The sequence below is a fragment of the Struthio camelus genome, chromosome 2 (assembly GCF_040807025.1).
Source record: "Struthio camelus isolate bStrCam1 chromosome 2, bStrCam1.hap1, whole genome shotgun sequence".
NCBI lineage: Eukaryota > Metazoa > Chordata > Aves > Struthioniformes > Struthionidae > Struthio > Struthio camelus.
This window is the reverse complement of record NC_090943.1, coordinates 120527193-120651773: the sequence shown is the minus strand read 5'-3', so window position 1 is coordinate 120651773 and position 124581 is coordinate 120527193. Positions and strand designations below refer to the sequence as shown.

The window sequence follows — 124581 nt, the reverse complement described above, 5'->3', positions numbered from 1 at the left end:
ATGCCAGCAGAAGGGTGGAAGCCTTGCTGATAGATACGTTTCAGCCAAACGCAAGTTCCAGGCTTGCTACAGGGACAAAATTCAGGGATGTATTGTGAGGCCTATGTTAGGCAGGAGGCGCACAGAGCTGCACTGCGTGCGCCTTCCAACCTTTTATGAATCGCATAGGAAGGACTAAAACTACTAATGCTTACAGCTAATTGCTGCTGTCAGTAGCCACCTGTTATGCAACTTTTCTCGATTTTCATTTTTCACAATTACTTCTATTCCTGTAGGAAAAGCTTTGGAACTTCATAGCATCTTTATTCACATATTTAAGTGCACACATAATTTTTTGTGGCTCAGACCACCCCCATCCACTCGCTATCCCCTTAGCTTTCCCAGACTGTTGCATTTCCAGATGCTAAAGACTAATTGCCAAGCAGGAGGGGGTGTGTACAACCCCCAGAAACGGATCTTATACATCCTACGTTATGTCATGACAAATGAGTATCACCAGGACTGGTGACAGCTGCAGGTGTGTTCCTCAGAAATCCCAGCAGGAGCTGCCTGAGGCATGGCTGCCCCAGAGATGCGAGCGGAGGTGCACGCAATGGCCAGACCTGTGAAGCGACTCTTCAAAAGATGGAGCAGTGACCAGATGCAAGAGCCAGAAGTCTGAGATCTGCCCAGGCTGGTATTCCTTGAGCATGTCCAAGCTGTGCGTGAGACTTGCTGATTCAGGGTACGTTTTCCTCCATTTCTGCCTTCTGTTTTCATGCATCCTCACCCACACCGTACCTTATCATTTGTTTTTCCATGCTTCTCCTGGTCTGCAACTCCCTGTCCCATCCCTGGTCTTTGTTTCTGGCCTATCTTTTCTCCATCGGTAACAAAGCAAACCTCAAGTGGAGGCGGCACTGGTGGGCCCATTACCAATCAGCGATTCACAAAGTCAGTGCGGCCACCCTTGGAGATGGCCCTGTGTTTCCACCAAGCATGATGGAGTCACTTGCCAGCACTCCCAGTATTGCCATCGGTGGCACCATGCTCCCTCCTTGCTGGATGTCCTGCAGCTTGTGAGCCTGGAGGACAGTGACAGAGGCAAGGCTTCCCACTGGATTTGCACAAAGCAGTTTATTTCTTCAGTCCCCTCCACCCAGTCTAGTCGAAGAACATCTTCCCTGGCGAGACATGCCATATTATGACTAAGGCAGAAGGCCACAGGTTTAGTCAGTTTGTGTACAGTTTGCAATTATTCAGCTGTTTTAATGAGGAGAAAGACCTTGAGGCCTGTGATGTCAGAGATAAGAAAGTGTGGAAAGCAGCAGATGTGTGACCTTGCTGCTCTCCTATTGCTTTCTCCTTTGTTCTATGTGCTGCAGCTCTTCAAGGTTTTACTACCAGAAAGGGGTGAGGGGAAGGCAAGATGCAGTTTTCATGGTAACTCAAACTCCCAGCTTGTCGAACAACACACCATATTTCAATGCAGCCCACTAAGAGTAACCAAAATCCGGCAGCTGCTCAAAAATTTCGCAGGCTGTGATACTTTCCAATATCTGGATAGCTGTTCTTACTGGTAAGGTGGGATACAAATTCTAAGGATTAAATATTTTTCTGGACAGACAAGTTTTTCAAAAGAAGAATTTCAGTTTATAGACACCAAAAGTCTTTTCCATGTGAAATAGCATCTCCCAACAGGTGAACATGGTTAACTAAAACATTTCAGTCTGATGTGAGTTTGTTCCTTTTGGCCTAACCAGAAGAGCTACACTGGGAGAACTGGAGCCACCAGACTGACATAGGTACCTGGAGCAGGCCTTAATGGTCCTAGAGACACATAAGCACAAGTTCTCTGCCCAAGTACCACTAAGCCCTTGAGACACCTGAGATTTTTCCAGGCAGTTAAGCTACAAGTTTCTTAAGGTGTAACCAGGGTGAGCTGCAGGACACCTAAACCCCTTAGGTTTCTTTGCTGAGGTGTCCTTCCAGCTAACTTTCCAGTAGCACCATTTCTGCTCGGTAGAGACACAGTGCTTGACACCTGACTGGAGGGGATGTTGGTGCCTTCTCACAAGCCTCTCTTCAAGTAAAACAAAAAAATACAGTTTCAGTGCAAAAGTGGTTGGATAACCCAGCCCAAGGAGCAGTTATAAGTGGTTTATTGTCAAAATGGGGAGAGATACTCAGTGCTACATGGGGCCCAGGGCCCAGCTCTCTCTCTGGTCATCATTCATGATCATGCAATAGAGTGTAGATTGGGACTGTGAAAGTGGCAGATGCAGGTAGGTAAGGAGATAGGATCAGAATTACCAAAAAAAAAAAAAAAAGAGAGAGATTGTTTTGACAAATTAGAGAAATGTTGTGACAAAATTCAATAGGGATCGGTCCAAGGATCTATAATTAGGCAAGAACAATCAGCTGAACAAATAGAGGATGGAAACAGCTGGTTAAGCGCAGTTCTGTAAAAAAGAATCTGAATTACACTGCTACTAAAAAAGAAAATACCTCGAAAAGCAAACATCTTTTTGGAAGGAATAAAGAGGAGCTTTGCCCATAGAACATGAGAAATTATCCTTTTGCTCAGAGCAGGCCTGGTACAGCTGCTGCTGTTATATTGCATCCGGTTTTGGGCAATGCCTTTCAGGAAAGATCCCCCTGGTGAGAGTCCAGGGACAGCAACAAGAATGAGGAGAGGTCTTGGAAACATGACCTGCAAGGGCGGACTGAAAGGACTGTATAGCTTAGCCCAAAAAAAAAAAAAAAAGACTGATGGGGATACGATAAAGATCTTCAGCTGAATAAAACAGTTCTTAAATGAAGAAGGCAACAAATGTATTCACCTGTTCGTAGTGGAAAACCCTTCTAATGGGAAGGGGGTCACAGGCTGTCCTTACGAGCAGTGTAAGAGCATCTTTCGCAGGTGACCCCTGCATAGTTGGCCTGTTCTTGGGATGGAGGAGGCCTTTTCGGAGGCCTCTTCCAGTTCCTTTGCCCTTTTCTGTGCGTCCACACAGCAGGATCCCACCGACGTGCACACTGGCAGTCAGCTGCCCCCCTGGCACCCGCAGCTGTCACAGCGCTCGCCCCGACTGCGGGAAACCTCGTTGTCAGTGCTTTCCCCTCCCAAATCAATGTCCCGATCACCAGTCTTTAGGCGCTGCTCCTTTTGAAATTATTCCGCTTTGTAAAGAAAAACTTCAGACCAGGTGTCCAGAGACAGAAAGATCCTGCTTCCTCGGCCCAGTCATTACGGATCTGGCCTTTTAAATGAGTTGAAGCAGTGTGGATTGGAAAAGGTAGTCACAGCTGTCGGCCCCTCACTTGGCCAGCCAGGTATTCTCCCTCAGGTGTCAACAGAAAAGATAGGCCTATCTGAAGGCTATTTAGAGAATCTACGTTACCCCCGAAAATACTTCTTAAAGGAGTTTCTTTCCCTTCCTTGACTACAGGGTTAGCTAGGGCAATCACAAGTCTAGATGTGGTGAACAAATGAGGAGTATAAGGTCGCATGGTCTCCCCCTTCTCCAAAATGCCCTACTTCGAGAAAGCAGCATCGAGCACACATTTCCTAAGACATTTAATTATGTTCTAGACATTTCTTTAGTAAAATGTAGACCTAGAAATGTGAGGGGGAAATCAGATATTAAAAACATTAGCCTGACAGGATATTTATTTTTCAAATTAAAATCCCACAATGCCTTATTGATTGCAGCTGGAAAGCACCACGGCAAGCCATCCCCACTTACAAATATTTTGCCTGACACGTCAGCAGACAACAGCTCCAAGAAAATGGTGCCAGTCACAACACTTGGGCAAAGGGTGCCAGTTCCCAACAGGTGCCCGGTACAAGCAAGGTGAGCACCAGTGTACACGGGGTCCACCGCCATGTGCCCAGACCCTGGGCTGCTGAGTGCAACCGGCCAACACTGTACACACACACCAGGGGAAAAGGAGCCACCCTCAGGCTGTGCCATTAGGAGCTGCACTTGTCCCCATCTTCACTAGGTACTACACATATCAGGGCAACTTTTGGGGACGAGCTGTTGCATTCAGATGGTCAGTGGCACGGTTGCACCCAGCAAAAAATTATATTCCAGCCACATGACTGCTTTCTTCCACTTTACTCTCATGTTACTGAGAAACTACCCCTACCATACTATCAAGTGTACAGAAGAGGCGAGGGACAGGTGGGTTAAGCAGTCCTTAGCCACAGGGGCGGTGGTGACAGCTGCTGGGTGGGCAGCCCCACGCCGACCCCCTGCCTCTCCCCGCGGAGCAGGTAGGCAGCAGGCACCGCCTGCCCCGGTCCCTGCTCGCCGGCCCCTGGCACGGCGCATTGTAATTCTTATCGGGCCCATGCACATTTTTCGCTCAAGGTGGCAAAACGCCCAGGGGCTGGCCAGGCTGCCAAGCTTTCAACTAAAAATACTGCAAGACACGTTTCTGCTTGGGTCCATTAAAGAAAAGAAAGAAAGAGAGTACTCTAGTGACAACAGTAATTGCATGAGCTAAGGCAGGGAAAGACAGAGAAAGGGTGAGAGCGAGAGACAGAGGGAATAAGATGGGACAAAGGCTGGAGAGCTGCCCACAGCCCAGTAAAGACCCAGTAAAACACTCCTAGCAGGAAAATCATCTGGCATTACTCTCAATCAAGTGGGGTGCCACCAGCCTGAAGCCCATTTATGCAGAGGCAGTCGGAGATATATTTTGGACGCTCTATACAGTGGCAGGCTGCTCTTTGACTTTTGCGGCCTGCATCAAACCTAGCCTTTGTTAAACATAGCTGATTTTGTGTTATTAATATTGCAAATTAAAGGAGTGCTTTCTGGGGATTAGAAAGGGGTTTAGGTTTGTGGGGGTCAGGCCTAATACATTTTGCTTTTCCTTTTACTGTTAACACGCCGACTCTTATTTAAATTGCATGAGAACTGCAGAGCCTTCACTAACACAGACTGTACCTCTCTCTGGCCTTGCAGATAACCATGAACCAAAATGCACAGTTCTTTAATTGCTGTTCCTGATGGCACTTTACAAGTTTGTGCTAAATTTAACAAGGAGGCGGATCACACCAAAAACTTTTCTGACCGTTTCTTTCCTACTGCAGAGGGAAGAATTTTAGCTAGAGGAGGAGAGACACTGTATGCCTCCTGTGGAGGGCAATAAAAGTGCAAGAGATGTAAAATAACCTGAGAACCGGACTTTATTGCATGGAGCTAATCCTGTTTGAGACTCAAAGTTTGCACACACCTATATCTCTATACAGGCATGTGTGTGCCCACACGCACATAACAAACCTCCTAGTTTTCCTTACCTCTGCCACGGCCAGTGGTGACTCCTGAGGGGCTGCCCCAGGCCAGCGCGCCTTTCCTGCCGCACACGTGGGGCCAGATGTAGGGCCGAGACTTACCACTAACTACCTGTACATGCTGAAGGGTGTTTGTTAATTTTAGAGGGGCTTTTTTTTTTTGTATTCTGTCCCTTCTAGTCTGGTACGTTCAGCGCTCAGGAGCTATTTCAGAAGAAGCAGAGGTTGCTCTGACCACAGTAATTGTCACAGTGTTTAATTTTGTTAGGACCTTAGGCAAAAGACTCTCAGCACCTTTCACAAGCTACGTCTGCCAGCCAGAGTAAAACCATCCCTCATGTGGCTCACAGCACACCAAAAGAAATAAGGGAGCAGCATTCAAGAAAGAATTCAAAACCAAGAGACATCAAACCAGCTGCAATTTACTTGTTGCAGCAAAAGAACTTGCCAGAAATACATGGAATGAAACAAAAGCTGGAATGTCAAAATATTGTTTTAAACATTCATTGATCAAGTAAAAGAGGCCATAAAAAATCTATTTAGAGTTGCTGCCTGATTCACTGGGCAGCTTAGAGCCCCAGAGTTTCATGAGCAGAAGCCAGGATTTAATTACTTCTAGCTTTGGCATTGATTTCTCCGTGACTCTTCTCCCTGCCTATATCTATCTTGTGTAATAAGACTGTAAGTTCCTCAGGCCAGAAACTGTTTCTCACTTGAGTTTTAAATAATTCCAGAGCCGTGAAGCTGTCTTGGTTGTTTCCACAATGCGAACAGCAGCAGCAAACCAAACCTTTAGGCACACTAAATGTTGACAAGTAACGTTGCTGACTGTGTTGACGGAGAGGAGACTTTGTACTGCGTTAGAGCCCAGCCTGTTGTGTCTTTCCCAATTGTATTGTATTGTTTGGCTTCAGAAAAAAGGAGAAACACATGACTACAAGGCCAGAAGAGTCTCCCATGTCCCCATTACATATTTCAGTCAACCCAAATTAACCTCTTCGCACAAGGTGAAGATTCGGTGTGTAGAGAACTACGGTGAATGCAGTGAACGCGGCAAGGAAGAGTAGAGCAGAAACAAATCAGTCTGCAAACAGAGGAATAATATAGAGCTATAGAGCTACTGCAGATAATTCACTACAAAAAAAATGGGCCTGTTGTAGAGAACGGAGCTGGAAGAAAAGACTCTCTTCACAACAGACTTTACAGCACCTGACGAATCAAAAACTAAGGTGGTCTGAAGAATTAAAGAGCCACACACTTGAAGATACATACAGCTAGATGCAACCACGATGGTGACAGAAGTCACTTTAGCCTCTCAGGTCAATATTTAAAGAAGGCCAGTGTTTTCCAGAGTGTGAGGGAAGAGAGCATGGAGGGCTCACCAAGGGAAAGGGCTATGGAGGGGCAGCAGGAGAGGGGTAAGCATGTAATAATGCCAGCTTGGGTTGCAAAGATCTTTTAGAGGGCTTAGCCTTAAAATAATGTAGGAAGCCCCAATGAAGGCAAACACACATGCTCTTGAAATGAAAGCAAAAGGGCTGTCAGTAGCTAGACTACCTGCAGGATGTTTTCTCCAAGAGGCTGTGGCCTTACTCCATCCAGCTAATGACACGAATTCCCGCCCAAGTGCGCCGAGCATTTTCTCCCTTTCCCTTCAAGCAGAGAGCAGCCAGAGGAGCAGCTGCCAATTGGTGCTGAAGAAAGTGCAGAGGCTCTTAGCAGGCAGCCCAGGGCTGCAGTCCCAATTTCCTGCTGGATATGGCCACAATAAGCAAGATCATTATTAGTGCTGTAGGGAATTATCAGTACAAGGGTTCAGTTTTAAAAGGTCCCATAGGTCTTTTCTGTCTCTACCCATGTGTGGATCTTGCTGGTTTTTAGCAGCTGAATTGAGGTTTTGGTTTCATTTCTGCTAGAATTCAGGCTGGAGTGACAACTCTGAAATTAACAGCCATGAAAAGTTAAAATAATTCTAATTCTAGCGCAAATGGCAGTGGGAATTCACACCCAGGATCAACTGGTTAATAATAATCTTTACATTTTTCCTAACCACCGTGTTCCATGGAACCTGAATTAACAATTCACCAAGCATGTTAGTTTTGAATGACTGCATTGAAATCGGCCCAAACTCAAACAGAAGCCTATAAAAAGCCAAAGCTTTATCGTGTGCTCGGTGGTGGTAGAAAGAAGGCAAGTGGGAAGGAAACAATACCCGTCTGAGTGGAATGAGCGTTTATCTGCTTGCCATCAGAACAGGCCAGTCGTGTTGTTTTTCCGTCCGTTCAACATGTGAGCTGGTTACGGTGTACAGTACCAGGCTGTGCAAAAGCCAACGGCCGGGTCCTTGTGTTTGTAGGGCTTGCTGACATAAGGTGGAGTTCGGGTTATTGTGATGTGGGCAATTTCCTGCCCCAGACGCTGATAACCGTAAATCAGAGCAGCCTTACAGGCTCCCTTTGTCTAGAGGTCCAGAGCCAGAGCTCTGGATATCGTATGTGCACTCCGCTTGGGGCAGGAGCGCTTTGATCCCCATGTCCGAGGATGCTTCGTCACACATCGAACGTTTCCTTAGTAAGGAGGAGATGCTGAAAACCCTTCCACATACAGAGTCCCCCTGAACTTTTTACCTCCATGAAAAAAGGAGGAGGCTGTGGGACCAGTGTGTATTCACATTCCTTCATACCAGAAGTAACTGAATTAAAGAAAATTGGCTGCTAAATGCCAGGGTGTAAAAGAAGGTCTTGCAATGGAAACAGCAATGAGCTCACCTGGTATGGTGCAGCTTGGTGCCAGTGTGGCAGGCCCAGGACGAGCCAGGGCGATGAGACCCGGTCTATCCTGGCAGTCTCCCTGTCTGAGCAATCGGTACAATAATACGAGCAAGCGCACATGGCTAAATGGCTCTGTGTGTGGCTCTCACAAGCATCCCAGAAAGCTGTGCAGAGGATATGTTTTCATAAAGAGGTGATACAGGAGGATGTGTGGACAGTCAGTCAGGAGAAGGATGACGTGCGCACATGAAGGCGAGGGGGATACAAGTGCAGGGAGATCTGGTCACCGGCTCCCTGGTCGTAGGCAGCGCAGAGGGGAACAGAAAAGGCCTAGCACACGAGAGGGAGACGGACTGCTCTGCAAAGACAAGAGAGCAGCAAGGGGATAATACCCAACACATTGTAAAACTGAAGTACATATAATCCCTAAAGTACCCATGGAAGGGGGCTTGCCTCCAAAGCATTATGTGTCCTCGCTGCAAGGCGGAGACTGCATCCATGCGTGATCCTCCTTCACCGTCTGCTGGGGAGAGCACCACCAGGTACCAAGCTTCGTGTGGTACTGAGTATGTATTGTAGCAGGGAACTGAAGGACGATTACCTCTTCATAAGTAAATAAAATGGTCCAGGGCTGTTCCCTGGGCTGAAGCCTACTAACAAAGCACAATTCACATCCCTGCAGCTCATTCTCTTGCTTCTCAAAACAGACTAGCCACAATCTAACTGCTTATTGGGAATAGTTGCTGCAAACATTTGAAACACTCTCATCTCGGAAAGTGGTAATCGGCATGTGCCAAAATCATGCGGGTACAATGCTAAACATTTTAGCAATATATGAGAGCTATGCCCTGGCCCTGTTTAATTTATCAGCATAGATACTGCTGGTGACACAGAAACTCCACCTGTTAGCATGGAAAGATTTTTTTCTCCCCTTCCAAAGCAGCTTTTTTGATCACTGGGTGCCTGTGATAGGCCAGACGCATCGCCTCCAAGCTGCTCTGCGTGTGCAGACACCCGGAAGTCCCCTACGGATACTCACCCTCATCCAGACCCACCAGCCAAAGCTCACGCCCTGCTGCCCTGCTCAGGCAGGTCCTGCCACCCCCCAGCCCCTCACACCCAGTGCACTGCCCCAGCCTCTTGAGCGGAGGCTCCTGCTAGACTGTGGGCTCTGTTGAGCTTAACTCCCCTGGCACGAGACCGGGGGGACGTAGAGTCCCTCGCAGCAGCTGGACCGTGCTGGGGGGGAGCACTGGCTCCAGAGCAAGGAGAGGGATGGGGGCAGCACACCCTTGAAAACTGGAGGACCCCTTTTTTCAGGGCCAGGGCTAACACTGGGGCAAGGGGAAGGGTGTTAGCAAGCAGCAGTTTCACCCTGGTGTGTGTGAAGCCCAGCAGGCTGGGCCCCACGGCTGTGCTATGCTGATTAAGCAAATGGCAGGCGCTCCAAGCGTCCGGGGCGATTACAAGGTAACCCGTCTCCCAGCCTAGAGAGCTTTTCAATTGAACTGGAGCTCGAGTGTTTTAGCGGTTAAACCTCACAAAGCATGAGATAAAGGAGTTTTTGCCTCCCCAAGGAGCTCAGTTTTTGCCGCCTGTTCCTGCCAGTACACAACTATAAGCCATCAGGTGTTACGTTCTCCTCACAGCAAGCCAAAATGGTGTGCCCTCTGGATAGGAAACAGAGACGACTTTCACTTTTATACAGTATTTGCTTTGCTGCATTCACACTAGCTTGGGAAAACAGCAGTAATGTCATCAGCTACAAACTTCTGTCTCCTGCTCCCCGAGAAACCCAGACAGAGGGCACCAGCACAGCTATCCCCAAGAGGCCGTAAGGCAGGAAGATCCCCTGTCTCCTGAGCAAATTCAAGTGAGAAAAGCATCTAAATAACTCATCCGGCCACCCTCTATCTGCCAGCCCAACAGCCTCACACTCACAAATTACCCAGTCAGTGGCATCAGACGAGTTCCCATTTAATGCATATGATAATTTATCAGGTGTTTCATCTCTCTTAAATGTTCATTTCACTGTCACTCGATCAGACAACACACACTTCGGCCAAGAAGGTCATGGTTTTGTCACGCCCTTGAATGCTCAGCGCTTTCATCCCGCTCCTCCTCACCAAAGGCCAAAGAGTTTGCCTGTGCCAGCCACCGCAGTCCTCTTGGTGCTGGCTCCTTGCCACCGGTGGGGAGAGAGCCCTCTGCCCAAGGGCGCAGCCTCGCATGCGGCGCTGTCAGAAAAGGTCTTGGGAGGAGGATGCGACACCCAAACCAGCTAAGGCCAAGCCACTCTTTGGCATGAAGCAGCGTTGGCAGTAAGGCCTTGGGAACTCTTCTCGCCTTTGCAACCACTTCCCCCGACAAAGACGCTAAGCCCCGACGTGGGCAGCGGTGCCTCTTCCACTCTCCTCCTGGCATTTCCATCCATCATGGGGTTTTCAATCTGCAGGAAGAAGAAACCCTGCTTTCCTCACCCCCCAGTGCATGCTTCCAGGCATTGCCCCTACCCTCGGGAAGGGCTGCCCTGGCTCCCAAAGACACCTCCAGCCACACAAGGGGAGGACAGCCTCAACGCTCCCGGAGCCCGCGAAGGAGGGAGAAGCCTTGGATTAAAACACGTCGGAGAGGAGGGTGAGCCGGCACAATAAGCGTACCTGAGGTGCCAGCTCAGCCAAGGCAAACTGATCTATCAACCCTGCCGCTCCAGCCTTTGCGGGCAAATTTCACCCTCTGTAACTATTCCTCCCACCCCAGTTTTCCCAACTCAGCTCCAAATAAAGGCAATTTCTATTCAAGTCATTTAAACCAGCCGCAGCACCATTCACAGCCAGTGGCTTCAGCTACTTTGTGTTCATTTGCTCAATCAACATTCACCCCCTGGTAAGCAACTTTCAGAGAAAACTGTCACCAGCAGACAATGGGCTGGCAGTTAACAGCAGCAGTTTTCTGTCTAAATGTTTGCAGACACTTGGGTAAAATGTCTCAGCCCAAATTTGAAAGGACAGTCCCCTTCCCCCCACCCCTTGGCCCAAGAGGCAGGCTCGGAGATAAGGGTGGTTTTCCTTCAGCCGGCACGCCAAGGATGTCAGGGGGGGAACATCTCCCGGAGGAACATCTCCTGGAGGCCGCGGGAGCATGGCCTGCTGCAACACCACCTCCCGCCTCCCCGCGCGTGCGCGGCGGACAGGGAGCTCCTGCGAGCACTGCTGTCATCCCCCTCAACTGGCTTCGCCTCCAAGCCTCATGAAAATAACCTACCTCCCTCTCTGCAGCTCACTTTAAAAGTCTGTTTTGACAATGAGAGCAATCGTTAATTCCACTCGCTGATTTATTCTTCCTAAAAACCCATTGTTACCCCTGAAATGTGCACGATAACTGGCCACTTGAGATACCAGCAACTGGTTTATAGCCTCATCTAACAAAAAAGCCGTGTCAGTTTATAAATGGGCTAGTTAATGGGTGTCCCTTGTGGCAATGTCCTTATTTTGCTTTGAAAGTAAAGCTTGACATTGTTTAAACTTGAGGCAAGTCCTTATTTGCTGTAATTGGTATGATTTTCTCATGGAGACGAGGCCTAACACCTTCTGGTTTTGATCATGTCATACAGCTACTATCTACCAGCAAACCATGCAGAAGCTCCTGCTGGGTGACAGATTCCTCATTCTTTTAATGCAGAGAAGGCCTAGAAATGTTACCAAGCATCCTGCGACCAGGGTGCAGAAATGATCAAAAATGGCAGTGGATGCTCTTGGCATAATTGTTTCAGATATCTGTGTGCAGAAATTCCCCAACCCTTTCCCTTCAATCTGTGCCTCTACCCAAGCCACGTTTCTGTCCCCAAAACAGCTTTTTTCACAGTGCCCTCACCCGGGCACCTACAGGACAGCTGCAAGGATGCTCATTCTCCATGGACAGCATGTGGGTGCCTGCCTTTTCATCCCAGCCTGCCCAGGGAGCCACGTGGGGTGCCGGAGGATCGTCCCAGGGGAGCGGGTGAGCCCCAAGGACGGGCTGGACACCTAGTCACTCAGGGGACGTTCAGTACATCATATACCTGGGCAAAACATGGAGCAAGCATGCGATTGCTCTGCGGGCGAGTAACGAATAACAGGTCATGCAGCCCCTGGTAAAGGCAGGGAAAAGCTCCTTCTTCACTACTCAGTCTGAGACGTGTGGGTTAGAACTGTTACAGCAGCTTTACAGAAAGGTAAAATTACTAGTAACTAAAGGGAAAATGAACTCCACCACGTCTATTTCCTGAAGGCTTACACACAGAAAACAGCAGATTATAAGAGAGTTTACCAAAGTTTGGAAAACTTGGTAGAAAGTGTTCTGTCTTCAGTGGTCATTTTCGTCACCTTACACAAGACAATTGGGATTCTTCGTTGTACTGCCTACGGAAAATCATTACTAATAACGGGAGAAGTTATCGGCTTGTTTGTACTTAGCATGCCTGGACCGGAGTAACAAGAACAACTGCCTCTGGAGCGCTGCAGGTTAGGGTAGGGAGAGCCGAGTTTCTGCAGGGCTGCCCGTTGTCAAGCCTTTGTTGACACCGGGGATGTCTCCTTTAAAGTTTTTATCAAAGTCTTTTCATCAAATATCTGTACTTCTGTGTCTTAGCTTTAAAAAATAAAAAAAAAGACCTTCTAGTTTTCCTGGCTGCATGGAAGAGCTTGAAACAAAGAACTCCTAAAGATTCAGAAGCCAGAATAAAATCAGGAGTGCTCAGGACTTTTGTGCTCTTCAGATTTTGGAGAATCCCTTGCTATTTAAGCCAGATCTGCTTTCTACGCGTGTGAGAGTCTGGCAGGGGCCAAGGGGCTCCAGCCAGGTGCTGATGCTCCAGCTATCGTTCAGCGTAAAAAAAAAAAGCCCATTTGTGTTTTACCATCATCATATCCCTACTTGGAATCAACCCCCCCGGGACTCTCCCCCCCCACCCCGGGGAGAGTGTTACTCGCCGGGAGCGGGGAGTGTTGCAGCACGCCATGCATTTGCTGGAGGTAAACACGCAACCGAAATATGCGTGCTGCAGGGCAGCTTGACCCTCGGGCGACCCTTAGCCTGACCCAACGCTGGTCACTCTCACCGGCGCGTTTGTTTATCTTGGGACCTCGAGGCTCCCAACCCCAAAGCACCAGGTTGTCTCGCGGCCCCAAGGCCTACTGGAGCTCGCTGCCAGCGCCGACTGGAAACGCGCAACCGGAAAGGCATAGGTTTTATTTTTAGTGCCCTCCCTGAGGTCTGTGCTGGAAAGGGACATGGTGGATTTAGCAGCCCGCAGGAAAGCTGATAGTCCCATGGGCAACGTGTGGTCCCAGCCAAAGTCTCAGGATGCTCCCTAAACTGCAGAATTACCTGCGTTGCCTAAGCCAGGAACTGGATCTCTAGCTAGACCCTAGGAAGAAAACATCTAGCCTAAAAAAAAATTACTACTTTTGATCTGCAAGACCTCCTGCTAGGTAAGCCACTGTGATCCTGCCCAGTCAGTTAAATGTGCGCGTGAGTCCCATCTCCAGTGTGAGGGGCAGCTGTGCACGCAGCCTGGTGAAACAGCTCTGAAAGGGGCCTTTTCTTTCCTCAAAATTCAATTTTTGCCTAGGGACTTCCCCGCTTTTGACTGGGGAGCCGCAGGGAGGCAGGCGAAGCAGTCACGGCAGCAGATGCAGAAATGCAGGGCAATTTTTCTCTTATCATAGGACAGCACGAAGGGGTGGGGGGAAGGGGGATGCATCATTTCGGGAATGTCTGCTATCCCAGAAGTGACTGGAAACAACCCATCTGAAATATGCAGAGCCATTATCAGGCCTGGGCTTAAATAAACTTTACTGTCCATTCAGTGATCAACCTCCCTCGGAGCCGCTGGCTCCATTCATCACTGTCACCTTTTCAAAGTGACTGTGATGACAGTTCATGATCATTAACTAGTAATGGTGTGCTTTGCATTAAAAGGAGGGCACATCAAACAGACAGACTCGCAATTCAAAAGTTAACTAAATTATATAATAAACATTCTCCAGCTAACCATATACAGATGGTGACAAAAGGTGGAACAAAATGGCAGGCTGAAGAAAGCCTGGCCGAGAGGTGGGGGGACGAGGGGGAACGAAGCGTTTCGTATGGTATCGATCGTGCTGCCTCGCCGGTTACCATTAATTAGTAATAATAAAATGTGGCGCTCTGGCTGAAATAACTAGAAACGCTCCGCGAAGCTGCAAAAGCTGCATGAAGATTGCACGGATCCGCTGTGGCTGGGGTGGAGCAGGGGGTTGTTTAATTTTGTCTTTTTCTGCTCAAATCGCAGCTGCCACGGCATTCATTTCGGGTAGGTGCTCAGGGCACAGCTCGCATGGGAAAGACTTAAAACTGAAAAGACGAAGCCGAGAGGAAGGAGCTTTCAAATGCTTCCTTGACATGTTCTCCATCTGCAAGGATCCCCTGGGGCTGGGACGGCTCGTCACCACTTCCTACTGGCCTAAAGTGCCAACTACAAGCCCCTGCACATCTTGGCTGCGTGCTCACCCACCTCCCAGAAAACGGTCTGCTTTAGAGAATAGCTTGAGAAGCAAGAGCTCCTACCTCAATTCCCGATGTGATCCCTACAGACTAAGAAGCATCCAAAAAAAAAAAAATTAGTTTTTCAATCTATTCACTAGCAAAAAAGGTAACAAATGCATAAATCTATTTACAAGATTTTATTTTATTATACTTGTCACAAGCTCTTTCACACGGACAAAAATGGTGCCTAGAGCTGGGTTTTACGTCCATAATTCAGCATGTAAGGAAATGGAAAACTATTATAACTGGGACTTCTGTGGGATCTGCTGGATGCTTAGCACTTTTATGGAAAGACCATCCCAAACCCACTACAGCAAAAGGGTCTCCTTCCACAGACTTCAGTAGACTTTATACTACAAGTTTAAGCAGTTTACATTTAGGCACCCATTTTTTAACTGCTCGTCTGAATTTTTTAAATAAGTGCACAGTCACAGTCAGGGACACTTTTGTGTTTCATGTGATTTAGAAATTAAAAAACAAACAAACAAAAAAAAAAAACAGTCACCCAACAGTTCACCTTCCTTAACTTCCTCACACCTTCATCCCTTCAGCAGTCTCTCACATTACAAATTTTTCCATCATTTACCATGTTTTTGTATCCAAGTCTTGACAGACAAAAATCCTAGAAAAAGAAACCTCATCTCAGCTTTGATCCTCACCTTAGCAGTGAGTTCGGGGGGGGGTGGGAAGAAGCTGACTTGGTTTTTACAGCTCCTCTCCTGATAATGCTTCATTCTTCGCCTGAAGAGCTGACGACAGTGAGTGATACAGAAAAGACTTTTGGACATGTATTTTCAAAGACCACTGATTTTGAAGACTACAACTATCTGCATGTGGGGCACCAACGTTTGCTCTGCACATCGAACTGCCTTGCTTTATGCGTCATGGAACAGGGTTAATGTCCCACTGATTTGCTGTAGCTTCAGGCAAAGGTGCTGGAATTCAGATTTTCAGAAGCGTCCTTTTGATTTGGGTCATTCAGTGTGTGAGTGCTTAATTTTAAGATCTACAGTCTGACTTTCTGAGGTGCCCAGAGCTCCCACTTGTGTTAAACAGGGACAAAACTCACCAAGTCACTGAGAACATTGTGGTGATGAGATCGCTCATGTTTGTGGAGAGCTAAGAAAGCCACAGATTGAAGCATTTTTGCAGCCTAATGGTGATTTAAAGCCTGGCTGTCCCCAGCTGCTGGTCCCCGCTCCGGCGGCTGCTGTGCTGCAAGTGTGGACGGCAGCTGAAGGAGATGAGCACTCCCGTCCCGGCAGCGGGACCATCAGCTTTGGGTGCTGATAAAAGGGGGAGTCGCTCAAATACTCCAAGCTGTGAACTGCTGTGACTGAGATACACATTTGCCTCTGCCACTCTTTCTATATGCAGAGGTACCTCAGGGGAATGGGCAGAGCAGACAGTGTCAGCTCCTTCAATCATCAGGGTTTTTTTTCCCCAACACAAACAAGCCAGAGAGCCCTCAGCCCTCCGTTGCCTTGATGCTCGTTTCATTCCCAACCTTCCTGGGTCTGTCTTAGGTTATAAGTTTGGATCAAAGACTGTGCTTGATTTGGGTTTTTGATAGCACTGTGTATCTGAACATCCACACGCTCTATTTAATGGCAGTAGAAGACCAAAACAAACAGCTGCCAAACACAAAGGTGAAACACCATGTGAAATCAACAGTTTAAATAAGGAAGCCCAGGTATGATACAGCCCTCTTCAAGGCTTAGAAAATGAGAGAAATACTTAACTTTCCATATAGCTGTGCTTGTCTACTTTAAACTGTTGCAAAAGAAGTGACAGTGTCCAAACACTAGCAAGCCGACTAGGACATCCACTGTCTGTCTTCCCCTTTCTGTTGCCCTGCCAGAGTCACAGCTGGGCTTTGTCGTCTGCCTAGCACACCATTTCTTCTCGAGAACATGCTGGGACACCAAGCATGTGCCATCCTACCAGGGATGAAGCCTTTCAGGAATCAGATAGGATGAAGAAGCCACATTATTTTCTCAGGAGATTTATACTGCCCATGGGTTATTGCTTAACAGATCTTTCTGTCCCTCGTCCTTGCTCCTAAAACAATGCTTGTGACAGAACAGAAAGGCCGTGAGCTGCAAGCTGGTTTATGATTTGTTCTTTTATACATGCAAATGTTTCACAAATATTTAAAATAACAAGCAGCCTTGGGAGCATAGTGGGTGAGAGAGGCAGCAGGGCCCAGTGTTTCTGGGACCTATCCAGCTCCTGGATCCATCAGTCATCAGCCGTGTCATTTCATACAAGTCACTTCACTATTATTTTGTGTTCGTTTCCTGCCCTTTTTCTGTTGCATTTCTTTAGATTGTGAGCACGTTGTGGGGCAGGAGCTGTTTCTTTTAAAATATTTGCACAGTGCCTGACATATTGAGAACCCTATGTGTGACTGTCTTGCAAATGAGATGCTTTGTCTTTTAACATCAATATAGTTCTTCAGGCAGCCCTAAAGCTGAGGTTGAATGAGAGCTGATGGCCTCAGATGTACTTAAAGCAAAAACAAACAAACAAACAAGAACCAAGCTGTAGTGTAATATTAACCATGTGGCCCATGCAGGGTTGATAGAGATTTTGCACTTATTCCTGAAGACTTGTGCTAGGCTAAAGGTTACCAGGTTACCTCTAGGAACGCTTTGCAAACACCACCGAGTGGCCATGAAAGTTGAAAACTAAGTTACTTTACAGTCAAAGGTGGTTAATTGCGGCTTCTATAACCTGTCTGCCCAGGTATATAGAGCATTTGACTCCTTGGTTACAAGGGATGTTAGCTTCTCTCTTCACATATGAATAACTGATTTTCTACACACATCTTCTTTTAAAATAAAATGCAAATAAAAGTGGTTTTCAGGCAGAATAGGATTTCTTCTCCAGTCTGGCCTCCACTAATCCTTATGAGTACAGCAGTGGCTGGTCAGAAAGGGATGATCAAGAGCCATAGCAGCGTGGCCTCCACGGAGGCTACGTTTATACTGACAAAACATGCCTGTAGCTCTCCAACGACTGTGAAAGCAGGCTCAAGAAAAGTGGGGGAGGCAGGCAAATCAGCAGCATGAACAGAACAGGGGATTACATCTCTGTATCATGTAACCCCACTATATGCAACAGAAATAGAAAGGCAATATCTGTATTGGCCTACCATTATCACCTGGATGGAGCTGTATTCAAATTGAGTAAGAGATGTCATTCTTCCAGGCACGGGTCAAGCTTTCGGGTGGGAGATGCTCCTCTACAGGAAACAGCCCTAATTCACAGAAACCGCACAAAGGAAAGGACTGAGACGAGGAATACTGAGCTAAAACGCAAAAGGAAAGAGCACGAGGCATACATGGGACTTCACAGCAAAGCATAAACTCAAGAACTCAAATTACAGACTACAGGCAGCAAAAACCACTGGAAAGAGGAATGGCGCAAAGCTGAAAGAAAGGCTGGGGCCAATACGGTATAGCCCTGGCTTCAGTTATTCCTTTATGGTCATAGTTCAAACGTTCAAAAGAAATTGATTATTTAGGTTCCTACCTGTATCAGAGTCCACAGTGGGACACCCCTGTTCCCACCACCTAGGTAGCTGAATAATCTGTCCTGGTCTATCTGTCCTGACACCTCAGCAAAGAGCTCCTCCAAACTAATAGCTGCTTTGGAAATATTTGCCCCTGTCAACACTTCCTTTTTAGTTCACAAACAAACAAAAGACGGCAAAGCTCTTTCCCCACCTGACTGAAGATGTGAGAGATACTGATAGTAGAATGACTTGAGGAGAAAAACATGTCAAAAGTTATTTTATTAATCCAGAAACACGGGAGAAGACTCTGTGCAGGATACCGATGCTAAGCTTTGCCCTAATATGTAGTATAGGCCGCAAATGAGAAAAGGGAAAACAGAAGAAATCTCAAGTACCAGATAATGAAAGGAAAGTGTTGGCTTCCACACACAGCTGCAAACTAAAAATCTGCAGCTGAATTATCATTCCCAGATTTAGAGGAGTAGATAGAAGATCATCGTATAGGGGAAAAAAAAAAAAAACACTTCTGAAAGGCAAAAGACAAAAAGAGTAAGCTCCATGATGACTAGGAAGCAGGTCAGGTTAATGTTACAGAGGAACCAAATTTCCCCTCCCCCATCCTGTCCAAGAGCCAGAGATTTGCGTCTAAAATAGCTTGAGTTTTTCCCCCATGGTCAAACTGGTGTTTTATTTATTTACAGTCGGTAACATTGGTTTTCTGTCATATTTTGCTGTGGTGCTCCATTATTTACTAAAGTCCCATGGACACCGGCCAATGCCTTTGCTTGACACGGACCACTTTCTGACATTGCACCTGGCCACGTAGATCATTTTCATTAAGCAAGGAGGGGAATTAAAGATAACAAGAAATAGGTTTATAGCCCGAAGGAATAAGAGTTGCTGCAAATGTTGCAGCATTTTTTTTTTAAACTTGACCTGTTAGATGAATACAGCTGCTTACGTCATGGAGCACTTGTATGTATATATCAAGCTGCTTTTAAATCCTTCTGAATGGTGCACACCTTGGTGATTTCCCATTGCAACAAATGCCATCATGTGCCTGCACACTGTGTAAGAACCTGCTCAGTTTTATCCATTCATAACTTCTTAGTTAGATTCATCAAACAGCCTCATATTTTTTTTGTCAGGAACGCAATCTAATTCTTTTAATTTTCTGCTCTGACAGCAGTCATAGTCAATTTTTATACTCTTTCCCCAAGAATGAGGATTCTCACCAAAGCTCCGGCCTGGAGCTTTCCTTCATTGTGCAGACCTGAATCTTGAACATGAGATTGTTTGGATGGCGGCATAACACAGCAACACTTAAATAGTAGCCCTGCTATTACAGGGATGAAGACAGGGTGAAAATGGGGACCTCTGTCCTTTCTAAAGGAGCACATTTCAAGCTGGCAGTTACTAGGCCTGGGAAAATAAACCAAGGGAATTAGACAAGAGAAAATTATAAACTGTTGAAGTTCTGGAGCACTTCCAGGTATTCAAACAGGTAATAGATTTGTTTAAATATGTGGAAATAGTTTCAAAAACGTCAACTTTTCTGCATTGTCTAGCTTCTCCTTTCTGGTCCAGTTCCAGTCTGGGGGTGATGACTGGGAGAGGTTTCTTCATGCATGAGCTCAGAGAAAAGCACCTATGACAAAAATATAGCAAAACCTCACAACAATTCAACAGGGAGTTTTCAGCTGTCGCACATCTAACTCTTTCTTGACTTCGTGTTGTGCAGACAGCTTTGGGGACAGCATCAAAGAACTATCCACAAAACTAAATGTGTAAACTAGATAAATACAACACTTGCTACTCTTCTTGTTGCCAAAATCCTTAAGCCTGTTGTGATCTTGATAACCTAAACACAAATTTCAGCCAAAACTTTACAGCCAGTTCCAGTTAAATAGGTGTCACAAAGGAGCAGTGGCCCGACTGACTCCAAACACATATCCAATAGAAATCAACAGGGACCTGAGAAATTAAATAATATAATAGAATTTCACCAAAGATGTGGCATGGAAGCATATTTGTTTCTCATAGAAATGAAGTCCTTTTGAATCTATGTGGATAACCCACTAAATTCCACACACAGTTTATTGCAAGATTTTTTTTTTTTTATATTAAGATCTCTGCAGATGTTTCAAAAACTATTCTTGTTGTCTGCAGCCCTAACTGGGACAATAGCAATACACTTACAAATTACAACTGTCTACCTCTAAACATTTTATAAACATGAATGGACTAAAACTTCAGCACCTCTGAGATACTGTAGATATTGTCCTCAATTCAGAGGTATGAGAAAACGAGGCAGACAGAAATTAATGGTTACTCGTGAGAACTGTTGATGGGTTAATAACATGACACAGATCTGCATTTCAGTAGCCTTCACATACCTTGGACATTCCCCCTCCCCTTACATTATTATAGATCTTGCAGCTGCTTTGTGATCAGTCTTGCATTTAGCTCGTGTCCTACGGAACTGTACCGTGTGCAGTCGCGTTGGCCAAATTTAATGAACTAACTCAGCGTTACTAAGTTCTGTGAAGCTGAGGGAAAATACACAGCTGCATGAAAGGGTGGAAGAAGGTATATGAAGAGGGAGGGAGAGAGGGAGGGAGGGAGAGAGGGAGGGAGGGAGAACATCATGGTGCTGCTCACAGGGCAGCTGAAACTCAGGGAACCCACACCAGAAAGCTGGTGGAAACCTGACTCTGTTCCCTAGGCTGCTCAGAGAGTGACTTCTTCCTCCAAACGCAGCATAACAGAAGCACTCCTAATGTCAGCAACACATGGAGAGAGCAAATATTTCTCAATTGCTAATGATTCATTGGCTCAGTAAGCATCTGGCCTAAACATCTGACACACATATAAAATTCCATCTATTTGCTAAAAAATAATCCTTGTTCTTTGAATGACCAAAAACAAACAACAGTAAAAAAAGGTAACAAAATACTCTTATGTCATTTGTGATCAGGGGCAAAAGCTGTTTACCATTGGCGTGGACCAAATTGGGAGCAATTCTTTCCTAAAGCGCTTCAGCAGAGGGAACTGAGCATATGCACGTAACTATGAGCAGCGAGTGACCAGCGACGCCGCTCAGGTCTGCGCAGAGCAATTCGGCCGAGAAGGTGCTGATAACATTCCTCTGGGGAAGCTATTCCTAACGACAATTAGTGACTCATGCTGCCGCACGCTCACAACGAGGCAGACATGACTCCAGCTCCATGTCACACCCTTCACGACTGGTCTCTAGCAGATGACTTTTGTCATTCATGAGAATTAGCATAAGTTACAGACCAACTTGACACTTCAGATGTGGATCAAATACCAGGCCTCCAGATCACGGCGGCTACAGCCATATATGAATGAACATTTAATATGGCATTAAAACTCTCTTTCAGTCTCACATGCTTAGAACTGCAAAGCAGGGGGGGTCTCCTGTACAGCCAAATGACTGCATTTTTGTAGGTCAAGTTCAGCTGCATGTCTGGAGTTTTCCCTCTTTTTCTGGATGACTCAGGATAAGACATTTCAGCTCTTCGCACCCATTTCCCTTCTCTTGTCTATACAGAAACGTAAGGAGTCTGGCCACAGGGATGGCTGCAGGCATCCTTCTGCGGTGTGCAGCACGGTGGGGATGAGAAGGAGCATGACCCAAGTGCAGATTGTTGTCATTCACTCCTCCAGTATTTTAATTAATTTTTTCTCCCCATTTCTGCTCGATTAAGCTTTTCTGACATAACAGGTCTGACTCTGGGAGTCCGGGCTAGATTTAAAGTTCAGTGAGGTTCCTTATTTTCCAGGAAACGCTCTTCCTTCCTCTCCTTCTGTGATTGTTTCCACAGGTTTTAGAGTTTCTTGTCCAGGTTTGTTTTTTGTTTGTTTTTTTTGTTTTTTTTTTTCCACTTCTGGGCTTGACCTTTGTTCAGCTGCTCTTTCAGCAAGAGTCCTGTGGGTCTCTGAGGAGGTTTCAACATAGTTGTACTCCAGCCCAGAGAGGTGTCTTGCTTGAGAAGACTGCGAGATTCAGAGTTTCAAGCATAGGCTCAGCCTGTGCTTGGTTCTCACCTTACTCTAGACAGGGATTTACAACTCCCAGCACACTGCACAAGGGCTGTTGTCTTTGTGAACTTGAGTCCATTGCTGCCCTTGCCTACTCCAAGTGAGGATGGCTACAAGAAATCCAAGATGTTTTAAAAATTTTAAGATGGCATTTCTGGGTTTTCAAGTCCCCTATTGAAGCAATAATGCCTTCCTTGCAACCCAGACATCTCAAGGCTTTCCATGAAACCTTTTGAGAGATAGGCAGACAGACAGATGTATGTATCAATCACCTGTGGTCTTCCTCCATCCCTTCCCACAAAGCACTACTACTCCATGTAGGAACACTTAGCGAACTTGACTCAATTCTATCCCGAGCTGGTGCTGCACCAACTCTCCGGGCAGAGATGAGAGGACCTCAGACCAGCAAGGACTAATCTAGAGCCTCCAAGTCGTTTCCATCTTTCTGGCACAGTTCATTTGGCCCAAGACAGCTCTTGCTCTTCTGTCCTAGGGATCCTTCAAACACAGGCCGGCCTTGTAATGACTCTTTCTCTGCAGACTCCCAGCTTGACTGTCTGTGGTCTTTGCCAACCTGATCATACATGTATCAAACACTTTAAACATTCATCAGGTTGCCTAAGCTACTCATTTAGGAAGGCTCATCCAGAGCCTTACTGCTTAGATGGGTGGGAATTTTCTCTTAAATCTACAGGCTATTTATGCTATCTTAAATCCGATTTACTCATCCATATTCACTTATACTCCTTATACTCACTTATACTGATTTGTTTTTACACTCACTGTCCTTCAGTTCCAATAACTCTTCTCTCCTTTCAATCTTCACCTTTCCACAATTATCAAGTGCAAGGGCAAGATTTTCCAGTCCCTTGGCTAGCCCTTCTCTGCACCTAATTCAGTTTGGATTAATTCTTTCTCTACTTCTTGCTAGGAATACGGCTGATGGGAGCAATAGAAAGTGTCCCACATAAGGTCTCATCAGTACCTTGCTAGGATGAATATTTGCCTCTCCTTGCAATGGTGGCACTGATGCAGTATACAATTCAAACTTCCTGTGACTTGTTCTAGCACCCCTGCCTTTCACCTCTTCTGAGCCCTTCAGCTTCAGTTTATTGCCAAAATGTTTATTAATGTTTATTATTTCTCCCTAAATACTGCAAGATCTTATCTTCTGAGCTATTACATTTCATGTCACTTCTGCTGTTGTGATTATTGTATTCTCCTTGTGGAATAAGCAGATCCTGCTCTTTAATTAAGATAACGCTTCTTTTAATTAAGATAATACTTCCCAGCTTCAGGTCATCAGCATACTCTTATGCTGATTCTCAGTGAAAATTTTCATGCAACTTGGTCACCACATTTCTTTTTATGAAACCTTGCCAAGAAAACTCCTTCAAATCTAGTATTTATTTTTCCCAGGTAAGTCACTATTGTCAGCTTATTAGCCAGTTCCTTACCCACATTACAGTTCTAATTACATTATCATTTTATCCAACTTAATAATTTATCAGAAATCAAAACGTTATTAGAATAGAATTTAGAATATTAGAAATGCTTAAAGTTCTGAAAGATGAAAAAAATCTATGTATTTACTATTTATAAAACTACTTATGTTATAAAAGAAAACTATCCTGCTAGTCTGTCATGATCAGCTGCATGTATGTAATCAATCATTCCTTCAAAATCTGTCCTGAATTTTTTTTAATTCAGGCTGGGTTGAGAAGTACATATTACAATCCCACATCATCACCTTCCTTAATATAGGCACTTAATTTATATTTGTCAACCATGCAGTACCATTTCCAAATTTGATAATTTGAATAAAAATTCTAATAAAAATCATGAAAGATAATTTTGGTAAGTGACTTCTTTAGTTTTATGAGATGGAAAGGGAGATGAAACAGCTTATTTCTGTAACTCTTTTACTGCTGTTACCAATGTCAGCTCAGCCTTCTTTAACCAAAGTACATGTACTGTTAGTTTGAGCTAGCTGAGGCAAATAGCCTTATAAAAAAATTATTCATTATGAGTTAGTAGAACATTTTAAATACTAATAACCCACATCCCATAGTCTCAAATTCAACCTGCTAATAGATATAAAAGTCACAACTTCCTTTACTTGACTAGATTTTACTTTCATCTGATGCTGCATTAATCTCTCTCTCCTGGTAATAAAGAGAAGACCTCAGACCAGCAATGTCTAACCTAGACCTCCACGTCTTTGCCCATGACTGCTCCTGCAGAAGCAGAGAGGAATATCACTTTTTGATATCACAGAACCGATACCTACTTCAGGAGCATGCAATAATCTCCACTGATGCTCTCTCCAGAACATGGTCAAGGGCATAAGTTAATTTCCCATTGCTAGGTGAAAGGTTTTGATAAAGGAATTGATCCACCTACATGCTCTTTTCAAAAGGAGGAGTAAAATGTCTTTATTTTGCAAGTGCAACCTTGCTCAACATGTTCTCCTATAACCTGCCCTGCATTTGAAACCTACCCCACGCTGTTACTTCTCCCCTTCCTGCACTGGTATGATGTGAGCTTTATCTTAGTCATAGTGGATGGAAAGTCCTGGCAGCAGCATCTCACCACAGAGGTGCCTGCAGAGCTGTGCTCTGTCACATCCCCAGTCAGCACCAACACATGAGAAGGGAGGGCAGCAAAACCCAGGAGTACAAGACAATGCAAAAGTGAACAGGGTGACAACATTGAGAGATTACAAATATAAGCCCTCTGGGGATGAAAAAAATAGGAAATATGCTCTGATTTTCCTCTTCTGTCCACACTCAAAGCTGGTTACTTTGAAGAGAGGACTCCATGGGTCTATTGCCTATTGAAATACACCCTCCCCCCGGAATCAAACTGCCTTAAATTGCATACTGCTATAGCTACGGATTTTCCGTGCTTCTTTAATGTCCAAATAGGCTTGAGGGGTTCTGTTGAGACATTTTACCAACAAAATGCAGCAAGAAAAATCTTATTTCCATCTCCTTAAATCAGATCTATTGCTGGAGCCTAAATTAAAAGAAAAAAAAGAAGTAGGAAAGAAACAAAAGCTGCAGCATCTGAGGACAAAAGTCCAAACCAGGATTTATCCAATATTTCCAAAAGCAATTCTGTTAAACTAATAAAATCTGCATGAACATTAGGCAAGGCAAAAGCTTGCACAATCCACCAATCAACTAGTTGGCATCAATTCACCTTTCTGGCAGCCCAGCATACAGCCTCAGCTCCAAGCTCCTGGTTCCCTGGCAGGGTAACCGGGTGGGCAAAGATGCTCAGATCCATCTCCATCCCTGCTGATTTTCCACACTGGACTTACTACCCAGGAGCAGGCAGTTAAAGATGTGTGCACATATGCTCTAATTTGGCTGCCTTGCCATCAACACTCATTAGCAAGGACTTGCCACATGTGCAAAGTAAGGAAAATTGGGGACACGAAGTCACAGGACTCAGCACCCTTTCTTGGGAGCGCTCAACACCTCTGGAAATCAGTGTGAAAGTCAGGTATTCTTTACATTATGGTATGAATAGATCTTTCTCTCGCACTTCACCAGAGACACTGGCGGCATTGTTGAAGCACCAGTACAACTAAGTCTAACATGGCTGAAAATTTGGCAGAGCAGCCCAGGCCTTTTTTCTTCAGTGTGATCAAATGGCAGTATTGCTCACTGAATGTTCAAGAGCATAAAAGGATTAGCCGCCCTTCCCTGTGGAGCAGGTGAGCCGAAACCCTTTCCAATTCACTACATGTCCGTTTACAAGTAAAACATAAGGTATAAATGCAGCTATTGTTAACAAGCAGCAGCCATCCTGGCTGGGGAGTTAGATTAGCAATTTGCCCTTCGTAAAAGGATTAGTGGAGCCCTATTGTTTCAGTGTTTATTTATCAATTTGCATTTTGAAAATGGGGCATGTGTCTGACTAGGGCCCATGTTCTCCCCACTCTGGGGCCACTCTGTTTTCTTCCAACTCCCCATTCCCTGAAGCTGCCACTGTGCCTTTAACAGATCAGAAATCAAGGAAAAACCAAATCTTTCCCAGGACTACCCCAGCTCACACAGCAACATTTTGTTGGGCCCTCTGGCATTTGTGAGTCTCCCAGCTGAGAGCAACTGCTTGGTTGCTGCTAGCTGTGTAGAACAAACACAAGACCTGGTTTTCCCCTTTAACTCAGATAATTTAGTTTAACGCCCTAATATTCCCAGCACATTCACCATAGTTTCTAAGCACGTGGGCTGCAGCATCTAGTCTGCAGCAGGTTGTTGTTCCCTTGTAGGGATCACAGAAGCCAAAGCAACAGGGCTTTCAGATCAGGCACCTTCACAGTTAGCCCTGTTTCCACACTTCCAGTTTTCAAAGCCCCTCAGATAATTCCTGTAACTTTCGCATAACGTAGCTTTTTCTTTCACCGATGAGGAAATTGATGAACAAATCACATGAACCTTAGAGGTTCACCTCAATGCAGCCGTTCTCAGCGTCGTGACCCTTACTCAACACCTCTGATCCCTCATCAGGTTAGGTTGTGTTGGGTGCTCAACAGTCTTGGGGAGCCTCGTAAACGAGTACTTATCGTTGCAACTACTAGTTCGCTATCTACCCACCGCAGGGACTCTTCGCTTGAGTTCAAGTTGAGGGAACAGATTTCACACAGAACAATTTTCAGTATGGGAAATGGAGAACTCCATTTACCCAAGTTAACTCCACCAGGAGTGTGGTCTGGCCATTTGGCAGACAACAGCTGCTCACTTGGATTAGGTAAAAATTCCTTCATTAGAGGGAATGGGGATGTTTGGGAAGGTAAGTGGGAGAACAGATTTTTTAATTAAAGTGACACCAGCGCATTTGCACTCTGGTGCAGCCACACACCCTGTTTTCCATAAGACAGTGATTTAGGAAGCTATTCTTTTAAATAATAATAAAAAATAGTTTAAAGGACAAACAAGCATCCAGCTGTGCTAGATTACTTTCCTACTCCCACAGGACCCAGCAGCAAAATATAGCATGTATTTTACAAGCGTATGATTTATTTACACGGAGTAACATACAGGTATTGCTTTTGACCTGTAAAACCCCTATATGGCCTGGGGCCTACACATTCAAAAGCCTTCTCTCAGCCCGAGCTATATTGCCACAGCTGTGCCTGAGCAGGACCCCTGCTCACCGGGGGGGGGGGGGGGGGGGGGGGACACAAGCAACTGCAGGGTGTTCTCTGTGTTTCTGTAACTCCTTCCTCTCACCCATTTCTTTTTTGTTCTCCCTTCCCTCCAAATAATTCTGGTTTGTTGACTGTTAGGCATCTTGTACGGGCAGTTCATTTTTTCTCATCATGGGGGGAATGAGGCGGCTCTGGTGGGACATGCTGTAAAGATCTTGAAATACATTCTTTGCTGCTGGCTTATTGCAGATACTCTGATTCATGGTCAAAAAAGGAGGCTGTGAGTGGTCTCGATTAAGGATGTGAATGTAAGAATTACCAAGGAGCACATAAGGTAAGCAACAGGCATTCTGTCCCCAAAAATGGGCACACATTTAATCAAAGGAATTTCGCAAAGAGAAGGGAGAGTGATGCTCCAAATGCATGGGACAGACTGTCCTGCAGAGCCTACACTTTACATTTAGATTAGCATAAGTAGCAATAACATTGCAGGGAAGGTGGATAAGGATTACAACAATGAAACTTTGCCCAACTGGCCTGCACTGTAATTCCACCAGTTAGAAACAACAAAATGTTTCTAGTTGATAAACTAGGGCTATTGACATTTCAATAAATTTGAGAGAGTACACGAAAACCTGTAGGGCAAACTCTCTGATAGGATTTCGGCTGTGTGTTCTCTAGTGTAATGGTTTTCAATTAGCAGTCCTTGGGGTCTGCTTTGAAGGTATGCGAAAGGTATCTAAAAAAAAAAGGTAAGCATATTGCTTACACTTAAATTCACTACATATCCCTGGAAATTTTTGGCAAGCAGGAGGGAACAGATTTTGTGAAATTGCAAGCAATTGCTCTAGAATGACAGGGCAAAATTTTCTTCTTCTTCTTTCTCAACTGAGAAAACAGATAACCATGCATTCACAGACAAGGGCTGGTAACCTCCCAGTGCTGCCTGGGGCTATTGACGTTTTTATAGGATCTGGACTGACAAAGCTGGCCACCAATACACCTTCAATACCTCTAACTCTGTCCTACATCTGGATGCAACACAAACTCACGAGTCTTCTCAACACAGATCTGCAAAGGCCTTAGTCATCTTTTAAGTCAGGAACAGCATGGCTGTTAAAAATAAGTATGCCAGCATATCTTAACACAGCAACAGTCCACACCCATTCACAGATCACTACACGCCATGGCTACAATGCAACACACACAGCAAAGCAACAGCACCTCCAGCACCAGCACTGTGCTTTTATCTGCGCTGTATGCCTACCGATTGTCCCATCGGTAGGCAGCAACCTTTCCCAGGAGATCGGCAGTGCCGGCACACGCCACCGTTCACAGCTTTCCACAACACGGCCCCACTTTGTTCAGGTTTGCCAGCTTTCCTCTCCCTGTATGTAAGGGCAGAAAAGATAACAGCACTTTGATACCACTTAACGCTCTGCCAAAGGACAGTGATGGCAGGTTAAGGTCCCGTTGGGAAGACAATGGCCGATGCCAGGAGTAGTAATGAAGTACAGTTTCCACCCAGCTGAACATACAAGGTTTGATATGGTAGGTGGCATGACTACCAGCCATAGCTGAAATGAGAGCTGTGTGAACATAACCGAATAAATACATCAGGCAATACCTAATCCAGGAAGAACAGTAGGGAAAAGCCAATTGTTCAGCACTGAGAATTGGTGTTGCCTTCTCATACAGCCAGCCAGCAACAGCCCTGTGATCTTCTGGGACTGTTAATATTTAAGCCAGTTTATTTTTCTATACTGGATTATCACCAGATACTTAGCCTAATCAATACTCTGCTCTCATAACCTCTCTCCTGCTAGATTTAAATGAGAAAATAAAAGTCAGCATACATTCACTGAAGTGAGAGAAGCTTTAGATAGTGATCACATTCTGTCCATTTAGCAGAACATTAATACCTCGTGTAAGCACATGGGTCCAAAATAGGACTTCTGCACAGAAACTGGAAATCATTCCAGAGGTATCTTTTATTATCACAATTCAGATTCCCTCTGCATACCCTGCCAAAATGGTTTGCTGTTTGAGGCTTTTTGAATCCAGCAATTGGTTCAAATCAAGATGCTTTCTTGTTGTAACTCCAAAAACATCTACAGGCAAATCATTTACACTTTTAAAACGGCCACAGCAGAATGGTTTAAGAAATATGAGACGTTCAGAGTAAAAGAAACAAAATACTCACAGAAAAATGACAGAAGAGCTTCAATATGAATGAATTTTTCTGAGAGACGTTCTAATCTGAAGGTGATAGGAGTAGAGCAAATACGGCTCCATCAGAAAGCTAGGCAGGTAGCTGGCATTGCTGAGTACAGTCAGCAAAACTTACATTTTTGTTATTTGTTTGCACAATTACATTAGTAAAATGGACTCTTAATTCCCTTCTGGAGCCCACAGACGCTCTGTAACGACCAAGAACAGAACACACAAAAAACCATAGTATTGTGTTCATAAAGCATTATGGCGTAAGACCTAAGGAAAACGCTGGACCTGGGCTCTCTCCAGAGATCCTATTAGCACAAAATAGCAATTCTGCTATCAAAAATACCGTACTACCAGATGACCAGGGAGTAGTTCATGGTCAAGGCTAAACGGGCACCAGTGCACCAGCTAAAATAACTTCATCCCAGGCAAATATTCTAAAGACTACTGTGACTACTGTTTAAAGACAAACAGATAGAGTGGATTGATAAGGCAGGGGTCAGTGATTGGTTTGATATAAAACATTTCACAAAAAGCAGACCAGATCATGCTACAGTAACTTTTATTGCAGAAATCAGTAGGCCAGCAAGGCTATTCATAATTATCATGTTATAGAAGTGCCTCATCCTTAGACCAGCCAATATAGAGCTAAAATGGAAGCATATAACAAATCAGTGTTAATAAGCAAACACCCATTAGAAGTGTTAACAAGTGATGGCGGACAGGTTCTGTTTTTCATTTTATTACTGGTCTGTAATAAGTGCTATTATACTCCTAGAATATCATTGTATTATGAAATGCACACAAACAGCATTAAAGCCTTAGATAATCCAATGCTTGCCCGCAGCAGCAAAATTGTAAATAAAGAATCATTTCTGAGATGCCTGATGGCCATTAGCATTGACGGAGTTTACAGGATGCACAGGGGGCCAATATGCAGCAGTGTAAATAACATGAATTCACTCCAACCTGGAGATCTAAGGAATCAACTCAATATTCAATTCCTTTCCATTTTTCAAAAGAATCTAAATATATATGCTCAATTTGAATTGATTTGTCATTGAAATAGCTTCCTAAGTCTTAGATATTTTCAAATTTTTTAGCCAATAGATTCCTTAGTATTATAAAAGAAGGAAATGATTAGTTGCAGCTGTTAGACATTTCATTAAGGTTTTGTATATCTATTTTGTTTTACACACAATTCTCTTTAAACAATAAAAATGCAACACAACTACTTCCGCTCACTATAAAAATAAGATTTTTCTGAGGATCAGCAAAACTAGAGATGATACCAGATGCAGTGAGGACAACACGCTTATTCTAAACTATAGCTAGAAAAAGAATAGGGGTTGAGGAAAAAAAAAAAAAAGGTCGTAATGAAGGAGTTTACAAGACAAGAAAAGAATTCATCTTTGTATACTTTTTATTACTGCTCAGTGTAACCAGATAACACGAAAATTCTGGGCACGTTTTATGACTACATACTTATTTACAGCAAGAGTTTCTTAAGCTTTGTGAGCCAAACCTAAGTGAAACTTTGAAGTATAATCAAAATAATAGGCCACGAGGTTGACAGCTCCACGTTGCAAACGTGCATTTTCCATCTATTAGGAAGAAAGATAGCAGGAACTCAAATCTAGAAGGACAGGAATATGCTATCATAACTGTAGGCAACTACAAGCCCCTCCTGAGCCAGCCTCACCAATAACACAACGCAGCAGATTAAAATGCACACAAGTCACTTTACTGCCATGTGTAAGCTGAAGTCAAGAAAGTTTATTGAATTATTAAATAAGCAATTATGATAACCCAAGATATTGAATACAGATAGGGTTGCATCAACGGAGCTAAACATGTTGGTGGGGTTTTTTTTTTTTTTTTTTTTTTTTTTTAAGATTTTCCCTTCAGAAATATCAGGAGTATGAAAGCAAGCACGACACCTTCCCTTCCTACAAGTACATTTCTCTTCAGAAGATAGCTAAAAATCAGTGAAGAACGAAAAAAGAACATAGTACAGCAAAGTCCTACTGGGGAATAGGGTTTTAATGAACACACAGAGCAACTAGGTGACATCTTTATCAGCCCTCATAAACCTTGATTGAATACACAGTGATAAGGCCTGTTTAAACTGTCATCCTCATGATAACATACACAGAGACAACTTGGGCCTTAGCAACGACCTGTGTAAAAGAGGCCTTTCCAAAAGTGCAGGCACCGTTAGGTAATGTATATCATGTAAACAGTTCAAAGCTTGTGCGGCTGGTTTATTTGTGTGACGGTGGGAGGCGGAGGGGTGCCTGAGTGCGTATATGCGCATCTTCCCGTGGCACCAGCTTGAAAGGGCATTTTGTTCAGAGCTAGTCTGGTTTTGAGGATGGCAAGTTGTCTGCGGAAGATGGGCGCTTTGAGTCAGAATGACCTTTGGCACTTAGATCTGCAAACACTGAGAATTTCATATAAGTGGTTTTAAAGGATTTAACGAAAGCCTGCTCTGTGGGATCTTTTTTTTTTTCCCCTTCTCTCTCTCTTTAAAAAAAAAAAAAAAAGAGAGAGCAACGTCATAAATGATGCACCTAACGTTCAGCACTGAGAAGCAAATGGACATCTGGGGCCAGAACCACGATGGAAGTCAGTAGTGACACGACTGGTTATAACAGAGGATCTGGCCCCGACTGTCTGGGATAGTTCCTTCAAAAAATTTTTAAAGCATCTTAGACACTTTCCAAGTACCTCCTAGAAATAGGTTGGCAATAACGTGGCTAGTAAGCAAGGATTTAATTTACCTATTTTTCTATATTTATTTCTGGCTTAAAAAACAAAACTTAGACTTGAACTTTTTTTTCCCTGTTCCCCAGAATTGTGCTTCCCTAACTTTAACGCTTGCAGTGACACCCACTGGTAGCGGCAGGCTGAGTCCCAGAGAATCGTTACTAAAATGCTGCAGCGCAACGACAATCACACAGATACAGGCAATCTCGAAAAAACGTCAACACCAAAAAGCTGACATTCTGTCAGCTCGCTTAATATAATAACTTAACTATTCAGTAATATTTCTTCCATTAATAACTTAAATAAATAAGGATCAGCAGATAATAATTACAATTAATAAAATATTTTGGATTTGTATATATGCAATAATTAATAACTGTAATTCCCACTGCTCGGGAGATGGGAGAAAGCGATTCATTTTATGCCTGTTTGATCTTTGGTCCCTTTGCAGTAACTAGCATTAGTATTAGATTTTAGTTTTCCACTAGGAAAAGGAATGGGAACACTAAGCTGAATTGGTATATCACCGTGCGGCTGGCAGGCAATGCATTTTAGCTACTCCTGAACTCTCTTTTTAAAGTAGGCTTCTTTGCATACTCTAGCAGATTTCTTCTAGTGCTTCAAGTATTATTTTTTCTTTTATACATAGGGAAGACGGGAAACAATTAAGTGATTTGAGTAAGGACTCACAGGAAACCCAAGAAAACCAGGTCTAATAACTCCTAAACTAATGGTCTCAGTTAGAAGATCACTTGTCTCATAAGCTTTATTAATGAAATTTCTCTACAACATACACAGGTTCGCTACGTTTAAACAAAATTATCTAGGGTTAAGCTAGTACATACACAAAAAATCTGGAGTTATAAAACGTGTTCATGAAAACAGAAGGCTATTTTTTAATTTGACAATAACTTGTTAGCTTGGAAAGGATCAAAGGAAATTTCAGAAATACTTGCAATAAAAAAAATTAGAAAAGAACTACTTTTTGCCTACACTATGGCATGAGCCAAAAGCAAACGGCTCCTGGCTGTGAACATGCAAGGTGTGTTTGCTGACTCACTCTGATTAAAAGTGTTTTAGTCAGCTTTACTTTATTTCCCACATCTAAGGCCGCTAACATTCTCTCCAAAGGAGGGGGCAGAAACGGAACTATTATATTCATGGAAAACCCATTTATACAGGACTTCCCGCAGAGCTGAAAAAAATAAATGTTATCCAACGCATTCCCAGCCAAACTTCCTCCTGAAGTGAAAAATCCTTCCCTTTGATAAGAAAGTTGTGTCAGACGGACCACATTTCTGTCCCTGACAAAAGAATCGCTCTCCCTCGGCTTGCTCCAGTTTTGGCAACTGCGTTCAGCAGAACCACACTGCTGTTCCCAGAGAGTCACCAGACTTAGTATGAAGCTGGTGGCCCTGCTTATCTCTAACCTGAACAGTAAAATAAAAGTGAACTACGCACAAACACACAAGCAAGCAGTCACTATGGGTAATATCACCAAAGGTGCAGCCCCAGCTCTGAGGCAGCCAGCTCTCCCCAGGGACAGAAAGTCCATCAAGGATCTAAAAGAATGTGGGTCATTAGAGACCTCTATCTCCTTTTTTTCCTTTCTCCTATCCAGAGTCACAAACGTCTACAGTGGCCTCCAATGCTGCAGATATGTACTTTGCAGCCCAGTAAGATAGGCCTGTTGGCCTCCCTTCTTCCCTCTCATATTCTTTCTGTTTGGGAGGAAATTTTAAAAAGTGGAGTAGATGGTAGGATTTCTCTTCACATGAGCATTGAAAGTTTGTCCCTTTCAGCTACACCTGTTTCTAATTGGCTGATAGCCACTCAGGAAACTTGTTCTAGAGAGCTTAGGTATGAGGCTGCTGAGCACAACACGGTGGTGCACGTCCAGATTCCCAGCGTAGCTCGGGTAGCAGAAACAGCCCAGCTGGGGTACTGCTGACCTCCTCTCAGCTTAGCTACCTTTCAAGGAAAGCTCATGAAGAACATTATGTTACCACGGATGCACTACACTTCTGCTCTCACTGCTAGCTACCACTGACAAAGCTGTCCTAAGCTGTATCTACTCTGTAAGCAAACGTACAACGCTGCAGCCCGCATAGCGCTGCCTAAGTTAGCATTTGGCCACGAGAGCTTATCCCAGGATGCGCCGAATCCTTACCCATCTTTCTGAGAAAGACTTGGCAGCCCTCAGGCTTCCACAACTAGTGTCATTATGGGCATTTGAACTAGCTAGCTTACTAGTTAAATACATACATCCTACAAAACAATTGGGGCTTACTTTCTAATCCAAAAAAATTCCAGAATTGAGTTCTGTTACCAGAATTGAGACTGGAAGTGATGCTTCCATAGATTTTTCTCTTGAAATTACACATCTGTAAAAGGAATATAGCCCTACGTTAGACAACGGAAGATGGAGAAGAAAAGGCCAGACCAAATCAACACCATAAGAGAGTAAACTCCTTTCCTCGTCCTCAAAAGTTACAGAAGAAAGCAGTAGCCCTCTTCTATCACCTGCAAGTGCACCTTTAGACCCTGTCAAGGGACGTTCCGGGGCAGGCAGATGGCAAGGACAATCAAGCACAGGATATATGTTTGATCTCAGTTTGACCTCAGCAAACAGCAATTATAGCAGCATTTCTGGCTGAATAAAAATTGGTCAGCTGGAAAGCAGGCAAAGAAGGGAAATCCTAAGGCATCCAGAAGGGCAAAAGGTACTTCTGTCATTAAATCCTCTTGTCTGAATGCTTTTTTTTTTTTCCTCCTCTTTTCCTTCTTCTGTAGCCTATTCAACTCCAAGGTGAGAAACTCCTGCAAAAGTAAAACTACACTGTACTACAGAAGCCACTAACTTTTTCTAGTTTGCCCAATCTTGGTGTCACCATTTTACTCATTATAGCAGGCAAAGTCCAAAATTAAATGTCTCAGTATCTCAGTCTCGTTCAAGAAGATACACATTTCATATATAATTCATTTCCATTCTACTACCCACGTAGCAATGTCAGCTCAGGACAAGTAGATGCCTAGAGGGCTTGGCCCACTCATTTCTACTTGGCTGCAACACTTTCAAAGTATAAGTGGCCTCCAACTACCATCTGCTGCAGGGCAAGCACCTCAGCAAGTAATTACTGAGGAGCAGTTGATCTGCAGTAGATTTTACACCATTGCTTGTTTGCAGGCACTCACAGTAAATGCAAGCTGAGATCACTTACCCCTTTACAACGTTGCATGTTTAATGGCAAAAGGGTTGTACCATGTAGAACAGCAAGTCCATAATACCGTCTTCATCAGGCACTGGCTTGTAACTCCACCTTCCTTCTTCACATGCAGAGTAGTTCCAGTGCAAGTCTGGGACACACTGCTCCAGGGAGATTTGGTATGGGGGAGACCTACCTGGAGTGGTGGGGCATGCAAGACAAAGGGGATGGCAGGGTTACAACAGGACTCATTGTATTTTATGAGAGAAACTCACAGGAGAAGAGACACGAATTTAGGACTCTTTGAGAGATAACTGGTCACAAATTAATTTTCCACTCAAGTGTCTCACATGACAAAATTCCTGAGAATTAGGCTTAAGACTGCAGAAAGAGTTTTAGGCTTGCCCATCCCCTTATTCTAACATACTTTTCTATACCAACAAGATGATAAGTATAGCTTGCTTTCAAACACTATGCCCTTTACGTGAAGTAGTGGGAGAATACCCTTTCCGAGGATAACTGTTACATGAAGATCCCTCACACTTAAATAGAATTTGAATCTCCTGACTAAACTAAGAATAATAGGAATTAGGTGCTTTAAGTGCCCTGTGCTATAGATTAAGCAACTACAGTCAAAAGCCTTGGGCTTGATGCTTTGAACTGTAAGGTGGTACTAGAAACAGCTTAGTTAAGCCCTTTGTGTTAGGAAAAGCAGTTTTGCCTACATAGATCTGAAGTGGTCTTTATTTTACAAGTCTCATCGTAAAGGAGGAAGAAAGGAAGAACGATAGCATTGTGTTTCAGAGCCAACACGCTATATGATGCGTCCATTAGGAAATGCATGCTGTATAATTGCTATTTATTTTATATAGCTTTCACACAGAATATCACAAGACACCTTGCAAACAGTAGGGATTACAGAAGTAATAACACAGCCCTTCTCTTTGCAAACAATCCATGCTCATGTAACTGATCCTACTGAACTGAACAGACTTTTGGGAGACTTAAGTGGGCAAAGCACACTGGAAGAGAAGAGACTTAACTTCCATCCACACTGAGCTTCTTGGGGAAATACCTTAAGCTGTCATCAAAAACTGAACTTGAGGTACAGCAACAATTGAAATTTCAGGTAGCCTATGGAGAGAAAAAAAAAAAAGACAGACATTTACTTCTACCCGATCCTCCTCATAGGGCTGAGAACAGCTGCAACTAAATCAGAAGAAGCACCTCTACCCTTTTCTCACATGGTAGCCACAAACTCTTTGTTTTACTGTCAATATTGAGAAATAAGGGGTGTTGATAAAGTAGTGTGAAATTTCACTAAGACTGAATTCGGGTATTCCTCCTTTCAGTATACGCGATTAAGAGTGAAGTCAGACACAAGGATAGGGCCCCACTGTTTTAAATGCCAAGGCACTCTGCCAACCTCAGTGTAATGGAGATTAATGTTAATGAGCCAAGGAAAGAACTGCCTCAAGAAGGAAGGGACACAACGTTCTGCTATTAAAAACAGATTTATAGAAAGAACTGAAATGGAAGACTTGAGTGGTTAGAGACAGAAGCACTGAAGAGGTGAAACAAAAACCAAGAGATGAGAAACAAGAGAGTTACAAACACGAAGGTAAGGAAGGTCCCTTGTTAATTCACTGAGCGCAGGGGCAAGAGTCAAATAGACCTCTGTGCCAACCTAAAAGACATGAACTATGCTTAAATATCTATTTGCAACACATGACTTTGATACAAGCTTTGGAAATTTCTCTCTGGGGAATAGCTGTTTGGTCTATTCAACCTCTCGGTAGGAAGATAATGAGTTACTTCAACTCCTGTCTCCAAGTAGCTTGCATACTCAGGGAAGCCTTGAGAACTTGGACATTCCTTCCACTGACTATGCTGAGAGGGTTCAAAGCATACTTAACTATAAGCTGTGTTACTATAGGGTGGAAAATATTAATCAGCTCTAGCCATCTAGGGAGGCTGTGGTTACCATCAAGAATATGTGGGACACTCATAGAAGAATTCTTTTCCCCTACCCACCGGACAAGCTCTCTCATACAGTTTATCTGCTCCAACTGCATGCTTTTGAAAAAAAAGCTAGACTAAATGAATACTTTCAACTAGAGCTAAAGGTAAACACTCCACTGGAACTTTGCCCTAATCAATAGTAGCAATGTTCATGTCACATGAGAGTCAGAGGATAGAATATGGGTGCTTACTGAAGTCAGCAAATAAGCAAATTATACTTAGCCTGCTTGAAGAAGGGGACAAGTGAGGTCTGGTCCACCCACATATTAATGCAATCATCATTATCCTTATCCCTTGTTTGCTTTGTGCTTATTTTACCAAAAAAAAAATCTTGCCACAAATGGAGTGTGCTACTGACCCCTTGTGGAAGAAACATTCATACATTTTAGGATGCAAAGTGTCACTTGGTCAATCAGCTCAGATTTGTTTGCTTACCACCTTCGGATTTATTTTTAAAAAATGCTGTGGAATACTGCCATAGCGTGTGGGATGGGCGGGTGTCAGTATATTTCTCGTGAGTTTTCCTGATTTTTGGCAATTTTTCATATATTACATTTTGTATTAGCTTATCTAGGATAGTCAATCAAGCCTCAACAAATGCTAACTGTAAGAAGCACATTTTGCACTAAATTTTTTAATTTGAAGTCTTGCAATGTAATGGAATAAATTCCTGACATTATCAGCTGGTACAGTTCTTCATTTCTAACACAATTTAAACTATTTCAATGTATCATAACATTACTCTCTAAAAAGATTGCTTTTTAAAAGAAGTTTTGAACATGCAGAAGACCAGGACATAACACACACACACTGCCAAAAGAATAGAATACTTAAAACCCCTTAAGCAGCTTCCGGCCAAAAACTTCCTATAAACACCAGTAACATACCCACCGGTATACAGGTTTCATTCTTTAAAACAAGAACTTTCCAATGCATGCTGCTTTGTTGACTTGAAATGGGTTGCAAAAAGCATGAAAATAAGATCTTCAACAATATTGCTCCTAGTTAGCTGAAGTTACCTTTCCACATTGTGGGAAAACAAGTCTAAAAAGGAATGCTGCCTCTTTTTACTCTAATGCAACTGCTTATATTTCTTCCCTGAATAAAACACTGAATACATGCAAGAACCACCAGACTGTGATTTACTAGACGCCAATTCTGAAGGAAATTTCCATGAAGGTGTTATCATCATTCTTGTCTCAAACAGATGCCAGAGATTGGATATATAGCTGGAATTACAGCAGCAAGGTACATTACTGAGAGGTTACACAGCCCTTTCTTCTGAGTCTTCCCATCCTTATCAGTATGAAGCGGCCTTCTCAGAATTTAAAGACATCAGTATTAAACATCAGCAAAGAGACAGCAGCTTCCATTGTGACCAACATTAGGAGCTGAAACGCTAAGGACCCTATAGACTGCAGAGACGGTCTTAAGTCTATGTGCTAAAGTTGTTACCATCATTTTCTATAGTATAGGTACACAGAAGCACGTGAATGGCTTGTAATTCACAAAGAACAAGTGGATGATATCTGAAACATACATTTTGACAATTTGCAATTTGTTTCAAACAAAAACGTAAAAAACCCACCTCACTGAAAATCCTATGTTGTCATATAGATCTGTCATATAAACCAAGGTTACAGTTTCTCTACCAAGATCTTGCAGCATGTACTCACCTGAGCTAATTTGAGCAAAAAGGAAGATCTAATAGCTCCTTTGTTCCCTTAGCTACTCTATTTCCCTCTAGGAAAGTCTCAATTACTTATGGCTAATAGCAGCTGAAAACTGGAAACCAATACTATATCCCTTGTTTGGAAGGGGGATAATTTATGAATTCAGCTGAAGACAGGTCAAAGAACTGATTCATCAGGACTCTAAAAGGCAGTGTAGTAACAGTATGGTTTCATGTTTAAAAAAAAAAAAACACACACACACACACACAATTAATCTTAGTTTACTTTGCAAGTCCTTTGTTTCCTTTTGTAAGATGAGGGGCAATCTAATTTCAAACAATTATCTGCAACAACGGAGCTGAAAACAGCACGGAGAGACAGCAAGAACTACAAGGTAAACTTAACAGCATCTATGAAAGGTGAAATGTAAGTTTCTTACCTCCTCCAGTCCAAGCAACTGTCTACTAGACAAAGTTAAGGGAGGGGAGCTTCTTTAAGTTTTCAGAAGTAAATGCATGTTATAGCTAATTCTGCCTCACCTTCCAAATGTAAGCAGTTTGTCGCATCTTCTCATAACTCAAATGTACTCTTATGAAATATAATCTACTTACAAGGAAGGAATGAGTGCATGTGAGCAATAATATGCCAGCTAGGCTCCAGTGTGTATTACTATTATTAATTTTTTTTGGGGGGGGGGGGGGAGGGGAAGGAGGGAAACTGAGGAAAAAGCAACAAAATTTTTATTTCACCATTTCATTTTTCACCTGCACACTAGGATAAATTAAAACACTACGTTTTAAGTCTGGTTGGTTTCATTGCCTTTATAGTTACGTATTTTTTTAAATGCTTCCATTAAATTGAACTCAAAGCGTGAACTATGATGCAGGAATCGCTGTCTCAGAACGTGACAGTTACCACAGAAGATTTTTAAGTGGTCACATTCACGGAGCCAGATCTGTAAAGGCCATTGAGTTTTAAGCAAACAGGAGAATCTACTACGTACTTCACAGCAGCTCTCACCAATATAATGAGCTGCATATTTACAGAAAACTTCGCACATTTAAAAAAAACAACACAAACAAACTCAAACCTTGTCCTGGTACCTCATAATCTGCCCTTGTGCAGAAGTATGCTTCTGCTGCTGTGTGGCTAAGCATTATTTGAGCATGTGGAACTTTCAAAGCACCTACCTTGTTACAATTTCAGTCTTCAGGGATAAATCGTAAAGAAGCAGAACTCTTTGAAGTTTAGATTGAAAGCTTTCTCCATAAAGTCTGTGTGCTCTGAAATACCACAAATCAATGACCAACACAGTTACTAAACATTTGTTCAGGTATACTATTTCCTAAATCTATGGTGACACCTAACATCACTACAACGAAAAAGGATCTAATCGAATGAGCAGCCACCCTCTTCCCAGTGATGTATACACAGAAAAATCCAGTATTAATTCAGTCAGATAACCCTTTACATCAAAGCTTTTGCAAAAGTCGGAACACATCTTATATAATAAGTTTTATTAACCACACAGTACATTAACATTTCTTTTGAAAAGCTTAGACTTCGCTAAGCAGTTTTAATAAAAGCAATTATGTAATGCTATCTGCATACAGAAATCCACTACACTCACACAGATAACCTTAAATTTGCCAATAAACAGACATGTCAAAAATCTACAATTTACTAAAAATACAAAGGTTTTTTTTTTTTTGTTAAAACAGAAGCAAAAATGTTGTTGTGGTTCACTAAAATGTGTTTTCTAATATGATTATTTTGTATTCATAAAGACACTAAACTTGGACAAAGAAAGTACTTCCTAGAAGCTCAAAATGAGACAAATATTCATAATTATGAAATGGCATGCAAACAGACAGATCTGCTGCTGATTATTTTTTCCTTCTTATAAAAGACTTTCTAGGTCAGAATAAAGCAGCTTTTTAAAAATGGCAATTGTTTATTAAACGTCATCTCCCCTCACACTGAAAATGCCATATACAGAACATTTTATCAACTTACTTTCCCACAAATGCTGCTTCTGTAAATTTGAATACTGTGCCCCTCAGACCCCCGTGACTGCAGCAATAATCAAGCACAACTTACAAAAAGCTTAACAAAAGCTAAATCTGCTAATTTTGCTTTACAGAAATACAAGTATGTAAATATATGGCAGTGTACTACAGGTATATTAACAAGCTCACTAGTTGAATTCAAAAGATATTTGCATTTTGTAAAGACTCTATGGCTACTGCCCATTCAATAGTTCTATCAAGGCACTGTACAGTCATTACGTCTCTAATACTCTCCAAGATGTGCTGAAGAATATTGCGAATGCGTTTAAGTTGTTAAAAAGCCCTGAGTCAGAACTTTCATATTTACCACAGGCTTAGCTATGAAAATGGCACACACTAGAACTTCTGCAGATGACAGTTTTGCTTTGTCAACAAAGACAAGTTATGAAATAGATAAAAAGACAACAGTATGAATTTCAGCAACTTAGGTACGAATAATACATAATGTACATTGTGGCAAATTACAAACTTCTACTGTATGTAATTTATACAGTCAGTAAAAACTCTTCATAATGTATTCAGACACCAAAACTGATGTAGCAAAACAAAACTGAAATGTTCCCCCATCCCTTCCCAAAGATAAGGAACAACTGGAGTAAAACTCAATACTTTGACAGAAAGGAGGTAGCATTACTAAAAGTTACACTGTAGTGATTTTTTTAAGTGAAAATTTGAGTCTGACCCACGCAACACAAAGAACAGGGCAGGCTCTTCAGTCTACCAGCCACTACTCGAACAGCAAAATTAAGCTTCTGACATTTAATTTGCAGCACTGTAGAGGAAGCTTAGAGAGAGTGTTAGCTCAAAGCAACCTCTTCAAACAATTTAGTGTTTATATAAACTGCGATTAATACTGCTAAAAATAAGTAGACATACATAAAACTTTATCTCTAGAAAATATATATACAATAAGTACTTAATCAAATCAGACTTTTAAAATATTTATATGTCTTTTAAACAAGCTAAAATACCGATTGTAAGTCTATGCTAACAAGGCACAAGTACTTGTGAAATTCTGCTATATCCTCACTCAGTTCAAATTAAGAGCATTAGCTTCTAATGAAACGTTCACATTCGCTAAGTAACTCTTGTGTATTCTCTTGCTGGTCTAATTTTTCCAGTATCCACTTCAGCAAAATGGGATCCCTCCAAACCGTAACATGCAAGTACACAGTATTTCAACAAATGAGAAATAGGTGTCGCTGGCCCAAATTTCAAAAAGTGCCATGAGTCCTATTGGAGCTTAGGGTATAGAGGGTGATATGGAGCAGGCCTGTGGGGGTGAGGAGAGGGGAGGAAATAAAATACACTTCCTAGAAAAGTTAACAAATTACAACCACTTAGCATATTTTGTTAGTCTGTCAGGTTATCATCTTAATCACTGTGTACTGATGTGGCCATCTATATCTTTTACTAACGTGAAAAAATGAAAAATGTTTTACTTAATATATATTGTTCAGATGTGAGGTATGCTCAGATGTTTATTAGATGCCTTCTCGATTGCTTCAAGAAATAAGTTGAGATATTTTATCCAACTTAATTTCAAAACCGCTATTAAATATTGGAGGACTGTCATAAGACAAAGGTTGCAATTCTTAATTTTTCAGTATGTTAAAGTGAAACGCCTACTTACTGGTTTTTCTTTTCTCATTTTCACTTTGCTCCCTAATAATGAGATTTACCCTTTCATCTTCTGCTGAAGACCAGTGCACAATGACATATACCAACTCTCATATTTGCTATGACCACCCTTGGCTTCCAATCTGAGTTTGTTTTTCGTTCTCCTGATTAAGTGTTACCCAAGAAACATCTGCACTCTGTGCACACTGCTCAGATGATACTAGACAGCAAACTATAGCTACTAAGCTGCTTCAATGAACTTACTACCTTCCTCAGCAACATGAGTTCACCCTGTTTTTCAGGATTCAAGGACAGTGTACGGATCTAAACATCTACTTCCAAAAGCAGTACCTGATTTGCAAACATTTTTCTTCTTTTTCTTCAAGTCTTTTGAGAGGAAAGCACTGCACAGCCTTCACAATACATCTCTTTCCACTGTTAATAAGAGACCTACATTAATATTTTAAGCACACATTTTCTGATTTGCTTAGTTTTGGTAATTCAGCTATCTCTCTTCGTATCATGATAGAATCAAGCTAAATCCCTGACGCTGACACATTTCAATTTCAAATTACACACGACAGTCCAATGAGGCCAATTACAAACACATAGGTAGTCATACATATCTGGCGTAACTATAGCAAAAACAACTACAACTGCTCCTACAACAATAGTTTCAGTCATTGCTTCTGTTTCCCAAGGACTGTGATGGTCTCCAGGTATTAACAGTTATAAAGTAATTTACAGTTTCTCTGTTGGAAAGTATGAGCACTTACCTATCTAGGCTAAAATCTGTGCTTCCTGCAGATAAGGCATATTTAACATTCAACTCCAGTTTCCCACCCAGGATGCTTTATACCACTTTTTGCTCAGGTGAATCATTCAACTAACGCAAGGTTGAATTACTTTCAAGTAATTCTGACTTGTTCCAGTGAACATCAGCTGCTATAATGAGGTTCCAATTTTGAGCTGTATTATCAAGAAGAAATCCATCCTGTTTGCTCTTTGCGCTGACTTTATAGAGGTCCAAAGAATAAATAGGACACAATATTCAAAATGTGTCTACCTGAATTAGAGAAAACTGAACTACAGGTCTGATTTATTACAGAATAAAACTCAAAGGATGGAACAAATGTCCTATTAGAAAATTATTTTTAAAGGAAGACTGAGAGGAAACTATGAAGTGCACTGTAGACACTTCAGCCGCTGAATATAAGCTCCAGACATGCTTAGTGACGTACATATTGGCCAGAAGAAAATTGTAGTGAATACATCACATGCAGTCAGAGCCTTAGTGGAGACTGGGAAATGCTGGACTGAAAAAAAACCTGAAAACACTGAAAAAAGCCTTATACCAGAAGTTTTCCATCAAAGTTACTTGAGAGTCTTGATATTTAAGAATAGGGACCAAAGAAGCAAGAAAAGGGAGAACTATTGGGTGTGGCCAAAAAGGCAGGTACAAAGAATATCCGAGAGCGGATGACTACTAGAATACAAAATAAAACAGAATAGCATACTGACTCCAGATCAAGATTGTATCCAGTGAGAAATTACTGAAAAGAATGAACATTTGTAATTCTGGATCAGCAGTAAAGATGGCTGGAGCAAGGTATTAATTCAGCCTGTTTTGTTAACAGCCACTCTACATACTGGTTTTCCAAATGAGGGGAGTAGTTTCCTGAAAACCACTATCAAGTATGTAAAGCAAAATTCAAGCAAATCTGTACAAACCTAAAAAGGCAGATTGATTTTCCCAAGAGATCAGTTTTATCCCTTTATCCTTACCTGGATATTCCCCTTTACTATCCCTTCTGCCATGCTTTTGACAATTCTAATGGGTGAATGAGAAACTATTCTTAGCTGCAAGTGAGGCATCTAAGCGACTCCAGTGCTCAACATCATTACTGTTTTTGCAAAAAACACACTCAAATGAAGTCTGCAGGATGGCAAGGGGCTACATAAAATGTGCACTTAGTAAACTGCTGAATCACTTAAGAGTAAACAGACATTCCTATTAGCTACAAGAGAATCTCAAATCAACATATTGTCTTCCATTCAAAAAGCTGGAAGGGCATATTTATTACCAGAATGTTAATAATTTGCAGTTGCTAGCAGTGGTACTCTCAGAGCCAAGACTATCTCTGTGTGCCACATTAGCGACAGCTAACCCCCCTGCTCAGCCACCTCTGTCTCACCTAGGCGTGGCTCACAAAATTCCTCACTCTGTCAACAAAATCTTGATTTACAATATTACCTATTAATGTTCCCAGCTAAGCTCTGCTGTTAATACCCAACTTAAACAAATTAGCAATATTAAATCTTCTCTTTTGCTGTTGATACCGTTTTCCTGGAGACAATAAAATTAATTTAAAAGAGGAAAGTAACATATATTTGTGTAAAAGCCTGGTTCATGCTTCATATGATTTTGAAGCTTAACTTTTGCAGACTTCCTCATCAGTTCTTCTAATTCATAGACTCAGAATTTTTACATGACTCCACATATATATTTGTTCCCCTAAGACTGATCAAATTCACTCATCATCTGAAATAACTGACCCATTGTTCTCCTTTCCAGTCAAGTTAAAAACAATTCCACACAAAGTTACGCGGCTAGTAGAATTAAAACGTTCACTATTTAAGTTAGCTTGAACCTGTTAGACTAAAGTGCAGTTTTAGGAACACAGTATTTCTAGAGTTAGATTTGTCTCTTTTCACTGATCTTTTCTTCCCGATCCATCCTTAGCAGCAAAGGGCACGTTAAAGCTAGAATTACTTTAACATTACATTTTGAGGTCTGATCCTACAGGAATAGTATAGTATTTATTACTACTGTGTGTACACTTTGTACTTTGTACTGATTTTGCATTATTGTATAACTTAGGATAAAAATTATTGTGAACCATAACTGTCACAGGACATTTGAACATTCTTCAAAGAAGCATAAAACAAAAAACCCTAAATATTTATATTTGATAGTAGCTGACGATATTAAACGAAAAAAAAAATCTACAGCACTTGACACCCAATACATACAGTGAAAAAAACATGAGAAACCAAAACAAGATTGTCCCTTTACACTTTAAGGGGAAGAAGACAAGAGAATGAAAATAAAAGACTGTTTTAAGTTAGTTTTAAGCTTACATATCTTTTAAGACTAAAGCTGACTGTCCAAATACTGTTCTCTTATTTGGTGCGTTCACAGTCTTTAAACAATTACCGTGCAGCGAACCCGTGCTACAGAATTAGAAATGTTTTCATTAGAATCTTTTACTGCCTTTCAAGCTTACAGAGATTTAAATAATCTAAAAGTCCTTACTATTTAATAAGCTAATAAGAGACATTGGTTCCACTATTTAATACAAAAGAATCCTTCGTTCAATTGCCTTGCGGCATATAGGGCATTCGCTCATTCGGTCTCCACAAAGTTGACATGTTCCATGGCCGCAGAGAAAGATCATATTCTTCAGACGGTCCAAACAGACAGGACACATAGTCTGTAAGAGATTTTGACAGGTTATATAGTCAATGGCAGTAGTGATACAGTATCAAGGATGCAATACTACTAATCTACTAAATTACCGAAAATTAGCAATAAATACGTCATTTTAAGCATAACAGATAACTTTCAAAGCATAACCAAGCCGCTAAGCATATATTCCATAACCTGAAAACTTTTTTTTTTTTTAATCACATTTTTAGTTAACAGAAATTTATATTTGGGCTCCTCCATCATGAGAAAATCTATGCAGCTTTTTCCAAATGCAATCCTTTTAACTAAGATAATCAGTAACACAAATTCAAAAGCATCACTTAAGTTTGCAACGCTAAGACATTATTCAGCAACATTTCCATTTTCACAATGTAACCTTCCAGGGAGCAAACACAACACAAACAGTTTTACGTCGTGCAATGCTCAGTTGAATAATTTACTGACTTAGACTACCAAGCCATTCATGTACCTACCTTTAAACACCAAGTATCAAATGCAAGCATAAATAATACAAATGCTGTACAATCAGTATATATGTAAAAACTCAATACTGGTAATAGAGTATATTCCATTCCTTGTTCATGGAAGTAATCTAGATTTCCAACCAACAGAACATTTCAAGTTTCAAATGAAGAACAACTTAATCTGTGTTCTTTAGTCATAACAGTAGCACAGCAAACTTTTAAAATCAATTTTACTTGCTGGACATTAAAGTGATAGCCAATGCCCAAGAAAGATCTCCTAAAGCTCTTAAACAGCAAAGTTCACTTTGTAGCAAACCACTAAGGAACAACGTCCTTCACCTTTTGTCACACATATAAACTGCAGGTTTTATAAGGCATGTTCCTTCACCATAAACATATTGCAGCCATACCTTACGTTAGACTTTCATTTATAATAGGTTTATCAAATGTTAGTAGATGAACATACGATTAACTGTTAGACTGTTCAATAGTCCAACAAATCAAATCTACAATGTCCTCAGATCTGACACACTACTCATGTCTAACACTTACAAATGTTGATCTCACGTATAATGTGAAATGTTAAAAGGGCCCGTATTTCAAACGCAAATTCATTTTATCACCACCTTGCACCTGTGGCTTGTTCCCATACTAAAAGTTGGGGGTTTACTTAGTTAGAGAGAGATGGCATCCTCAGCAGAAACCCTATCCAGTATAACCTTAGAGCATTCTCTTCATGTAATCAGTAGATCCCGCCTCCAAGGGTAGCTAGCTTAGCTGAAGACTGAACAATTTCACCATCAGTGTGCTTATACAGTATTCAAAATCAATGCATTTGGCTGAATGCCTACCTTAATCTGCAGGAAATTGGTATAATGGGCTAGCAGAGAAGTAATACTTCCAGATAAAGCCTTATGTGAATTTACATTCAAAAATTTCACTCTCCACAGAAACACTACGTTTCAGCTTTGTCAGAATTTCAACAGAATCATACCAAAGCATTCTCAAAAACTGCACATTTGCAAGACTGACTGCCAGTCAGTGCAGACTATTTTTCATTCACACCAAGTCTTTATCTACACGTCCCAATGGTACAATTAGGGCATGCTTCCTCCACTGACTTCAAAAAATTAATGATGTATCTATGAATTTTCCACTAATACAGAGCTGTCTGGTGACACCTGTCCATAACCTAAAAGAATTGACAAGATGCCCTTTTGCAAAGGCTGACAAAGCAAACCCAAATCTTATCTTTGGAGAAAGAACTTCTAGCCTTTATTCTATGTTCTTAGCTTAAATGATTTGTGCCTAAACACAATATTACAGTTATTGAAGTTACAAGGGTCTGTTTCCTCTCCAAAATGCCATACCATCACTTGAAAATGAATACACTCATCATGGGACTCAGAAAAGCAAAAATCTGCTCAAGCCACACTATTCCTGATAATTTCATCCAATGAAGCACAGAATTACCAGCACTTCTACTTTCTAGACCTCTTCTGAAATTGCATGCAGTATTAACAAATAGCCTAGATTTCTCCCAATTAATATAAACAGAAAATACTTAAAACGTACTGGTTGTTTTATTTCTTAACATAATACTTTAACATTGATGTCATACGGTAGGAGAATTCAGCTGGCAGGAACTTCCTGATTGTTATGCAGCTCTACCCTAACAAGGACTTTTTCAAACAGTTCAGCAGTTCCCCAGAGGCGTGTAAGTCCAAATAGTTGATTTTCATCCAACTTTTAAGGAATATTTATTAGGTAACTATTAGTTTATGTGCACTTTTACAATGGAAGCAAGTTCTTTACACGTCTTACACCCAATTTTTGCTAAAGCAGCATGAAACAAGTGGTATCTATTTTCCACTGTACTCTAAGTTGCTAGTATGTTCTCTGCCTAAGACCACATGTTAAATTTCTTATCCTTTATCTGCATATATCATTTGACTCCCATCTTCTGAAAGGAAATAAATGGTATAAAAAGCACCATGTCTGCTGTATGGGAGAATTATTTCTATGGAGAAGTAAAAAAAAAAAAAAAAAAAAAAAGCCTGAAAAGGTGCTCATCATACTGCAATTATAACTAGGCTTGATATTTCAAATAAATTATTTTTTTATCACTAGTAAGATGCTGTAAAATGCTTGAAATATCAACTGCTTATTACTAAAAACATTTTCTCCAACAATATACAGGTGCACAGTGACAAAATAAATTTATTTTTAAACAGAAAGAAAATGATGCAAGTATGGTGAAGGAACACACACAGAGATATCAGACAGATGATGGTGAATATGTATGAAATGGGGTGAAGGTATTGCAATTACAGTCAAAAGGGTTCACATTAAGGGAATCCCTGAAGAATGGTGTGGTCATCAGATGTGGGAGATTCTGTTGACATCAGGCATCACTTCTGCTTGGCACCAGAAATGGTTTTAAAAGCTTGCTGCACTAACATATTAGATTATCATTGAAGGTATGAGTTGAAACATAGGGTTATACCTGCTGAAAGAGAATAAATGAATTTTAAGTATAAAAAGAACACTGTAACTTGAAAAGTGAACTGTTAAAGCACAAATCAAAAGAATACATGAATAAAATGGAATTTTGTGCATCACGTCAAGATCAAATCTAAAGATATAGATGAATAATTTTAATCAAATCCACCTGGCCACTCATTAGCCATCTCACAAGTATGAACAAGCGGAAAAGACACTGAGCAAAAAGAGTCTCCAGCCAAGATGCACTCAGAAATGATCAGAACCTCTTTCTGATCAAATAGGTGTTGAATAACCTTAAGTTTTATGGACATAAAGGCATTGCAAAGCAAAAAAGTAGACTAAAATCCCTAAATAATTTAAATATTTAATGCTATTTAACACTGTAAATCTCAAAACCAAAAAATATTACAAATAGAAAATGGCATGTTTAAAACAACTTTTCTCTTCTTACTACTACAGATAACTTTCTGATATTAGAAAGTTTCTTGCTAACAAATGGGAACATAAATCCCAAAAATATGACAGAAGACTGTTAGGGATAAAAGAGAGGACCTTACGAGAACCGAAAAAACTGAGATAACATGTAACCAAGGAGAAAAATTGTAAGATTCAGTACTTCTCCTCTTGCATCCTGATCCATAACAGAGTATTAACAGATCAACATTGAACTCAGATCTTCTACAAGTTTATAAAATAAAGTAACTAGAAATATTTTAAGACATCTGTAGAACACAGATTACTTGCATTTAAGCATTCATTTCCATGTTTTGCACAAATCATTTTAGCGCAGAAGTAGTCAGCCTAATTGTCAACATACGAGCTTCTACTTTTTAACATCATTGAGTGAAAAGAATAACAGAAACTAAACAGTAGATTTAAGAAGTCACAGATATCCAGTAACTCCAAGCGATATCAGTGAGAAAGACGCACATTTTCAAAGCAACAATTTTTAACCTGCATGTCCTTTTACAGACACAAACTAGGCAGCAATCTACTTTGAACTGGATATTTGAATTTCTACTACTACTGGAGTCTTGGTCAGCTCTCCCTCTGAGAGGACCAGCTCTTCACAGACACGCCACCAAGTTTAAAACTTGATAGCAGATCAGCTCTCAAATTTAAGGCATTTAAAGATATGGGCCTGTCATATCCCCTAAAATGGGTGATCTAAATACTTCAGTCTCAACTTTCATGCACGTGCACTGCTGAGAGCAACAAGTGTCAGGACTAGATGTGATGCTGCTATCACTGAAGCATTACAGATGGCTCTAAGCCCACCAGAGGCAAAAACAGCTAATAAGAAAGCTTAACTCTCTCCTGTATCCATGAAAACAATTTTTTTCCAATTATATTACATAGAGGGAAAGCAAAGATCACATTATCAGTGTTTTCCTCTAAGAGAGCAAGTTCATAGGGTAGTCAAGATACTCCAGGTCCCTTACTGCTGAAAGAGCTCAAAAGTAAATATTTGTTTGTTCAGTAGGAAAAGGAAGGACAACACTTAGTAAGTTATCACAGGAAAGTCCTGCACATAGATGATTATTTAAGCCATTTGAAGTGAACTGGATTTATAGCCGTAACAAATCTAAACAGGTGACTGTCAGTTATCTGAAGCATTTTTTTGGTTTCATTCGAGTTCTAAATTGCATGTAAAATTAACTAGTGAATTATCAATAAAAATCTATAGTCAGTTTGAATAGACTTCTTCCTGCAACACTATGCATAATTACAAGAGACAAATCCTTTTTATTTACATTCCAAAAATTTTCAGATTATACTTGCAGTACTCCACACCCAGCAGATTTCATTTTGCAACCACACACAATTGTCTGCAAGAGTACATAAACTGGAGCCTACGTACTACAGCTAACTGCCAGCTACTGTTCAAAGGTGGTTCACGAACAGACAAGTAAAGTTTCGGGTAGATACAGAACGGTGGAGAATACCTACTTTTACTAGCGTTCTGTGAAAAAAGCTTCTGCTGTAGCTATAATGCTCACTTCAGCTAAACAGGCATAGAACATTTACTAACTGGGCTCAGTACCTTTAATGATACCAACACAAACATTCTAACAAATGGATTATCAACCACGGCCAGTTGCTGATTATTTGGCGTTTGACACAAAAGCGATTGGTTATTTAACTAAAATTTAAGAACTGAAGTGCTTCAACAAGCCATTTTGTTTTAAATTACAGAAGATGCATATTTTTTCTATTTTATGATCCATAAAATATTACATCTAGCACTTTTACCTGTTCCTTGATGTCTTGTAACTGCTGCTGCAGCTTCTGTACATCCGCATTGACATTGGTGTTGTCTTTGTCCTTCTGTAAAACCGGAATGTTTCCGCTTGCTGTAATTTAGAGACAAAAAAGGTATCCGATTATGCATCGCCTAATGAAATAGGAATAATTATTTCCAGTTTATACACAATTTTTCCATTATCTGAAGTAATGTTCTTCAAACATATCTGATAATCTTACTAAATTCAATACAAACTCACTGCAGTTCAGTTCCTACACTAAAGTACTTCTGAGTCTAGCAACAACACTTTTTGACAAATACTTCCTCAACAATAATGCTCAAAATGACTGTAGCCCCTTGATGTTCTCAGAGCTCTTATTTGTCAGTGAAGTTCCTCTGGCAAAGTTTTTTTTGCATGTACAAAAAATAAAAGTAAAACCTTCCCTGTGGAAATACTTCTTTTATCCACACAGCTAATTCTATTCGATGATCAAAAAAAGTATCATGGAAGTAGTTTGTTCAAATAGTTGAACAAACTCAGATTGCCAGTTCTGTATCTGACTGATCCAGAAAGCAATGTTACTATCAGGAACAAAGAAAAATTGGGAAGTATTTCCAAGTGCAAATTTCTATCTGTAATGCAATTACTAAAAACTTGATTTTAAGTATTATGTTCATCTATTTAGGAACAGAATGAAAAGAATGACACCTATTATTCTAATTCAAATAAAACTCAGTTCAAACACTACATATAACACAAGCACTGCTGATAAAAATATTTCACAGAAATTATTCATAACATCAGAACTAATTTTAAGAACTAAATTTAAGAACTAATCAAAGTAGGAAACATAACACTGCCACGGAGGTTACTTGTTCAGCTCTGTCCTACATGCAGAATATTTACAATTCCTTTATTAGTCAAGGAGTTCCAGAAATAAAAACATATATGTGTGTGTGTGCATATGTGTGTGCGTACATATATATATATACACACACACACACACATATATATACTTTTTTTTTTTTTTTTTTTTTGCTCATTTGCACAGCTAGTGAAAATCTTCAGTTTTTGATTCATATGAGTTTAACTGGTCATGAAGTCATTTATGACTCAGCTTCTACTTTGGATAGTGGAAGCAGTCCTTTAGTGCCATGGCTGGTGTTACTGTAGTATCTGCTACTACCCTCATAGCAAATAGCACGCATAGCAAATGGAAACCTGGCTTAACATTGTTTCCATTAAACTCTTCTTCAAAGAAGAGATGAAATTTAGGTCATTTCAAAGAATGAGAAGAAGTTGAAATAAGATGGTGGGGGAGGGGAAAGCGTACAGGTTTTGCAGTCACTCACAAATATCATCAGTGGTATCTTCTGTACCTTTCCCTCCACAGCACATTATGAAAGGCACTCGCCGCTCAACCACTGCCCGACACTGGACACACTTCTTCATCAAGCTTGCACAATCTGAGAGGACAGAGAAATAAATCAACCCTGAATCTTGCTGTTCTAATTTTTGTCTCTTCTCAATCCATGAGCTTATGTTACTCTTTTCCCAGTAATTATATAGCAATGCCATAATAAATGCTTACAATACAAAACAGCTACTTGTGTTCATTTTCACATCACACCTACAAAAAACATCCCGTTTAGGTTTCACAGTAATCCTATTCTATTGGTCTTTTTTTTTTTCCTTTTTAGTATGTTTCAAATTAACATGTTCTTCTTTCTCCAAACAAATGTCTATTCCACAAGGACTATAGAGGCTGAAAAACTTAAGTCATGCAGATTTGAGACCAGAACTTCTGAGAATGTCTTGATCACCTGCTTTCTCCTTCATAAACAAGAATCTCACTCACTGTACTAGTATCTAGGGGACAAACAGGTGCTGCTGCTGCTTACCCTTAGAAGGGTAAACCCACATCCTTTGATATCCCAGCAACAAGGCTAGAATTCTTCTACAAGGGCAAGTGATGGTGTCTCATAATTGCAGAAGAAGGTTACCGTGAATGAATACAGTAATTGCCGTAAACTACACAAATTTGAGGACTCCCTCTCATGATATTTACTTAGGATGCCCAGAAGATAATCTAGAAAGAAATCATTTACATTCGTAAAACTTTTTGTCTTCCCTGTTACAGCTTAGATTCAGTAATATGTACTTCATTTCTGAAATCTTTCACCACAGTGATTAATCTTTTTGCTGTCCTCCTCCTGGAAAACTAATCAAAAAACTTCTTTCTCATGATCTTTCAACGGCAGACAGTGAAAAGAGCCCACATCAGGATAGCTGTAAAGGCAGTGATTCAATGTCAGGTCTCACAGCCAGAACAGAAAGGAGGAGAGAAGAAAGAAGCCAACCAAACAAAAAACCACCAACCACCTCCCCCACCCCCCCCACACAACCACACACACACACACACACTTCTTCAGCAAGATGAAGCAAGCAACTACTTATGGGAAGGAATACTTTCCCTCTCATGTTGCTCCAAACAACAAGCACTACCATTCTTCAGGCAAATGACCGTTCTAAAACGTCCTGAAATTTCTGGTGACAAGGTGATTGCTGCATTCTCATCAACTTATTCCCGAAAGAAAAAAGGTCTAGAGATCTCCCATGTCTTCCCCCCCAACCTGTTGCTACACGAGATAAACCAGAGTGAATCATAACAGGTGCTCTTTGCAATGACATCTCTTTTAGAGAATGATTACAGCCCTTGTGCAAATCTGCAGATCAATAATGAAGTGAATTAAAATATTTAAAACGTCCTTTCAAAACTCCATTTGTGAATGCCTTTCACAAAAGCTGTAATAAAACAATAAAAATAAATCTAATGATTTCAGAACTTTTAGATACATACAGCAAGCTTCTCCAATCTGAGGAACCTAATCAAAATTTCATAATTCAGCAGCTTTATGAATTTTTGAACTTCTACAGTTTATATAATTTGCCCTCCAAATATTTATTTATCAGTAGATCAAATAATGCTAAGATTTTGACAATCGCATCAAACTTCCAACAAGTAAAACGGACTTGAAGTCAGACCATTAACGATTCTTAGCAATTTTTTATTTAAAAGTCTTCTGTTTCAAGATTATTTTGAAAAGAACTTCCTGTCAAGTCTACTTACTCTCACAAGCACACATATGACCACAAGGTTGGAAGAGTACTGCTGCCTTTTTGTCTGAACACACTACACATTCTTCAATCTGTAAAGAACAACAAACATATGTAAGAAAACTTTATCTCTTCTTCTCCGCATTAATTTGGTTATTCATTCCATTCCAAGGTACATGGACTTAAAGAAACTAAAGCTAATTCATCACCTCAAAACACAGTTTAAAGCAGCTGTCACACTGACTTCTACAAATAAATGTTTCCTGGCAATATTTATATGTTCAGTATAGATAGGCATATAGACGCAGAAGTAGCTAGGACAGTACATGCTTCTACTTTTTTTTCCTTTTGCTCCATCATATATGCTTAAACTCATTTATAAGAAGCTTTTATAGTAATCTATTTTAATATTCTGGATTATGGCTTCCCAAGCCATTTCATATGATAAGCTGCACAGAAAGTGGCCATAGACAGCTGATACCATACCATTTATACTGGCCTAGACCACCTCTTTCGGTTCATAAAACTGTTGCCCAGGTTCATTCATTTCCTAACCTTACAGATATTACTGTAAGTTTTTACGAAGAAGAGTATTAGAAAGGATCAAATAGATATTTCTCTCTCTAAATCTAATTTAGTAAAACAAAGCAACGGAAGGTTATGAGCAAAGGCTAGCTTTCACCTAGGAAAGCTAATTACTACAGACCAGCTTTAGACAGGTGAGTGGAAGCAGAAGCCTTACTCTGCTTGCTCTCAGTCAACTTATGGCAGTACCTTTCTACTGACTGCAGAGGGAGTCTAGAGAAAAAGGGCCTCGCACTGTTAAAATTTAGCTTTTGAAAGATATGCATGACAGAGTAAGAAAGAATAACAGTATAAGAAATAAGAAAGAATAAGAATGAAGAGTAAAAATGGTATAAATTTATATTTATAGTTTGTACATTTACTCTGAGGTAGAGTTTTATACAGATCAGAAAAATCTGTGTGTGTAGTATGAGATATTTTGTAAAGGCATCAAAAGGACAAGACCTGGTGACTGTGGGGAATAAAAGAATACTCAGACAGAAAAGCACTGGGGCTGCACCTAGACCGTTCACAAATACTTGGGAACAACCACTTGAGAAAGCTAGATTAGGTCCCCAAAACAGGGCATAACTGTTTGATGCTCTAAAGGAGCTTACTTCATAGGAGTAAAACTACATTCACAGGAGTAAAACATCGCTCCTTCATAGCATAGTAAAACTCATGATTCCAAAGAAAAGTGAAAGCTGAAAATAACAATAAACTTAAAAAAGAAGCATGTATCAACTAACTCAGCTTATAGTCTAACCATCTTCCAAAGCAGTCCTAAGGAATGAAAGAACTCAAAAGAACTGAAAGAAATTATACTTCAGGAATAGCAGCAGTCTACCTCAACGTGGGAAAAAAATATCGGGGGGGGGGGAGGAGGAGAGGAATCTATTTATCTAAATACAACACCATCAAATGGCTGTGTTAGGACAGGGCAGGCAGGAGGGGAGTGGCAGGACACAAGTACAGGTAAACAGAAAAGAATAATATATGATGTTGGGACAAGATATCAGTTAACGATGCAATATTAATCACATTCACTTAGACACCTGTAAGACAAAATACTGCTCAAAATATACGATAATTTTCCATGATCTCGTCTTTTAGTTAACATTATAAACAGAGAGAGAAGAAAAAACCCAAAACTTTGGAAGGTTTTACCTTTGTCCTAGACTGAACTTGTTCTTTACAGATGAGGCATTTTTTCACCCGTGGGGAGCACAGAGAACAAGTGGCAATATGTCCACACGGGCCAAAGAGAGTATCTCTCTTCATGTCTGAACACACCATACATTCTTCTAAGGTTTCAGAATCATTGTTGATCATAGATGGACTTCGGGAACCAACTTGACCACTACAAAGAAACCTTGCAGTCAGACTTCAGTTAGCATATTAATGACGTATACTTCTAAGAACTTTAACTCATGCTGCACATCAATTGGTTGCTTATATATATCTTCTTGTGCATTCAGGCATCAGTATATCATCATAACACGCTTCCAATTGTATTTTCCCAAATGTACAGTTGACGCCAGTGTGCAAGCTCCCATGCTCAGATAAGACTTTCTGCAGAAATAGGCTACACAATTGAATTAAAACAGCATCCTGTCAATATAAAAAACCCTTCCCTCCCTTATAAGTCTACCTACTAATAGAGAGGCATACCCTTTAGATTCAAAACTGTACAACTTAACATTTAACCAATCCTGAATATGCTTCAAATACTTAGAAAATGGCAGGCTTGTAAAACAACCCCCCAAATCCCAAAGTGAATTCACATTGGATCTTTGTCCTCTGCTGCTGCTCATCCAGCAGAGGGAGCATGTGTTCAAACTAAGTTCATCCCCTACAACTTCCACAAGGCCATAAAAGGTGGGGAGAAAGAAGCAGAGCAGTCGCAATAATCTGTCTGACACAGGCAGAAAGGCCGAAGAAAATAAACACCTCACATATCAGGGTAGCATCAACAAAGAGTCTCTCTTCATGACATTTTTTTGGAAGTACGTTTTTGATTTCTATACTCTGATTTTTAAACAGGAATTAGCAATAAGAATCACATAAGCCAATAATGCAAATACAACCAGGACAAGTAGCAAGCTGAAACTTATCTATCACACTACAGGCATTTGATACAATGGTTTCAGTGAAATGTCATGTTAATTCCTAGAAAAGCACTTCTGGGACTTTAGGCCAACACCCTCCTCTGCTTTCTGTAGAATCATATAATTATTCAGGTTCGCAGGAACTCAGGATGAAGTCACCTGCTCAAAGCAGGGTCAACAATGAATTCAGGTTATTCAGGGCTTTTCTAAGCCCATGCTGGTCTTCAAAATCTCCAGGGACAGAGATTCCACAACCTATTTGGGTAACCTCTTCCAACGCTTAATTACTCTTGCAGCGATTCCCCCCCCAACACATACCCCTTTTCTGGGATGGTATGGAGGTCTACCAATCTCAGACTGCATATCGCCACCTTCTCACTCTTCGCCCTCCTGTATACACTCTTCGCTCTGCTTCTAGTCCCTGGTACTGCAATATCCTCCCTAACCCAATGTAATCATCAGCATCAAAAGCCTTGTGTACTAAGCTCCATAAAAATATCCACCTTGGTCCCACCCAGTTTAACTCCCCAAAGTTGATACAACCTGCTTCTACTTAGCCAGAGCCACTTCAAAGCTACTGAATCCCAAATACATTCAGTCTTCTCCTAACCACTCCCAGTCTCTCAAAATTCCCCTTGAACAACAACTACTCCCGAACTGAACAACTCTCTTCCATCCCCCCCTATCACAATGCAATTCCTCACAGCCCAGCTAGATAGCTGCTTTTCCTAGATTACAAGCCCGAGTTTTTCCAGAGAAGCACGGCCTGGCCATCACGCCAGTGCAGTGTCTGCAGCAAATTCTCAGCACAGGAGGTGAGTGAGAACAGTAAGTAGATCCTGTACAGAGTCAGCTGCCACACAGCTGGACTGCAGCCCACCCTGGGGTGTTACCTGCCAGAGGGAGAGAACAAGGTCTGCGTAGGACACAGAATTACCGCCCTGGGAAGGAGATACAGGTTGAACTTCACTCAGCGTATGAAATTCTTACCTGGGAAGACTTGTGTAAGTTTCAACTGATGAACATTATAAACAGCATTCAACATACCACAGAACATAAAGAACTACCTGAAAGTCAAGATAAAGCTTATGTATTTTAACACCGTTCCTAATACAGGCACTATGTTTTTAACGCATCCATTAATCTATAGAAAGCAGAGATTTGGAAACCGCATATTCTATTAGCATACAAACCTGACTTTTTCTTTGTGACATTTAGCCAATGCTTTGCAGAGGCTAGGATCAGGGCAGAGATCAAGAGGAGACTGACCCTTCTTATTACGAATACTGAGGTCAGCTCCGTTGGCTGCCAGGAAGCAGGCAATAGATGCTGCACTCTTCTTCTCTGCTCCCTGAGTGCCAAGTCCCATTATTAACTGAAAGAAAACAAATACGTAAGCAACTTCAGAGACTTTCTAAACAGTTAAGAACAGTCTGGCCAAAGGAAGACTACCTGACATGCACGCGGATGCACACACACATGTACACACACACACAAATCTAAGACCAAGAAAGCATCTCTAGATCTAACATCAAAACTATCATACAGTTGCTTAATTTTCCAGGCAGCTAAATTCAACTTTTAACGATTTAAAATTCTTCAAAAACATATAAAGTTCTGCAAGGAATAGTTCAGCTATTGAAGCATTCAATCTCCTGTACACCTATACTCATTTATAAAGTGGTTATCCTTCTATACAAGTACTTTAAGGGGCGCAGTCCCAGGGGGCATATTTAGAATATACCTGATACATGCTAACCTTGAGTTCAGACAAAATGCAATCACCAGTCTACTTGAACAGAAAACACAGCTAGGCAGACATACAGGCACATTTATATTTAGTAGTCTAGTGAATAAAGCACCTGTCCAACAACGAGATGATTTCAGCTGCCTTCTCTGCTTGGCGGGATTTAAACCCACGCCCCGTCCTCCTGCCCTAATGATCATGCAGTGCTCCCTCACCCTTTTACAGATATTGCTGTAGAAAAGAACACAAGACTCTCAGCTCCAGCTAGAAAGACAAAGAGAGAAGGCCCAATACTCTAGCTCAGCAAGTAAAGGGCTCACCTAGACTGCAGTATTCTCAGCCCACTTCCAAAATCTTTTTTTCTGTATTAAGGATTGATTGGATAAAATGCATAAGCAAACATATTTCATACAACATAAATCTGATGGCACCACTGAAGAATCCCTCAGCAAACTATACCAGACTGTATTCAAAGGAACAACTTTGGGACAAGGAGACAACCTCAATGCCAGGAGCTTTAAGCTCTGAATTCCAGAATCATATAGGCATCAAGACTAGTAAAGAGGTGAGATTTCGTACCCATCTCTTTTCAGCCTTTCCCATGACTTGGTGTTAATTCCCCACCTGGCTGATACAAGTCTTTCTATGCTCCTCTCAGTTTGTGCAGTCTGTCCCTGCAGCTGGTCTCCTAAAAGCCGAGTGTCAAGTATCACCCCTAAAAACGAAGGCCCTTTCAGCTACATTAACCACTTCGCATTTAAAGAAGTAGAAATAGCATGCTATTTTAGCAGCATACAGGATAAATAAAACACCAGATATCAGTCACTACAATCCTAAAGATCACGCATCTTTGAGTGAACTATTAAGAAAACAGTTTTCAAAACCTATCTAGTTATCTCTGAGCACAGCTGAGATTTAATTTAGCTAAAAAACAGGTATGCTGGATACCACCAGCCACAGCAGCGCAATGCCCAGCAAAAACTAACTTCCTCTGGCACTGGCAGAGTAGACATTCTTTGAAGGCATACCTACATCAAACAATATGATTTAGTCCTTTCTTCATTACTGGGACATGAGTTCTCTAACTATCCATGCTTACTCCTCACGGGCTTTGAGTTGTTTCAGAATGAAACTATTAGTTTCTCCAAGAGGGAAAAATTAAACAAAGCTAACAAGATAATTTCCTTCACTCAGTATAGATATGCACTATGCCAAGATTGGCTCCTCCACCTGGAACAATCATCAGCATTATGCAAGACAACCTAGAGTCCTAAAACGCTACCACATGCTGCAGGGTTTAAAAACACGACGGAGATATTGCAGAGTATGACACTTCTCTGGTAGACTGCAACACAGCTCTTTCATTTCAAACATGCAGAATGAAAAAAACCACACACAAAAACAAACGTTATGTCTTAGGGTCCAGTACGGCTGCAGTCAGTCTGCCCTGGAGGGTGCTAGCCCTAAGATGCATTACCATCAGTCTGCCAGTCTACATCAAATCACCTGTGGGGAAGAAATCTCTTCCTGGTGTCATCCACAAAGACAGTATAGATATAGTCTAAGTAATTATAACTACTGAGTCACCTCAGAAACTGTAAACACCTATGTGACTTCCATTAGAGTTTCTTTAGTTTAAAGTAGGATTTAGGCAGGGGGATCATTTTGTATCTGAAAAGTGTTTTGAGGGTCTAAAAGATGCCTATATTAAAATAAAGAGACTGAGGAATTAAATATTTAGTGAGCATAAAAAGTGCCCCAGCTTGAGAAACACTACATCCATAACAAGGGAACCATATGGCTTTTTTGTGGTGGTGGGAATTATACTTCAGAAAAGCTTTCCTCCTAACTGTACAATTGTCTTACTGAAAATGCTAATGAAAACATTTGTGCTGGGAAAAAAAGATTCAAAATCATTTAAAGAAATGCAGTGTTCTCTTCGCAGCTCTTGAAAATAACACAAAAATATTTTTCAGAATGATATCTACAATATGTAGAGTTTTGTGTACTATCCAAGTTGTTTACTACACGCATCTTAAAACAGTCCACCATATCAAATACAGCAACTGAACAAAACTGACAAAAACAGTGTTAGTTATTGCACTAGCTTAGTATCAACACTCAGAAGGAATTACTAAAATAAATACTAATATCTTTATTCTGCATAATTCTGCCTATGAAATAGTGCCCAATACCAGTTAAAAGTATGTTTCACACTTTGAGCCATGCTCAAAGCAAAAAGGAACAAATGGCGAACTTTCAGTGAAATTGCTGTTGAGCATTACACAGCTTGCCGACCAACTTCAAACGTGAAAGACATTTAAAATCCTTGAAGTCTAATTTTTGTTCTTTTGCAGTTTATTCAATTGCAAAATTCAATTATTTTGTTGAGGTATTATACTACAAAGAGGCACCCCTGGGGTGCTTAGCAGACGGATATCTTAAAGACAGTTGTCCACAGTTAATTAAAATTTAGCAGAGCAAATACTCAGCACTAAAATACCTAAAGATTTAAATATCAGATTTGCTCTCAGGCTATAGAAATCTGACAGCTTTTCCCAATTTTTAAAGGAATTAATAACAATTACTCAAAAATTCAAAAAACACAGATTCTATCTACTTGACAGTCATCATATTCACCAAAAGAAAGCTTTACTGTTTCCCAGGCTAAGCTATTCATCCATTATTATTATTTACCCTACTTATCTGCTATTATCCATCTCCTGTATTTGCAACACTATACAAGAAAAATTGTAAATGTGTCCTTGGGTACCTTTAAAGCTCTAGATAGCTGAGCTACGCAGCAGCATTTAGCGGCCCAATTGTCTCTTTAAGACTTCGGATCAAAAGCGGCTTACTATTAAAACAGTTTACTGGTAAAATCTAGTTTTTAGCAGAACAGAACATTTGTTTTTTTTTCTTGCACTACAACTTATCATTTTATATTAGCTTTAAGTACAAATATCATTCTCGTTTATTTTTTTCCACAAATCTACATTTTCAAGATAGTCCAACATGCTGATGATTTGAGAGTCTTCAGGTAAGTATTAGCCAGATTTGACATTTGGAAATTGTTTTCATCTTATTTTGCTGCCACATGAAATCAGAACAAACAAGTTTTAGTATTTTGTATGAAAGCACAAATCTCCTTCCCACCACTTAATCCTCCTAAACATTGGTTGGCTATGTTTAGCTGCAGAGAAGGTTTTTGCAAAGTGGGGAACAAAACATTAGTAGTTTGATCAAACTAAAATAGTAGCTACCGGTTGATCACCATTTTTTAAACCCTAGACCACTTTTCTGTTTTCAGACATACAACTTTTGCAGGGATTTTTTTGTTTTTTGTTGTGGCTGTTCTTTTTTAGTTTTATTAAAATCTAAACTAAAAGTGTAAATTTTTGTCAAGAACACAGCTCAAATGAAACCAGGAGCAACCAGAATGTAAAAATAAAAATCTAATTTTTAAAGCATAAAACCTCAAAAATTAAAATTTAAAAAGGTGGTAGAGAAAAACACTTCTTGCATTAAGAAAAACCTGAAACAATTCCTCCAGTTTCATTTCGGATGCCATCAGTGGTAAGATGGACAACTGAAAAACATATTTTGAAATGCTGAACCCGAGAAGGAGTACTCATGTCCTGTTCATTAGTTTCAAAACTAAATACATGCACACAAATTATTTTGGCCACCTCTCACAGAGTCCATTTCAGATCATGGAAACACAACTGAGCTTTAACTGCTTTCCTTCCTCCCACTCAAAAGTGCACAAGCATTTTCTTATATATACATCAATTAGCATTGAAACAAGGTTTAAAGTATTAGTCCAGTGTATTTCAGTGAAATTAAGTGTCCATTTTAAAAAATGTACTTGTACAGTGGATTTACAGTTTTGAACAAAGGCTTTTTACTAAATTTTTTTTTGAATGAAATGGAAAAATTGTCACCAATACTAAAAATCAGAAAAAGTATTATGGCACTGGTTACTAATGATTCAGCAAGTCTAACCCACTGTTACACTGCATGATTAATAGATATAGAAAAAAAGTGATGCTTACCTTCCTCAATCCCACTTTTTCCTGAATTTTATTTCTTTTTCCTATAAGCAAATCTATAAACTTCACCTTTGCATACAATATTCATATACTTTTTCTTTTCTTTTTTTTTTTTTTAAATATAATACTTTGACCTTTATTACTTGGAATTTCTTTGACTATCCTTACAATTTCTGAAATGAGCTCCGTCAGAAAGTATGTAACAAGATGCAAAGATTAAGAGTGCTTAGTTTTAACATAAGAAGCTTTTAGAAGGTTACAGAAACAGCTAACTGTTTAAAGCTACAAATAAAGACATGCAAGATGTTGAACCTTAGAAAACATAAATTTAGCCTTATCCTGTACTGTATTACTGCTTATTTCTCTTTCCAAAAGCTGCTTTTGATTTTTTGGCAGCCATACATATTCTCAATGAAAAACTCTGCAGAAATATTTTTAACTAAATAATCTGTATTTTTCTTTAACAAACTCAATGAGTAAATTTGAAAAGTCACATACAACAATTTAATTTTTGCATGCATTACCTCCTGACGTGGAATGTGAAAATAACCTTAGGCTGCCAAAAAACAGTTCAACAGTACAGAAATTAGATGAACTAGACTAATAGAGACAGATGTACGGGAGGGGGAAAAAAAGGAATAAATAAATGCATTTTATTTACTGTGTTCTTTGAAGGCTCCCAAGCAGTATCTACCTTGCCCACATCTTGCATGTCTTGGAGTTGGCGGAGCTGCGACAGTGTGTGGTGTCTCAGGGCTTCATGCAGGGGAGTGTCCCCATCTTTATCCTGAATATCCAGTTTAGCACCTGCACGGACTAAGAGCTGAAAGAAAGAGAATCGAACTTAAATCTCAAGAAAAAAAAAGAAAAAAAAAACAAACCACCGAACAACCCCACCCCATACCAGGTTTATTCTATAGTTTAAGTCTATAGTTTAGGAAGTCCTAAAAGATCCAAAAGGGTTACTCTTTTACCTTGTTACTATTCAGAATTCAGTTTATTTGAATTTAAATGCCAGACTTCAAGCTCAGCCTTTAACTGAGGCACTTCTCTCGTTCAAATGTCAGTTTTATTTCAGCACAGGCCTAATGTTTTGCTGTACTCTGAGGGAGAGCTACTCTCTAAGAGAGAGATGCTATTTTAGAGGAGTTTTTCTGTTGTTCAAAATCTGTATCTCTTACAAGATAATCTTACAAACAATGCAATATTACAGAAATATGTTAGAAAAGGAACAAAGCAGGTGACACAGATATGTACGTTTCCTGCTATTATGTTTCAAAGACCCCACAAAACACCACTTTTCATATCATGCTAAAGTTTACAACTTGATTTACAGTATCCTCACATCGGCAAAACAGTTAAGTGTACTTAAGTCTATTCCTGTTCAGGAGAAGACACTAACACCACTAATGTATGTACCAAGTCACATGAGACAATAGCAAGTATAAGGCCACACAGGCCCTCCAGTGTGGACTGCGTTTGCACACAGCCCTCCTATACTTTAATAGGCACCTTTCTTAAATGTGCTGCTAAACGAAACAAATAAACACTCGCTGATAAATAAGTCCCCTTTAAAAAAAAAAAAAAAAAGCTGTCACCATTGCTATTCAGAAACCTGTAGATGACAGCTGATGTTTTGACATTTTAGTTAGAAACTTTTGTTACTCTGCAGAATTCTGAGTAGTGGTAGAGACAAAAAGCATACCCTAGAAATAAGAAGACATGAAAGGCAATCTCCTTCTTCAGAACTAGCAAGTTTGCAAGGATCTTGGACTCTCAGAGTCAAGGATTCTCAGTCTCTCTAGAAGAGACTAGAAGGAAAAAAGACTTACCTGGACCCAAAAGGAATTCAGAGCTCATACTTCAAGTAAATACCTGCCTGTTACTGATTGCTGCTGACCATTTCCCCAACCCTTCCTTCCAAAAGTGAAGTCAAAAACAAACACACACAAACACACAGCTCAGAGTCGTAACAGTCTCCCCTGGACTCCATACTCCCTCTAACTGGATTTATTCTGACCCCAGTCTGTCTTTCTCATATTCAAAGGCAGTACCTGCTACTAGCCAGTTGTTGCTTAATTGTTTCTCCTGGAAATGGTAACATGTAATGACAATTTCTCTATTGTTATTATGGGTTTCTAGTCAATTCCTCTGAAGAAAATCTGTAAGAGAACTCTTCTAAGAGTAACCTGGAATCCTTGGCTGTCATGGAAGTTCAATGGCAATTCAAAGCCTTTGCAGAAGTTTAAAAATAAATAAATAAATAAATAAATAAATAAATAAATAAATAAAAAGTCGCCCTTTGTCATGGCACCAGAGCTTTTTAAAAGAACCCTGCTACCTTTGACCACTATTTTATAAATGCCCGACGGTATAACCCAACCCTGGAAGGTACCCAGTAGGAATTAATTTTGAAATATAGGAGCCAACATGTTCTTTGCATGGCTGCATGAGTTATTTTCAGACTTCTTAAAGTTAATCCAACTGTGAAGTATGGATACTCTAGAGGGTCATTCACTTAAACATTCTTGGATATAAGCATGCCAATCCAATGCACATACTAGTTCTTCAACATGCCTACCTTCCTGCTCATCTGTCAAATTAGTATTGTATTCCCAGGTACCATGTCAGTTCCAAAAGGGCACACGGGCTCACCAAATATAGCTGCAGAATAGCTTGCTGAATGCAAGTGACACTGACTCTATGAAACCATTCTTCTGGTAGCAAGCAGTTCCAGATATAGGGCCATATCACATGTTTCACTGTAACGGGATCACATCCATCAGCTCATGGATTTGGAGAAAACTTATGGCAAAATAACGCTAAACAGAACCACAGACATAGGTCTATGCAAGACACAGTCCCTTGTATGCCTGAATAAGAGGCAGCTTTTAATACAGGATGACTCTTACTCTAGAAAGGAAATAAAAATATTTAACAGTGGGCCAAGTCAGGCTCAAGCATTCACTCCTAGGGGACACTTCCTACAGCAGTGGGTGTTCTCTCCGAGTCTCATCAGCTCACACTAGCAACCCAAACAGTAAACCACATAGGTCTCGTGCAGACAGCACACGCAGGCCACAATGGGCCAAACGTGCCAAACCTCAGTTTCCCAGGCCACCAAAATTTTGTTAAATGAAAGCATTCAGACCTTTTCAATCATGTGAGCAAAAAATAGAAGTGGCATTACTTTCACTGGTAAGGTACTTCTTTTACTGCTTATAGCTTTTTCCTCAAGCTAAAAAGGAAAACTATGAGCTCAGAGGACTGAAAAGTAGTGAAACTTGTAAAAACAAGATGTTTAATTTAGATACAGCTTGTAAAAGCTACAAGCAATTATTCATAAAGCAAGCGAAATTAAAAATGCTATTTGAAGGTCTCATTACAGAATCCATAAGACTCTGGTAAGACAATGAATAGAGGAACACATTCTCCATTATTCAAGAAGGAGGGATGATGGAACTGACAACCACAGAGAGGAAAGCATAATGTATATATAGAAAAAACCTTCTTGGAATTTTCTTAGCATTTATCTAGCCTATTGATATTCTGTGCAAAGTTTGCAGGTTTCTGAATTGATCAAAACTAATCATACAAACATTCAAAGACTACAACAAGCTGTTACACCATTTTTTTTATTTCAGAAAAAAAATCTGTGTCTTAACAGTTACCAACAGCTTGAACAAAGCACTATTATGCATACGGTTTATTGCAAATAAGACACTCACCCTAACTATTTGTGTATGCTGTCGTTCAACGGCAAGGTGCAGAGCAGTCTGCTGGTTAACATTCTGGATATCCAGGTTAGCATTGCCCTGAAAGATATTCAAAGCATTAGACCATTAATTATCCCAGCACTTTACCAACAAGCAAGGCAGTCAGTTGGAGCACTGAATAAGATCCTAAATATGATTCCTATTTTGGAGATTTTAGAGCAGAATTTATTAACTAGTTTAATTATTCAATGTACAGATGGTGAGCTCTTGAATTCAAACAGGTAACAAGTTGTTCAGTCCCTCTGCACCATTAGGCCATTGTAATGGCATCAAAGGCAAGCTTGACCTTTAGCGCTTACCACATGGCCTTCACTGCTCCACTGCTTCTGCACTGTGATTGCGGGCTTCAAGAAGCAAATTATATTCACATCAGATGGTTAATCAAAGCACGACATTTAAATCCTCCCGATAAGAGAGCCCTACCTGATGCACCAAAAGTTCAGCCACTTCCACGTGATTATTCAGGGCTGCCAGATGCAAGGCAGTATAACCATCATCTTTTTTCTCATCAACAATCCATGGTCGTGGCAACTTGGACAGCAACACACGCATTGCACTGAAACAAATACACAGAAATGGCAGAAAAGCACATACAAAATTATTTGTTGAATGATGACCAGGCAATAGCAGAAGCAGTAATAATTCTCAGAACTACAAAGAAGTGACAAAAATTACATTAGCATCTTCTCAAAAAGTGCAAGTGGGATAAAAATTAAACTAACAGTTCCACAGCATAATAATTTCACAGGCGGTTCCTTCGCAACCACTGCACTCCAAAAACAAAGACTTAGGGGATCAAGTTTTTCAGAGGAAGTGTTATTTAGCAGTAATAATTAAGTTAAAGAAATATTCACACAATTTCTGAAACAGAATAGACATAAGTACTTCTCTCTGGAAACCTTAACAGCATCCTTTACTTAATTATTCAATAGGCAAGTTCCACTACAGTAGATGCCTTTGGTAATAAGGGCTAAGACTTTCCATTTCTAAGATAAAACGGAGGTAAGACTTCTTATATGTTTAAAAAAAAAAAAAAAATAGCTGAAACCGAAAATCTCTTGGTGGAATACAGAATTGTAACAAATGGTAGCCGCGTTTAACATACCATGAAAATGTGCAATATTCCACTCCACTTCTGTATGTCCTACCAAGCAGCCTACCAGAGGAAGGGGACTTATAGCAATAAAGTAGACTAAAATCCATGAAGTCCAAAGAACTCACTGTTACTAAGGGTTTTAAGAATACTTATGACACTAGATAAATGAATCAGAGAATCTTGTATTCTCTCAGAATGACACTTCTTTCTAGATCACCTGTCCTCACACAGATTTCAGAACGGGTCAGTAAGCAAACTTAATTCCATGATTGTCTTATCTTGGTAAATGGCACATGCAGCTCCTTTAAGACAAGTCCTCAGAGACAAACATAAAACCCAGGAACTGCTATAATCTTGTGCCAAGAAACCTCTTACACCATCTGATCTTTCCCTTCTGTTGAAGCAACCTTCAAGGAGAGTCAAATCTTAAAATCCAAGTAATACTAGCTATAGCAAGTAGAACAACTGAGTCACAGACTGCCTTGCAAAGCAGATACTATAACTGAATTAAATAATTCTTCATTAACCACCAACATTCAGAACTTGGGACCTAAGCAAGCCTCAGAAATATCTTTACAAAATGAACCTCTGGACATTTAAAAATATCAGCAGACAGTAATAAGCCAATTGCACTGTCAAGTAATAACTTGGCTCCTAATTCTTTCCAATAATTTGTTCTCTTGATTATTCATTGCGTACATGCTAGTCATTCCTGTGCTCTCTTTTAGAGTAAGCCAACTAATTTCCTATAAAACCAACTCCATGCATGGTTCTGGAGATAGTTCACTGCAATAAGCTGTTCCAAAAAGGAGAAAGTAAGATTGTGCGCTCCTTCCTATGTAATACTTGTGCACTATCCAAGCAGACTAAAGTCTTAAGCATCCCTTCATGTTCTCCTGCTGCTGCTCAGAGCACACAATACAAAACTGCAGCTTCACGCTCTTAATGCGCCATCCTGGCAGTCGCAGTATAACCCTCACATTTTTCCCCCCTATTCAGAGTGTCCAAAGTCAACTCAAATTAGTAACTGCATCTGTGCCACAGGGTCGCACAGGGCCCAGCCTAGACCCATGCGCAGCTGCTAGGTAATGTGCACCCTGCCAGTCTCTTCTGCAGGAGGTTAGTCCTCCACAGAGTGGATGCAATCACTTGGCCTGCAACAGAAACATTTTGCAGTGTATGTTTTATCACAGTCTTTTTAAGACTTAATCACAGCTTACTTAAGGTAAGGAAATAAAATAAAAATAAACCTTTTCCAATCTGGTATGATTCTTTGTTTTCCTGGCAGGACTAAGCTTCTCAGTTCCTCCCTGTCCAAATCACTCGTAACACAGCAAAATAAGATGACACTTAACAGATTGTACTTTGTTCACTGTGAACTATAGCTCAGCTTCTCTTCATGGCACCTTCTATAATCCTGTCACATGCTGGGAAAAAGATTGAAATATTAGAAAAAACTACAACACTAATTCTTTGAGAGATTCATTTACGCAGTTGCAGTTTCCAAAATTGAGAAGGATATAATTTAGCAAAATAGAGATCACCAAAGCTTTATGAAATCTAGCAAAGTAAAGGAGTATTACCAGGCGAGTTTGTCATTCATTTTGTAAAAAACGCTGTATTTTCAAACCTAGGATACAAATATCTGCCTCTGGTTAGAAACTTCACCACTGTTTCTAGCCATAACACAGCCAGAGAGGGAGCAAAGTCTGGGGCACTGCGGTTCGCACCCTATCTGGACTACACCAACACAACGTACCTGGGCACACCACGACCAGCTCTTTAGAAGACTGAACTGATGCAGAGCACACCTCAGGAGCGCACCACACCAGAAGCACAACTAACTGGTCCGGCACTTTCTGTACTGACTTCCCACAGACTATCAAGCCACAGGCAAGTTCTTCATCTTCAGCCACCAGGCTCAGCACTTCAAAAGACCACCTAAAGCTTTAATACATCTACTGTGGTTCCACATCCTAGTCACAACAGAAGTTTTCTTTCAGGAATAAAACCATTTTTTCTTCACAGGAAAATGATTTATCAGAGGACAATAAGATTATGGAACTCTCTCTCACAAACTAAACATCATCAAAAAATGCATACATTAGATCGTGCCTAGATTATACAACGTACACGTTGCTCTTTCTTCAAAACTGTAAAACGCTATACAGCATACATCTTTCCTTCTTGGAGGGAGAGGATATAAGGGAACACAAACAGCCGATGAGAGTTGTCAGTCATGCTGGTAAAAAAAAAAAAAATTCCCTTAATTACAGAAGAGACAGTGACTAAAGTACCCTGCTCATATCCATATCCAAGTTTTATGTGAACTCAGCTCATCCATATAAATTAGCCTCACATACGGTATAAGTTAAAGAGAAAAAATGCCCAGAATTATTTCTGATTAATATCCAAGAAAGTCTTTGAAATGTGCTTAAATGAATAGATACTCTCCCTTTTTTTTAAAGCACTAAAATCAAAAAGCATAACAAACATTACCTCGGGGGGGGGGGGGGAAGTGTTACAGATTACAGATTTACTTTAAAAAAAAAATGCACCAAGGAGAGACTACGCTTTAGAAACATTACTGTTGCCAATTTATGAACACCTCTGTTCTACAGAAGAACTTGGTAATTTGTATGCTTACAAACACATTCACATTGCAAATATCCTAATATTCGCAAGAGCATTAGCCTTATCAACTCCTCTTTCAAACCTTTTCCTATTTAGTTTGCTGTGAAACATCTGTAGGATTTTCATCTGAATCTCAACTGCAAAATATTCAAGGGCTAAGACTATATCTTACTTTTATGCCTGGAACATTTTGAATGCTTTTAAAATGCAGACTAAATTGGCTCTACTGAAAAGTGTAGCATCTAACTTCTATACATCACAGATATTTACCTCACTTTTCATAGTGAAGCCTCAAAAGGACAGTAACTACTTCTCAGTTCCTTCTGTCTAAGCAAGTTGAGAAATGTCATTTCTCTCTTTCAGGCTGCACTAAGTTACCGGACAGCAGGATGGAAGGGGGATTTTAGGACACGACACCTTAAAAATCATACAAGATTTTAATACGCTATAAATGGAAAATTCTTCTATGATGCTCAGTGGCTGCATCCTCCTTCCCCTTAGCTGAAAGGGGGTTTCTCTCAAAGCACAAGATCCTGTTCCCCCACTTTGCAGGCTTCCCTTCTACTGCTAGTCTATTTTGCAGGATTTTCTACGGCTGCTGCCAAAATTTTCACAATTTAGTTAAGTGCCTAGCACTCAGAACAGTACTCCCTGAAAGAGGCAGGCATTTTTTCAAAAAACAGAGTCTTATCAGTGAATCAATGTTACAAACCATACCAATTACACAGTAATTGCTGGATCACAATTCCATACTTAAAAGTCTTAATGAAAAAGACAAGTTATACTACTCCATTTTCCAGGAACACAGCACTGACGGTCATGAAAACTTTCCTTCATCTTGTATATCTTAAAACAGAACACCGACTATTTTCATCACAATTATATTAAAAAGACTAAGAAATCAGCAAATCTAATAGGAACCACGAGCATGAAATCGGCTGAATAAAACTCCTTAAATTGGTCTTCAGTTTATTCAGCTGGTACAGATTACATGGCTAATCTAGTAGCTTCAAAGATTATTGATAAAATGCTTAAAAGCCTTATTAAAACACTGAATTTATGTCATCCCTATACTATTTACATTTAAGAATCATTGTTATAGCACTACTGAGCTAAAAAATTTGTAACATATAAGCTTTGGCATTTATTCCGAAATATTTACAGATTAGCATGAAGCTGATAAAGACTTGAAGCATTTTTTGGTTGGATGATATTTCGCATGTTCTTCAGCCTGCAGTTTTCTAGATGGGATAAGAGAAGAAAAACTTCAGTGAATATTAATCTGTCTGTAAAGCTCTGAAGGAGGTGAGGAAACTAGTTACCTTACACAGAAGCTAAACACCTCCGTGAAAAAGGTGAAGAGAAAGTAGATGTGTGGATAGGGAGCAGAAGTCGAGGCATTTGTTACTTTCTCAGGCCCAGCTATTTGGGGTGACTTACAAAACCCATCATAATTCACATTTTCTCTGAAGGGGCTATATTCTGGCCTGGACAATCTCCCAGTGACACATTAGTCCAGGCTTTATTAGTTACAAGTGATTTGATGCTAGGAGCAGCCATTTTCATCGTATCACATTTAATTTGAGATGTAGAAGAATGACAGTAAACTGCAAGTGCTGATATTCATAATTTAAATTGGTCATGCTACACAAGTGATTTTTCTTTTTTTAATTCATGTTTTTAGAACCATGACTTTGCATGTATATGACAAGTTTAAATCATGCATAATACCAGAATGTGGATTAAACAGCATGAATTTTTTATTTGCAGGATAAAATACACCACGGCTCTGAACAATACGTTAACTCTTTTAGAGCAGTTGTTTCAACACTGAACAGTTACCAACATGAGACAAAAAAATGTCATGACTAACAATTTTAACATATGGTATATTATGCATCATCAACCTACATATAAAATCTGTTTCCTCCTGCAATATTTTACTTACAGAATTTTTACTGAATCTTATCAGCGGTACCTGAGAAAGCTGCATACAATAACGGATTTATCTCAAAAATCAACAACGTAAAGTAGTCTACAACAGCCCAGGTGTACAGAACAGATTCCAGATTTCACATTAAGTACTATTACCCTGTTTAAAATAACAAAGCACAGAAAAAAAAACGAGAGAGAAGTTTTTCTGCTACCAACTACAAGGTAACTACAGCATGACTTAAATGAGGAAGGACTTTTTTTGTGGGGGGGGGGGGAAGGAACAGCTGCTTAGGTAAAAAAAAATAACTAGAGAGAGAATTTCACAGGCACTTTAAACTCACTTAACTTCAATTGCTGCTGAAAGACATGGTCCCACTTTTCCCTGCATTTCCAATTCCTGCATTGTGCTGGCTCCGTCAGATACGTGACTGTCTAGTGAGTCAAAAAACCTGCCAAACTTTTCATTTTGGCAAGTTCAGTTTCAGACAGATCAATGAGATAATCCAATTGGTCCTGTGACTTCCTGTCCACTCGAAGTGATAGGAATAAAGAAGTGATGAAGCTAGAGCTGGAAGGAAAGCAGACTGCCCGTTTCAGAAGCAGTGTTAGATCTGCATAAACAGATCAGAAAACCAAATCTTTAGGGGTTGTAATGATCAGTGCACTTGCTACTATATGCTTCTCTGCTCCCCGGTCATTCTTCTCCCTAGTGTCAGCTTTATTTATGGTTTCATAATATAAGATATTTTACAGCAATCCTCGCTTGAAGTATTACCCACCCCATACCTTCCTGTTAGCTCAATCCCACCTCTGCACAACTAAAGTGGTATTTCCTAGTATATCCTCAAACACTGGAATCAGATTAAGCAACTGATCAGATTTAAAAACACAGTTTCATTGCAAAGTTTTTTTTAAGGGTTATATAGCATGATATGCAGTTGTTTGACTACCAACTCTACTCAAAAAAAAAAAATCACCGCACAAAGCAGCTGAATAAAAATAGTCTCTTTTTGATGGCTTTATTTCTCACATAGAATAGTACTCCGATCCTGCTCACTGTGAAGCCAAATGAATATTTGTACCAACGTAGCGCAAGAGGTGACACAGGAGCAGGACACTACTATTTTTAGCAATGGTATTATCCTAAGCGCATGTCAAGTTACAACTTTAAGCCAGATCAGTTCCCTGATCTGGTTCACAACATGCTTGCTGTGCAGCACAGACAGTTGCGTGGGAAGAACCAAGACGGAAACATCCCCAAGGAACAAGCAACAAAGAATACCGGGATAACTCAAGACTGGCATTACCGAGTACTCTGTATTAAACCCTAATTTCATGATACTTCACATCTGATGGAGCACTCAGCACAAGTTTTTAGGAAGTAGGCTGCTTCATTCTTTTTGTTTCTCAGTATTTTTCAACTACCTCTGGGCAGTTGAAAAATTGTTTGCAGTATACATGATGGAAGCTGCTGAAGGAAGAACGAGGGAAACAAATTTACCTACAATTCACAAAAACATTTTATCTAGCTTAGAAATAATATAACAATTTTGTTTTCAGTGTACGATTGTGAAATTGAAGAAAGGGAAACAAAAATGACGTGTGACTTTTACCAGAAAGCTAAGCTGCAACAGAAGCTTTGGAATAAGTAGAGGACAAAACCAACCCCAAAAGAGGAGGAAGCAAGAAAACAATGAACTCAAGATACTGGTCTGCTCAGAACTTTGCGATTCACTCTTTACCTTGTATTACTGAACTTTTACTACACTAATAACTATTAATTATACCATAATACTTTGAGATGAGATGACATTTTCATTTCAGAAGTCTGCTTAATTTTTAGATGAAGAAACTTTCCCATATTTTCACTATTCTTCTTGTTGCTCCTGAGCAAAGCATGCAAAGATTTTTGTCTGGAAACGCACAGAAAGTTTTGAAATATTCAGGGTCATGACCTTCTACTGTATTTAAGTGGCTAAATTTCAGTTATTTCATGCTCTTCTGAAGAAAGCATTGCATATGATCCCTACGAACATGAGAAATCTCTTCTTCATATTTTGAATGTGTAACTATTGGCTTCATTATTAGCCAGTTTTACACATATGAAAGTCAGACTAACAGACTGAGTTATTCAGCTGGAGAATTTTTTCTTTTCTCCTAAACATTTCATTTTCTTCTGGAATAGCAGCACCTAGCTTAAATTGCATTTATTTTTTCAGAAGTAATTTTAAAGCTAAGCATTGTAAACAAAATACTATAGGATTCTATTAATTTACTGATTAAAGCAAAGATATCTGTTTTTCAAATAATTTGCAACTTGATTTGAATATGGAAACGTGGGAGCACAAATCAGTAGAAAGTTATTTATGAAATAACATTTTCCACTTAAAACTAGCTGTACAACAAGGCCACCTAGGCCTCAGACTAAAAAGCCTGTTATTACTCACGGCATTTTTCACTGATCAAGAAAGTAGGTTACACAATCTGCTCTGGCAGTGAAGGGTATTTATTATTCTATATCTGCCTAAAGTCATGGTCTTGCTACTAAGCAGGGCTTTTTTCTTTTCGTCTCCCACCACCACCTTCTCTTTTGTGTGTGTGTGTGTGTGTGTGTGTGTGTGTGTGTGTGTGTGTGTGTGTGTGTGTGTGTGTGTGTGTGTGCGCGTGTGTGGCTCCGCAGCGTTTCTAAGTATAGTGACAACCTCATCAGGCTTTACTAGTAGCAGCGCAAGCTCAGTGAAAATCTGGGAAATATAAGTGGAAACATGAGAGACCGCTTTATTTGGCAGTGCTAAAAAAATATCAGGACAAATGGCTAAACAGTGCTGGAACTGCAGGACGAGCAATCAATAGGCAGAGCGCGAGATAGAGGCTCCCTCTGCTTCTCGATCGACAATCGACAGCTGAGAGACTATTTTTTGCAATGGTTGACTAAATATGGTCAGGGAAGAGAGAGGCACAAGAGAGCCTGTTTGCCTGGGAGTGCATGTTTCAAATGCTTAGCTGCCTATAAAGCTGTAACAGTTTTGCTGGTGCCCTCTGAGTGGGAAATACCGTTAGTCTCTTCTATAGGGTGCATGTGGGAGCCCTGACCTCGCTAACAGACTTGACCTCTGAAGATGGAAAGTACCTTCACCACAGACCTGCCTACAGTTAAGCCTGGAAACATAACCTCAAGCAAGAAAAGATGCAGTGCAATATCTAAGGAACTAGAAGAAACCAATATTTGCCGGGGGAGGGGGGAGATGATTGCTTTTTTTTTTTTTTTTTTTTGGAAGCGACTCCAACTTTTGGGGGTTTGGTTTTGGTTCTTTTTTTCTTTTTTTTTTTTTTGGTTTCGTTTGGTTTTTTGCCTGTGATTACTTTCATCTGGCAGTGGGCTAAGTTCACCTACCCTTGGCTTCCCAGCATTTATCCTTGGACTCTTAATTCTCAGTCCAGCAGACATAAGGTATAATTTCTATACAACATCATCCATATTTTAGCATTCCAAGAAAGGCAGCAGGTGCCAACGAGGCACCGGTCTTCATGCTTTTTTTCTTTGAAGTTTCAGCTATTTAAGGTGGTGAGGTACTGTAATGCACCGACATTCCCCCCACCCCCTTGCTTCCCCTTCCCCTGTAACGAAGAGCTGATTCAGCGAATAGAGTGAAAGAGCACTCAGGATGAGATGGCTGCTGCTGATGTGTCTCTAGGTCATTACCTCTCTTCCAACTGCAAACGCTGCATGACACTAAGCTTACAGGTAACAGAACGCCAGGGGACCTGCGTTATTCTGCACGCTTAAAGGATGCCTATGACTTTCTGCATGTGTAGCTTATTTACTAGAATGTTCTCTTTTTTCATTGTTATATTAATCCCGCTGCTCTGGCAACAGCTTAATTTTGAGTGTGTTAAAGTATCAAGCATTTGTAGTGTAAAGAGCAGGCTGAAAGACAACAACATTAGTCCAAATTTCAAATAGCAAAAACCCCAACTTATCTGACAGGCAGATTTTGGTTGCTATTGTTTTGAAGATAAACTAATTCAAATATTGCAATGCCATTAACTGCTTAGTAAACAGTGATTGCTAATTTCAGTGAAATACATTCTTATCTTCCTGTGCAAATCACAACTAAAAAAATATCAAAAAAACTAACAAACAGCATGGTAGCGCAATGCTGAGTTCTAAAAGAGGTCTAACCAAAATTGTCGAGGTGCTTTATCCCAGATGTACATGAAAACAGCCTAGTTAAAAACCTAGAATGTGTATGCTGTAATTCTAATGCTGCATTGCTGTTTCTCCTTGTAGTACTGTGCTAGCTCCTGCTACACTCTGATTTGCTCTCTATCAGCTGCACCAGGTTTTTGTCACGGGCTGCAGAAATTCTTACTTCCTCTGCTCTCGTCTTTCCTTAGGACTACTACAGTTACTAATTGTTAAGCTTATTTCAAATTTACCTTCTAATGCTATAAAGACAAATTTCACTCTTTAACCCAAATCATCTCCCAAAATACAAATTAAGCAACCATACGCTATACACGACAGCCCTACTGAAGTCAAAACCTTACCGCACACCAAATGTTTAACTATCATTACAAACCAAGGCACAAAACAGAATGTGAAGAAATAGGGTTAATTTTTTTTTTTTTTAGTTTTTTGTTTTTTTTTTTTTAAAGTTTTCATAAACCTTGCAAGTACGGACAAGATTTTGACTGAAGCAGGTGAGTGCCACTTAAAAAAATGAAATAAAACTACTTGTACAAGTGTTGAATAGATATTAGCTTTTACATGTGACCTTCGGCCTAACAATCCAAATCCTGTCACAGCAGTTGGGGGTTGTTCTCTTAATTCAATGTCATCATCGTGTTTTCAATAAGCAGGATCAGTGTGTACAATTATTTTTTTTTAAGCCACTGCAAACTGCAGTAGAACTAGGTACAGAGCTGCCAAAGAGCTGGCAGAATACTCTATGGCATTCATAAAGCAAGGAGATGGGATTGGGGAGGGTAAGAAAGTAAGTTTATAACCACCGTATTAGATGAGTCTGTACTTCCCTTTAGGATACTAGATGCAAACTGCACACCAGCATGGAAATCTGCTAGAAGACCTCAAAGGAAACTGAAGTTCTCACAGTGGAATACAACTACCAATTCCAGGAAAATACTTTGCAAAGCTACCAATGACTCAACTCTCCATTCAGAAGTGATCACTCGGAACGAACAGCAAGAGGCTACAAAAACCTGGATAAGCGCTTCTAACATCCACGCCATCACAGAACAATGAACTGTAACTGACTTTAAGCTGTTCTGCAGGTAAATTGCATTGTAAAGTTCAGTCGCCATCATAAGTTTATTTTCTACAGTCAATTAATCATAACATTATTCTTCTAAAGAAATGTCAGAATGAATTTTACTTAACAAAAACGATGAAAAGGAGCAAAATACTTTTCTGGTTCAGCTGACAGATAGTTGAGCAACTCTATGTATACCTGCTCAGAGTACATACTTCTTTATGTACCCATATGAACATACAATGCTATGGAATGTAAAGAAGTATGTATTTTTGGCAGGCATGGAACAACCAGTAAGAGGAAACTAAACAGCTGTTGGAAGAAACAGGTTTCCCTCTTGTTTGAATGACATTCATGTGACAAGTCAACTTGCTAAGGGTCAGCTGGTATTGCCAAAATAACACATACTTATTACTAACAAATCATGAAACATTAAATTCTACAAAAGCGGTTAGAAAAAGTTGGTCATGGATTATAAACAGAACACTGGTTGTAAACAAATAACTCAAAATAAAGTAGGAAATGAACAGTTACTAAAACACATTAAGATCTTTGCACAGCTGCAAAATTTATTATCAGCACTCCTCATTTCATGGAGCCTAAACAAATCTTAAAAGTCTGATTAAATTCAACATTAAAAACAAGTTGTTATTTTATTAACCAAAGCAAATTCTGTGTACTTAAGATGGTAGTTCTTAAATTTACATCTACCATAGAATCCTTAGCCTACAAGTGGCAACCCAGACATGAGTAGAAACAGCTAATAAATTAAGTCTTTGATTTAGAGAAGAGAAAAAAAAAAGATAGACAAAATAATTGAGTATGACACCAATCACAATTTCATATATTAAACTTAAGTTAGAACTTTCTCCTAATCAACACTTATTATGCTCACTGAGCTCTTCGATACAAACTGCAGCGTCAGGTTTATGCACAGATAGTGACAATACAGAGATTTCTAGGCCACAGTTGCTAGTCAGCATCAGCAGATTAAAGCCACTGACAGATTCCCAAATGAAAACACAAGTGATAAATACTACTTAGAAGGCAAGTTATCTTAAATTCTGTTATCACGTAAACTGAATTTAAATTCCCATTTATGAAAACGGGCCATGCACATATGATTATACAACATCCACAAAATTTAAGAATTACACAAGAAATAACAGAGAGAGAAATAAATCCTACAACAGTTTCAAGTTCTAAGAGCAATGTTAATTAAAATATACCAGCACATTCAGTCCCTGCTCAAAATCAAATTCAAGAATAAGGAGGGGGGAAAAAAAAAAAAAAAAAAAGCAGCTCTCCCTGCCTCATCAATCCAGCCATTCATATGCATGACAGCAGCTTTCTAAAAGCAGTTATTATATATATGATATGTTCATGATACGTGGGCACATTTGGGCCAGATTAAAGATTCCAACTCCATCCCTGTGCTTATTAAAACGTCGGTTGGGGGGGGAGGGGGAAGGAAGGCTATGTCCCATTTTTACGTGGAGAATCTTATTTTAAACACCCACATAAGTCTCAAATAGCGAATATTATAAGCAGCCAGTTATTTTTATTACCTGAAACCACAGAATACCAAATATACAACAAGGAGCATTACATTAGAACCATTTTCTGAGGCAAAAAGTTAACATTTGTTTGAAAGCTGTTTCTCTTATGAGTAGATATTTTGGCATGAAGACTATGGAATCTTAACATCTCAACTGAAAGCTGGTTTATAGCGGGAAACAAATCAAACCATAGTAGCTCTAAGTGTACTTACGCTACTGAACTTGGTCATCCTCGCAGGATTTGTTTGGTATTACCAACAGAGATTAATTTACAGAGGTTAACTGCTAAGCATCTACTTATTTTACTGAAGAGTTCTTGCACACCACCAATTGATTACTCCAGCAGTATATAATTAGATCAACTTTTTAACAGCTTAAGCTTATTTTGAAAGGTTTTTGGTAACAAGTTATTATGTTGTGTTCTTTCTTATCTTTTTTGTACAACATTGTAATGCTACTCTGAAACAAAATGACAGGTCTGAGTGATACAAAAGTTAAAATTATATATTGACATTGCTTCCTGCTAGTTCATTTCAGCATATATCTAAGAATACATACTCAGTCACTCTAAAATGTCACATCCATCACTTAGATCAGCTGTTCAATTTTAACTCAGCACACGTTGAACTTTGGGCATCTGCTGACACAGTTGTAACTCAAACATTTCAACTGTGTGACTGACAGGGATAACAGATGCTGACATTATCAAATGCTACACAGCTTTTTTCCATGGCCGTTTTTTGTCCCGATATGGCCAGTACATGCAACTGTATTGCCATCCAAAAGCACACTTGAGCAGCTGTATCTGTAAAACAGTTCCTGTATAGCTGGTAAAAATAGAAACTAATTTTATAGCCATCTTTAACACTTAAGTCCAAGTGACACACCTGCTATGTTTCTATTAGGATACATGATGTTGGGAATATATTTACATAAATCTTCTCACCAGCCTCAGACTACACAACAAACAGATGCAGACTATACTTGACACATTCATTATCAGTAAACAGCTTGAACAAATGTTGTCACCTCTTTCCCACTGCACTCAAAGCTCAGGGAGAACTCATCTTGCAATATATATTATTTAACCAAATTATGCAAACATGATTATAAGTAGAGTAAACGTATTAAAAAGCTTTTAACTTGAATCAGACACAACCCTCTCTTAAAAAAAAAAAAAAAGTATTTGTCTTTTATCTTGCATTTACGTTTTCACATATGCCACCAAGAGGACGGGGCGGGGAACTTCTCCTGCTGTTATATAATCGTTCCTAAAAAGTTAATGCTAACCAGAGATATAGTGAGGGAATTGAAAGCACTTGACATTTATGCTTGTGCTAACCAACTACAGCATTAAAGCAGCTGCAAAAGGTAACCTGCCAAAAAAATGGGAGGCAGGGGGAGGGGAGGGGAGAAAGGAATAAAACTTTCCTTTTCCAGTAAAGTTTAATAAAAGAGGCAAAGAACCTTTACAAATTAGTAGAACTTGTAAGAATACAGTTTGTCGTCACTATGCCACAATTCTGTTACTGCAGACAGAAAAAAAGTTGAAACTGTAACTCGATTTCTTGATTTGAGACTCATCCAAAGAGCCTCAAGGAAAGAACAAAGCGGTACACGGTACAAGACTTTCTGGTATACAGCTTTCCATTTTGCCATCTCCAAATTAATGAGACAAGTTAAATATGCATGGACTAGAAACAAAACGCGTAACTCTTATCAGAAGAAAGTCACAGGTTCTTTGTAAATGGTTTGTGTACGGTACAGAAACTTAGTGTTTTGTTGAATTATAACCTTCCTGCACTCCAATGCTTTGCTAAAGCTGGTAAAATGGAACCAAATCACCTCTTCAATGGATTTGGTCCCCTTCAACCAGCTGTAGCTATGCATTGATCACTACAAGACTGCTCATATTTTCAATACCGGACATTATGTCTGTTAAGAGTTGTTACGCACTCCTCTTTGCAGTTGAGTTAAATTATTGCAGACAGCTGAAGAATGAAGGTAACAAAAGGCCTAGCAATTTCTGTATTCCAAAATTTCAAGGTTGTATTTCTAATTAAACAGCTACTGCTATTTAATATTCTGTCTCCATTCAGTAAAACCTGATCTCATAACACTTATGAGAAGACAGGCAAACATTCAAATAAACACATTTTCCAATGATTTACTGTCTCCTGTTTTTTCCCCCCCTCAACTCTGTTGCCCTTTATAACAGAACTCCAAAACAAACAAAACATCCACAACCCTGACTTAAAAGAAATAAACACAAACAGTATTTGCAATGTACTTTCCCATTGGGCAGATCTAATTTATGGGCACCTCTCTACTTTTTCTCCCCTTCCCTTTTTTATTATTATTATTTTCTAATATTTTGCAAAAGGGAGGGAACTCCACAGGGTAGAAACTGTACTTGTCATCTACATGCTGGGTGTATTATTTACTATTTAAAGATGATACATTTGTCTACAGGCTAATTTGCTACCTAATTATAGGCCTGCTCATAGAGGTTATATTCCTTCTCCAATTCCATTTGAGCAAAAGTCTGCTTTTAAGGCATTTTCTGAACATAATATTTTAATGAAGTTTTACGATCATGCTTTTTTACACTTAGCTTCAACTGAACTTCAAGCTATACTTACTGCCAGAAGTACAAACGTGAAGGCAGAGATCACTTTTACCATTTTAGAAAATAATTTTACAACTCCTCCGTTACCTCACAACCTGCCTTGGTGAGGACCTCCATGACCACATAGCACAAAAGAAATCCTGACAGTCTCCTTCACGCTGAGTACATTAGAGAATGCCCCTCTCTCGAAAAGATTGCTACAGACAAAAATTCCCCTGCCAACCAGTTCAAACCATCAGCAAAACTAACAACAAAGACAGATCTACTAAATAGCAGATCTGCTAAACAACATGACAATCACAGGAAATCACAATTCCATTTTAAAACATGATCTCCTATTTGCTAGTTTATAAACACGTATAAAACCTGCATCTTACCTCAATATTTTCTTTTTGATTTAAAGTGTAACAGAATTTATTATTTTGAAGAACTGGTAGTACAGATTTTGAACGTAAGGTCAGTTCGAAAAGTAGGACATATTTAAGATGTTAACCACAGTGTGAATAAAGTTCTGTTCACAATATACAATGCAAATCTCAAGTCAATTGTGGCAACAGATATAAAAATGCGCTTACACTTCACAGCCACGTCTTCAGGCCAAAAATCTGAAGTCACAGGTATCTGAGTAAATTAAACTTTATCAAAAACTGGCAATGTGGGAAATATATGACCAATCTGCACAATGCTCTCAAATTTTACTCTTTGCTCTGTTCTGTCTGAAAAGTCTTATTAATGCAGAAGGGACAAAGTTTGCCAAGCTTTGAGGTTCATACTACCATGAAAAAGTCCAAAACAAATACACTTTTAAGTAATAAGACTGACTCAGCTAAAAATCATTAACAAGAAACCACCTGTTAAATAAAATTGCAACTTCACCACATTTCATTATAAATTTGTTTCTTTTCAGCTCTTACGCCCCATGCACAAATTCAAGCCTACCTACAGCATAAACCGATTAAATTCCATTGTAGATTCAACATTATTATACTAGCATTAAAAAAAAAAGTTCTGTTTCTGTATCAATTTAAAAGGTATAAACAGAGGAAAGTTATTGAAAGGAGGAAAGAGTACACTAATAGGATGTTCCCAAAACACACTGTACTTCTTTAAGACGTTGCCAAACTGTCATGGAACATCAAATGCAAATAAAAAAGTTAAGCTACTTAAAATAATTTGCTATCTTTCTTTTAATATTTACCTATGGTATCCAAGAGTTTAAAAGTTAGATTATATTTTAATCTGAAAAAAGTTTCAAGTGTTCTCTTCAGCACTTTGTGTGCGTGCATTTTTTTTCTGGGAGGCCTATCTTCCTACTGTTAGCAAAGGTCAGAACTCATTAAGAAGCAGAGTATAGGTTTTCCACTAAAAATGAAAACAATTTTGAACACTCATTTGATATCAGCTGTAAAAAACTCTACAGAAATCTAGTTCATTATTGTGTTATATAAGCACGTAGCAAACACTTATCTTATTCTCAGTAATTAAGAGTCGTCGTCTTTTTTTGGATGTGGACTTTATCAATTTTACTCATATATACTAATATATTATTTATAACAATATATGTATAAATATAAATAATATATGTATAAATATATATTATATTTATAAATGACCTTACAGGGGATTTGTGCCGTGTACATCAGACACCATAGCTTGAAACCACAACGAAACTCTGACTAATGAAAAGATAGGCACTTAGCTAAGCTTTCCAGCAGAATATATTACACTCTGTTTGTGACCCAGATCAGCTATAAGCTACAGCTTACAGAGTTATTTTTAGAAGTTTTAAATAATTTGTGCTCCAGGCATTTAAGAGATCAGTAACACCTATTGTACTATCGCAGATGTAGAAAGACAAAGCGACAAATCTAAAAACTCTGGTTTAATTCAGAAAGAGGCCAACGGTAGAACAATAAATTAACAGAACGACAAAACAACTGACCACCACTGGAAGTCTGAAAGAAAATAAAATACACTTTCCAAAGGAAATAAACGATTACAGTGCTCTGACTTGAGGGAAAGGGCAGGGGAGACTTTTTATGAATTTTTCATTTTTATTTCCATTCATTTCTTCCCAGGCTGATGCGTAAAATATCTAACTTCATGAACAAATAAAACTGTCTATTCTATGAAGAAGAAAAGATTCTCTCTTTTTACATGTTTTATAAGTCGTCAACAGAGTTGCAGCCAAAAAAACACGTATCTAACAGACACTACCGAAAACAGATGTATAAGAGGAACCTACAGAAGATTCAAATCACTAATACTGGGAATATTATCCTATTTTTCCAGTACAAACTTATGTTAAAAAAAAAAAAAAAAAAGAGGATTCTGGGAAAAAAATTGTAGTATGCATCACATTTGGTAGCTGACAACTGTCAAACTGACTCAGTTTGGATCCCTCCATCAAGGTAAAAGCCTGTAGTCTCTAAAATGTTCACCTACAGAAAAAACTTCAGTATATCTATGAAGAGATTTTTTTCATGCACTTTCCTTGCATCTCATACTGCTATCATGACAATACAGACCATAACTATCACAAAAGCCTAAGAAAAGCAATGCACAATAAAAAAATCTAACAAAAAAATACTCAATCTAGCTAACTGGAGACAGAAAATAGTAATCCTAGCTACTGCTGTTACGAGAATATGAACTACAGATTATGTGAATAAATTATCAAGTTAGCCTTGAAAGAATGCCAAGAGGATAGTGCCTTCACTTATAGAGCTATCATGACCACTGCAGAAAACCACAGACACATTTATTGTTCCTACTGTCACTTCCAGCTAGTACTTTTACTATGTTGAAATGTAATTCCATTTAATATACATGAATACTTGTTTATTTTTAACTATCAGTCTCGATAGTTACGTTTTAAGATACTAACCTAGATTTCATTCTCATACGTTACTATACACCTTCATTTGTCCAACTGCACTCAACTGTAAAGTAGCAGAACTTAATAGCAGAAAAGCAACACACACACATTTCAGGCAAATGAAATTCTGAATTCACCACCATATGAAAACATAATACTGCAGTCTTTTTAGAACGACAGCTCCGAAGAACATTTATCCATAAAGTAATAATCAGCAATGCAGCTAAATTTTTCCATGCCGTTCCAGCTACACAACACATTTTGAAAGCTCTGAACTGAAGATGAAGTGTAGACATATACTACGCAATTAGTGCAAAACATATTACGCCTTGAAATTAATATTTTTGAAATGAACTGCTATGGAAAACTTGAACAAAATGTCTTCTATACATGCTCTTGAAGAAACAAAGTTTCTTGTACTGTCACATGCAATTTAACATGACAACTCTACGTTCACTTTACAGCTGCATGATTATCTTTAATAATTATTCACCAATAAGTACTTCTAAAAACTCAAAGCCTTCCCCAATTCCAATATTGGAGAAGAGCTGAAACTTTTTTTTTTTTTTTTTTTTTTTTTTTTTTTTTTTACAAATCCTATCTCAAGATCTTACTTAGCAATTTCTTTCTTGGCAAAATATTTATTTGCAAAATTTTGCTTTACATCTACTATGTGGAATTCCCCAGGAACATGCAGATAACTAAACACAGTGTTAAACTAACCAGACTAGTTTCATCTAAACACGGTTATCCAGCTATTAGTCATGCTAATAATCCATGTCTAAGCAACATCAAAATTCAAGAAATAAAGTTACATGCAAGTTTAAGGATTTTTTCAAAATATATCATAATTTTACCTTCCTTTTTTAATGACAAAATAATCTTAAAAGACAAATCTTTACCTAGGATTTCCTCTCAGTGCAGCATGGTGAAGAGCATTAAATCCATTATTGTTGGTGATAGTAACATCTGCTCCAGCTTCTAACAATACAGCAAGGATGTCATCACGCTTTTTACTTATTGCGTCATGGAGTGGAGTGTCACCCTCAGAATCCTAAAACCAGAAATAGCTTGCATCAATTTTTACATGCATCCACATTTTAAAAAAACAAAACAAAAGCAAAAATAGGAAAGGAATGAGAAAAGATGCTTAAATAGCACTAGAAAAACTGACTACACAAATACAAAGCAGTTCTTCATACCTAAAAGTATAGCTATATTTTAGGCTTCAGAGCAAGCTGCTTCTGATCTTGCTCTGTTTTTGCAAACGCTCAAGTAGCTAAGCTCACCGAGGGCTCCAGCCTTCTACAGCTGCATTAGCATCAGAACTCAAAACCGGAGCTTAGGTATGCCTTTGACAGTACTGAAGACATTAGTGTGGACATCACCTTCTCTATGTCCCATGTTCAGATTGAGCTGATCTTCAAGTTAATGTGTCTCAGTAATAGAAGGGCAGCAGCAATGGCCACAGCAAGAGACAAGAGACTGGGCAGGCAAGGGGAAGGCAGGGAATTTTGTGCTATGAGGACTAATCTTGAACCAGTAACTAACCACCTAAAAGACAACAACAAAAAGACTGCATAAAATAAAAGAATAAGGAGGCCAAATATAAGGTGCATTCCAAATAATGCATCTAGGCAACTGTGTCGTTTTAACAGAAGTAGACCATTTTCCATGGAGCAAAAGCCAATTGTCATAAGCAATACTGAGCTTTTAAAACTTTTAAACTTTATGACTAATACCAGATAATACATTATACAAAGTATACGGAAATATTTCCTTACATTATTGAACAGGCAAAAAAATAAGATTTTCAGCTTGCTGTAGTTGTATTTTTTAAATCTTCTAAATAAGGGAAAGATACTTTTTATTCCAAGAAGCAATTTGTACGTCACTTATTCAAAGACCCAAATGTTTGGGCTGAAAATGAACGCTCTACGACTAACAGTCGAGAACTTAAGTTCATTTGCTGCTCGACAGGCAAATTCTCTAGGTTTATGCTTCCTGTAAATTTCTGACACCATGTAAGTAGAGAAGACTTTTGTCACTGCCATTGACTCAACTGGAGACTGAGAAATTCGGGAATTGAACATTCTGGCAATATACTGTAATATGAAAAGGAATCTTTACAATCTTTACAGTGAGAATCACAAATTACCAAACAAAAAGTGCCCAAAAATGGAAACATTTTTAAACCAGTCTGCCAAAATTAAATTATACAGTTTTTATTCAGTTTAATTGACTGCATTTCTTGAGTTTACTGCCTGTAGACTAACATGTCTTTGTTTACACAATGAATTCACTTGGGAAGCAGAGTGCTGGCCAGTTAAACTGCAGTTATGCTTCAATTTGACGCATCGCCTGCGCTCTTGCCATCAAAATCAATCGTCTACTCTGATTTGCACATCAAACTTCCTCAGCATAAATGCAGGATCTGAAAGTTTATTATTTTCAAAGGCAATTATATTTTCCAGGCAAAGTTTCATAGTGTCATTCCACTGAACATTTCCAATCAGACTGCTGTCATTTAAAGTCAGAAATACCCAGTCTGGCCTACCCATATAGCATATATCATTGTATGATACACACAGACCCCCTTTACTGGGCTCAATACATCAAAATTATCATCATATCTAACCTTTAACAAACGCTAAGCAGGGCCTGGATGGATGCTAGCTATCTAAAAGCTCAACCTCAGTAAGAGCAAGATAGTACATATAAAGCCAGATGGAAACAGATAAATGAACAATTCTTCTACTCACTGAAAAAGTAGAAAGTTTGCTCAATCTTGTCTTATGTGGATATACAGCTTTAAAAAATTAGTGAATTTTAAATTATGGTAAAATAAGGAGGCAAATATGTGTTATTGCATTATATCTTGATTTGCCCAGGGCATTACAGCTTTTCCTTTTTTGTGTAAGCCTTTTCAAACTGTCGTATTCAGATTTGTTTTTCTTGTGCACCGCATGAGCCTGCATTCAGTTTGTGCAGAAAATAGATGCTTCCTTATTTGATAGCAGGTTTCTCCTCTACCTTCCCAACTCCCTCTACCGTATGTCACAGCTTCTGCTGCATTCACTACAGATAAAACTGTTTCTGTGCAACTATGGTACTTGAGGGTCTATACCTGTGGACTTTTTAGACAGAAGCTTGTACGTTTTAAAGAGAATCTGGCTAGACGGTTCTATCAAGATAGGCCAATTCAGCAAATAGTTTCCTTTAAAAAACATTCCATAATATCATCAGCCAAAAAGATGTGAAGACTCCTAAAGCTGTAGCTTGCAAGAGGAACAAATAGCTGCAGATTGTATATACTATGAATAGTCAGTAGGGCAAGTTAACAATTACAGATAAACACACAGCCTGTGAAAATACTAGCATCAAATGACTAGAATAAATCAGGTGCCCATCTAGCTGTCAAGTAAACAGATCCATATAACAGCATTTTTCTTACTGATCACATGCTGGGGCAGAGGCCGAGACAGACAGCCTCACAAGGTCCATTCCTTCAACCCTATTATTCTAAGTCTTCTATCATATATATATATATATATATACATACACACACACACACACATATATATACACACACACACAGCATCTACAATCATATCATTCAATAACTAACAAATAGATCTGTATCAACATTTACTTCACCTGGAGACTAGGGTGGCAGCCAAAGTCCAGTAACGTCTTCACAACTTGCAGATGACCTTTGTTGACAGCAATATGAAGTGGAGTCTGCCTGCGTTTGTTGCGAGCATTTAAATCTGCGCTGCCTCTGTGCAAAACCTCTATCACAGCACCCTCATCACCAAAAGCTGCATGATGAACTGCCCTGTCTCCATCTTTGTCCTAAAGTAGAAACATTAATTTGTGCCAGTATATTCCACATTTCCTTTACATTTAAGCAAAGAGATTAATTTAAGCTGAATCAAGGTACATATTTTTCTTTCCATTTTAGATTAAATTAGATAATCAGGATACCACTCAAATACTGAATTAAAAATATATATCTACATATGTATCAATCAAACCACCTGCAACAGAGGATGAAAAGCCTGTTTGTAGCTGAAAACAAACATACAGCTACTACAGACATATATATTCAATGATATTGATATTTTATATCATGCAACTTTTGTTCTGGATCTGTGTGATGCCTTCATCAGAAACTTGGATGGGTAGTGTTTTGCTTATATAATTAGGCTAATAATTATCAGTGTTGCACATGTGTGTGTGCCAGTTTTTAGCTAATAAAGGCTTTCCAAAGGAAATCTAGGATTGTGACTCAAATTAAAGAGGTTCTGAGTCACAGCATTAATGTTCTGATTACATTCAGTTTATTTCAGTGTCATCTGAATGGACGCTCAAGTTACAAAAGTCTTAAATCTGTCAATTAAAGTTATTCTAACATCCATAAGTGGACTGTAATACATGAAACATATTTAAATATTAATCAAATATATATATGAATGATAGCATATAAAAGTGATAAGTAAAATGAAAACTATATTACAGATTCCAATGCTGTAGAGCTTCCATAAGATGATATTCTAATCAAATTTATGTGCACAGTGGAATACTACTACGTATTTGCAAAATTTAATTTCGATAATAGAAAATACTGAAAATGCTAAGCAAGATAAATTCATGACTGATCAAGGGCGCACTGGATGTCATTAGAATCCCTCTTGGGAAAGTCAAATTTCTCACAATTTTCTTGCCTTTTAGCAACGTTTTTCTGAGATCATTTTACTTATATGTAATACACATTTCTAATACACTTTATATCAATGCAAGAACAAACAGTTCTCAGGATAAATTCCATTTGCACAAAAAGATAACAAGGAGACTATTTACAGCATTTAAAAAAATATTTGAGACGTCTGCTAATTATCAAATTTGTCTTTTAGGAAATACGCATCTCATTTTTATTAAAGATTGTCATGGCAGTAAACAGCAACCTCAATAACGTCTGATAATAAGAGATTTATATTTATGTGTCTGCCATATCAACTCATGCTACTGAATTACCTTTCAAGATAGCAAGACTCTTTCACAGGTTCATCTAAAACAAGCACACAGAAAAAGCCAAAGCACGTCTATTCAGAAGGGGAAAGGGTCAGAAAGGGAATTTCTCCCAGTATTTCTCTGTTAGTTATACTGAACACTGCCAGGTGAAACTTGCAAACAGCATGACAGTACTGTTAAAATGCTACAGCATTTATTTCTAGAGAGCATAATTTTTGTCCATTCGTATTTACAGTCTGCAAAGTACAGAGATACTGATGAAACCCATAATTTACTGAATATTTTATAGTCTTAAACATATTATAATTCTGAGACACAAAACATTGAATTTATGAAAACCTCAACACATAAAACTCCTACATCTGCTTTAACAAGCAGAGGTCCAAGAAAGCACATGCATTATTTGTCACTAGCATCTCAACAGGTTTCTCAAGAGCTAAATCCCACAGTTCTTCCGCAATAGCATATTAATATACCTAGAAAAAGCTAACAGCTAATTAAACATCTGTCCTAAGACTTACACTTAGATATAAGTCTAAGTATTAAAACACTATATATTTCTATACAGATCAAAAACATAATACTGTCAAGTAGTATCAGCATAGAGTAACTGATACTCACCGATTTCTGGGAAGACTAGAAGGCAACTTATTGGTACTATGTAATACTACCAGGAGCTCTTTGAGCTCTTGTCAGTAACAAAACATTTTCTGACTAAACAGAGGTCACCAGCTCTCAACATTTCCAGCGACAGCAGCATAAAAGCAGACAACACTGTGGGCATCCCCAGAAAATGTCACAATGAATATAAATTCTCTGCAGCAGTGACTATAAGTGCAAATATACCCAAGTTAGCTTTAAAGTAGGTTAGCTAAGCATTTTTATCCATTCCTTCCATGCCACAGGCTGCAACAGCCAAGTAAGAGACTGATTTTTTTGCTCTCTGCTTACTGGCATTTTATGATATTATCATATAATTCAATCAAATAATTAAGTACATATTATTATCATATAATTAAGTACAAGTATTATCATTATTTAAACAGCTCAAGGTTACATGAAAAAGTTTTCAGAATTCAAATAAAATCCTTGGAAGTATTCTTAACGCTAGCGTTACGATACTATCAAAGCCTGAGATAATGGAACACTTACAATTCTACTAGCTAACTATCAGTTATGTTATTTTGAAGCTGTTCAAGTAGCGTGTTGACTTCCCTCTCTAATGCCTCTAACTCCCTTCTTACATTAGCAGAGAAAGTAGCAGTGAATCACTTTACTGCAGCTTTGATCCCATAGTACAGATGAAAAACAACTTAATGTAGTTTTGAAGTGTATGGTATGTACCACAGTGAAAGTACCACTTCTAAAATGATGCTACCTCACAGAAATCAGACCACAGAAAAAGTATGCACAGTATAAAATTTCAGCCACCTTTACCATTCAGTAAAAAAAAAAAAAAACCTTTATAAACTAAAGATTTGTATTTGTGCATGTAAAAATAATTCTAGCTCCAAGGACTGTCATCACTTCATTAGTGTACTAGCATGTTACGACTCTTCTGTATATGAAATATAATATAAAACTAAAAGCTGATGCATATTATTTTTCTGTATTCTAACAATGACTGGGCACACTACAAACTTCAAAGCATTCTATTAAGACTTGATTTATATTCTGAATAAGAAGTTTGACAAATCTTTCTCGTATTTCACAAAATGAGCAAAATCTGCAATATCAGTGCTTTATGTATAAACGAGACACAACAAATTCAAAATGCAACTGTTACAATACACTGTTAGATAGTGAACTGTTAATTGTCTCATGAACAATCATTCTAATAAACTTAAGCAGAAGAAATCCTCCATTTTGTGTTCCATTTGGGCAAAGCTATTGTAAGGCAGTCCTTACACAAAGATATTGCATTACCTTCTGCTCAAACCTGCTTTACTTAAGAACAGGAAACTTTCTCTTAACTGAATATTACATGTAAGAAACAGGGTAGGTAATCATAGTTGGGGATGCAACATTTGTTTTGTCAGAATGCCAAAGGCAGAGTGTGGCCTATTGCATTCTCCTACTGAGAAGGAATAAAGGAAATGAAGAACAGGCTTCAACCACTACAATCACACATAAGCTCACACAGTTCTAGATGGCTAAAATAATATTTTACATTATTAAAGGTGTTAAAGAAGTGAATACTGACATTTTGCAATGCGGTTAGTAGGAGGCTAGTTAGGGAAAATAATCACACTAGTACAAGCAGTTTTCCACCTTTTCTTGCATCTAAAAAAAAGTTACAGTAGTCTGCAATACAGACTATTGTTTCTATATGTCTGTGTGTGCGTGTGCAAACACACACATGTGGGTGCATGCACCAAGAAAAATACAGGCATTTCAGCCATAACCTATCTATTGCATAATGCAAGGAAGGGAAGAAAAAAAGGATTCAAATAGGAAAAAAGCAGTAACACATTCAGTATGCAGAACTTCCCCATTCCTTGCAACAAATTCAAGATCGATTTCATTTTAAAGACTGTTTCCATAAAATCTACCTCCAGAGAAAAGAATTCCGTAAGAAAGGTGATTACGTAGTTTCCCATCAATTTTATTTTAATTCCTTACATTTCCCATATCTTTCTCCAAAGAGGAGGAAGGAAAAATAAAAAACCAGTTCTCAGTTTGTATATCTAATACTATCAAGCTGGCCACTTATTTATTAGAATAAATGCAGCTGAAGCTTATTATTCAACTAACAGAAAAGCCAAAATAAGTTCTGTGCAATTCTCAAGAATTAACAGAGAATACTGCACAGTCTACAGTGCAACTTATCAAAAAGGGATTAAGTGAATTACTTCCTAAATGAAAAAGACTTTTTCTTCCTATGTGGCCTAATTTAACCTTTAAGTGAAATTTAAACCAATTCAAGATCCATTTCACCTTCTTACACAAGGGAAATGATGATACAATTAGTAAGGAATGGGCTGCAGCAACACGGAAACATAACTAAATACCTTTTTCAGATGACTTCAATGCCTTATACGTGTATATCGATCATCGATAGCATGAAATACAGTTCACTCATTTCCTAACTTGACAGGTAACAAAAAGCAAGAAAAGGGACACACATACACAAGAAAGCAGCTGCAGACACAGAAAAAACATTCTCTGTTTATCAGAATTCTGCTCACTGCAGAATTCATAGCTACTAGAAAACCAAAACACAACACATTCATGCCCCACAAAACAGCAATGGATATACCAAACACACGTTTTTAAGCACAGTGTAAGCATGTACGTATTATACTAAATATGCATGACACTTTGTAAGATCCTACTTCTAAGAAAGGCAATTTTTTAATAAAAAGATAGTAACCTATTCCTTTCTTTGTGGCCTGCTTATAAACCATTTAAAACACATTATAGAGTAAACAAGATTGTAGAATGTAATTTGTTTAATATTTAGTTACCAACCAGAAAAGCAAAGGCAGCTCTGCGTTGCCACCTGTAACACTTTGTATTTCCAAGTGCTAGAAATATATTCATACGCTACATAAAGACATGAAAAGCTACCTATAAAAGAGAAGAATGTACCAATTAGTGCTGGAAGGGAACTGCAATAGAACTATTATTCCTGTATGTAGGAAAGCTTAGTGCTTAAGGGGACAAAGAGTATTTTTAAGTATTTAAGTTACCTCTGCTTCTACATCCACGTTCTGCTTCAGAAGCAACTTCAAAATGTCAACATGGCCATTCTGACTAGCTGCCTGCATAGCTGTGTGCCCAGCGCATTGTCCATTCACCTGGAAGTATATAAATAGATAATTTGCAACAAATACATATACATATTTATGGGACACTACAGCAGCATAAATTTAAAGTGTACTAGAAAACAAACCAGCAGCATCCTATGAAACAATCTTTACATAGCTGCCTTTCTGCTACAAATGGACAGATGATCTATTAGGTCTGCTCTATTTCATTTCTATACCATTAGCTAGATTGAAGGAAAGAAGCAAGACAATAGTATAACTTTCAGCTATAAATTAACCCTCAGAACTACTGGAGTTCAATCTCTTATCTCCAAAGAATTACTGCTACAGTAATGAGAAAAACATGGGATTGTGATTTTAAAATGCATCCCCTCAATCAAATGCTAGATCTATTACACTAGTTAAAAAAAGACAAGCAAGCAAAATGACTACCCTCCTTTCTTACATCCCCTCAAAACAAAAGAAGTTGAATACCTCTCACTAACTGTGGGCGTTCTCTGCCTCAACTCTGGCAAGGATAAACTGGTAGGCATTTTAATTCATGTCACATAAGAACACACAAAGTTTGCCCAGTGAAAACGTGTGTAAAGCAGTATTTTCATTTCCACCATGTTTCATAGGAAAAAAAATGGGAGAACAGATACTGGAACCAGCTGTATTAGTTCTGTGCAGACACTGTTGACTGCAAGGGGATTCTATGACAGCTTCAAAGCCTTTAGTATTAGTCCCCAAAACAGAACACTCACATCCACATCTGGTCTCTTTAGCAGGTCTTCCACTTTAGCAACATCTCCATTGGCAGCAGCTTTAACCAATTCTTCATTGAGATCTCCAGATTCTTGGGTTTCAAATAATTTCTTCAACAGCTGGGACAATCTCTCTGTAATTATTAAACAAAGGACAATTAAGACCTAAAATTGTAATCACAGAAAAACAGAAAAATAACAGCTGAATCTGTCATGGTTCTAAAGACACGTACATAGTAACCAACAAGCCACCATAAAATGGCACCTTCAAGTCATGATTCAGTTCTGAGTTAAGTGCTGCACCTCAATGACCTTGAAATAGTTGAGATTGCCACAACAAATACTCAAAACAAAGATTTAACCACAGAGAGGTGGTCTGCCACAAGTTATAAAGACGGAAGAAAAAAAAGTGGAATTTACATGTGGGTATATCAGATTTCTTACTCTTCCAGGTTAACTTAGGGTATAGCCTCCCCTCCACGATTTAAAACACTCAGTTACATTGCCCTTCTAACTATAGTTTTACAGCCACTGTGATTTTGTCTCTTTTGCAGTAAACTCACTGTATATACGCTTCAAAAACAGAATCCCTATGAAAAAGCCTAATAAAAATCACATAGCAAAATTTCTTGCCATTAATATAAAGGGAGGGGGAAAAACACAAAAAAACCCACAACTAGTTATGACAAAGAAAAAGCCTATAGACCATAAGAAATGAATTAGAGGAGGCTCAACAAACCTCAAATGAGATTAACCACTCTTTGGCTAATTCCAATAGGATATATATATTTTAATCTATATAAACCAAGACAAAAATTATAATCTGAACAACAGGTTGCAATAAATCCTCACCTAAGCTTGCTATCCAACACTACCTTAAAACAAGGAACAAATTAGCTGATTGCTACACTCTTTTCATGCCTTAGTCTCATTCCAATCTAATGTCTCTTTTAATCATTTCAATTTTAATGCCCTTAGAGCAGACCAAAGACTTCTTTGTAGTCTGTACTCAAATAGAACCCCAAATTCCATTTGGAACTTTTGCATACTATCAAGTATACATACTACATACCTATTGCAAGTTCCTCCCTTGTACTGAAGTATAATATTAGATTAGCCAGACTCCAAGTTTGAGTATTATCAGCCTTGCATAGAAACTGCATAACTAGCAGTTATCAGTTTTTCAATTGACACAAATATTTGTCATACATTTATTAGTGGTTATTCTTCAAACTTACCACCAGATGCATTACTTATAGCAGATCCTGCTGATGCCACCTTTGAGACAGCTGCTGGATTGTACGTCCAAGATGTCCCACAAACCTCCACCTTTAAGTCGCTATCTGAATAGATCTGCTGGACCCGACCGACTTTACCTAAAGTCTGCATTGAAGAAAGAGTCAAACGCATATAACATCAAAATTAAATGTTTAGACATCAGAACGTTATAACAAGTGACTAATTTTACGAAGTCAGTTTTACAACAGTACAGTCATTAACACTTTTAGCTACATTTCATCAGGATAAACAGATTACTACAACAACTGAGCAAGTATTATGCTGTGCTTAGAGAAATACATTTTCTGTAATTTAGAAAGGTGTCATCTTAACTCCTACAACCTCCATATATTATTACCAGCCCATACTTACAAATATTTTGCAAGTTTTACTACTCTGTGTACACAAACATACAACTACTTACAGGAAGCATTGCTTCAGCCCACTCTCCATGACCTCTCTGAAGAAGCTTGATCCGCTCCAAGTCGTAACATACTTGAACAAGGTCACCCACTTGAAATTGTGAGGTACCTCCTTCTGCACCTTGAGCAGCATCTCCACTTCGGACAACATTAGCTTTGGTAAGAACAGCTGGGTTAAATGTCCACCTTTTTTTAAAAAAAAAAAAAAAAGTCATTTAAAGTGGATTTTAAATATGCAATACATTTAAAAATAATCTATTGGATAAGGTTTTTGCTTGTATGCCTAAGAATCTTCTGTGATTAGATACTAGGGCATATTTGTTGTTAACCACTTTTTGCACATAAACTTGTTTGTCAATCATTAGTTGAATACTGCAAGGGTGATCTTCAGAGAGGAAGATTTCTAAAGCAAAGAAGACGCTTCCTGCCCTGTTCTCACAACCCAAGGGGACGTTACAAGAAAACACTAGCTCTGAAAGCAGCCATGCAGTTTGTTTTTGCAGAGAGAAAAGGAGAAGAGTCATTCTGGTTGGAGACTGAAAGATTCAAGATGCTTCACAAAGGATTACACTGTCATGAAATAATATGGGAAAAATACGGAATTTCGCCCCCTCCCCTGCCAAGTCAGAAGCTGCAATATCAAATCATAAGAAGATTCTGCAACCAAACGCATGGCCTAGATACAACTAAATTTTTAACCAAACAATCCTAATTTGTATTATATGTTTTACTGGGTTACAGGCACTTAGCTGTTTCTATGTTGGTTTATATTCTCATACATAACACTGTGGTCTGTCCTTTATGTGTCATTGGGTCTGAGGCTGACTCGTGTCCGACTATCAGATCTAGCTGAGGAGGATCAAGTGATCTCTATAAAGGACAAAGTCAGCGAGGAAACCCCAAGAAAGATGAGCTCCTCTGGCCCTGCAGCCATGACTGTCAGAGCAAAAAGCACTCACATCCCTTCAGGCTGTGTTAGCTGAGAAAAGAGCTTCATTTTGCATTATTTGTTTACTAATGTTAGCAAGAAATTGCAATGCCTTGAAGGAAAGTCTGAAGGAATAATGTGGCTTTAACCCTTTCTGGACAATGTGAACAGGTCAGTCTTCACATACAATTGAAATCATATTTCATTCAACTGTTCTTCAAAGACAAGACTAGCTCTTGAGAGCAAGGCAACAATACAAAGCCACGTGAAGGAAATAAGCTCCGATGCAGCAGCAGAGCTAGGTTTGAATCACATTAGCAAAGATGCAGCTCCTCAAGCTTCAAACCTAAACTAGCTTGCAGGGAGTAGCTTTGTTGCATCTTCCCCAGCACTTCCCATTCTTGGTCCATATTTACACAAACTAACATTCCTCTAGGCAACAAAATGCTGGGTATGCATCACGACAAGATCTCCATATACATATCCGAGGAGATCCCCAACAGAGAAAGAAAAGCGCTCTTAAATCACTTTCCTGAAAACCCACAATGCATGGCTGCTACTATTCCCCTTGGAACCATGAGATACTGTGTAAATAAAAGAAAAACACTGTTTAAAACATTATTTGTTTGGAAATTGGATATTCCACAACTTTATTCAGGTATCTGGGACTCAAAATTTCACCAAGCGTGAGAAGCAGCAAACGTTCTTTTCCCACTAAGGCATCTCTAAAGTACAGAAAGTTTCTGTAACATGTAAGTCCTCACTGCACATTGTAGAAGGAGTATAAACATTCTCAAAGAAATTTTGACAGACCCAAACAGGAGAACATAAAGTTTCTCACACCAAGCCATCACAAACACTGAAGACAAAGAAAGTTTGAGGAACGAATGATAAAAGGTATGTAACAAACCTGTTGCCACTTGGATACTGTACTACTATGTCATGATCCTCATCAATGCCACAAACTGTTCCAGTTGTTGTTAAGGTTTCAAACATGCCATCAGTCCATCCTCCATGACCATGCTGCAAAGACTGTACAATTTCTAAATCAAGGTCAATGTTTACAAGGTCACCAATTTGCAGCCCACCAGGATTTCTGTTACCATTTTGCTCACCTAAAATGGAATAAAGGGAAAACGCCCGTGAGACCACAGTAACAGTCCAAACCATCTAAAGAACAGAAACTAATTTCTCAAGTAGAACTAAGAGCCACAAGACCTCTCAATTGCTCTAAAACTACACTGGCCAATAGCAAAGAGAGAGTGAACAGGCAGAAAGGAATTCTGCACCCCTAGTATGAAATTTAGTATTTCTTAATTAAGGCTTCTAGATGAGTAGCAATAAAAGCAGCATATGGTAAACAGCCCTGACAGGCTCCACTGTGGCCTCTAACTAGGATGGTAGCAACTACCACACACTGCTGGACATCTAGAAATACATAAAAGCTCTGACAGTTTTAAGAGACTCATGCACACAGTGCCATCTACCCATTCAGTGGCTGGAAGATATGCAGAATGTCCACCGAAGGTGGTTTTTGGAATTGGGTCAATCCCCAAATGTGGGGAAGCAAGCACTGGCAAAAGACCAGCTCCTAAATGACCAACGATGAAAGTCTTTAATCCTATAAGTAGGGAGATGGCTACAAACCAAAAAAAATTTTGCGTTCTTTTTTTGCGTGTGCAAAAAACCTTCTTCCTGGACAATGTCTACTTTCAAAAGACGTGTCATAGCAAAAAGTCATCAGCTGTAGGAAAAGAGCATATGTTCACATACATCAAGCTATGATAACTGATGAGAGAAGACTCTCGTGAGTTTACTCACTGTCAGAGCCATAGGCTGGTATCTGGTGCCATTCACAGAAAGTTCAAATGTTTTCTCTTTATGGCCATGTATACCGTACTTCATTGAGCATGCCTAAATATTTTAACAGTTCTATCAGAAAGCAGAGATATGTTTAGCTACCTCAAAGAAACATAGTGCACAACGTTCACGTGAAATGCAAGTTATTACTTAGTCAATACTTAAGAACTCTCTTGCTGTACACTTGGCACACTGACAACAAACACATTTAGAAAAGAGCTACAATTTATTATTAAGACACAAACCATCACACTGCACAAAAGTGCTACCATTTGTATTTCACTATACAAGATAGTTCCTTTAGAGGATGTTTAAAAAGGAAACAGAAATCCAGACTAAGGAAAATTAACACAAACCAAGATAAATTTACTTTATCTACAACTCACCTAACACAGGACAATGGTCCCTGTAGAAAGAGCCTCCTTTTGCATCCTGGACACATTTCAGGTCAGACTAGGGAGAGAGAGAAAGACAACTTTAGTCCTCACTGGTCGAATCTCCACGTTAACGGAGGTCTGTAAAAACCAGAACTGAAATATACTCAGTTAAGAAAGGCTGAACGTTATGTGTACGCAAAACGTGCCCTATGAAGTTACAGATGCAAATGATCTCTAATACTTTTATGAGCTGTTGGTCTTGATAGTCTCAAGATTTAATAGCCCTTAGCAACATAAAAGGCTTTACATTAATGTTTTGTAAAGGCTAGAACATTTTTAACTCAAAACAGTTATTAGAAAAACACAAAGCTCTTCTGCATTGTTCCTTTCAAAAAAAGCAGCATATTAATGTAAGTAAAGTAAGAATAAAAAAACCGCACACAGTGCTTGATGCCACAGCCCTTCCTGTACAGTATCAGTTAAAGCTTACCGATGCGGCCCTTCCTTCCCACAGCTTTTCCTGTCAGATTTATGTTTACTTTAACCTAGAGAAAAAAGTTGGCATCTAAAATTTGGCATCTAAATTCTACAATCTGAAGAATTTTCTGTGAAAAATAGACAGAACACAAGGATTTGATGTTTGTTTGTTTGTTTTTAAACTTACATTGAACTAAACATAGCTCTCTTAAGGAGAAAAGTTCTAAGGACTATGCCTCCATATTGTCTAAGAAGCAGAAGTTCCAAGTGCGATAACTGGCTAGCATTCATAAGCCCAGCAGAGTTCCTATAATTCTCCCCTCCTCTAGTTCTTTCCCATGTAACCCTTTAAGCCAAACGGCTGCCATCTGGCATTACTCTCTATGGAACAAATCTCACTACACAAAGGGCACGTTGTGTGCATCATGAGTCGGGAAGGAGATCGGAAGCTTTGTTGAATGTGTCAGAATACCACTGGGGATGGGGGAGGAAAAAGAGGACAGGTGGTGGTTGTGATAAAAATAAAAACTAAACAAACAGATCAGCTTTTCTAATTATTTCTTCATTTTCCCCATCCAAGATTTATTATCACACTGTACTCCTACAAAAGGATTAAAAGGAAACCTCTCAAGTCTTCCCAGTCTCCAAGATGAATGCCATACTACCTTCAGTGACTTCTAACTTTTAATATAATTTGGCATATAGCCTATGAAGAACGTCCAGCCACTTTTCAAAATGCCAATTAAAACAGCCAGATCAAAATAATGAGATGTAGTTGCTCTTCAAATTCTGTCAAAAAACGCAGTTTGTTCAGCACCCAAACAGAAGGGCTGCAACAAAATGCTGCCACCCGGTGGGCAGGTGCTGGGTTTAACTCGGCTGAAGACAAAGGAGCTTTGCCGACCAGCCCAGATGGTGAGCTGATTAATTCACTCGGACTAATAGAGATTTAATTTGCCTGGAACCACTGAATACAAACTCTTCATGTTATGCAAGAGCCAACCGTCTGCATAAGAGTCAAGAAGAAGTATACACGCAAGAGCTATTTTTTTCCACATTCTTCAGAGCATCTATAAGACAGTAGGAAAAACCAAAACAGTTCTCCTAGCGACCAGGCAAAATTTGGGCACAAGATCAACATGGGTTACAGCAAGTGGGAGTGTACAGTACAGACTGATGTCTAAAAGCCAGCAGTAGTAGAAAAAAAACTGAGTAGCAATATGATGGATTTTGAGCTACAACCCCTCGCTATTTTCCAGCAGAAATTACCAGAGAGCAGCTTAAAACACCTTACATTTTACACAAAGACAGAAACTTCCAGATCCATGCAGACAGGGCTGCTCTCTCTCTTTACCCTGCTTGTACTACACACTAAGTGTATTTTATTTCTGGAGTATGATATAGCCGGCTGTAAAGCAAAGCTGTTCATGTCCAACCCCACTTCCCTATCTGTCTTCCTTTCACTTACATTGGAGTCCCTGGTAGATTACTCACACAAAAGAGAGTCTGATCTAAGTACTGAAGAAAACCAAAGTGTTTTTTTTTTTGGTTGGTTTTATTTTGCTTTTTTAAAGCAAAGCCTGCACCAGAAAATAAGCTGAGAAGGACTCACGGAGAACGCAGGGAAAGAGGAGGCACTGACAGAGATTAAAGGCAGCAAGAAACTCACTCATGAGGTAGTGTATATACAGCAGAGTTCCTTCCACAGCTTCCTAAACGGTGCTGCTAACAAAAGTAAACTAACATATCAACATAAGAAAGGTCTGCAAACATCTTTAAAAAAAAAACAAAAAAACCACACACACCCCCAAGAAAAGACAGACGCACACACAACCAATCCTGAAAAAATTCCAGGAGTTAAGACAGAAAACTATACTTAATACTACTTCAGTACCAGGAAAACTGGCTGAGTAGTTGTAATTCTAATTCCAGAAAAGCCTGCCTACTTCTTGCAGTCACCTACTGTGTTTACCAGAAAAGGTAAACAAGCTTTCTTCTCCCCAAGTAGTTTAACTAAAAAAAAAAAAAAAAAAAAAAAAGAAAATCAAAATCGGGGGCCCTGTTACACTCAGAGTCATGTCGCTGCCAGGTTAATGTGGCAGGAGTGCGCGGTGTGAGAGGCCCCCTAGTGAAGAGGGAGCACAGGCACACCCCAAGCCTGGCACCAGCCACCGGATGACAGACAGCACAGCGTTATTGTTCCTCTGCTCCCTCCCTCCCTCCCTCGGAAAGCCGGGCTGTGCTGCACTTCAGAGAACTCCACTGTCATTTCTGGCAGTTTTATGAGTTGCCATGAAGGTAACAAGCGGATTGAAATGGCAGATCATTTGGAGATGAGACTTACAAGTGCAAAAGGGAACATACCAAAAGACAGAAGGAGAAGTTAAAATGCCAGTTCTAGACTCACAATGATACTGTACATGCTGCAAGGCCAGGTGCAAATACGTGACCGAGAAACACAAGAAGATGAAAACAAAACATAAGCTTTTATATGCTAACTTGATGGGGAAATGATGCAGTGAACCCAAAAGAGGATGCTTTCCAGAAACAGGACAAGTTGTAGATTTTGTGGAATTTGTCCATATTTAAAGAAAAGATGGAAGCCCCAGTTACGCAGGAAATAAAACTGAAAGCTCAAGAAAGAGCATGAGCACAGATGTTCCACAGCAAGAATTTAAGGCCAATAGCTGTTGCATATGAACAGTGGCCTACAGCAGAGAACTTTGCTCTGCTGACATTACCTCCTGCTTCACCGAAAAATTCATTGCATTCCAGCAGTATGCGATTAGATTATGTAAACACCGTGATCTGCTGAGCCAAAAGGGAAATATAGATGAGATGACAGTTTACTTCGACATACCATCCAATTACACCACTGAAGGAACAGGTGCAATCTCATCATCATACAAACTCCAGGGAGTGAAAAACTGTACATTACACTAAAGTCAGCAGTGTTGGCAGATGGTGTTAAGAGTGCCATAATACATGACCTTGAAAAGTAAAACTACGCCAAAGGAGCAGCTGCCTCCTGGATTAACTATTAAGTTATTCCTATCAATATGGAATACTATCCACCAAAACCAGGGATGGAGGTCTACAGACTTGGCAAGGAGACCAGGGGTCCTGCTAAGAAAAAGCAAAACGTTTATCCTAGATGCACTGAAATGCCATCTAACATGAGCAGTAAAGAACACAAGGAGAGAAATTAAATAAAGAGGTGCGAGGTATAAAAACAATGATAGAGCTTCGCAGAAGAATCAGACTTCAGGCAATCACGAGTGAACAGTTTATAACATTACTGTCTATTGCTTATAGGTATTTAATAAAAAATAACTTTCCATGCATAACTTTTTTTTTTTTTAAGGGGGGGGGGGTTATCTTAGCCCAAAAGGAGGACAATTCTGAGTTTAATATGGTAAATGAACATGACAGGACAAGATCAGTAAGTCCATGCTTCTTGGCCGTGGACAGAATATAGACGAAAACTGGCTTGATCAAGACTGCCACAGAATGAAGGCAAATAAGACTAAACAAGAAGCGAAACAAAGTCTGCTGACAAATACAAATGAACACACAGGGAATATGTAAACACCCCATTTTTTTCTGGATTCAATAACAACTATCTGCCTAAGTTTGGCCACATTGTAAGGAATGTAATGAAAACACCTGCCTTGTAAAGATGGCCAAAAGACATGTTTCAATGTTATAAGTCAGTTTTGATCAACACCTAGAAGACGACAGAAGGACACTAAATTAATAAAATAGTAACAAGTAAAGTTCTTTCTATTTAAGGAGATAAGAATAAGAAAGCTGTTTATAGAAGGGTATATCATGAAAGTATACTAAACAATGACCTGTTTAAAGAAGCTACAACAGCTATTGGCATTTACCATCGCTTACAGCAATAACACGGGAGTTTTTGGCTATATGGAAAATCAGCATGTTTAAAATGAGAGAAGAAAAACGTAACTGCCATAGAGAGCTCACAATCTTCTAAATAACGTTCAGGTCAGAGCTTGCTCATATGGGGAAAAAAAAAAAAAAAAGGTCATTTGCATTAGTATTAAAATCAACAACTCTTATGCTTCCAGACACGTTCTAGTGAAACTCACGGGTTAAGATAAAACTGCCTCTTCAGACAACTCCGTAACGGTTTGTAAACTGGATTCTTGCTGCTCTTTCTTAAACCCCTCGTTTTGGAAGTACTGGTTACAAGACATGGGACTGGACAGCTGAAGACCTGACTTACATTATATGCCATAACTGCAGCAGAAAGTATATTTCTATACATTTTATAACGCTCACCTAACAATGCCTAGTATTGCAAGACATTTATTTTGCTTTTACTTAAAATACGAATTGTGCACTAAGTAGTTACTTTTTAAAAATCCTCTGAGGTAATTTCGAGGACCATCTTCAAAGGTAACCCAAATAAATGCTGATGAACAGACTTTAGGTATCAATCAGGATAAGAAATAAAGTTTAAAATAACGTCAAAAAATGTAAGGGCAAGAAACCTTCTCAATTTCTCTTACGCTCTCAGCTATTTAGACTTTTGTGGAAAAAGTACACCAACACAGATGGCTCACAGATTACTGTGACAATGATGGATGATAACTACAGTTACTTCTTTCAGATTCTACACAGATGAAAGTAAGATCCTCCATAATGAAAAACAAGACGAGGAGGTTAATCACAACAGAAAAAGCAGACGGTATTGAGCAAAGAAACTCGGTAGCACAGAAATGATTCCTGAATAATGAAACGGACATGAGATTTAGGGCATTCCTGCTAGCAGAAGGCCCCTGAATTTAAAAACCTATGACAATGAGTTACAGCATTTTATATTATCCACTGAAGCACCACAGTACAATGCTTGTTGAAAACCAAGGCATGTTACAGCTTTACATCCTTAGGCGTTTGATATGAAGCATTAAAAATTAGAAACAAGTCCAAAAAACTACCTCACAATCTCCCCAAGAACTCTCTAATTCCATATATTGCACCTTTTTACTACAAAAGATACGTTTTTTTTTTAAAGAAATAATGTGGTTAGCAGCGTGGTCTTGCTCTAGAATCTGAATATATATGGATATGAAATGTGAGTGCCGTCAGTAGCCATGTTAGTCAACAGCAGTTTGTTCCTCCTAGAGATGCAAGGAAGGTGTTATTCAACCTAACAGTTTATAAATACAAATTCCAGGTTAGGGATTTGTGGGCTATGTCAGTGTGGCAGTAGAGACTCCCAGATTTAAATGCCAGACTGTACAAAGACAGGATGCACCTCTCTCAACCACTTCCCATATAAACACAGCAACAGCAAACTCTAAAACATCTGACCACAAGTAAATGACAGTTTTCAGCCAGCACCTGCTACCCTAACAGCCAATCCTCGTCTTTTCCAAGGAAAAGCTGGCAGGCTGGATAAACTCATTCTGATGACCAGATGCAGCCTGTCAGCTATGAAATAAGCAACCCTTACTTAAGATAATAAGCTGTGTTTCTTTAATCAGCTCCATTTGTGTCTGAGTCAAGTGGTATTCATCTGCAAGCATGGGTTTCTTCCCAGCTGTATTTACTTGGGCACACACTCTGAGTACTGTTGATCCCACATTTTCTGGGCATTCTTAATCAATTCCTAAGTCCCAAGATAAGTTTGCCCCAACTTTATACGGGCTTTCTAACAGTCTATTAGCCAACTATACATAACAGCACTTAAATGCTAGCAGAGAATCATAATGGAACATACACATTAGCAAGCAACTATTCAGTTTTTAAATTTAGCTTTACATTTAAATGACTTTCTGTCACAGATACCCAAGAAGTCATTCTGTTTGAAGTGATAATTACAGTTGATAGAAGTATCTGACAAAGAAAGTAAATATAGAAATGGATTACAGCCAGAAAAACATTACATATAAAGCCTCAGATTATCCTTTATACATACCTAGTTAGTTTTATAAACACTTTTAACAGTTTTTTAAAGTGTTGCTAATTCCTAAATGGCTGACCAAATATTTCTATTTATACAAGTTTTTGAAAAGGGTTATCCTTTGCTTCTCCATCATTCCGTTTACAGTTGTAGTGATTAATCAAGTATTTCAGAAATTTAACCCTTTTTTATGGCAATAGATAGGCAACAATATAGTTGATTTATCAACAGTAAATATATGTTTATTTAGGAAATAAGTTGTCTTTTATTCTGAAATATTTTATCCTAATTTAGGATAAATTAGGATAAATTCTGAGGCCAGAAGGAATCTTAACGATTCTCTAACATGATCTCCTGTACTACACAGTCTACAAATTTCAACATAGTAACTCTGCAATCACAACAAATGCATCCAGTTGAACTGTATCTCGTTCTATCTACATCTTGGTAGTTGTGCTCCTTTTTTTATGCATCACAATCAAATATTGGGGGAAGGACATTAACCATTGGTTTAATAGTAATATATCACATTATACTATATTTAACTTTTTCCCTCTGCCACTATACAAGAAATCTTCTTTAGAACTAGCAGGACTGCAAGAGAGTTCTTGCCATTTTGTGACCTACATTTTATTCTCCTCTTTCAGGTTGTTGAAGAAACCATACACGACAGTGAATTTTCCAAGATATGCATCAGAAAAGCTGAACTGCACTAAAGATATTTACTCTTCCGTTAAATCTGACATTAAAATACGTATTTACTGCAAAAAATACTTACTATGTCTTTTTTAAGATTATAAACATAAACCTCGTACGCAACACCATAAGGCTAAATATTTTACTTTGAAAAAAGCAGAAGGGTCATTGTTAACTTTAGTATTTTGTTACCGATATATGTCTGACAAAATGACATTCCAATGTTAAGTTAACATGGCTTTCCTCTGCAGTACCAAACAGAAATGATGCAAAGAAAATACTAATTAAGATGTTATAGCAGCTGATAATCAAAGCAACCTTTCCTTGACCCACATTAGGGTAAGAAAAACCAGCAACAGAAGGCACTCACACTAGAGGCTGACCCATTTTCTCTCTATAGCTGTAGTAGCTTTAGAAGCTATGAAATGAAAAAACAAAAAAAACCACCCACAAATCATGCTAGAGCAAATTAGGTTGTAAAATAATTCACCATCTTCCCACTGACAAAATCCTCTTGTGATCCTTTTTTTTTCTTTTCTTTTTTTTTTTTTTAAAGTGTTTCGCATAATTAAAAACCTGCAAATCTTGCAGGAATCACTCAGACCAAAATTTGAAGTTACAATGCACTTCAGAGTTCAGGAGTTAAAGAAATCGTCTTTAAAAGTTCATGAAAAAGTGCTATTTTTTTCTTTGGTGAATTTTAATATAGGCACAATACCAGCACAGTATGAAAATTATGTATGCAAAATGTACATATTTACTATACTCAGACAGAAACCAGCTCTAAAGTGTAAATTATTTGCATGTTCGATAAAATCTTAGATCAGACTTTCTTCCTAATACATATGCATGATCTATACAGCTGTATTCACAATGACCTGACTAATAGCATGCAAACTGACTAAGAATATTACAAAAGGCAGAGAATAAAGCACAAGTTATTCTTACTGCCCTTCCCCCACGAAGCGTTTTACCCTTTGTGTTCTTCTATACTTACCATGCCCTCAAAGCCAACTCTGTAAAGGTTTTTAGCACCATTGTCCCACAGAACATATGCTGCACTATGTGGACTTGACGCACTCCAGTCCTGGATTTCAGTTACCTATTTAATTTTGAAAAATGAGAAAATTGATTCTATACCAAAGATTCAGAAACACATTTGAACTTAAAATTTCATTCATCCCTTAGGACAAAGGTGGACTACAGCAGTTTTACCGAAATTCAAAAATTTATTCTGAAGAGTTTTTCCTGTTTGGTAAAAGTGTTCCCTATTTGACTTAATAATGACTACAGCCTTAATATTTACTTTGTAGGCCTATTTTTCTTTTATGTGTTCGATGGCTAATCTATTAACATAAATACAGAACAAAATCCGTATTGTAAAAGTTTACTTTAGGTCGTTTTGACATGTTCTTACTAGAAAAAAATATTCCCCCTCCCCCCTCCCCACCAAAAAAGCCAGTACGAAAACTACTTTCATCACTCCATTTTGTCTTGTTTAACCTGCCTGATGCCTGGTGGCAAAATTTTACTTCCAATGCCAATCTGTTTGGCAACAGGAGACAATAAAGTGAAAAGGACTTTTCCTACCGCTTCTGAATTCACAAGGCTGCACACCAGATCGAGTAATGAATGTGTTTTCAAAGAATCAACTTCCAGAATTTGTCTTCATTCTTATCTTTCTTTGGGTATTTATTTAAAAGCTACTTCTGGTATCTACTAGTTCCTTTTCTTACTTTATACCCATCTTGAAAACACTTTTAATATGCATTTACACACATTTTAAGCTCACAAAGAATCCCGCTAACTCAAATTTAGTACATAAAGCAGACCATTCAGGATAAGACTCTTATTTTGCAAGGTTTCAGAGGTTTCAAAATATCCTGCCAAATTCACAGCAAGGGGTAAATAATCAAGATATGGGTGGCCTTTTGTTGTTGCTTTAAGAGAATTAAACCTATAATTTCCTTCCAGGAAAATCCAAAATGAAATCTTCAAAGTCCTAAAGCCTATCTAGGCTATAAAATAGCCCTTCTTATTCAGGAACTTCTCATTTTACTTTAAATGCTCTTCAAATATACTAAAAATAAATGCAACTAAAACATCAGCTCACCAAGATATTAGGGCATTCAATTCTCATTCTAAGATCCCCCTTGTACAGTGCTAACAGTTACAGTGTATCTTACACTCCCTACAGTATGCTCACACTTGTAACAAGCCTCTATTAATTCTCCAGGGAAGTGTTAGTTGTAGAAAACATGCACAGGTTATGATTAGCAATGTATCCTTCCAAGCAATCCAGTTTTCCATAATCCCAATTATTTTCACATTTTCACTATGCAACTATATCAACAATATTCATATGAGGTCCTAAATTAGACAATAATATAATACCTGCAACCAACACTTGCAAAGTTCTTGGTTTCAAACTGGAAAAGTCTCTAATTGTTGTATGAGAAACAAAAATCCAGGGTACAAGCACTTAAAAGCTAGAGCCCGGTATATACAAAGGTGGTGACCCACAAGCAGTCAGACTACAGAATCACAGAATCGTTTAGGTTGGATGGGACCTCTGGAGATCATCTAGTCCAACCTCCCTGCTCAAGCAGGGTCACCTAGACCATATTGCCCAGGAATGCAGCAATGATTGACTGGGAAGGGCTATGCTTGAGAACACTGTTGTTATACCAGCTCTCTAGTAATGCTGAAATATACCCAAGATCATAGCGTTGTAATAAGCCAGTCTTCAACAGAACAACCAGAACAATACTTTATCCATTTTTTGAAGTGTTATGTTGATACTGTAAAAATGCAAACATAAATTACTTGGTCAAAATATATAACACCTCCTTTTTCTAGCTGCTTTAGCATTACAGAATATAATTCAGAAGTGCCTAGAAAATTAATATATTGAACTGATGCTGATCTTTTTACTCTATAATTAAAAAGGTCATTGAGGGCATTACATAAACATCCAGATATGCATTATCTTATTTAAGCCAGTCTTGTTTTTACCTTTCCCCTACGCCCATTGCCACCATCTTGATCTTCCCATTGCCAGTCAACTCCTCGTACCACCCTGGCACCTGCAAAGATTCCTCTTGCTGTAATTTTCTTTGATTTACGGCGAGACTCTAACAATACCCTAAAGTTCCAAGAAAAAAAAAAAAGTAGTCAAATTTCAAGATGATAAAAGCTCTGTATCAAAAAGTCCAAAATGACTCTTTAGAGGTGGGAGGGCAGAAAAATGGCTTGAAATAAAAATAACCTCACAAATGCAGATTTCAGTGTGTGAATCACCTCCACCAAATTCTCAACTCAAACAGCAGCTCACCAGGTAATTAAAAAAAAAAAAGAAGTTCTTTCTAAGTCTGAATTATTATGTCTATAATTAAAGTTTTTAATTCTAATGAAAATTTCTTCCTCAAACTTCCTACTAGCCCCAGAAGCAACTTATGAATTAGATCTGTACCCATATTATTTAAATCAGTAAAGGAACATACAGACTCTTATAAACAGCACATTCCTGCTTCTCTTAGGAGCATCCCTAGGCCAAGATTAATTTCTTATAACTGTATTTCTAGCTTTATTCAGAATTACACTATTAAGTGAAAGAGCTTCACCTTTTCCCCCACGGTGTGACAGGGTTTACTTTCTACATACTTTTCATGACATATCTTGGCACATTTCATTCAATATAATCAGCACCCACTTTCTCTGCCTCATTTTTATAACATGCTATTTTCCTAAAACAACCTCTTATTTTACTCAGACTCCAAAAGAACCAAAGCAGATTAGCACAGTTGAAGTGCCCAAACAGAATAGTTCTTTATTTAACTGCAAATTTATTTAACTGCAAATATTTAACTGCAAATGAGAACAGAGATTAACATTTTCCCAGCTTTGCGGTCATCTTAAAAGCCACCAGTCTACGTGCAACTAGATTTCTTACTTCATGCTGTAAGAATGTTGCCAGGCAAAAGTATTTTTCAGTGAAATTCTGAACGTTTCCTGACCTCTTCAGGAAGTGCAACACCCTCCTGCTCAACTTTTAACATCCAGCAGATGGCAGACAAGGAAAAAGTTAACAAATTGTTAGCCTCAATGAAGAGAGCACATCAAAATACTAGCAAGTTTTATCTAATAACGCATAAGGGTGACAGAAAACACAAAGAGATATCTTGTTTAGAGCAGCATTTCAGAAATATCTCATCATCTACAAAACTGATACAAAAACCCATATGATATCCCAGAATCAAAAACAGAATAGGTAGAGCTTATGCTTTCCTTCATCCAAATGTCATTAGATGCATTTTGCCATTTTTCTAATGAGCTGTCCCTCAAATTCCATTGCACTGCTTTGCCCTTTCTCCTCCCTGAAACAACTAATCAAAATAGACAGCTTAAAACTATAAAGGAACCTTCAGCTGAAGAGAAAATGAAGAAGAGACTGACAAGGTATTCTTCAAGGAAATAACATTTTTAGAAAGGTAGTAAATTGGAAAACAGATTTGTCTTTGTTACTTATTTTCTATTAAATACACTACGCCAGCACTTTCTACTCTTGGATTCAAGATCTAAGTTTTGTTCTGCATTACAACACTGTAATTCAGATACTAAGCGCATTAAATCTATTTGTCAACTAGACCTACCAGCACGAGTCTCAAAAAGAGGAGCTATTTTTCGATCAGGCCATTAACCTTTAGCCATAGTCAGACTTCAAGGCAAATGTCTAAGAAAATAAACACAGCCCCTATGAGACAATGAGAACTCTGTTTTTGTGCTCCAACAATTTACCTCAACTACAAAAGCACTGATAAAAGCACATCACTGAATTACGACACTTGGAAACCTCACTTCTCCAAGAAGAGGAAATACACGTTCTATCATACACACGCCACATTTAAAGGAGTATCATGTCGAAAGAACAAGCTTCCAGTGACTTCATGTCATTCCAGAGAGTTACCATAGTATTGATAACACAACATGTAGCCCTTACATAATGCTCTCAAAGTATTTAGTAATGGGCAAATACCACTATTCTCACTTTACAGGTGGGTAAACCATGACAGCTAGGGACTCTGGATTTAGAGAAGTCATTCAAAGTCAAAGAACACAAGAACAGCTACGCAAGAACCACCTCAAGGCCCATTTTGTTCACAGTTCCTCTCTAATAGACTTAGATAACATGCACGTAAGAAAATAACATGAAAAACAAGGCAAGGATAGAGCGACTCTTCACAGCATCTTTGCTCTGCCTTCTGTAGTCAACAGTTTAAGGAGTTTGATTGAGACGCTTTGTTGCCAGATCGTTATGCTCTTAACAGCCTACAAGGGGTAAGTTATCCATCAGTCTGTCTACATCATTTTTGAACCTGTTTAAACTTTCACATTTAGGAATTCATTGACAAGCAATGCTGTGATCATGCACTATGTAAAGATAGTTACCTTTGTTTTAAATCTGCTATCTGATAATACAAGAACTAGGAAGCACATAATGAAGTTAGAAGAAACTGAATAATCACATCCTAATTTTCTTCTCTCGTTGATTCTTTCTAAATCTCCACATTTAATGCATTTTCCAAGCTCCAAAATTTTAGTCTATTTATCCTCCCTCACAAAGAGGCAGACTAGTAACAGAATCTACACCTGAAGCCACTATCTTATCTCACCTGAATTTCAGTAACCAAATCTGCAGTAATTAAACTACAATGAACTGTTTCTATTTAATTTCACAGGGGAAAAGCTACACTTTACCTTTCACTTCCTGGGGTGGTAATTCTATAAAAACGATGCCTCAAGTGATGTTTGTCTCCATGATAACAAACTGTGCACAAGTCATAATTTGTGCATTCAGCACATTTCCATCGGATACCAATGATCGGTTGCTGTCGACAAGTATCACACATAGTCCCATCATGCTTGATACCTGCAGGGAGGGGAAAAAAAAGAAAAAGATTGAAACAGCATCGCTACATCATTACACAGATTTATACTGCACACCACTATAATTTGAAACCACATATTAAAAAGTTAATAGTAAAAAAAAGTTGATGGGGATACTATATCAGCCTATATCTACCATCTACCAGTTTAGGGAATTTGCCTCTCATTTCTAGTTGCTAAGTGGTTTTCTTTAATCACTTCTCATCAGTTAAATTTGTTGAGCTACATTTGTCTTTTTCCATCTGCACAAATACTCAGAGATTATTCTAGGAGAAAGAAAATGAGGAATACTGTAACTACTAATTAAAGAAACAGTAATGTGTGTACCAAAAAAAAAAAAATCCAAGAAATCTGGAATTTCATCTCTCGATAAGTGTCCATCAACAGACCATATACCACAAAGAACTAATGATCAGCTATGCATGAGGGTTTGAGAACCATTAGTTTGATTTACACATTTTCTACAGTAGGAAAGATAGGTGTTTAAACTCTTGCACGTAGGGAGAAATTAAGCTCTCTGAAAGATGCCATTAGCTTCACGAAAATCTATGTTACCATTTTGAAGGGTTTAATTATTTTACATTACCCATTTCAAAAAGAATTTGCCAATGATAAAACAAACGTAACCCACTAGCATGTACTCTTTCTCATCTTCCAAAAACCAACAGAAAAAAAAAATCAAGTTCTCAAGTCTGCTCATTCTAATAGCTCTGCCAAGCTACAGCTGAACAAAACGGATCAGCCACAGAAATTTTTACTCTGTGCATTTTGAATATAATAAACAGCAGCAAGATTTAAAAAAATAAAATAAAAAAATCAAGATTCTGCTGCTGTTTGGAAATATTTGGTCAACAGAGATAAGTACTGGCATTCAGTATGTAGCATAAGATAGATAAGAACACTAAAAGACTGGAATAACACAGAACTCTCCCACTCACCCTAAAAAAAATAAAATAAAAATAAAAAAACAAAAAACAAAAAGCACACACCTCAACCTACCAAAAACAGACCTCTGGAAATAGAAAGGAAAAAGAACAGTCCTCATCCCCTCCAGAAGGGCTGCTTTTGGAAACGAGAGCATGATTCACTACAAACTTCTTAGCTATCTGTGTTCAACAGCTAAGCCACCTGCAGTGAAGAAAAACCAACAGTCAAAAGGCAAAACTGAAGGAACAGCCTCATCTGACCATGTGACAGAATCACAGAACATCTGAGCTTGGGAGGCACCTCAAGAGGTCATATAGCCCACCCTCACCACTTAAAGCTGCTGAGAATTGTGTCCAGTTAGGTACTGAGTATCTCCAAGGACGGAGACTCCACAACCTGGAATAACCTGTTCCAGTGTTCAATTACCCTGTATTTCAGTTAGTGCCCATTGCCTCTTGCCCTGTCACTGGGCACCACTGAGAAGAATCTGGCTCTGTCTTCCTTACCGCCCCATCAGGTAGACACACGAATAAGACCCCTCCTGAACCTTTTCTTCCCGAGGCTAAACAGTCCCAGCTCTCTCAGTCTCTTCTTGTATGTCAGATGCTCCAAGCCCTTAATCACCTTCACAGCCCTTTGCTGGACTTGCTCCAATACGTCCATGTCTTGCTTGTACTGGGGAGCCCAGCACTGGACACAGTAGTGCAGAGGTGCTCTCCCCCACCAGTGCTGCGTAGAGAGGAAGGATCACCTCCCTTAACCTGCTGGCAATGCTCTGCCCAACGTGGCCCAGGATGCTGGTGGCGGCCTTTGCGACAAGGGCACATTGCTGGCTCATGGTCAGCTTGGTGTCCACCAGCATCCCCAGGTCTTTCTCTGCAAAGCTGCTCTCCAGCTGGTCAGCCTCCAGCCTGTACCAGTGCAAAGTCCTGCAACAAGGGAGGAATAACTCCACGCATTTACCTTTGCTGAACTTCACAAGATTCCTGTTAGCCCATTTCTCCAGCCTGTCAAGGTCCCTCCAAACAGCAGCACAACCATCTGGTGCACCTTGTGTGTCATTTCTCCTAACCCAGAAAGTTTCTCTTTCCAGCCTTGACTATAAACATATATATGAAGATTTCCAGCCTCATGGTTTAAAATTGCCCTGATGTATGAACACTGGAATAAAACTGTATTTAGTTAAGACTAGAAGAGGTAACACGTTTCCAGTAAAGACTGAATGCACCACTGCAGAGATCTGAGCAGCATTTCAGGGCAGCCAAGGATAGCTTTCAGTGACGATGAAAACCCTGAAACTTCTGATGTCATGCTAAAAATGACCCTGATTCTTGGAGCAGTTCATGACTAAGGCAGCATTCATATCTTGACTACAAATGCCATGTTGAAATGCTGAAGGCATGGCACAGACAATTCCTATAAGCCATAACGTTTTTTGTCAACTCCAACTGCTGGACAACACACCTTATATACTTTTATTTTATTTTTTTTAAACAAACCTTCTAAAATGTAAAGAGTGTTAAGCGGTAACAATGACAACCAAAATCACTACTTGTCTACAAAAGAAGAACTTGGAAGTCTCCCATGCATGTTTTCCCCCCGCATACAACTCCATCAGTGACCTTGCTCCCAACACACAGGAGTAACATCAAGGGGTAAGCAACCATTCTCATGCTGTACTTTGAGACTTTGGTATTTGGTATCTGTTCATATCTGCAGCACCCCAAAAGATAGTATTAGTTATGATCTGAAGGTGGCTGATATGAATAGTATGGGACTATTTCACATATCCTATGTGAGTCTTCAAGAGCAGATGTATTAAAAGGACTCAAACGGGTAACTAGTCACTACTGTTGTTGCCCTGCTAAAGTTTCTATCTAGCTACAATGCTTGGGTTGTAGGTTTTAGGGGGTTTGGGTGGAGTGTTTACAAAGTGGATCATTAAATACGGTATTTCACATAGCAACAGAGAAGCTACACATCTTTGGAATTATTTAAATTGTTACTGAACTTTATGGAAGACAGTTTGCTACCTAAGGATCACATTTTTTCTAGATGTAAAATGGCCAAGGCATTAGGAGCCTGAACGATCCTTAAATACGTGCAAGTAGCAAGGAAAGAGGGCAAAAGAAAAGCATAATCAGGAGTCATATGACGCAAAATTAGGTCATCTCATAGTAGACCTAAACAAAAACTAAACATTTCAAGTCAGTGAGGCAGAAGCTGCTATGAAAAAACTCAGGAGGAAAACAAATGAGCAAACCAACTTTCCCTAGGAAAGGTCAAGAAAAACATGTACAAAGATGTCTGATTCAAAAGTCATTTCAGTGAATACAATGCTGGGACTTACAAAGAGAATTGCACATATCTTCTACTTAGAGTCTGATTAAGATGGTCACATCTTTTACCTCACGAATCCCCGAACACTGTACCAGTAACTGCATGCTTTCTTCACCCACTCCCTTAAAAATGATTCCAGCAGCAACATGCACTTCAGTAAGTCCGTGCCTCGCCTGACTATCCTGCTCCATTCCTTCCGTCGTGCCCGCAAAAGAGTTTGCAGGGGTGAGTAGTAAACGGGATCAAGAAACATATCAGGCTGAAAAACAGCCAGAAGGAAAAATATTCAGCTGGATCAGTTTGTCAAGCCAGTTCTTTGCGGTACTACACAGCACCACCGTTGGTATAACAAAGAAAGCGTTGCAGGGCAGGAGCCGGCAAGTAATCCAATTACAGAATGCTTAACCACTGCACTAGAGATCTGAAGGGAGAAAGAGATCTGAACACCTCTGGTGACACCGGACTAAGAGAGAGCTTTAGCTTCAGCTGCTAAAAAATAAGCTGAAACAAGGTGCTACTGCCAGATAATAAAATAAGATACCTAACCCCTTATACATGTTCATAATATAAACCAAATATACTAGTGATTTAAATAGTGTATTTTAGAGAAGGTTGAAAGAATACTTTTTTTTTTTTTTTTTAATAAGGCTAAACTACATATTAAATGAGTCACATGGGTGTCTGAAGACGAAATTAAACAATCAGGACTATGTCACTAAGCCAATAGGGTGGTGAAACAGAAGTCAATCTATACATCAAAACTCAGCATGTAAGACCTCGCATTAACACTACACACATTTTGGGGGAAGAAGGGAGACAGGACAGTATTTCAGACTAGCTCTGGTCTAGCCCAATGGACTGAATGCTCATCAGCATTTGGATTACATCTTTCAGTTTAGTTTCATCAAAACGGAAACCAGTTTGTGCACTCCGAAACCACGCTGTGATGTAAACGAAAGCACAGTAAGCAGGAACAACCACGAGACTGGATCAAGAGTAAGCTCCGAAGCCAAACTAAAGTGCTATTCTAAATGCAACCTGTATCTGTCACATAAACGGCTTCCACTCTTTGAAAGAAAGGCTATTTTAAAAAGGTTGAGAAACACAAGCTTTACACAGTTTATATTAGGAAAGAACGCTTTCATTAAACCACTGAAATACATTAAAGCACCATCAAGACTTCAAAATTAAAACATCAGCACTGCATCTGGTCAGCTATGAAACAGAAGAACTCTTTAGTTCCCTAAAACAAGATAATGTAAAAACTAAACCTCCAAATATTCTTCGAAATTCCTTAAGAATAGGGTATTACAAAAGGAAACATTTTTGTATCATCTTCCATACCGGACTTAAAAAAAGCAAAAAGCTAGGTAGCAAGATGGACACTTCTGCCACGCACAGCTATCTTTAAATAACTTCCCTCCAACATTAGTATGCCATAAAATCCAGTATTCCTGACCTCCACCCATCATTAATATTTTTACTATTTGAATATCATACTCCTTTCCTCCCTTTATCTCCCTCCCATGGTCATTGTCATCCTCTATTCCCATATCTTCACTGGATTACACAATCCCTCTGCCACCACTTATTTATAAATCAATTTTACAGACTTTCCTACAAGTTTTTAAAACAGAATCACAAAACAGTGGAGGTTGGAAGGGACCTCTGGAGATCATCTAGTCCAACCCCCCTGCTCAAGCAGGGTCCTCTAGAGCGCATTGCCCAGCATCGCATCCAGGCAGGTTTTGAATATCTCCAGGGAAGGAGACTCCACTACCTCTCTGGGCAACCTGTGCCAGTGCTCTGTCACCCGCACAGGAAAGAAGTTTTTCCTCAGGTTCAGACGGAACTTCCCATATTTTAGTTTATACCTCTTGCCTCTTGTCCTGTCGGTGGGCACCATGGAGAAGAGTCTGGCCCCATACCCTTGACACACTCCCTTCAGATACTTGTAAACATTGATGAGATCCCCTCTCAGTCTGCTCTTCTCCAGGCTGAACAGGTCCAGCTCTCGCAGCCTTTCTTCAGAGGAGAGATGCTCCAAGTCCCCTCATCATCTTGGTAGCCTTTCGCCGGACTCTCTCCAGTAGTGCCACGTCTCTCTCGTACTGGGGAGCCCAGAACTGGACACAGTACTCCAGGGGAGGCCTCACCAGGGCTGAGGAGAGGGGCAGGATCACCTCCCTCCACCTGCTGGCAGCACTCTGCCTAATGCAGCCCACGATCCCATTGGCCTTCTTGGCCACAAGGGCACATTGCTGGCTCATGCTTAACTTGGTGTCCACCAGCACTCCCAGGTCCTTCTCTGCAGAGCCGCCTTCCAGCAGGTCAGCCCCCAACCTGTACAGGTGCCCTGGGTTATCCCTCTCCAGGTGCAGGACCCTGCATTTGCCTTTGTTGAACTTCATGGGTTTCCTCTCAGCCCATGTCTCCAGCCTGTCCAGGTCCTTTTGAATGGCAGCACCGCCACTCGGGTGTGTCAGCCACTCCTCCCAGTTTTGGATCATCCACAAACTTGCTGAGAGTGCACTCTGTCCCTTCATCTAAATCACTGATGAATACATTGAACAAGACTGCACCCAGTATTGACCCCTGGGGGACACAGCTAGCTACAGGCCTCCAACTAGACTCTGTGCCATTGATCACAACCCTCTGAGCACTACCATGGTTGCAGGGCTCAGAGGGCCAGAGAGCTGCAGGGCTAAAACCCACGGTTGCTCTTAAAGCTGCAAAAGGAGATAGAAGCAGTCTTGTCCAAATTACTAATTTAACTTGTTATAAACTAATTTCTCTTTTGCATTAGACTTTTCAAAGGTGGCAATATACAACTCTCTAATAAAAGAACCAAATTTTAACAGTAAAATAAGATATACCAGAGCTATCCCCATCACTAATCGTTAAGCTTAGCAAAAGTTAACAGTAATTTAAATAATTAGTTCTCAGAACTAATAAAATCTGGTTTCCAATGGATTCCTGCCCCGTATTTGCTAAAAAACTCTAACAAGTCAGTATCCTTTCATGTCATAACGATAATACTCCATCAGGCAAGCGACACCATAAACTACATTTGTTTATATTCCAATTTAAAAAGCAATATAGACATTTTGTTTTTCCCATTTTTCCACTCCAAATAGTTTTGAAGCCATGGCCAGACTCCAACCAAACTGAAAAACAAGAAATCTCAGAGGTAAGCTAAATTTTGGGAAAGCAAGAAGGGAAAACTCAAATCAGTGCCCCCATAAACACAATTCATCTATTACACAGTGTATTTGGTGGCAGCCAGCTAGGTGATCATTGCATACAACAGGCTCCAGACTCACCAAAGCACGTGCCCTATCTTGTCTGGTAAGGGTATCACAAGATATACGAGGAGGGAGAGGATTATTGTGCAGGAGAAATGGGGGAAGGGCAGGAAGGTTAGAGAACAAAAGACACGTTCATAAACATGTTTCACAAGTACCATCGCTCATGAAACTATCAGATTTTTAAGCTTTAAGCGGCTTTGCTAGTACTTAGAAGTAGTCACTAAAAAAATCTTTACTAGTACAATTTGTTTTAAATTACACTTGATGGACTAAAAGTAAGAGTAAATAAACAAGTGCACAGAATAACTCAGGCCAAGGTTCAGTACTTTCAAAATGTTTTGACCTTTACAATTTCATGATGATTTACACAACTGTGCAGGTTACAGCGAATTACCAATACTGGTTGAGAAAGGGAACCAGACCTCCAACAGATACAGCCTGAATTTTTAACATTAGCAGAATACAGCATATACAGCTTTTCAAGCCAGGCATACTCTTGCTCTAATTGGGGGATAGCTCCACATCAAGGTTCCGTACCACGACGCCAGCTCCTTCTCCAGCTCCCCTCATTCAAGCATAATTAGGTAAATACTTTAAGCAGGAAAATAACAGCGTTACTTTGAACCAAACATACAAAAGAGGAAGTGGATGACAAATGAATTTTTGCCTAAGCTTTGTAGAAAACATCTTCAGAAAGAGAATAAACACGGAATTTTTATGTAACAATCATGAGTACTATGTGAACACTCAAGAGTGCTCTTCAAAAATGTGCTACTGTACAGCCTTCACCTTTCACAGGAGACTGCCTTCCCCTTTAAATATAAAGTTTGCTTTTATATACTCTCCTGTCAATTTTTCTTGCTTTGACAGAAAGCTGTAGCTTCTGTTCAGCTACTCAAACTTCTCCTTTCCACATCCTATCCCAACACTATCAGAAAACGTGGATTCTCAAGACCTACCTGGTTCTCTTTTTAGGTCCTAAAAAAAGGCTGTTTTACGAGAAGATATGGATTTACTTGTAAGCAATGTGACCACTGTAGGACACTGCTAATGCATCCCACCCTACCACATACTCCTTTGAGGAGCCCACTAGACAGGGTCTAACTGAAGTTTCCTTTCTTTTTACACTCCTAGTTTAGTATCCCCTCTCAGTCCTTCTATCTCCCTTTAAGAAATTCTGCCCAATGTAAATGTGATCACCAATAGCCAACAATGGGCAAGATAATACAACTAGCTTGGCACAGATCACTGAAAAACAAACACAACTTCATTTCAGAAATCATTCATTACAGATGACTGTATCTGGAGCAAGAAGGTAACAAGAGATACTCCATATAAATCACTGATGAATTTTCATTTTATTGAAGACAGTAATAGTACCAGCATTTTAGGACTATTTAATTTTTATGAAAAGTCTGCATAGTCTTGCAATTGCAATTACAGCCTCCAATTATTAAAATATAAGAACAGTATCCCATTAGGTCTATAAAACACTGTTCTGGCATTGAGCAAAATGCACACGCGCGTGTGTGTATATATATATATACACATGTGTGTGTGTGTGTGTGTGTGTACATATATGTATGAATGACTTTTTTCAATAGAACGTACTACAAAAACTACAAACACGGTGGGCTCCTGGCACATCACTACTGTTCCTAACAGTACGGGCTTCAAACTCATCAAAGCAGCACCATTTTTAAGAGCTTATAATCCAGTCTGATTTTGCACAGCTAATAAAAAGCACTCCTAGCAATAAACAATCTAGTTATTTTTCTACTGCTGTATTTTTATATTTACTTTCACTATAAAATTACACTCATGTTCTGACTGTAAATTTATTAGCCAAAGAGAAAAATGCTTTATTAAACTGTAAGATCCAGGTTTGAGTAAACATTGTGCTAATTATAAGCAAACAAACACCAACCCCCCCTTCTCCCCCCGTTTTACATCACATTTTTGCTGAGCAGGATCATTATTAGTACTACAGTTAGGAACATCTGTCACCTAACCCCACTTTTCCTATAACTATTTATATCAAAATGAACTAGAAGCCCCAAGAGATAGTATCAAAACACCATCTAGAGTCAGAGTCCCATATACTAAACAGTGGACAACAAACAACTACATACAAAAAGTGGAAATCTGCAGGAGGTAAACAATTTGCCCGAGATTACAAAGCAATTCAGTAACAAAACCAAGATTTCAGTTCAAATTGACAGCCTCCTAACCCTGTGAACTTTCCACTGGACTACACTGCTTCCCTTTTGCTACTGCTTCTTCACAGATTTCTACTCTTCCTATCTCCAGAGAACCACGACATCAAAACTAACTCCCTCTAGCCAAATGCAACTCTAGGTAGCTCCATACAGCAGTTCCATGCACCCGTTGGCCAAAACCTCAGGGACAGAAATACCACTCGCAAAGCCTGAAAAGAGCCATCTTTATGAATTTTCCCCAAAGCAATATACATACCCCTACCTGAAGCAGAAATTAAAATTTTAACACAAAAGTATAAACATAACTGAGAACTATAAAGACTACAGGAAAATTTTAAGGGCTAAGGAATTACAAAGCAGGAAAAAAAAAAATCAGGACTTAAAAAATGAGTATTAAGTATAGGGCTCCAGATGCAGTTAACAGGATACTGTCAGCTTGCAAGCAATTCAAGCAGAGCAAGAACAATGAGCATTCAAGGCTCATATTCAACATTTATGCATATGCTTATTTTTAAGCAGAAGTAGTCGCTCTGGTTTCTGCAGGACATTAAATACAAGTAAAATTTCAAAACCTAGGCATCTGCAACACAAGCACCTACGACTTTAAAGACTACTCTTAACAACTTCTTCCAAGGTCCATTTCAAAAAGATTTTCAGCTGAAGTTTCAGTATCTTCCCAAAATAAAACCACCAAATCATGAAACCAGGAGAGAGGAAGGTACCCAGACACAGAAATAAAATGAAATCCATCTCAAAGAGTCACCAGGGAAGACCAATATGATTTTTTTTTCTTGGCTACATTTTGGTAATGAATTAAATGAATTTCAGAATTCTGCCTTTTCAGAAGCGTGTTAACTCTAACCTGTCACCATAATTTTCCCTTCTGTAACACAATACACAGCTGGCTGAAAAACAGTCTCTTCTCTCCACCATATTCAAATGAAAAACAGATTATGAAAACAAGTATCCCAACCATCCTGACCAATCACCTCAGTATTGAGGCAACCCTGCCAGGCCCAAAACCAATAAGTGTTTTTCTGATGAAACCTACCAGCACAAAACACACATGTTTTTAAGTTTTCACTGTAAAATGTGTGCTAAAAGGATCATTCCCCTGCAGTGTTTACAACACTGCCGCATAATATCAGCGCAGAATAACAAGAGCGTGAAACCAAGTGATCTAAATCCACTGTCCAAACTGACTGAATTTAAAGTCTAAATATCAAGCACCCGAGAAATTAAAAGAATGAATGTATGGGTTTTGCAGTTGCTTTACTATTCCACAGCAGGTCAGGCACCGCAGATAAAAGGCAGCATGCACATTATAAGACAAAACAGTACTTCAACCACTTGTTTAATGCAATCATCTTCGGCAAAAAGGTGCTACACCCCTTTTTGCTCCAGGCCCCCTGCACTTGACTCGGAATGGCTGTTATCACGTCGCAAAAGAACTCTGAAACACAAATCCAAGGATGGCGGGGGAAAGGAGGGGTAAAAATAAACAACACCCAGAGATACCATCCTCTCAGACCTCTTCCTCCACCGCCCCCCCCCCACACACACATATTGCAAGGCTGTTCTCTAGGGCAGATCACTCTGGCTTTGTGTCGCCCAATTTAAAAGTCCTAGGACTTTTCCTCTTTCCATGGCCCTATCTAACTTAAAAAAAAATATATATATATATATATATATATTTACGTGTGTGTATACATACGCACATTTATACAGTATATATATGCACACACACACACGCCCAGGCAGAGCCATGTCAAGAGAGGGCGAAGAGCAGCTGACTTTCAGCCCGCAAAGCCGAGACGGAAAGGAGCATCCTGCACACGCCGAGGGGGCACCCAGTGCCCGGCGGCCGCCCCCTCCCCACCCCCCTCCCCCGGCCGCCCGCACCCGGCAGGCGGCGGCGGCCGGAGGGCCGGGCGGGCTGGCCGCCACCCCGCTCACCGGTGGGCGCGCTGTCGAGGATGCGGAGGTCGTAGGCCCCGGAGCACCGGTAGTTGGCGGCGGTGCCGTTGTCCCACACGACGACCACCTCCTCGGGGCTCTCGAAGCTGCGCACGGTGCCCACATGGCCCTCGCCGCCATCCTGCTTCCCCCACTTCCAGTCGGGGCCCCGGACCACCCGGGCACCGACTCCCTCCACCATCACTCGGTTGTTCCGCGAGCTGCTCATCCCGGCGACGCCCCGCGGGCCCGGGCCCCGCGGCGGCGGCTGCAGGGGGAGCGAAGCCCGCAGGCGGCGGAGGGGCACCCCGATGGGGGCGGCTGCCTCCGGCGCGGCGGCAGGAAGCGGGGGCGGCGAAGGGAAGGGGCTGTAGCGGGGGGCTCCTGAGGCGGCGGCGGCGGCGAGAGCAGCCGAGGCAGGGAAGGAGGGAGGGAGCCTTCTGCTCGGCCGGGGGATGCGACTGGGCGGCGGGAGCTGGCGAGCCGTGCCCGAGTCCCCCCTCCCCCGCCCCACGGGGCTCTCGGCGGCGCCCGCTCGCGCTCCCGCGGCCGCCACCTCCCGCCGGCCCCGCCGCTACATCCGGGCACTGCGGCTGCGACGGCGGCAGCTCCAGGGAGACGGGCGAACGCAAGCAGAGCCCACCTCCTCGCGCCGGCCGCGCCGCGCATGCGCGCCCCGCCCGCCCGCCTCTGCGCAGCTGCGGCGCCCGGCCGAGGCGGGCGGCTCTCCGGCGCCACCTCGGGAGCCGTCTGCGCACCGCCTGGCGCGGCCGCCGGCGCGCCTGGCCCTCGCTCCGAGGCGGCCGCGGGGCCCACGCCGGCTGAAGCCAGAGGGAGCAGAGGAGAGAACAGCTTTTACTTCTCCCTGCTGGCGGAGCTGTCCTAGGCTCCCGCAAGTCGCAGCTAATTGAAAAGCCGACGTGGCGGTTTCCTTTGGGGCGCAGCCGTTAAAGGGCGCCCGTGCGCGCCAGCGGCTCTCGCGCGGGCAACGGCTGCCTCCCCCCCCCCCGCGCTGAGGTGATGTGGGCGGCCGCGCCCCGTCGGCCCTCTCGCGGGAGCCCTCCTTGGGGCCGGGCTTCCCAAATCTTCCTCTTCGCTCCGATCTGCTGCCCTCGGTCGAGGGAGGCTTCTCGTGTCCCTCTGCCGTGGTCATGCTTGAGCGTTTTTCTGTTTCCCCAGCCTTCACATCGTCCTTTCTTCCTATATAACGCCCCCCTCTGCCAGGGTTATAACGAGGCAAGCGTGTTCTGAGCCAGTTTCGTTTGAATACTGATTTTTTTTTTTTGTGCAAAGTTACTGCCGAAAATGTTCATTGTGACCATTTCCTTCTCCATTCCCCTCC

General features: G+C 39.7%; 1 protein-coding gene across 4 annotated transcripts; it reads right to left on the bottom strand.

Moving 5' to 3' along the window:
* Positions 1-40754: 40754 nt before the first annotated feature.
* On the bottom strand, positions 40755-123745 carry MIB1 (MIB E3 ubiquitin protein ligase 1). Of its 4 annotated transcripts, none has more exons than XM_068932323.1 (21): positions 123240-123745; positions 112301-112472; positions 109559-109688; positions 107541-107645; positions 99448-99514; positions 98112-98316; positions 96276-96459; positions 95812-95956; positions 94574-94707; positions 93750-93857; positions 88681-88878; positions 85926-86077; positions 67443-67575; positions 66972-67058; positions 63905-64066; positions 58638-58819; positions 56504-56696; positions 54786-54864; positions 53008-53121; positions 51663-51763; positions 40755-46444 (listed from the first exon to the last, which is right to left on the bottom strand). In XM_068932323.1, exons 1-21 carry the CDS (start codon positions 123466-123468, stop codon positions 46304-46306), a joined length of 3021 nt encoding a protein of 1006 aa, XP_068788424.1. In that variant the 5' UTR covers positions 123469-123745; the 3' UTR covers positions 40755-46303. The 4 variants fall into 4 exon arrangements, with proteins under 4 accessions (XP_068788424.1, XP_068788425.1, XP_068788426.1 ...); XM_068932324.1 differs by having other exon boundaries at positions 53035-53121; positions 123240-123585; XM_068932325.1 differs by having other exon boundaries at positions 63938-64066; positions 123240-123585.
* Positions 123746-124581: the final 836 nt, after the last annotated feature.

Coding starts and splice junctions, on each gene's coding strand:
- MIB1 (XM_068932323.1), bottom strand. CDS start 123,468: ATGAGCAGCTCGCGGAACAACCGAGTGATGGTGGAGGGAGTCGGTGCC. Junction 64,067..66,971: donor AGCATACACAAATAGTTAGG/GTGAGTGTCTTA, acceptor TCTTTCTTTCAG/CTCTTAGTCCGTGCAGGTGC. Junction 51,764..53,007: donor AGATACCACTGATGATATTT/GTGAGTGACTGC, acceptor TCTAAATTACAG/CAAGCGGAAACATTCCGGTT.